The following is a 144,179-nucleotide window of genomic DNA, read 5'->3' as shown; positions in this document are numbered from 1 at the left end:
GCACAAAACTGTTGTACCAGTCTAAATGCTAGCACAACACACATTCAGCTTGCATTTAAACACTTCAAAAATGAATATGCTAACCTGATCCCACCAGTGGAGTTACATAAGTTGACACTTTTTTTTATGCTGGTTACTTGGTCGTCCATGCAAGCAGTTGAGACTGGGCAAGCACATTGGAGCTTTCATTGCCCATTGGACTAGCTAATATATTTCTGATTTGTCCACCCCTGGTGTATTTAGCATTTCATTAACTGCCCTTAAGATTCTCTTATTTAGGTTTTGAGTTAATCGGTTCTCCGTTCTTTTGTCAGTTTTGGGGAAATGTTCACATTCTTGTTCTTGGTAATTGCTTACTGTACATGCTACATGTGCAAGAGGTAGAGATTGGGTTTAAAAACTCTGGATGATCCTTTTTTTTAAGGTGTTTTCAAGAATGTGATGACGTGTGAGTACTTGCTCTCCTATTTTTGGATGTACGTATGTCATTGTGTGAATGGATGTGTGTGTGTGTGTGTGTGTGTGTGTGTGTGTGTGTGTGTGTGTGTGTGTAGGGGAAACAGAGCTCAGATAAAGTGAGCGTGCAGGCCCTACAGAAGTCTCAGCAGGCTAAAGCTCGTCTGGAGGAGGCACTACTAGGAGGCTTGGGAGCGAGAGGAGAGATGATGAAGAGGGTGGGAGGTGAGTGTTCCTCTTCCACTGCCTCTAAGGGCAGACAGAGAAATCGCTTTTGCACTCTACTTCCAGGCAGCGCAATGAATAATGTAGAGGCTCACTGGTGCAGAATGAGCTATAAAGATGATTGCTTAGCAAGACTTTCACATATGGAAGTCATGTATTGTCTACCAGAAGTCAGCCCTATTTCCTTTTGATGGAGTGATGATTTCCTTTTATTGAGTTGTCATCTCTTTTTCTCTCTTTCTGAAGCTAATGATCGGACTCAGGGCCAGAGAGACATCCTGCGCTGGAGGAAAGACCTCACACAGTGGCGCCAGACCAACGACAGACAGGACAAGTGTGTGCCGATCATTTCTCCATCTTTCTGATGCAATTTATCAGTCCGTATATCTTCTAGACCAGGTGTATTGAATTAAGATTTGTGAAAGTCTAGCTACGTAAAATTCCTTGTTTTCAAAGGTCTGGATAAGCAACTAACATGACTGAATGGTGACTAATGCCATTAGTATTAAGTTCATGGCTGTAAATAAGACAGTGACAGTATTTTTCCCCCTGCAGTGTCGCTTCACATTACCACTTTTGACTAACGCTGTGGAATCTGAACAAATGACACACATGTTTTGAAGCAACAAATAAACACATACCTCTCTGTCCAATCATATTTAAACATTTCGTTGTCAGCATTTTTTCATGTTGTCACTTCATAAATCACTCTAGAGAGGGTAAATTACATTTTTTTTATGTACGAAAGACTGGAAAAACTTTCCTTTAGATAAATAATTTATATAAATTCAAATAATCGGCCACCACAAGCTGCAACTATTTCCAAATGGTGTGTAATGTTTCTTGGTCCTGTGTGTTTTCACAGATCTAAAGCTGAGTTGGACCAGGAGGCCATAATCAGTGGGAATCTGGCCACTGAAGCCAACCTCATAGTCTTGGACCTGCTGGAGGTCATTGTGCAGGTAACAGAGGAAAGTGCAGTCCATCTTCATCACACATTGCAGTGTAATTTGTGCTTGCTTTCTTAGTGTTCATTTGAGGTAATGTAAATTCTGACATAGTCATGTCATGAGAAATAAAAGAAATCTGTTTTTGCACAAGGTGGATTAGTGATTAGCAGGTTTACCTCGCACCCCCGGGGGTTGGGGGTTTGAATTCCACCTCCACCGTGTGTGCGCAGAGCTTGCATGTTCTCCTCGTGCTTCAGGGGTTTCCTCTGGGTACTTCGGATTCTTCTCCTATTCCAAAGACATGCGTTGTAGGTTTATTGGCATTTCCAAATTGTCTGTAGAGTGTTAATGTGTGTGTGATTGTGTCCTGCGATGGGTTGGCAACCACGTCCTGTGTGTCCCCCACCTTGTTCCTCGAGTTCCCTGGCATAGGCTCCAGGCTCCCAGCAACCCTGTGTAGAATAATGAAGATGGTATGAAGATGGATGGATGGATGTTTTTGCACAGATTGAAGCTGTCACTTCAGACACGAACAAGCTAACTCGGAGACGAGGATTGAATTACTGTAAATAAATACTGTAGAAATAGAAAACCGCTGTAACGGTAGTGAAATAAATGTGTGTGCCCTGTTCCCCCCCCCAGACTGTACCATTAGCAGACTATAAGGATAGTGCGGTTGGTGGAGTTCTGAGGGTTCTGCTGCACTCACTAACATGCAACCAGAGCACCGTGTATCTATCACACTGCTTCAGCACCATCCGAGCTCTCATTGTGAAGGTACTGACCTACTGCAGTTATTTTGCAAAATGCTTTAATTTAGTAATCTAATTTATTTATTGATTTGAGCAATTCAAAAATGTGCCTAACTAATCTCTATCCAATCTAGCTGTAGCATAGATGGTTGAGAAAATGCCGAGAATACATTTCTGGAAATTCTAGGTAAAAAGGGTGTCTACTTTGAAGATGCTAAAATGCTGAATTATTTTTATTTATTAACATAATTCCCATAGTTCCATTTGTGTTACTCCAGAGTTTTAATTACTTTATTATTATTCTAAAATGTGGGGGGAAAAAAAATAAAAATAAAGAATGAGTGTGTCTAAACTTTTGACCGGTAGTGTATATGGGCTTACCACAGATAATAATTTAGCTGTAATAAAAAAACAACAGAAAATGTATTTACTTGAAATTCAATTATAATATTATTTAAAGGCAGTTGCTGAAAGCTGTCCATCAGAGTTTAATATAACGCTATACAAAGCTAATTTAAATCTATAAACATCAGCTTCTAACAATAGTCTAACAGACATTAAAGAATGTCTTACCAAAGGGTTATTTTTTTTATTTTTTTTTTTTAAATCTAGTTTTATTCAACTTTCCAACACTGGAGAAATACAATAAAAAGTAGTTCTGGTTACTTAGAAAGGTTTTGTAGTGTCCGTGCATGTTTAGGCCAGCGCAATAACATTCGTAACACATAATCAAGTTCTTCATTGTGAAAAAGCAGTCCCATATCTTTCCCACCTTTTATTGATGGAATTCAACAATGGATCATCATTATTGTGAGTGGTGATCACATGCTGCAGTGGTGGCTCGATGGAGTATTTCTTTAATGAATTTTTTAGTTAGTATTAACAACGGTGTTGTACTGATGATTGTGTTATAATCTGGTCTGATGGGTTGTAGTTTGGGGACATGTTATTCGAGGAGGAGGCCGAGCAGTGTGCAGATCTGTGCCAGAAAGTGCTTCAGTACTGCAGCAGCTGTGTGGACAGCAACAGGAACCAGGCCTGTGCTACACTCTACCTCATCATGAGATACAGCTTTAGTTCTGCCAGTGTAAGTCTCTCTCTCTCTCTCACTCTCTCTTCTCTCTCTCACACACACACACACACACACACGATACACTGTCTCACCATGAAAACAACTATAGATGAGCAGCTAGAGTAAGACCCTCCACTTACACACCTGTTTCATTATGAGAGATATGACTAGAGTGCTTGCACGCACACACATACACACTTGCTCTGCACTTAACCTCATCATGATCTACGGCTTCAGTTCTACCAGTGTAAGACCCCCTCACACATACATGCATAGACACACACACACACACACACACACACACACTTGTGATGCACTTTATCTCTAAACAAAATACATCTATAGATCATTAGCTAGTATAAGAACCGCACACACACACACCAGCTCTGTATTCTTTATCTGTGTCTCTTTCACACAACACGCACACACACGCATACATAATTGTCGTACTATCTCAGTGAGGACTTTTTTTTTTTCATTGACAAAATTATTAATACAGCTCATTATTACGATACACCTAAATCTAAACCTTACCAAACATCTGTAACCTTTTACAAGAGCAAACCTTTTGGCCCCTTTAGTCCCCCACCCCACCCCAAAACAGTTTTGTTTAAAACTGAGCATATAAAGCCAGTTTTCCTTATGGGGACCAGCTAAATGTCACCACAAAGTCAAAACTGTTAGCAAGATATAAAAACAAACCCACATACACACATACATATACAGTAAACCTGTGATACACATCTCAAAAATGAAATATAGCTGTAAATCATTGGCTAGTATAAGACACCCCTGCCGCCCCGAGTGCACCAGGGACACACACACACACACACACACTACACTTGAGTGCATCATGAGATGCAGCTTTACAGCTATAACATTCACACAGAAAGACACACACACACAGAGCTCCAGTCAAGAATTTCCCAAACAGAGCCATGGCCAGCCAGTACAGTAAAACTAGCCATCACTGTTTTCCATATTCTATTAGGTGCATCTGTCTTTCCAAATGCCACAATCAGACAACAAAATCCAGTCCACTTGTTGTACTGGTTAAAAATTTGCCCTAACACACACACTGAGAAGATAAACGAACAATGACTTCATGAGTCAGTATGTTGCTGCTTTTTGAAAGTCGCTGTTGCTGTGATACTGAATTAAATCTAGGTGCATTGGCTCCTAATAGAGGTTTCAGAGAAGCTGTCACCCAAACATGCTTGACATTTGTGTTCGATTTATTTTGCTCAGTACCATCATACCTCACGTATTCCACTAATGGTGGTGTGTTTTGTTTGAGGTCTGTGTGTCTGCTCTTTTCCTGTGTGCACTGGTTGTATGGACTATTTCCTCTGTTCATGTCATTTACCTCCCCTCACCAAACACACACACACACACACACTCAGCCCTCCCCGAACAGATGGCTATGTTGTTTGCTTTCCCATTCATCTTTAATGGAGAAACGATGAATGTTTCCCCGTCTCTGTTTGCCTGAGTGTTTGGTTTGCCCTGACAGTTACCTCCATTGTCATTATTATAACCTTTGAATGAGTCATGTCGATTCCAAGCCACAATGACTCACTTGTTTTTCTCTCTTCAACCCCAGTTTTATGTTCGCCTGGCTCGCTTCTCTCATAGTAGACGGCACGCCGGTTCCATAAAACCATGGGTTTTAAGGCAAACCGGAACTTAATCAGCTGTCGAATATCGACACCATGACAATCCTCATGGCAAAAACTGGCCACAGAACAGACGAGTGTCTTGAGATGTCTCGCACATGTGGTCAAACCAGCAGAACGGTGCCACTGAAATGATCCATTGGCAATTATGTCCAAGTTAATGGGATCATTTTGTGGTTTCCTGATGCTGAGCAAGATGGATGGTGCATTTGCTGCCCTTGGCTAGGTCCACCTCAGAATCAATGAGCTGAGACTATGATGCCAATGTCCAATAGAACTGGCACTGTGCCATGCTTCGTTCTCAGTTTCTCACCTGCAGCGGGTAAAAATTAGCTTAAATAACCTCTGAGGCTACCCCAGATTAAGACCCTTGGGCAGACTGATGCTGATATAAAGAGTATTATCCAAATATGATTAATCAGGCTTCGTGATGAGTTGGCCTGAGGGGAGTTATTGAGCATTCAGTAACAGAGGATTATGTAGCGCTGTAATAAAAGTAGTTACTTAAGGAATAATACATGACAGAATTAGCTATTATAGGAAAATAATGAAGGGATGGTGTTATCTGATTACCATCCTAAATTTTCCTGTAACTGCATGCTTTGTCATTTCAATTTGCCAATGATGATCATTTTCTTATAATTAAAAACTGACTTGATCAGTTTATTTACATTTAATGTTGTGAAAAGTTAGGTTTTCAACACCCTTGATTTTTCTCTCTTATGAAGTTAATAATGCAGTTTATCATGTTACTGAGACACCAGAAAGTCCTTCTATTCTGAACACTTACTTACTGACTGTTACAAAGTACTAATGCTGGAGACTCCTTCTATAAAGAAAGCTTCACCATATCAAAGATTAAACATTTTTCTACTTTTAATTGTCAGGATTATCTTGCGTGGTGTGAATAAGCTGTTGCTATAGAAATGATAATGTGTTCGAACAAGTGCGTTAGTATATAAACCTGTGATATGAATTACAGTCTGCACTACTTTCAGAGCAGCTGCTGTAGTATAGAATCAACACCTTCCGACCAATCAGAATCAAGTATTCAACGGCGCTTTAGTATAAACTGTTCTACAGCATTCCTCTACGAAACATTCCACTTTGCTATTCTGGATGTTCTGCAAACTGTTTTACACCACATGCTGTATTCTCTGCCATACAGTCACACATCATTTACTGGTTGTGATGCATGTTCCTTGCTCCCTGAACAGAATTTCTCTAGAGTGAAGATGCAGGTGACCATGTCGTTGGCGTCTCTAGTAGGAAAGTCCTCGGATGTGCACGAGGAGTACCTGCGTCGCTCTTTTCGCACCATTCTAGCCTACGCAGAGGAAGACACAGAGATGCAATCCACGCAGCTTCCTTCACAGGTAAAATGCTACAGCTAAGCCAGTAAAACAGTTTGCGGTATGTAGTACCACAGATATGCCAGAGTATCAACCTGCGGTTCTTGCCTGGTTTCCCACTAAAGCTAAGCAGAGTTGAGCTTGGCCAGTACCTGGTTGTGCGACCTCCTGGGGAACACTAAGGTTGCTGCTGGAAGTGATATTAGTGAGGCCAGCAGGGGGCACTCACCCTGTGGTCTGTGGGGGGCCTAATGCCCCAGTATAGTGACAGGGACACTATAATGTACAAACAGCACTGTCTTTCGGATGAGACGTTAAAACGAGGTCCTGACTCTATGTAGTCATTAAAAATCCTAGGACACTTCTCATAAAGAGTAGGGATATAACCCCGGTGTGCTGCCGAAATTCCCCCATTGACTCTTATCTATCATGTCCCCCTAATAATCTCCATCTCTGAATTGGCTACATCACTCTCTCCTCTCCACCAGAGCTGGTGTGTGGTGGGCGTTCTGGCACAGTATGGCTGCCGTCTCATCATCCAGATGGATGCTACACACTAGTGGTGGTGGAGGAGATCCCCCCCCCCCCAACACAATGTAAAGCGCTTTGAGTGTCTAGAAAAGCATTATATAAATGTAACTGTAACTAGTATGTCATGCTTTTTGTAAGTCTCAAATCAAATAAAACCCTCACAGTCTAGACTGCTGAGTCAATCAATAGTGCAGCAGGAATGCTGCCAGTGAAATTATGGTCTGGTCTTCTTGATAAAATGATAGGAATAACTCTGAGTCTTCTCTTAATATGGACTTCTTGGCTACTAAATGGAATGTGTTGAGTCATGCAGCAAGAATCATGGGCAGTTTTGAATCACATTAAAGCTGATGTTTAAACAAGTGAATTTTCCAGCAAATAAAAATCTCCACGCCATCGTTTTCTCAGGTGGATGAACTTCTGAGGAATCTAAACAGCATCCTTTCAGATACAGTCAAAATGAAGGAGTTTCAAGAAGATCCTGAAATGCTAATGGACCTTATGTATAGGTAACATGTATATACACACAAAAACATGAAAAATGTAAACTCATTCAGTCACTCCATCACTCACTCACTTCATCAATCACTTACTCCATCGCTCACTCACTCCATCAGTCACTCACTCAGCCACTCAGACATTTGCTCACTCACTCACTTAGTCAGTCAGTGAGTCAGTTGGTTACTCAGTCAATCAATCAGTCTGTCACTAATTCATTAAGTCAGACAAACACCAACTCACTCAGGCATTCGCTCACTCATTGTCTCTCATTCAGTTTGTCACTCACTCAGTCATTTGCACACCTACTCACTCACTCACTTTCACTCAGTCACTCAGTCATTTACTCAGACGCTCTCACATTCATCCACTTGTTCGTCACTCATTCACTTACTCAGTTAGTCAGTCATTCACTCACTCATTCACATAGTCACTCAGTCACTCGCGCCATCACTCGTGCCATCACTCGCGCCATCACTCATTCACTCACTTGCTCCATCACTCACTCACTCACTCCATCACTCACTCACTAACTCACTCACTCCATCAATCGTTCCATCACTCACTCACTCATCACTCACTCACTCACTCCATCACTCACTCACTCACTCCATCACTCACTCATCACTCACTCATCACTCACTCACTCCATCACTCATTCCATCACTCACTCACTCACTCAATCACTCATTCCATCACTCACTCACTCCATCACTCACTCCATCACTCACTCACTAACTCACTCACTCCATCAATCGTTCCATCACTCATCACTCACTCACTCACTCCATCACTCACTCACTCACTCCATCACTCACTCCATCACTCACTCATCACTCACTCATTACTCATTCCATCACTCACTCCATCACTCACTCACTCCATCACTCACTCACTCCATCACTCACTCATTACTCATTCCATCACTCACTCACTCATCACTCACTCACTCCATCACTCATTCCATCACTCACTCACTCATCACTCACTCACTCCATCACTCATTCCATCACTCACTCACCACTCACTCATTCCATCACTCACTCACTCACTCCATCACTCATTCCATCACTCACTCACTCACTCCATCACTCACTCACTCACTCCATCACTCACTCACTCCATCACTCACTCACTCCATCACTCACTCACTCATCACTCACTCACTCATCACTCACTCATTACTCATTCCATCACTCACTCACTCATCACTCACTCACTCCATCACTCACTCACTCCATCACTCACTCACTCCATCACTCACTCACTCCATCACTCACTCATCACTCACTCATCACTCACTCACTCCATCACTCACTCATCACTCACTCATTACTCATTCACTCCATCACTCACTCCATCACTCACTCCATCACTCACTCCATCACTCACTCCATCACTCACTCACTCCATCACTCACTCACTCACTCACTCATCACTCACTCATTACTCATTCCATCACTCACTCACTCATCACTCACTCACTCCATCACTCATTCCATCACTCACTCACCACTCACTCATTCCATCACTCACTCACTCCATCACTCATTCCATCACTCACTCACTCACTCCATCACTCACTCCATCACTCACTCACTCCATCACTCACTCACTCATCACTCACTCATTACTCATTCCATCACTCACTCACTCATCACTCACTCACTCCATCACTCACTCACTCCATCACTCATTCCATCACTCACTCACCACTCACTCATTCCATCACTCACTCACTCACTCCATCACTCATTCCATCACTCACTCACTCACTCACTCACTCCATCACTCACTCCATCACTCACTCCATCACTCACTCACTCCATCACTCACTCACTCATCACTCACTCACTCATTACTCATTCCATCACTCACTCACTCATCACTCACTCAATCACTCATTCCATCACTCACTCACTCCATCAGTTGAGTGTGTCTTGCCATTCTGTGCCTCTTGCCCTCTTGTACTGTGGTTTCTTACTCTGCTTCCCATTTGCTTGTGGTTTCTGCTGTTTGTCTACTGTTTTTGAACTTACCATGGAAACTACGTGGTTGTGTCTTAGCCTTGAGGTTTGGCCCAGCATGTGCACAGACTGCATGCAAATGCTCAAAGCACACACATGTCCTTGATTTTCAGGCTGTCAGAATTGGGATTTTGCAGCCTGATTGCTCTATGAACCTCTGGGACTCAAACTCTATGTTTACATCTGTGGCAGGATTGCGAAGGGCTACCAGACGTCACCTGATCTGCGCCTGACCTGGCTTCAGAACATGGCTGAGAAGCATAACGGCAAGAAGTGCTTCACCGAGTCTGCAATGTGTCTGGTGCATGCCGCAGCCCTGGTGGCTGAGTACCTCAGCATGCTGGAGGACCACAAGTACCTGCCTGTGGGCAGCGTCACCTTCCAAGTAAGTGATAAGTCTAGCTGGAATGCAGAACTTCATCTTTCCCAGATGTAACAGCTAAAAGATACCTCATCCCACAGAATAAATTATTACATAACTGGAACACAGAGGCAAGTACACACAGTGACTCATTCAGTGACTCAAACTACCAGTCAGAAATTGCTGAAAAAAAAAGACCATACCTGTCTGTTTCCCTGTAGCTGGTGAACACAGTAATATAGTGAACCTTAGACAGGTTTAACTGTCTCTTAAAGGAAAACTCCACCCTGAAACGCATTTTATATTCACAGTTGTCTGTCACATTGTGGCATCATTTCCTATTGATTGTTCAGTGTCATATTAATGAGAAATTAAATATAGAAGTAGTGTCGAAAGTAAACGCTGGGCTCAAAGCTGTATGAAACAGCTGCGCTGAGTTACGGCAGAGACTCGGCTTGACTAGTAATAGCTCTACAAGATGATGAAGGAGAAGGTGTTGACGGTGGTTTTAGCATAAATGTCAAATCTTCAAATTTGTTTGAGCAGAGTGTACACATGAAGACATGAGAGAACTGGACATACTAAAGCACTGCTGTAGCAGTCTTTTGTATGTAGAAATGAATTCCCACTGGCACCAAGATCAGGAGGTGAAAGATGTTTAAACTAAAAAAACAAGGTCAACTTAGAATTTCATTACAAGAAGAACATTGAACACCATTGAAGATCACATGTTAATCATAAAGACTGTTTATTGTAATGCAAGTCATTCAGGGTGGATTTTTCCTGCAAACTGTGAAGCTACATTACATTAGCAATATTTATCCGGACAAGTAAAAACAGTTTATGGATTTATTGTTATCCCACAACTGGATTAGTCATGAATAATGAGGCACAATACTGGGCAAGGTTTGAATAAATTGAGGCGGTCAATGCAACTGACGTGTTCAGATATAACTCATGATTTAGAAACACAGAAGTAGAAGACGTTTTCAGCCATTCACATACAATAGAAAACTCCAAACTACTGAGATAATCAGTGCCATTTCATCCTGACAGAACATCTCCCCTAACGTTCTGGAGGAGTCGGCGGTGTCAGATGATATCCTGTCCCCAGACGAGGACGGCGTTTGTTCTGGACGGTACTTCACCGAGAATGGTCTGGTGGGGCTTCTTGAGCAGGCTGCAGAACTCTTCAGCAATGTATGTTACATATCCTAAATCTAGCTGGTGGTTTTACTTCGCTTATTGACTAAACCAGATTTTAGGTTATCCTGGTCATTATCATGGTCATTTAATTGTCTAGCTTGTGAAGGAGAGTACAGTTGTAGTATAATATATAATACAGGGTGTCCCAAAAGTCTCCATACATAGGGGACTGTATGCCAGCACCACGTCGGTTGTGCCTTCATCAGAGGAAGTTCGGTGGATGTCCACCTCTTGGTTGGTCCGCAACACTTCCAGTTGTTTTGAATTTGTTATATATATATATATATATATATATATATATATATATATATATATAATATATAAAATGAAAAATTGTGGAACTTTTGGGACACCCTGCCCTTGCATTTCATGATGGCATAAGTCCAGTTGAACTGACATACTACCTCTTCATTGTTATTGTTTTGTAAAACTTTGTTTTTGTTTTGTCAACAAAAAAATTGTTGATTCAGTTCTTCATGCATGACGGAGTGTCTCTTCTGCCATTGTCATTGAACAGGGTGGATTATATGAGGCAGTGAATGAGGTGTATAAGATCATCATCCCCATACTGGAGGCCCATAGAGATTTCCGGAAACTGGCCACCACTCACGACAACCTAAAAAGAGCTTTCGAGAACGTCGTTCAGAAGGTAAACCAGAGTGCAGATGGTGCTACTTCTGATATTGCAAGAGATTTATCAGAACATTCATTTGAATCAGGATTATTATAGTAAACAAACACTAAAACTAAAAAAAAAGAATAAAGAAATTCAATTTACACTAAAATTGACTTCAAATATGACTAAATATGACAAAGATATAATAAATGTAGTGTCTGAAAGCAAAATCAAACAGACAACAAATCAGACAGGAAATAACGTCCATTTCACTTTTTGCACTGTGTGAATGTCATACATTTAATTCAGTAGTCCAGTATACAGGTTTAAGTTATTTCTTTGTTAACATTTTTGAAGGATACACTTCTTTTATTTTATGGCCTGCTATAAAACATGTCATAGACAATCAGGAAACGGCTATTTTGTAGTTAAACTGATGTTTTTTTGCATATTCATATTTCTCAATACTGAAGCATTGAGTTAGTTAAGCAATATTCATGTACCTAAATATGTTCCATTTTTTGCTTTTCTAATTTAATGAGAAAAAGGAGTTATTTTTTAATTATAGATCTTTACCATATGATGCCTTAAGGTAAAGGATCAATGTGTAGCTTTTGCAGTCCTCTCTAAGGATCAGAAAATAAAACCTACCCTCATAACTTAGTCTGTAAGACTGAAACTAATGAAGATATGTTTGTTTGTGTTTTGTTTCAGGGTCATAAGAGGATGTTCGGTACATATTTCCGTGTGGCATTTTTTGGCTCAAAGTTTGGAGATCTTGATGAGCGGGAGTTCATATATAAAGAGCCAGGAATCACACATCTTCCTGAGATCTCCCACAGACTAGAAGTAAGAAATGTCTGAGCTTGTTTCTACTAAAAAAGTTTATGATGATACGTCAGTAATGAGTGAATTGTACAATTTGATGTAAACCTTTGTGAGAGCTTAGTGAGATTTAGTGTTTAAGTAAGTAAAATATCTCAAATTCTCATGGCTGTATGTAACCATATTTGTCCTTTGTGCAGAATTTCTACAGACAGTGTTTGGGAGACGTTCTGGAAATGATCAAGGATTCCACACCTGTAGACAGAAACAAACTGAATCCCAACAAGGTATTAAGACCTGATGTAATGCTAATTCAAAGTTCATTAAAAGAGAATTAAGCGCTAGAGTTTTCATCGAATGCAAGGCTTCCCATACTTTATAAACAAAGAAAGAACTTACAATATTGACTTCTAACTGTATTTTGCTTTAGGATCCTATTTTCTAACTACTACAAGCCCTGGCAGAAACAATGGAATCACCACACTTGGAGGATGTTCGCCCGGGTTTTTTTACTTTGTAGCAAATAAAGATATGACCCAAAAAAATTTTCATTTAATAGCTGATCATTCTGGCTTTGTGAAAAATAATACCTCGAACAAGTTAAATGAAAGTGTTTTAATTAATGGTTTATATATATTTTTTTCCAGCACAAGTTGAGGAAAAAATTATGGACTCACCTTGTTATTTGCATTGCTACAACAAATACAAAATACCAGCACAAGACTAAAAATGCAAATTAGTCTACAGTTAAAAGAGAATGCTTATAGACCCAAACCTTGGACTTTTTCAAAGGAATCTTGGCCCCTACAAGAGAGTTGTCAGTTGAAACAATGGAAAGAATTATAAAACTCCTTCAAGAAGGAAATCCAAGTTCTGCAATAAAAACAATCATTTAAAAAAAAAAAAAAAAAAAGAAAGAAAGAAACCCAATAGGGAGTGTGCCAAAAGATTTTGGTTGTTCTGAGTCAGAGGTGTCTTAAAAAATTTTAGCGCAAGTATAAACAATATGGGAAGGTTGTGAAAGGAAAATATATGGGTAGACAAAGGAAGACTAAACGTCGGGATAGAAAACTCAAAGCGATATGCCTTGAAAATAGAAAATGCACAACAAAACAAATGGGTGGAAACAAGAGTCAGCGTTCGTGACAGAACTGTTAGAAATCGGCCGAATGAAATGGGATTTATTTATTGTACCAATTATGGGTTGTTGTTTTTTTTTGTTGTTTATTCCATTTTTTTTTCTCAACATTGAGTGATTCCATAATTTTTTCCTCTACTTGATCTGAGGAAAAAAAAACAACATTAATTAAAACAGTGGAATTTAACTTGTTTGAGGTATGTTTCACGAAGTCAGAATGTTCAGCTATTAAACAAAAGACTGCTTTGTGTGAAAATCTGTGATTTGTTTATTTGCTACGAAGTAAATAAAGCTTGGTGAGCATCTTCTAAGTGTGGCGATTCCATCATTCTTGCCAGGGGTTGTACTAAACTTTCCTAGCGTTTCATTTTCATTTCATATGATGCTCGTTTGAAACGTTTCTTTTTTTTCGGAACCAGGCATATATTCAGATCACATTTGTGGAGCCGTACTTTGATGACTATGAGATGAAAGATCGCATGACCAACTTTGAGAAGAACTTCAACCTGCGCCGGTTCATGTACACCACCCCGTTCACAAAGAGCGGTCGGCCTCGAGGAGAACTGAACGAGCAGTACAAGAGGAAGACCATCCTCACCACACAGCATGCTTTTCCTTATGTGAAGACACGAATCAATGTCATTCAGAAGGAAGAGGTAACGAAGTCCACTCAAATAATCTCAGTTTCTACCTACACTAGCACTTAAAGGAAAAATCCACCCAGAACAATTAGCGTATTAACCTTAATATGATCTTCAGTTACATAGATGATGTTGAATTTGTAATGAAATCCCTTTCGTTTACATTTCTTTGATCAATGTGTTGGTCTGTTTTCGGTTTCTAACATTACCCACAATGCCATTGAACTACCTGCTGATGGTAGTGCCACTGGGAATTGATCTCTACTGAAAGAGGCTGATGCAGCAGCGCTTTAGTCTTTTAGTCACTTCCACATATGATTCAGAGTTTTCATGTTAATACTCCAATCTCATTGTGCTTGTCCTCTCGTAGATCACTAACTAGCCTCGCATAGATCATAACTCGGCACAAATGTGTCATATAGCTGCATTGCATTCTGGAGCTTTGAGTTCAGTGTTTGCTGTCTCCACTTCTTCAAAATTCCGTTAATGACATTGAAAATCTGGTGAAGGAGAGGAGGAGCTTTCGCTAACAGTGAAACCTTTCTGTTATTGCAACAACGCCATTGTTACTGCGCTAGGAGCTTGGTGGCTTAGTGGTTAGCACGTTTGCCTCGCACCTCCGGGGTTGGAGGTTCTATTCTTGCCTGCGCCCTGTGTGCCCAGAGTTTGCATGTTCTTCCTCTGCTTCGGGTGTTTCCTCTTCCAAGTCCAAAGTCACGCTTTGTAGGCTGATTGGAATTTCCGAATTGTCCGTAGCGTGTGAATGTGTGTGCGCTGCGATGGGTTGGCACCACATCCAGTGTGTCCCCCGCCTTGTGCCCCGAGTCTTCTGGGATACTCTCCAGGTTCCCCGCAACCCTGTGTAGTATAAGCGGTAAAGAAAATGGATGGATGTTACTGCGCTAGAAATGTCCCCCTGTAATGTCAGCGTAGCACACAACCACTAATACCTCACGGAATTAACACAAATACAGCTCCAACCAACAAATTAGCACCGGAATCCCCAAACACAGCAGAAATATTTCAATATAAATGTATTTCATGTGTTTCAGTGTATTTCAATGTGTTACAAGTGTACGTGTAAACATTCTTAACATTTTTCTTTCTGCAGTTTGACCTAACTCCAATTGAGGTGGCTATCGAAGACATGCAGAACAAAACTCGCGAGCTGGCTATCGCCACACACAAAGAGAAACCTGACCCCAAGATGCTGCAGATGGTTCTGCAGGGCTCTGTGACCGCCACAGTTAACCAGGTCTGACCATCTCACCTGCATCTAAACTCACTGACGTACCGTATTCCTCACCTCATTCAGCTGTTTATATACAGTAGTTATATTGTGTGGTAGAAATGTTTCCTTCTTCTCAGAAAACGTCTCTATTTTCGTCTCAGGAAATCAGACTGATATAAGCCATGAGAGTCAGTCTGAATAGTTTAAAAGTGATCTTGCCTTCCTGAGGCTGCCCAGAGCCACAGAATAACAGTTTACGGCACCAATCATGATACGTTTACTGTTGAGATGTCTCCAGAATCCTGAGGAGATGGCTGCGGTTATATGATAAACGCCAGTTGGAGGGACAACACAGGAAACGTATGGCAATCGCTCCAGTCCTGGGCTGCGCAGCCGCATCTCTCAGACAAAGGCCTATTCATGCTTTTCCCTTATGTGTTGACTTTACCTCGTGGCCTCCAATGTGCGAAGCATTCATTTTCTCTGTCAGTGCTGAGTTCAGGAGAGAAACCTCTTTTTTTTTTTTCTTCTTCTTCTTCTTCTTCCTTTTTTTCCCCTCCCCTCCCTCCCTTTTTGTTTCTTCAGGGACCATTAGAGGTAGCCCAGGTCTTTTTGAATGAAATCCCAGCAGACCCCAAACTCTACCGTCATCACAACAAACTGCGACTGTGTTTCAAAGAGTTCATCCTACGGTGAGTGTGGCATTTAAGATCTCTTAAGAAAGAGCAGCTTTTTTTTTTTTCCTTTCAGAGGGAATGACTTTTTCAGCAACTTAGACCTTTCCCTAGTAAAAAAGCGATATAGAAATGTTGCTTCCACTGAGCACTAAGCATCTAAATAACAGAGTGCCATTGTTTTGTTTTTCCTCATGGACATTTCTTAAAATGGCTGAAAGTGCTACCAGAGACCCTTTTTTATTTATTTTATTCCCATTTACTTTCCATTTGCAAAGAAAGGGGCAGGCCAAAGTTTACTGGCATTCAGCTGCATCTGATTTTTAAAAAATCTTTAACATGCCTAAATAGAAACTGTAAATAAATGGATGTCGGAATGCAGGATTTAAAAAAAAAAAAATTTTTTTAATGGACATATGGAACTTCTGAGGCAATGTTTTGCTTTGGCTTCTGAAAGTGGCTTTTATTCTGGACATATGTCAAAACTCATGCCTTAATTGCTGCCAAAATTCTGACAAATATTTACTGTAATTTCTAAATGTTTCTTTTCTTCTATAATCCATATAAGCTGGCATGACATCTTATAAAGCACATTATCCAGTGAATGTTATGACTTGCTTCAACGCTGGCTAGAGCAGGGTGTGTGTGTGTGTGTGTGTGTGTGTGTAACACATTGCTGAGTGATAGTAGAGATTAGGGAACAGCTCCTTTCTGTAGTGTTCGCAGTACACTAGCTGTATTCATGGGGATTTAAAAGGATCTTCGATAAGCAATCAACCACACTGGTTTAAAATGTAACATTTCACCCCAGGTTTTAACCACAACATCAAAGCTAGCATTTTTCACATTCGATTACTGCAGACAGCTGATCTTTTGTGAGGCTGGACAAGATTACTTTGTGCTCAGGTGGTCTGTATGCTATTACGTTTGAATTGTGTGTTTTTCTCTCTCTTTTTTTTTCCCACTTTCAAATTTCCTGTGCTTCAAATACAGATACTTGTATAAAAGAGGAGTAAATGTGCAGCCATTAATTTAGCATATTTTCCAAATATGAATGCAGTGTGTGTAAATTTCTCTTAGTTGCTCCAGTGTTTTAAGTGGCTTTCGCGTCAGTCGTTTTTCCTCTTCTAGATACAGCGACGAAAAAGACCACAGGACCACAATAAAAACATTCAGTCACTCCCCTTTTCCCAGAGGAGGTTTTACAGCCTTCAATTCTTTTTAACCCTGATTACGGAGATAACCACAGGAGTGGACAAATCCATAAATCCATCAGCTAGCTCAGCAGATGAGTAGAAGCATCAGTGTGCCGCCAAGTCCTGTGTTTCTGTTACCCAAAAACCTAGGCTAAAATGTGGTAGCTAGTAAAAGCTAGTAAAATATAATAACATATGGTGAGCTAGTCAGATAGTTAAATGCATAAATACAGGATAAAGGAAACAAACTAAAGATTCAGTGTATGATTATGTAGCACGTTGTGTTCGTGGCCTGGGGGGAAAAAAATACAGCAAATCGTTGGCCAACATTTCAGCTAATAGGTGTGGTGTTCTAGGGGGGCATGGTGGATTAGTGGTTGGCACGCTTGTCTTCGGGGTTGGGGGTTCGAATCCCACGTCTACGCCCTGTGTGCGCAGAGTGTGCATGTTCTCCCCATGCTTTGGGGGTTTCCTCCAGTTACTCCGGTTTCCGAAGACATGTGTTGTAGGCTGACTGGCATTTCCAAATTAGTGTGCATGCGGTGTTAGTGTGTGCCCTTGGTTGGTGTCCCTCTCCTTGTGCCCCGAGTACCCTGGGATAGGCTCCAGGCTCCCCCACAACCCTGTGTAGGATAAGCGGTATAGATGGATGTGGTGTTCTATCCTGGCATCAGTGAGATGACCACGTGTTGTCCTAGCAGGAGACAGCTTTACACTGCACTTTATTTTGCTTGTTTTCAGCACACTTGTTTCCCCACACCCGATTCTGAAAAGATTGCCCGTCATGAGTGCATGTTAATTAATAGTAGTATTACGATTGCTAGTATTACTATGGGGTGGGATTTGGAAGCATGTGCTATAGTTACAAAATTGAGGTGCATCACACTGCTGTGAAGCTGTGTATAATATAATGCATAATATACATAACAAATGAAAACCTTTGTTTTGTGAAAGTTAGTGAGGGGTAGGATTTTTCTTTTTCGTTAAACCTACTTGTCCGCTGGGAAAATGAATAAGCCAGACACAAAATCTGCTAGTGATTAGTCCACCCCTACACCATGTCCTCACTGTAAATGTATATGTTGTGCAGGTGTGGGGAGGCAGTCGAGAAGAACAAGCACCTGATCACACCAGACCAGCGAGAGTATCAGCAGGAATTGAAGAAGAACTACAATAAGCTGAGGGAGAACCTGAGGCCTATGCTGGAGAGGAAGATCCCTGAGCTCTACAAGCCCATCATCAAACCCCGTTTCGAGAACAGGTATGGCATCTGCTCTCTTATGTGCAATCGAGCAAAACATGAAACTTGTTGTGACCGTAGTCAAAAACAAACACAAACAGCTTACTTTTAAAAAATTTTTTTTTTAAGTCTTTTATTTTTTAACTTTAACCAGAGGTGCCAACATATACGCTTTAACCATAGCCTTTAAAGCCCCCATGAAGTGCCTTAAAATGCATAGCATTCTTCAATGTATTGACGGAATTTCCACTGAAACAGGAAATCAGGGCAGGACATATTGAGTGGCTTCGCCCCCTTTTTAAATAGCCAATAGCGTTTAGCTTACCTCACAGCCAGGAAACTTGCAATTGTTGGGGGTGGGACACTACAGATTCTAGAGAGCATCGGATTGGTCAGAAAATCTGATGAGAAGCCGAAGTGCAGAGTGATGTTATCGAAACTGCTGATCCGAATTGGTGGTAGAGAGAGAGAAACTACATTTTGAATGCACACAGAGGGCGGCTGTGGCTCAGTTGGTGGAGCGGGTTGTCCACTAATCGTAGGGTTGCCGGTTCAAATCCTGGCCCACATGACTCCACATGCCAAAGTGTCCTTGGGTAAGACACTGAACCCCAAGTTGCTCCCAATGGCAAGTTAGCACCTTGCATTGCAGCTCTGCTACCACTGGTGTGAGAGTGTGGGTGTGTGTGTGTGGGTGTGTGTGTGGGTGGGTGGGTGAATGAGACACAGTGTAAAGCGCTTTGGATAAAAGCGCTATATAAGTGCGCCATTTACCATATCTTCTAAATGTGAATTTTGTCATTGTTGTGGAGCACACTAGCTTTTAGATAACCTTAAAGCTAACATATTCATACTAAAAGTGACAAAATGTCAATTTTGTTTTCATGGGGACTTTAAGATTTTTGGCCCCTTGCTATGGTGCTACAGGAGACACCTGAAAAAGTGGACGCTTCTGCTTTCTCAGCTAAAGCAGCAGTCAGATCACATGCAAATAAAATTCACCTGGCAGAAAAAAATAATTTACTGAAGAGGACAGGACACAGGATGTGAAAGATATGAATGTGTTCTAGTTGCGATTAATTTCACTTCATGTTTACTTTATAGAGGTTAAAATTGTACTGTGAATTCGCAAAAACCATGTTTGAGGTCGGTTGAGTGTCTGTGTATGAGAACCATGAACTGATAGAAAAAGAGAGTGGGCCATTTTTATATTTTCTGGAAGGAAAAAAAAAACCCAAACATTTCAGGAATGTTATTATAACACAGTGGTCATGTGCTACTTTTCATTTGTCCCACCATCTCTATTACAAAATGCTCACTCCTATCTGCATGAAGTAAAAACGTCTCGCGTCAGCAACTTTTTTTTGTTTGGGTTCTGTGGGAATCCCAGTCCTGATCCACACATAAATTGTACTTTCACTTTTAACCTGCTGTAGCTTAATGAATTTACTCGCACACGGGTCACACAGATGTAGCAGTATAATTCTGATCTTAATGCGACTTAATTTCATTGTCACTTAAGTTACAGCTTGTAATCTTTTGAGTGAGTCCTAGCTGCCCTTTCAAACTTGTCATCTTCAAACCGCTTTTCTGTGTTGTTTGGACCAGGGACTCCATCAAACGGCACAGCTTCCGGCGGATTCCGGAGGACAGTTCATGATGTCATGAGAATGGAGGAGAGGAGAGGGAGTGGAAGAGCAGCTCCACTGGTGACTTGATGCCTTGAGCAGGGTTTCATTCACAGTATTAAATATTAGTTTATGTTCAAATTGTCAAAGGGATAATGCATGTCAACATATTTCAGTACATTGTTTTATTGCCTCCTACATTTGTCTTGATGTGCTGTTGTCCTGCTAAAAACTATTAGGCATCATTTTAGCTGGTAGGCTTTGGTAGTTTCTTTAAAAATAAATAAATAAAAACCTCATCAGATGAATAACAACCAATTTGGAGTCAAGTTTAAATATTAAACTTGATAGGCTGAGAAAACACCATACCACCTATTGTTGATAAGTTCAGCAAGTTATATAACTGTATCATACTTTTCAATAATCTGTCTTTACTTTAAAACATTCCAGCATAAGTTCTGTTATGACACGTACAGCATTGTAGATAAAATACTTTACCATTTTACTGATGCCTAATGGGAAGTTTGTGTTACAGAAATTGGATTTGAATCATGATGAGATCAAACATACAGTCATGGGCGGGGGGGAATGTACTCAATTCTGTGTCTTCAATTAATCAATTGTGTGGTCCTCACTAACCTTCTATAAACAACCAAAGAACCTCAGGTAACGACAACAACAAAAAAAAAACACAACAGATTTCAACATGTAGTATTTTTTTCCCCAAAAAGGAAACCAACATTCAGAAGCCAGGTGGGAAAAAATAAGTACGCCCTATAATTCAGTAACATGTAGAACCACTTTTAGCAACAATATCTTGATAGACGTTGGTGAAGACCACACAATTGTTATTTAGGTGCTGATCAATAAAAACATAGAATTGAAGGAGGGTGTACTTTCTTTTTCCCAATGACTGTATAGAAAAATAACTTTGGGTGAAATATCACTCAAACAGTGCAAATAAACACGTATACAAAAATCCACATGATATACAGGAATCTCTTGGCTAGTGCAGTAAAATGAGTGATTACAAAAAAAATAAAAAGATATTGACAGTGCAAACAAACTGTCCACATTTAAGCAAAATGAAGGGAGGCTAACCAGAGGCAGATTACATAACCCCAGGAAAGAAAGGCCTGTGACTTGAATAAAACCCTCCTGCGGTAAGACGTGAGTATCATCCGAGCTGCGTGTGTTCTGCTGCGCACTCAACACCCAGTGGAACGGACGGGAGGAATTTCTCATGATGGTTGAGCGCTGAGCCAGTGCAGTGAAATGCCTAGAATTTTGTGTACATGATACTGCACAGAAACAGAACTTTTAGCAGGGTTGGAAATCTCAGATGCAAGCTCTCTTTATTTATCTGGATTTTAATGAAAGAACTGCTCATGAAAATCATGTCTATACGAGATTTACAAACTGCCCCTGGTTACATTCAACATGGATTCTTTATGCTTTTGCTGAAACAATATAATATATATTTTTAGCAGAGATATATGAAATAGATGTAAATATGTTTTACTTTATTTATAGGAAGGTATAGTTTTGATTCTCACTGGTACGATCAGCATTTGCTGTAGTGTGCCAATTCACATGTTCTCATTACCTAACCTTTTTGGAATCTGTCAATATCATAACTGAATTAAGTTAACTTTTTTTTTTTTATATAAAGATAAAGCACAGTAGGTTTGTGCATGGAAATATTGTCTTTTTTCTCCCCTACATGTATATTTTCTGTATTTTTATTAACTGGAAGTTTAATTTGTTCAGGAACACTTTAGTTGGATTTTATTTCTATTTTTCCTGGGCCAGTTCTGAAAATTTTGCCAATTAGTCATAGATAACACTGCAGATTGCAGTTTACCCTTTATTTTGAAAACCATAATCATCCTTTCTGTTACACCTGTTGCTGCTCTTAACACTGTGAGAACTGTTTGGTCTATAGTGTGTTTCTCCAGCACAATGTGGATGTAAATTTATTTTGTATTATAATATTCCAAAGCACTCAATAAAAACTTTAACTGTTGAAGCTGTGTCATCTGTTCCAGCTGAAGATATGTAAGGATGGGATGGCAAATTAAAATATAAAAAAAAACATAAAATGTCTTAGCAAGATCCCTGCTGAAAAAACCTCCCCAAAACTCGACACAAACAGGCCTGATTACTGCAAACCCTGTTCAATCAAATCAACACTTAAGTAGAACTTTTCCAACAGCGTGAAGTAGGTTCTAAGGTCTTACCCAGTAACACACTATGTCAAAGTTGAAAGAAATTCCAGAAATGATGAGGAAGAAGGTGATTGAAATACTTCAGTCTGGGAAGGGTTACAAAGCTATTTTAAAGGCTCTGGTACTCCAAAGAACCACAGTGAGAGCCATTATCTCCAAGCGGAAAAACTCGGCACAGTAGTGAACCTTCCCAGAAGTGGCCGACCTTCCAAAATTCCTCCAAGAGCACAGCAACTACTCATCCAGGAAGTCACAAAAAAGCCAAGGACATCATCAAAGGACCTACAGGCCTCTCTTGTATCAATAAAGATCACTGTTCATGACTCCACTATCAGAAAGACACTGGGCAAAAATGGCATCCATGGAAGAGTGGCAAGGTGAAAACCACTGCTAACCCAGAAGATCATTAAATCACAACCCATCATTACCAAAACAGTTATCTTTATGGTATAGGACTTATAGTTACAGTCATGTGGAAAAAATAAGTACATCCCATAGAAATTGATGATGTACTTGAACAAAACCACAAGGAAAATTTGCTTTTTCAATCATTTATTCAACAGAAATATCAATAGAAACTAAAACTGAATCCCCGACATTTTTTCAAATTTAGAAATCCCAGCCGGACGTTTTTTTAAGGTCTGAAAAAGAGGTCATGTCCGGGGAAAAACAGGAAGTATGGTCACCCTAATTATGTTATTAATCAAATTAAACAGAACACAGCAGTCTTTGGTTATATCGGACATTATATTGTCTAAGGTGAAAGTAAAAGTATCAGCAGCCACATCTTTTTTTCTATCAACCTGGCCTGTAAAGTTCTCCAGGAGGCACTTGAAGAATTGCATGAAAAATATGTTATGTATCTTCCACAGCGCAATTACAGAAATGACAAGGCAAATGACAAGATTAAATTTTGGATTTAGGAATTTATTACAATGGTATATGTCATTTTGAAGCGTGTGTCTTTTTTTCGGGGGGGGGGGGGGGGGGGTAAGAGGACATTTTAAATACGCCTTTCAGACAAGTCTCTACTTCCTTGCGCAGTACATGACGTATTTTAACATGCGACACCATGTGCGCCGCTTCCTTCTGTTGGTAGTCAGGTGTTGTTACTTTCCCTCTCCACCCGTATTCCTACAAATCCCGCCTCCTGCGCTAGGATTGGTTGAATAGTTCGTACTCAAAGGGATTCATCCAATTAGTCACACAGCATATGGCGTGAACGTCAAATCCTAGCGCAGGAGGCGGGATGTTATTGTCCGGTCTGCCGTTGGGGAAAAGAACACCGGTCACTGAGTGTCTCAGGTTTGTAGAAGCAGTAACTTGGTGCACTATACAACAAACTCTTTCAGACGTTTACTTTGTTGCTGTCTACACTGTTTGTCATTTCCGCCTGAGATATTGAGTTAACAACATGATATAAACGAGTGCAGGCTTTTAAAAAAGACTAAACGCAGGCTAATGATACACACGAGTTCTCAGGCTGACCCAAAACTCACAGTTAAAGTGCTTTGACTTTTTATGAAGTAGAGCTGACACCGTTATGGTATTGAAAATGTCTCTGTATTGCTGACCTCTGCAACAATTCTGTCTCTGTTGATTAAAAAATAGATAAGTTAATGTTCATATTATTCCAATGAATCCCACGGGCAGCTGCAGGGTGCATTCAAGGGACCGAGTTGTCAAAGAGTGTTATGTAGCGTGCTGTGATCCAGTGTTGCCAACAGCGTTGCTAAATCTTTGCCAGCGATTGCGATTTTAAATGTATAACTCAACGACACGTAATGCTTTTTTGACCATTTATACTTATATTTAATGTTGTGGAAGCATCACGAGACATTCCTGGTGGAAAAAAACCCCAATCACAGAAATTCGAATGGGTTCCACTACAAATACCATTACAAACCATCAGCTAACTATTAAAACCATTACTATTATTGGTTCTTAATGGTATCCACTAGACATAACATGTTACCAATAGAAGGCAACACATTACCAATAGAGAACACCATAAGGGACCATTACATTTTCCATTAAAACTAATATATAATTCCCATTTTAACAATTGAAACCATTTCAGATTCTGTAAGGGTTTGTGTTTTTTTTCTTCCAGCAGGGATATTAGTTCATGTTATCACTTGCATTATAGTAGCTATAAACAGCCATCCTCTCATCAGCCCCTCTCTTTTCCCCTTCTGTTCAAATTAATATGAACACGGCTTGTTTTGTAACCAAGAAACCAGCAAGTGTAAAATCCTCTGTCCTGAATACTATCCCAAGGTGGAAGTTTCTTACTGACTCTTATTAAGGACTGACACCCAAATGTCCTTCCATAAACGTCAAATAAATGCTTACTTACAGAAATCGATACCATATCAGTGATCATGTGTAGTTCTTTGTTAAATAACAATGCATTTTTAAAATGTTTATTATTAGCCTTAGATTCCCTATAATGTCCACTGTACAAGTCCCTGTGAATGCTAGTTATATGAAATTATGTATATTATGATGTATTAGAACGAGTGCATTAATATAAACCTGCGATTTGAATCACAGCTGTCAGAGCTGTGCTGTTATAGAGCATTAAGCAATACCTTCAGACCAATCAGAATCAAGAAATCAACAACGCTGTTGAATAATAGATTACACTGACTTTTCTTATAGAACCGAGAAGTCTTTAGTCACAAACTATTTTCACAACAGAGTCAAACAAAGAATTTGGTTATTTACAAGATATGCAGACAAAAACATAAAGGAAATGGTTATGGATGGAATAGTAGAAAATGCAGAAGTGTGAGGGTGTGACAAACAATGGTGATCAGTGATTGGTCATTGGGAACATAGGCTTGCGCAAGCACTGCTCAGTCAGGCTTTATACACCGAAAGTGAGTTGACCAGACCTGCTCTCTGAGCTCATATATCCAGCAGCGGTGATGTGAGCTAGAAAGCTTTATTGAGTGCAGGGCAGTCTCTAAACATCTACTCAGAAAGTAGCTAGACTTGTCTCTAGCCCCCCCCCCCCCCCCCAAAAAAATTATTTCTGTAGGAATAATTCCGATAAAACATCCAGTGCTCTCATTTTGCATCTGCATTTTGTAACTTCATACATGAAGCATGAGCAATCATGTACTACACTGTATAGCCAAGAGTATCTGAACTCCTGACTGTGCCCATTCCAAACCCATGAGCATTAACACAGAGTTCATCCCCCCTTAGCTGTTATAACAACCTCCACTCTTCTGGGAAGGCTTTCCACAAGATTTTAGATCGTGGCTGTGGGAATTTGCTCATTCAGCTCATTCAGTGATGTCAAGCACTGATGCCAGGCGAGGAGGCCTGATGCAAAGTCGGCATTCCAGTTCATCCCAAAGGTGTTCAGTGGGGTTGAAGTGCAGGCCACTCGAGTTCTTCCACTCCAACCTTGACAAACCATCTGCATGCACCTTGCATTGTGCACAGGGGTATTGTCATGATGAAACACCTTTGGAACCTTAGGACTTCTTAAGGCTACAGCATTCAAAGTCATTGTAGACAAATGTGTGCATCAAACTTTGTGGCAACAGTTTGTGGAAGCCCAGCATATGGATGTGAATGTCAGATGTCCAAATGATTTGGCCATATAGTGTATTTATGACTCTTAATTCTTCATTTTCAGATTGATTACTCAAGGCATGGAGATATTAATATAAATAATGAGAATGAGTATTGAGTATTGAGGCGTTATCCTGACCAAAAAAAATGATATGTATGTTGAAAGATGGAGTCTAATGAGCAGCATGATCTGGAGCCCAATAAGGACGACCTGCCTTTGAGAGCTAACACGAATCACATCCTGGTCAGACACTATGTGCTGGACCTCAGCGTTGACTTTCAGACAGAGGTAATTGGAGGCAGTATTGTCCTGTTCCTAGAGCCTTGTAGAGGACCCAGTAAGACTGAGGAGTTAGACTTGGTATCATCATCACGCAACAATGATCTAAACTCTCCATATGTTCATGATGGTGAAAAAGCCAGAGACTTTAGAAGTGCTGCACATGCACCTGAAATGATGGTATCACAGGGAAGCCAAAATGATGCAAGTAACACGTCATGGGATGATGTGAGTAAAGACTTCACCTTGATTTTAGACTGTTGTGACCTGTTGGTGTCCAAGGTGGAAGAAGTGGATATATGTACAGTTTCTGAACTCAGGAAGCTTGACCAGGTGGCTCTGGACTCCACTCAGGATTCATCATTTAGTTTAGTGCAGAGTCTCATCTCTATTCCTTCAGCCAGATGGAGACAGCAGCAGGATCTGTATCTCCAGTGCAGCCGTGCCCGTGCTGTCAGTCCAACTGAGCCGTTATTGTTTCACATGGACCAGTGGAGTCTTCAAATCAGGAAGAAGGGGGTTCAATCATCTCATGCGTTCCCTCGCACGCTCAGGATCTGGTACAAGACAAACCCCGTAGGAGGCTCTGTGAGGTGGACCAAGGACCAGGATGGCGGGTAAGCATACACATTTTAATAATGCCAAAAAATGCACATTGGCACATGTGGCTGAATTTAGTGTACCAAAATGATTTTTGTTTTATCAGTACTTCTGAATCATCTTTAGTTCTGATTACTAAGTGTTGTAATATTTTTACTGTTTACTCCACCATGTTTTTTCAGACCAGTAGCAGCTGCATGATATGGCTTAAAAACCAAAATCCACACTCTGATTATTTAATGGGCCTCTTGAATTTTTTTTCCTGAGTGTTTTTGAAACAGGAGGGACACGGTGGCTTAGTAGTTAGCACGCTTGCCTCGCCCCTCAGGGGTTGGGGGGTCGATTCCCGCCTCCACCCTGTGTGTGTGGAGTTTGCATGTTCTCCCCATGCTTCAGGGGTTTCTTCCGTGCACTCCTGTTTCCTCCCCCAGTCCAAAGACATGCATTGTAGGCTGGTATATTTAAAATGTCTGTAGTGTGTGAATGTGTGTGTAGTTGTGCTCTGTGATGGGTTGGCACTCTGTCCATGGTGTCCCCTGCCTTGTGCCCTGAGTCCCAAGGGATAGGCTCCAGGCTCCCCGTGACCCTGTGTAGGATAAGCGATGGATGGATATCTTTTGAAACATGTTGTTTTTACGCTAATAATCATTCATTCCACTTTACTAATTGCGTTATTCTAGTCAGGGCCAGAGTGGATCCAAAGACTTTTCTTGGTAACTTTGAGCAAAAGATAGAAATAAACCCTGGATGAGACACTAGTTGATCTCAGTGCACCGTGCACACACATTCACACTCATTCACTCCTAGAGCAATTTAACATAGCCAGCCCACCAACAGTTATGTTTTTGGGACGGGAATGAAAACTGGAGAACTTGGAGGAAACCCACATGGGCATGGAGATATCATGTAAAACTCGTCATAAATAGTAGCTCAGGATTGACTCGGGGAGATCTCAGGGTTTTTGCAACAACACCAACTACTTTTAATATTCTTAAAGCACATGCACTATGTTTAATTAATATTCATTAGTTAGCTAATACTCTTTTGTAACTGGTTACTCTTTAAGACCAGAGCGTAGATATTCTGATTTGTTACACGACTAAAGGCGTATGACTTGACCTGTGCTATGTGGGTTGGGATGCAGCCTGGGTCTGTGCAGGTTGTGTTGTATGTTAATGGGTCAATCACAGGGAGTTATTTAAAAGAAGCTCTTGCATGACAGATAAAATCTACAATTCTCAACTGTTTAAAAAGTTTTTGTCAGTGAACTACAGAAACCATGTTAGGCTCACGTTTAACATTTTCTCCAAAACGACTTAAGAGCATATAGTCTGTTGTGATAAATGTTGTGCATTGTGCATAACTACAATCAGAAAAATGTGATGCCAGTATGGTGATTTTTTTTTTTTTTACCTTGTTGCCATGGTAACAGCTCAAATAGTGAGTAAGATAAGAATAAATACAAGCTTTAATGTTGTTATATTCCTTTCTTATATGTTTAGGTGCTGTGTTTACACAATGGGCTCGCCAATCAATAACAGGGCTCTCTTTCCCTGCCAAGAACCACCTGTTGCAATGTCTACATGGCGAGCCCTTGTAAAAGCTCCATGTGAATATATGGTTCTGATGAGTGGTGAGAATCAGGCTGCTCCTGTAACTGATGAGACAGGTCTGATTTAAAGCACTGATTTGTGTTGTGAGCTTAAATTACTACTCAAAATCATGTCTCCTGGATGACAGCTATTTCTTCTCTATTTATCAGGTTTCTTACAATGGGATTATTATGTTACTATGCCAATGCCTACTTCGACTTTTACTATAGCAGTTGGTAAGTGGCAGGAAGCCAAATCATTGCCTCACAACCATGAAGAGGGGAAAAGTGAGGAGCCTTGTGCAAAATCAGACCGGTGAGTTATTTCTCTCACTTTGGCATGTAATGGTAAGTTGTTTGTGTTGTACTGAAACCTTTGACGCTTGTTTATTACAGCAGAAATTTTGAATATCCAGGAAGTTGGCCTGAGAACCAAAGCTGTAAAAACCTAAGCAAACATTACAAGGAGGAAGATGAGAAGAAGTTTTGTGCCCATGTAGATTACCCGTGTCGTTTCATGCACAAAGCTTCTATTGCCCAAGTGGTCATACCCCACCGGGTTCTTACCCCGTCCTGCCACCTGCAGAAGGCTGAGTCCACACTCCTACCTCTTTTGCCATTCTGTTTGGCTGCTGCTCACTCTGTACTAGGCATCCACCCATTCTCACGCCTGGATGTGCTCATTGTTCCTCCAGGGTTCTCCAGTCTGGGCATGGCCAGGTAGGCCTATTTGGTGTCTAGCAACACATTTTGTGTCTTTTATTATACATTCTACATAGTGTGTAAAAACAACGTAATTGCCAGGATCATGTGTTTCCTGTGAAACCAAATAACATTAAAAAGATAATCATCACAAACATCATTCCCAGTCAGCAGTAATCCATGTTGTCTTTTGTGCATACTTTCCATGTTTACTCTGCATTGTGTTTCTGGTATTTTCCACTGTAAGCTGGGACGCCGATCTGAAAGGAACGTTAATGCACCTAACATTGTCTCAGTTCCTTTGGCAGTCAGCGAAGAACTATGTAACTTGTTGTACCAGACACTATTTTAGGTGGTTTACAAACACACTAACCGTTTTTGTTTAGTCTTTGTAGGGGAGGTTTTTGACAGAACAACTGGCTGAAAATCCACTCTGCTTCACTATTCATTAAATATTCTTTGGCTCTCTACAGACAGCAAATACATTTGCATTTGAGATAGTCTGAAACTTAAAAAAAAAAAAAAAAAAAAAAGTTAATTAACTGAAACATTATTTTCCATTTTCTTTAGATTTTCCATGTAGAGATTGCTATACAGCAGCAAATGAGCAGATATTCTTTTAATGTATTCTTGTTTATAGTGTATTATGGAACATGCTTTATCAAGCTTTGCATATTTTAATAAACTAAACAAAAAGTAAGCTAAGTAAAGGCTCTAATTTAACAAAGCGACATGTCTTATAATTTGCAATGACTCATATCCTGAAAAATAAGCAAGAAGGGAGGCTGTTTAGCTGCACGTTGACTAAACATACACTTGGGTGGTCGTAGGTGTGTTCTTGTGCTTCCCACCATCTCTCTGGCCAGGACTATATGTTCCACAGGAAATTAAGTCATTACACACTGCCTTCGGCAGGTTCCAGTCATTTACCAGAGAGAAATTGTCGCATTCTGATTAGTAGTAGGTATATAAGCTACAGGGTGGTCATTCTGCCACTGGTTTTCTTTTCCAAATTTTCCTTGCTTTGTTTGCCTTGACCCAAGATTAAGCATGAAACTCCAGTTCTTTGAGGTGACGTCTGGAGCTAATTTATCTTCTATTAGTCACCTCACAGTTTATTATAACCTGGATTTACTAACGGACACTGGATGACAGTAGTAATGTTGTTAGTGAGAGAAACCTCCTCTGGGAATGGTACAGTTCTCCAGGTCTTATTTTGAAAAGCCAGGTCGAAGCAAATCTGAGGAAGTAGAGTGGTCAACAAATTTGGGCTGGGGGCGGGAGAGGGGTGCTTTGAGATGCCATTCCCCCAGGATGTGGGAGAGGATGTGTGGATTATTTCCAGCAACAAAAGCCATTAGCTCCTGGAACTACTTCAGAGAAAGGAGCTATTTAATCTAAAAACTGGGAAGTATGTGGGCCTGAGTCCTTGGGGCCAAGCCAGATGCTGTTTTTATATCATGCTAGTTCATTTATAGACAGGGTTTGGGACACAGCAAACAGGGGGGCATCGTTCTGTACTGAGATAAGAAGAAGGGGAGGGCAGGAAACTAAAGATTAAAAAGCAAGGGGAGATTTTATTTATCCCCCCCCCCCCCCCCCGAGTACCCACATAACCTCTCTGTTCTCTCAGCATCATGATAAAATGAGCCCACAGAGAACTTGCTTTATCACAAAACCTCTTCCTGTAGCAGAATTATCCATGTGTTGATCATAGGAAAGACGTCTGGGATGTATGTGCCGATCACTCTGGTGTGTATTGTTGAAAAGTCACGTAGAGCAGTTCTAGACTGCAGCCTGAGTGATGTAATGGCACACTTGGAGGAATGTTTATCTCCTGATCTTCAGCATGTCATGACGCAGGCGTTGATTAAGACACAGGAAAGGCCTGTCCTTTTTCCTGGTCTTTTGAATCCACTCAAATTGTGTCCCTTACCATTTTTTATGCCGTAGCAAGACATAGTTGGAATACTTTTAGTGTCAGATGTGCAAATATGGGCATTGGTTGCTCCTCAGTTCTGGACAAACGAATGGTTTGCCTGTTTGGGTCAAGGGAGTGAGGTGCTATGCAAATGTGACTGTAAAAGTAAAAAGAGAATAGTTCCTTCCTTTTTATTTAACATAGTCATTATCAGTTAGTGATATGCTGTGGGAAAAGGTATCACTACCAATTAAAGGAATGCTTTAGAAGAATGCTGTGCATTTTAGGAGTTGCTTCAAGATGCCTAATAGTCAGACATGATTAGTAAGATGCTTCATTTACCCTGTGACTTTTATTAAAGTAATCTCTTGAAATAAATTGTAATGTAGGAGATGTAATGGAACAGTTTTTACTCTTACTCAAGTACATTTATAAAGACGAAACATACAATTTAATATATTGCATTTTGTTATTCTACTCACTACCTTTTTTCTGTAGATGAATTTTATATTCTGACAAGCTTACAGTGAACTAGATTGTGTAACATTGCACCATGTAGTGTGCATATGTAGTGAATAAGAAGACACTTGAGATTTTGCTGCTGGTAATTGAATAAAAACTGTGTTTTATAATTAGATAATTGTTTTTTATTTTAAATTTTGTGGTTAATATGACACATATGTATATTGTCTTGTTTATTTTGTCTGTGGCAGACTGAAATTATAGGCTAGTTAAAATTTTAGCATGCTACTTAGGTAGCAGTTTCCCTAGACACTTACTGAAGTAATTTTTTTGTAATTATTTGGGTCATTTATTTAAAAATAATGGCACATTTACTTCATCGACCTCTGCTCTAATGTTATATCAGGCTTCCTCATTCACAGGCTTAACAAACACGTCTATAAAACATTAACCCACATAAATAGCACATTATGGGCTATTTACCAAGCAATTACTTTTTTCTGTAATAGCAGCTGACCTTATATGGCCTGGTAGTTCTTTCTGAACTTAAAGGTATTCATCAGCGGTGTTTTCTGACCATTTTGAGCTTTTTGCTGTATGTGTCAGAGGAGGTGAAGTATTCTGAGAATTAACAATATCATAAAACCATACTTTAGGATCAGACTCTCATAAAACCGCCACCCATCAAGTGTTTTATGTTCTTCACCTGGTGTATGGCCTCATGAAAAGCTACCAGAAGGTCTTTACAGTTGTCTTTTGAAGCTGAAAAAAAAATTTATTCATGTTCTATAGGCTGGGTGTGGCCACACCTGTCTATAGAAAGATTGAAAGGAAGAAGATTAATCCAGAAGCAGAAAATTTATGTGTAGGTCCAAGCGCTGGCTGTATTTCAGTCTCACATGTTCAACAAAATAAGGTGGTCATCCCTGGACTGTTACCTTAACTGTAAGTGAGTAGCTTTAAAGGAGAATCTTAATTCACAACTGCTCACAGGGAGTGTACTCTTAGGTGGATATATGCATGTCTAATGCCCTTTGAAGAAGCCCTGTCAACCGTGGTAAAAGTGTATGCATAAGGTTTTGACAACCTTATGCATAAGTCATAAATGCCTATATCCATTTGTGGTTGTGCAGCAGGTACTGTCGCATTGCCAAAGTGCCTAATTCAACCCTGAGATCAGTTCTGTGTGGAGTGTAGCATATTCTCCCCATGTCTGGGTTCATCTCTTCATCCCGCTGGGTGAATTTGCTACACTAAATTGTCCCTAGGTCTTAACATGTGTGTGAATGAGTGTGTGTGATGGTGCTCTGTGATGGATTGGTGTCCCATCAACGTGCAGTATGGGACTTGCTCCAGATTTACCGTGACCCTGACCAGGTTAAAGTACTTACTCAAAGCAAATGATTGAATCTTTATCCATTAGAATGGAATGCTGAACTGTTCTGTGGGCTTGCACCAGCATGTCAATGTTAAAATGTTATCAGCTAACTAATAACTAGCATGCCCTCTATGAACTGCAGCTTTTATTATACTGTAGCTGCAGGTTATAACTGGAAAATATGTCATAAAAAGGATATATTTTTTAAGTGGCACATTGACGATATATTGCTCTAGAATCACTCACTCACTTTCAGGGCCGCTGTGGATCCAGAGTCTACCCTGGGAATACTGAGGCAGGAATACACCCTGGATGGTTACACTAGAATACATTTTAATCAGTATTTTCAGCTAAGTAAGTCAAAAATGGGTAGTTGGGTTGGGTGTATGTGTGATTTTACTTCAGCGCTACTTCATAGTTTCCACGTTTCCTTGGATTGCTACTAGCAAACTGAAGCAAGCCAAGCATGAGAAATAAATTATTCAATATAAATATGGAGAATAGTTATGTGTTGGTTCTGTTAAAATTTTAGGGGCATAAATTACCTGTCCACTGTGCTATTAGATTATTAGATACCAATTATTTTAACAATAATTGTAATATTTATAAGTAATAATTATAATAATTGTAATTAATTATTAGATACTAATTATTATACATTTCTATCAAGTGTTTTAGATTATTGATTTGAATGGTCATGACACCCCAATTTAAAAAACAATGAAATACAGAATGCAAAGACAGATAGTTTGCCCTAGTGTCTTTGTACACAGGGACTAATTTGAAGCTGTATAACTGCTTAAAACCGGACCCCTTTGTGCAGGCTTAATTATCATGTATCTGCTAATGGTGGGCAAATTATCATCAGGCCCTTGTCAAAATGGTAAATGTTTATAAAAACAAGTTATGTCTGATTGGATATGCTGATTAGATGTCACTTAATTTAGACAACTAGACAGTGAAGTGCAGGGCCACTTTATTTCTTCCACAGCACACCTTTCTGCCTCAGAAATAATAAAGGAATTATATATTCAGACAAGTGGAGAATTAATGGAAAATCTGCTTTGCTGTGGTGACAGTTTGCTGGCATGGGTTTGGTCCACTTGTCCCCTTAAAGGAAAAAATCACAGTAAATGAGGAAAGTGTGTCTAACTGACCACATTTAACCTTTGTTGAAACATTTCAGTCTTGATGGGTGTGGTCCTTGCAGATGATCCTGCCCCCATGTACAGGGTACAAGGACTCACTAAATGGATTCACACTCGCCAGATATAAGCCCAATTGAACACTTTTATAGGATTTTGGAACAATGTGTTAGAGAGCGCACTTTACTTTAAAACTGTCATCAAAACACCAGTTGAGGGAATAACTTTGAAGAATGGTGTTCATTCCTCCAGTTTAGTTCCAGAGACATGTAGAATCTATTCGAGGCACACTCTATAAAATATATCTCTCTCTATATTTTTGAAAGTCCACACGTTACCAGTGGCAGCTGGAACTGGATAACTTTTTGTGTCCGCTATCTTAGATGATATCTTTGTAGGCCTCCTTTTTTCTGCTGATTATCCCCACAGACCCTTTTAAATCTTATAATTCCATGTAATACCTTGTTCGTGACCTGTCTGCATGTCTTTGAAGAAACCTGGCATTATTTCTAGGACGTGTTCAGCCCTAGGCTTTGGGCCGTATGTTTGCTCACTTGAGCTGATCAAGCACTCTTAAAATGACCATATGGGGGAAGGCGAGTCAAGTCTCAGGGGTGCGGAGTATAATGTGGGCGATGGACGTGAAGCTTTTGGAATGTGCTGGACCAGCCAGGCCTAAAGGGAGGCTGAGATAACACCATTTAAATAGTGTTCTCATTCTTTCTTTCTCTCTCTCTCTCTCTCTCTGTGTGTCTCTTTCTCTCTCTTTCTCTCTCTTTCTCTGAGGTTCCTTTCTTTCTCTCCTCCACTCCTCTATGATTGCTGAGTAACCTAAGAAGTGTGCGACAGAAACTGAGTCTTTTAGAGCAAAGGGACTTTGGCACGAAAGACAGCTGTTAATCAAATTGTCAGGGATGAGGTGTTTTTCTCTGAAAGTCTTTAGAGAGGGATTTTTTTTTTTTTTAACTCCAACCACCCCCTCTTCGCATTCCAACCACCATGTGTACACACAAACCCCAGCAAATGAAAGAATGCTGAGCACGCCTGCACCTGGAATAAAGAAGGTTCATTTCAAAGGACTGTTTAATAGCCGCAAAGGCAAGACATTCAGCTTATTGTTTTACTTTCCCTCTCTGTCATACTTTCTCTTTTCCACTCTCACTTTTTATCCGAGCTCATTTTTGAGCCTACCCATGTTCCAATGCCTCAATTTAATGAAGATAGCATGGTTCAATGTAGAATGCACACTGTTATTATAAGTACATTCCTGCCTAGTTATCAGGGGCCCTGCTTACTCTCTCTAAGTGTCCCATAGGTTACTGTCTCTTGAAGAGTCTAGCCTGAGAACTGAGGCCATATATAGCCTCTTCTATACTGATACCACTACCGTAACTGTGACACTATCCACAGACCTTTTGCTCTGTAAGTTTGAAATAAGCCTGAAGTCCTATTTTACAAATGGGAAAGGATAAAAGGAAAAAGGAATGGCCAGCGCACCATGCAGCAGAGCTGGAGTCTCAATCATACTGAGTGGTACAGAGGGTTTACCTTGTCTGAAGGACTGATTTAAGGCAGTGGAAATCATTCAATTTCTAAGCTGTCACATATTGGAGCCATTGGGTAAGAAGCCATTGGACATTGTCGCTAAATGAGGATCCATGCCCCAACTGCAAAATGGATGAGGCCATTCAAAGCTTGGGCTCATATTCACATTGTGTTTACACTCCTTCATTCCATGACACTCAGAGAAGGCCTGCCGTTCCACTTAATCTGATTTCACCAGGCCAAGAGAACTGCCCTTCCTCCCTAGACCTCCGCCGAGACACATAACTGAGGTTCAAGCACAGAGATTCCTTAAATCCTTGCTGCAGACAGATAGCGGATATTATTGCTAGGGATTTTGACTGACCATTTCTCTTGCGGTTTCAGGATCAAAGCCTGAGACGCACAATCTGTCACCAGGAAAAGTGTGCAGATTGTTTGCAAACAGAGAAAAGACTGGGTAGCCAGACAGCGGTGAGTTTAATTGCATTATAGACTTTGTATTGGCAGCATTTCACTAGCAGATCATTAGTCTTTCACAGGAATCCTGGCTTTGCAGAGCTCAAACTGTGTGCAACTTTAGATGATGACCATCAATATTTCATACTGGATCTCTGTCTTGAGCACCAAACTGGACTATAAGTTGTTCTTCATGTACTACTGGGGTCTGAATCAAGCTGAGTTTATTTTGGCTGAGGGGCTGATTTAAGGTAGTGGGAATGATAGTAGATTATGTAAACTCCAGACTGTGCTGTACTATCTGTGAGTATAAAGCCATTGCATAGCATTTACAAATGAACATCCACCATCCCACCCATCCAATTATGATTACTGATATGAAATCAGATTTTTTTAAAATCAAATGTAATGTATGGTTTAACAAAACTGTTGCACGTAATTCTTGTTAAGTAGAGCTGTGGAGGTCTAACCCCATCACTAAACACTTTATTTTTGGAACCTGACAGAGGAAGGCATTTCCTCACTTTTTTATCGAAACGAGAGTTCAGTGAGATTGCTCTATTTGACAAAGCCATGAGTACAGTCCTCCAGCATTCCTGAGTGATGGTCTCACTCTTGCACCATAGTTAACCTTGAAATATTTGAGACAGCTCATGAAAAGTATAAAAATAAGGTGTGAGAGAGGTCTCTCAATGTAAACACATTTTTTCCATGCACCTGCTTTTGAAAAAGACACTGCTTAGTGAATACCTGAGCAGCTAATGCGCAGTCAAGTCAAGTAGTGAAATAGACGCTGTCTTCACCAGACACCCTGATGCATACCTGCACATGGGAAGTCAGCCTGAGGGTAGGATCAGGGGGGATCCTTTCAGACGTCTCCTCAGACTTGTTACAAATGCAAGGGGTAAAATAGTCTTGTGGTGTCATTTCTATAGTCACATATATGTTCTGTTTATAGTTAGCTCTGTTACTTTTGATATCCTTTTGTTTTGATACAGACTAAATCATTGTGTGGATAGCAAGTTGGCTAATGTTGTGTGTTGGGTGTGTTTATATGGCGGAACATGAATTTTGCTTCACTCAGAAATACTGTATAAAGTTATTATTGCATTTAGTGATGTGATGGTCTTGCTGTTGGGCTTTAAAATACTGTATGGTTTGGAAGGGGCATATTTAGAGTTTGACAACTCCATACATTTTGTTTTCCTTTTAAAATACTAATTACCTCTTTTGAGTGGCCAATGACTTTTAAAAGATTACTCTTTGACAGATGTATAGGCCAGTGACTTGTTGATTTGCTTGCCTTTCATGATGGACACAACTGTGGAACAGCATACTCATTTCCCCACAGCACCACAGAGTTATTACTACAAAAACGGAAACTGCGGCAGTGCTATTACAGGCCCATTGAGGAAGTAATCACAATGCCCCATGTTCGGTCTATGAACATTTACATTGAAGGATAAGCAGTGGACAGGACAATTAGAAAGGGCTGCTTAACAGGTTGCCCAGCTGTCATGATCTTGTTTTACATCCAGTACATTTCTACAGACAAAAGCGTAAGTGCCAACAGTGTGTATTTGATGTACAGAATCCTTTTTATCGTAAGATATATTGCAAAGATTGGGGGAGGGAAAGGGAGTTTGTATCTCAGAAATGCATGTGCACCACTGTAACTTTGTTTCCACACAGAAAGCCTAAGGAAAAAGAAGAAAAATGTGTCTCTCATGTCCAATGCCTGAATTTTTCATGCTAGTTTCAGGTCTTTTGTGTGGTTATTGAGATGTAGTTGGGCTGAAACCTGGCAAACACACCTGCTGTATTGAACACAAGTTGAACAAATGTACATTTAAAACCACTCCAAACAAGCTGCTAGGCAGTACGGTGTATGTATGTATGTCGACGCTCAACTGTTAATTACAGGGTTGTTCTACAAATTCCCTAGATAGTACCCGATACCATACATGTGATAACCTCTCGAGTTTATTTTATTTGATGCTTTATTATTATTAACATCATCCTGTCCCACCAAAGTCTATGGTCACGGGCCACTGTTGATAGCTGCAATACAGACACGTTGTTATTATACAGGGTGTCCCAAAAGTCTCCATACATAGGGGACTATGTATGCCAGCACCACGTCCGTCGTGCCTTCGTCAGTGGATGTTCGTGGATGTTCGTGGATGTCCACTTCTCAGTTGGTCCGCAGCGCTTCCGGTCTTTTTGAATTGGTTAATAAGTTTGGCAACAAAACTTGTGGTGTGTGATGTGTTTGCCATGTTTCCTGTTAAAGTCCATCACAACAGCTTCCTGATCCAGCCATGAGAATGAATTCAATACATTCTTCTTTCGTCAAAGGCATTCTTAAAGGCAATCTGAAAAAAAGATATAATATAAACTAAGTATGAAAATTTTTGGAAGACATTTTGCTAAAAAGTGCTAATTTCCCCAATGTATGCAGAATTTTGGGACATCCTGTATATTTGGACCAGGTTTTAAAAAGTCTCTAGTTACAGACGATACAAAATGTTATATCTTCTCTTTACGAAGAATTACCTAATTTTATAAGAAAAGGATGTTTAACTTGCATTGCTGTCTGCCAACCAAATGTTTACTGGCCACTGTTTCACATAAATACTCTAATATCTTAATGATGTAATTCTGTAAACTTTTTAGTCTTTTATTTATTAAGCACAGTGTCATTGTGTTCAAATATTTTAGTTTTCCCATTGGAAAATCAGTAAGGAAGTGCATATACTGTACATGGAAGTGCAGTACCAATCAAATTGCAGCCTTCAAATTGTGGCCTAAAGTGTTTGGCCAGCTAAATGTGCAAAAAGTCAGAGAACTTTTAAATGAAACTTTATGGTGGTAGTTTTGTTGAGTAATAACAATAATAATAAACTTTATTTTATAGAGTGCCTTTAAAAGCAGCTTTTCAAAGCGCTGTACACAAAATAAGCAGTACATCGCACAATAAATAAAAAATTAAAGTAAATATCAACAAGCAAATGCTAGTTTAAAAAAGTATGTCTTGAGTTGAGCTATAAAAATGTCATAGGTCTGAGTTTCCTTAAGTTCAAGAGGAAGAGCGTTCCAAAGGGTAGGAGCCTAGATAGAAAAAGCCCTGTCACCCATGGATCTTAAACAGGTTTTTGGAACAGTAAACAAATTAGACTGTGAAGAGCGCAGTCTGCAATTTGGGGTGTAAGGGATTAACAATGCAGATAAATACAGTTGTAATCAAAATTATTCAACCCACACTGCAAATCAGGTTTACTGTCAAAATGTACAGACTTTCAGCTGTTTCAATGAACAAATCAAACAAAAGCAATTGAAATAGTTCAACACAACGAATGCTTCAAGTTCTTTCACGAAATTTAACTGAAAATGTACTTATAATGATTTCTCCAGTTTCAAAATTATTCAACCCCTTCATGGCAAGCATCTTTCATTGACATGTTAGACTATTTTAACTTTGGTTAACAGTTTCCTACATTATCCACAATACCTTTTGAATACCTGCTGAAAATCTCCAATGGGAAGCGCTTCATCTCTACCTGAAAAGACCAATGCAGCAGTGCTTTAGTCTGTCCAGCTCTCTCACCTCCCCATATGTACACTCTTCTCGAACACATAAATTCACAAAGCTTGAACTTTCATCCTAATACCTCCATCCACACCATCGTTCTTGTTGTCTCGAAAATTTATTGCTGCATTGCATTCTGGTACTTTCATTTCAGCATTTGCTGTCTTCACTACTTTTATGTTGGATTTTTCATTAATGACATTAAACCTCCTTGGAAAAAGATGAGTGAGAAAGAAGACCTTGTTCTTATTTTAGGAGCTAACAGTGAAACCTAATCATTATTCCATGACATATGCAATGCGAAATTAAAATGAAAAGAAAACTGAACCAAAGAACACCCCCCCCCCCCACTCACTCTCCTCTCTCTCTCTCTCTCTCTCTCTCTCTCTCTCTCTCTCTCTCTCTCTATATATATATATATATATATATATATATACACACACACACACACACACACATACATATATATATATATATATATATATATATATATATATATATATATAAAATTGTATTTATTTATTGTTTTTGGGTGTGTATATGGGTGTAAGCATACATACACACAGTATATATCGTAGAAATAATAAAGTAATATAAACGTAAACTAGTAACGTAAAATAAAGCAGACAAAGAATGTGACCGTTCAGCACAGGTAAGAGTAAATGTTAATGAAAATGGGAAATATATTACAATAAACAGTAATATATACAACTCCCAAGTTCATACATATTATACTGTCCTGATCTATGCATTAAATAAAAGAGAGTGGCATGATCAAACTCATTTGTATACTCATGTATTATTCAAGAGTCAACTCATTCTGTTCTAGAAAGTGTAGGAAGGTGTCTCTGATCTTATAGAATATATGTTAATTTTTTATTTTTTTTTTAAATGTAGTTTTCCTTTAAAGTGTTGATCCACTGATAAGAAGGCAGGTGTGTGAAGAAAGTGTGTTAGAGTGCATGCATGTTTCTTTGTCTTACTGCAGGTGTGCCCTTGAGCATGTGCTGGTGTGAGTTTGTTCGTGATCTGTGCACCTTGTTGATGTCTGAAGAAATGCACGGCAACTTGTATTTGCCCGAAGCGCTTTTTTTGTTGTTGCTATTGTTGTTGTTCTATGACGAGTAAGCCCCTCTTCCAGACATCATGTGTACTTGACAATTTTTTTCCATAGTTGTGCACATGTGTAGTGATGATTAAAGATTTATAAAGCTTAAAGCTCAGACAAATTGTCAATGATTGCCGTCTTTCATGTCTGTCGATATATGGTTTTCTTTTAAATAAATCCCTTTATGCCTCTTAAGTGCATGTAACACAATTCGGCATCAGCAGAATGTATTCTGTCGTCTGCTCTTCTCTATTACTGGATGCGGTCAGTAAGAGAATGACTGTCTTTGGATGTAGAGTATTCGTTGGCTCTGACAACAAAAGGCAGCTTATTCAACTGTTGGGAAATATGTTTAATGCACAAAGGGCACAAATACACCTCTGGACTTAATTTTAGATGAGACATGATTTGTTCTTTCCAGATTTCCACCCCTTCGTGACAGCCCCATGTTTGCGTACCAGCTTTCTATTGGTTTGAGGAAAGTATGAGGTCGATTCTGTCAGGTTTGAAATAGGAGCCATTGGGCTTTACATTCTGTCGTTCTTCTATTAAATATAGTCATGCTATTCTGTTTTTGGATGAATGAAGCTTACTCCTTTTTACCCGTCAAACTAAATGTATTCTATGAACTTGTGTGTGTGTGTGCACGCATAAAAGAAGCATTTTTAGACCTGTGTTTCATCCACATAATCAGCAGATTGCAATTTTTATGCAAAAGCGAAGTAGCAACAAAGACAAAAGCTGACTTTTATTCACTGACTGTTCTTTCTCCATAAGTTCTTTTTATACTCCGTGAGCGCAGCTGAAGCTTTTCCCCCGTTGTCCACCAGAATTTGTTTTTTAGTATGGTTGTCATTATGTATAAAGAGATATTTAACAAATAGTCCAGTCAGTCTAAGAGTATTTGCAAACCTGACATTGACTGTATGCAGTTCACAGTGCAAGAGACAAACACCATGCACAGAATAAACATCACTGTCTTTACTGTTTAGCTTCATAAAGCCTACTTTTTTTTTTTTTTTTTTTTTTAAATAAAACTTTTAATATGAGCAAGGTTCTGTACTCAGGACATACAGAGCAGTTTTTAAATTCACAAACCATTTATTTTGTTGTTGTTCAAACAAACATACCCTTTAGTGATCGGTGCATAAATCTGAATGTCTAAAAAGGATTGTGTCATGCCTGCTGTTCAGACGACAGGAAATGTTCCTTACGTATAATTAAAACAGGTTGGCTGCAGCTCATGACTAAAGAAAAAAAATGAGTCTTGCTTTTGATTAGAGGTGCTACAGTAAATGGTATGCCTGATCCTTTTCAGAGAGTTTATAAATCAGTGAAGGTTTTCACTTTCAGATACGAGTACCTGCTATTAGAATATTTATTCTGATTGTGCTTGTTCTGATTCGGCTGCTGTTTCTGTGTGCTGTCATCACAGTAGCTGCACGTCTCAAACCAAGTGAGCTGTTCTTGTATTTTGGATTTTAGTCTACTTTTTTTTTGTTGCAATTCCTTCAACCCTTTATGTCCCCCTCTAGGACATCAGGGGAAGTGGACTGAAATACTTGCTAAACTGTGTTTATGAGAGCTGTTTAAGGTTCCTGAACAGTACTAGCTTGCATACTTCAAAGAGTAAACAGCATGAATGGGAGATACGAGTACCATGTTCTGCTGCGAGTCAGGCTCAGGGTTTTGTGCAGATTTCCTCCAGTTTGCTGAGGCCATTGTGTCCAGTTGAGGGGAAAGAAATCCCTTGGGACCAAAGCTATATGAATATATTCTGCAATTGAAAAGAGGGAGTGTGGAAAGCTCTTGGGTGGTTTTACCAGTCCAAATAATAAAGCCCTGGCGATTTGAATAGAAGCTCTGTGTATCCACTGACCGTGTGTTACATTTGAAAACCATTATGTGGGCAAGCCAAGACCGGAGGACACAAAAGAAATGGGTGTTGGCGCTCTTGCTTGCCAGAGTGACGTTTGGAGCAGCGTTTTGATAAATCACAGCTGTAAGGTGAACACACTAGAAGCCCTGCTAAAAAGGTCACCCAAAGTAATATGCAGAGAAAAAGCAAACAGTAGTGTGTTCATTTTTTTATTATTATTATTATTTTTTTTTATGACCAGATAACTCCTATAACTCCTGAATCTTATCTGCAGGTTGCAGAAGTATTCGTGCTAGTTATTTGTTTTGGTGCTTAACAAATGAACTTGTTAAGCTGTGCTGTTTTTGACATCATTTTATTTGCTTGTCCTTTACCGAGTCTTATTTGAGGTTAAGCTACTGACCAGCCTCAGAAGTGTTGCAGTATGTACGTCCTTTAATTTAGCTATATTAGCACACGGAGAAGGAGGAAGAAAGAAGGGTGCGGTCCAGAAGGCTTCTCCAAAATCCACAGGCATCTTTTGAACTCTGTGTTTCTCCTCCTTAATGATAGGCTGATCGGGAGAGGAAAAATCGAGCGCTTTGATGTGGATTTGGGGTGGCCGCGGTGTGTAAACGTGCCAAAACTGGATCTGTGTTGATGTTGGGCCTGGATCAACAAATCAGTTCCCATATCAAAGAGAGTTTTCAGTTTGGTTCTGTGTATCAGCTTTAAATATGCAATAGTCAATTTCTTTTATTTCGTAGTAGTACAAATAAGATGAAAAATATGTACAGCATGAATAAAAAATTGTTTATGTTATGGCATCAGCACAAACACATTTAATATATAACGTTAAAACCACCTGCGTAATATTCTGTAGGTCCCTCTTCTTCCACCAAAACAGCTTTGACCTGTCAAGGTATGCACTCCACAAGACCTCTGAAGGTGTGCTGTGGTATCTGGCATCAAGAGGTTAGCAGCAGATCCTTTAAGTCCTGTAAGTTGCGAGGTGAGGCCTCCATGGTTCGGATTTGTTTGAGGTTTGGGGAATGTAAAGGCCAAGTCAACACCTTGAACTCTTTGTCATGTTCCTCAAACCATTCCTGTACAAATTTTGCAGTGTGTCCTGCTGAAAGAAGCCACTGCCTTTAGGGAATACCATTTCCATGCAGGGGTGTACTTGGTCTGCAACAATGTTTAGGTAGGTGGTACGTGTCAAAGTAACATCAACATGAGTGCCAGGACTCAAGGTTTCCCAGCAGAACATTGCCCAGAGCATCACATTGACTCCATGGTCCAATTCTGATGCTCACGTGCCCACTGTAGGTACTTTCGGCAGTGGACAGGGGTCAGCATGGGCACTCTGACCGGCCTGCGGCTACACTGCCCCATACGTAGCAAGCTGCAATGCACTGTGTGGTCTTACACCTTTTTATCATAGCCAGCATTAAGGTTTTCAGCAATTTGTGCTGTGGGATCAGACCAGACAGGTTAGCCTTTGGCCATCCAACCCACCCCCACAATTTTTTGAAGATACTCTGACCCAGTCGTCTAGCCATAACAATTTGGCTAGCCATGACTTGTCAAAGTCTCTCAGATCCTTACTGTTGCCCATTTTTCCTGCTTCCAACACATCAACTTTAAGAACTGACTGTTCACTTGATGCCTAATATATCCCATCCCTTGACAGGTGCCACTGTAATGAGATAATCATTGTTATTCACGTCACCTTTCAGTGGTTTTAATGTTATGGCTGATCGGTGTATAACTATGTGGCTGAGAAAACCCATTTGGAAAACTGTGCTCCAGGCCAGAAGGCTTGTCTGTGTTTACATGGGCCTCCTGTCAGTCTTTTTATAGACCCTCCCAACTGACCCTTCACTCCACCCCAGTCTCAGTCTGTTCAAAAAGGAAAACAGAGCAGATTCTGGTAAGAGCCCAGCACAGGCTGACTTTTACTGTGAGCAAAAAAACCATGTCATGGTTCCAGGAAACTTAATGACAAGAAACAAAAATGAAAAGAGTGGTAAGTATGGTAATGCTTCAGAAGTATTCAAACTTTTTCCCCGTGAGCCCCACTTCTCGTATTTTAAGAACTTTTAAAGAACTTTTGTATTCCTTTGTTAAAATGCAAAGCTCCTATGCAAAATGTTATTGCCCCTGAAATTCCATCATGACCCAATAGGGAGGTGCATCCCGCTGTTTGAATACCTCTGCTTTAGATGAATCACCTTCCTAGAAATGTTTGAAATTCTAGCTCCTGTGCAACCAACAGTGCTAACTAGCTATCTGGTTGTGACGGTCAGCTGAAAAGCTCATGGGAGCTCATTACAAAGAAAAATAAACATTCTCCACCATTCTCACAGCAGCTAATCAGTATGAACCGAATTTCACGTTATAACTTGGCTGTCAAGCAGATGAATAGCCAAATGGACAAAAACACAGGTCAGGCTAAAATGCTAATACCATAACCCATTTAATTGAATTTTACTATCCATTGTAGACTGTGGGATCATGCTTCATGTAAATTGGCGACGAAAAGGAGGCTGGTTCAGGGAGTAAATAATCAATCTGGTGTTGTTGTACTTCACCTACTTAACCACTAGAATGCTAATCTTGATTTATGCACCTTTAAATGTTTTACATCGAGACATCTATAACAAGAATGTGAAGGCATTTTATTACACCAGTGAGTTTTTGTCATCTAAAAAAAAAGATTTGTCAGTATGACATCATACCCGACTATTGGTAGTGCCCCAAAACATAAAAGCTTTTGACCACAAATCACTGTTGAAGATAATCCAGTTTATTCACCTGTCTGTGTCTGTGTGTTTTCCAGCCCGCATATCATCTTCCTGTCCCAGAGTGTGCTAGAGGGTAACAAAATCCTGTGTGGGACAAGGTTGTGCCATGAGATTGCTCACTCCTGGTTTGGTTTAGCCATCGGAGCGCGGGATTGGACAGAGGAGTGGATCAGTGAGGGGTTTGCTACATACCTAGAAGACGTGTTCTGGGCCAAAATCCATCAGGTATCTGAACCACTGAAAAATCAACAGCATGTTCAACATAGCTCAGCTTTTCTTGGCTATCACCTTCTCAGGTAGCTTCATAATTTCAGTTTTGTTCTGATATGTACAGTATATGCTACAGCAGATGAGCATTTGGAAACAGCAGGATTTGCAAGTCAGATGAGATTAATTGCAGTCGCTCTCTGTTTTTGGGGTTCATAAACTGTTCCTTACTCAGTCTATGGAACTTTCTGAAAAATCCCACTTTTTGACCAAAAGAATTACTATTAAAATGGACACAGTTGTTTGCCTAAAATAAATATAACTTCTGTATTTATAGTATACATGTCTTCTAGTGCACACTGTATATAGCAGTGGGACTTGCGATCAAATATGCAGAACATATTTGTATTGTATATAGCAGTGGGACTTGCCTTATGCTCTTTTCACAGCTTGTGCTTCTACAGTATTATCGGTTGCATGAGTGAGTTTAAAGCAATGCTGCCTGTGTGACAAAAATCTCATTATTACTTTTCTCTCTCCCCCGCCCCCCTCTCTCTCTCTCTCTCTCTCTCTCTCTCTCTCACATACATAACCACAGTCACAAATGGGCACCACTGAGAATGAGCAGCAGAAGCAGCTGAAGGCTCTGCTGCGTTGGAGAAGACTGAAGGATGAGTTAGAGAACTCAGAAGAGGAGCTGCAGGTCCTTAGGTCTGACAAGTCACCTTTCTCTCACCCTCACTATCTGCCTTGTATTCCACCTGAAGCCTCATTACTGATGATCTCCGCTTATACACATGCAGACGTAAACACAGGCACATTTTTATGTAATGGTACTGTAGATGTCAAGGGTTCATTTTTACTGCAGCCATTGTTATTTTTTTTTAAAGCTATAATACTCATTATACACATTATTAGAGGGCGTTATGGATATTGTGTGTTTTTAGGAGTCTTTTAGCACCAGTGTTAAAGGTGGCCCTGTTAATTTTTAAATTGTCTGTACATCTGCACAAGTTGTGTCAGCCTTCTTTCTGCTCTTTCAGCAATTAGCTGTTTTTCACCATCAGTGGTGGATCGTCCATAGGGGCAGGTAGGACAGAGCAAATATATCAGCCATTTAACAAATTAAATAAATGAATAAATTAAATTAATTAATTAACAGTTTAAATTCAGCTGAAATACTAATTACCTCATTTGAGTGACCAACTATTATAACCCTTTCATGCATAGTGGTCACTACAGTGGACAGCTACTCAAAAGCCATTTTCTGGCTATTGCAAGGATTTCAATAGAATAACTGCATAACAGCCACTAGAGTGGACACTAATTCGTCGTTCGAATAACTATATTATATAATAACTGTATAATATCTATAACTTTTTGAAAAATGTTTATAAAAGTAAAATGAAGGAACATTTCTTTTATGCATAAAAAAGCGTAAAAACAGAAAAAAATGTCCTTGATCAGGATTTCATAATTCATGCATGAAAGATTTCAAACGTGTTGCTATATGACAGCTGTAAGATTGTATTCCATTTATTTGCTTGCCTTGCTACAGTAGATTCAATCATAGAATGTCATGCATACAGTAGATACAATCATAGAATGTCATGCTCACTGGGAACAGCAATAAGCCCTACTTGAGGCCCACTGGGGAACGAACCACACTGCCCCATTCTTGTTTTATAGACATAATGGTTAATGGCAGGTTTTTGTACCAGAGTGTTATAGTTTTTAAATACCCTTGTGGCCTCTAAGGTCTTTTTCTATAGGAAATAATCAGAATGAAATCTAGTGTAAGTGCAGCCAGTGTATCTGATCTACAACACCATTTGCAAATTTTGGGAGAGGGAAAGGGGAATTTTGAAGTGGATAATGTCAGTGCATCAGAATCGCGGTGCACCACAGTGACCTTGTTTCCCACACACCGGCTGAGAAAAAGAATGTGAGAAATGTGTGTCAAATTGTTTTTTAAATGTGTGGCAATTTTTTTAAAATCTACTTTTGTGTGTTTGTTGAGATGGGTTAGTAGTTGGGCTGTAAAATTAGCTGAAACCTGGCAGCTATTGTTAATGATATTAGCTCTTCTGTCTGTGCCTCACACACTGAGGTGACAGGAAACACACCTACTGTATTGAACACAGTTGAACAAAGGTATGTCTAACACTGTATGTACAGTGGATATAAAAAAAATCTACACACATGAAACTCGTGTTCAAACGTAATTATCATACACCTGTCATCAATGAAGTGATTCTGATTAACCCCAACTAAAGATCAGCTGCTTCAGTAGGATTTATTGGACCACTTCTTAGTTTGATTTGACTGCTGAAGCCATGGTCCATAAAGACCTTACAAAGCATGTACTCGATCTCATTGTGAAAAGGTATCAATCCGGAAAAAGGTTCTGAAGATTCCCACATCTTTAGGATCACCGTGATGGCCATCATCAACAAGTGGAGAAAATGGGGCACCACAGTGATGTTACCAAGTACAAGACCAACTCCAAACTTGATGAATGGGCAGTAAGAAAACATATTAGGGAGGCTGGCACAAAACCTGCAGGTAACTTTTAGACAGCTGAAGATGAAGGAAAAAATTCATTTTTCAGTACGATAACGATCCAAAGCATAAATCCAAGTTTTAAAAACGCAAAGGCTTCAGAAGAAGAAGATCAACATTTTTGGAACAACCCAGTCAGAGCCCAGATCTAAATCCTGTCGAAAACCTGTCGAATGATTTGATTATAGCTGTGCACAGGAGAGCTCATCACAATTTGACATATTTTTGCAAGGAAGAGTGGAATAAAATGGCCAAATCATGATGTGCTTGGAGTTGTCAGACTCTTGTCCAAAAATACTGAGTGCAAAAGGTGCTTTATCAACATATAAGCTAAGGGGTTGTATAGGTTTTTCTGACATGGTTTATCGTCGTTTCATTTTTTACATCACAAAAACTTGCACTTTTAACAGGGGTGTGTATGGTTTTTATGTCCACTGTATGTTGTCTACTCTGAACTGCCTGTTACAGGGTTACAAAAAAATTCACTAGATAGTAGCCTATAGCTTAGTGTGACAACTTCTGAATTTAATTTTGCTTGAGGCCATGTTGTTATTATGTCATCCTGCACCACTAAAATCAGTGATCACAAACTGCTGCTCATTGTGACATTTCTGTCAAAATCTGCAGTACTTTTTTGTCCAGTAATTTTAAAAAACAATTCAAGGTTGAATATGAAATGACCTCCTATACCATACTATACTTAATATGAAATGACCCCCATACCATACTATACTTAATATGAAATGACCCCCTATACCATACTATAATTAATATGAAATGACCCCTTATACCATACTATACTTAATATGAAATGACCCCCTATACCAAACTATACTTAATATGAAATACCTCCCTATACCATACTATATTTAATATGAAATGACCCCCTATACCATACTATACTTAATATGAAATACCTCCCTATGCCATACTATATTTAATATGAAATGACCCCCTATACCAAACTATACTTAATATGAAATGACTCCCTATACCATACTATACTTAGTATGAAATACCTCCCTATGCCATACTAAACTTAATATGAAAGATCTCCTTATACCATACTATACTGAATATGAAATACCTCCCTATGCCATACTATACTTAATATTCCTGAGATAGGCTCTGGATCCAGCACCTCCTTGACCAGGATAAAGCACTGAAGATGAAAGAACAACCTGCTAATGTCAGTTTTTGAATGCTTTATATGAAGCATATCTACACTGGGCTACAATGAGCTTATCTACATTATCTACAATGAGCTTACAATGGGCCTTCATAACACATTTATATAAAATTGCATAAATATTTTATTAAACAGTCCTGGGGGCCTTATGTAAGGCTTTTTTTTTTTTTTTTTTTTGCATGAAAGAGTTTTGGACTTGAATGAGCTTATTGAACTGACATGCTGGTGGTATGAAAACTATTATGGAGAAGCATTTCATTATACCATCACTTATATACAAAGTCAATATGCCTGCCAATATGAATTATTTTACTGTTCTCAAGTTAAATAGTTCACATTTGCATTTATATTTATAACACTGTTAAACTTTAGTTAAAACAATGTAATAAGGATAATATATGGATAATGAATACAGGGTTGCTCTCTCAAAGAAAGCAATACTGTAGATGAACTGTGTGTGTGTTCGTTTGTTTGTTCCTTGGTTCATTTAGGAGCACACCTCCACATGAATTCCGCTGCTCCAGCAGGGAACATGTCTGAATTGGCCCCTCGCTCAGCCGAATGTAATCTCTTGGATTAAATGTTCAGACTTTGACTTTTTTCAGTTTCCCTTCAGTGTTGATGGAAAAAGGGCCCATGTAGGAAGTTAGGCTCACTAGCATACTGTTGCTAACATACTGTGAATAAGATGAATTCACCTCATTCCAGTCTGAATATCTCGTCTGCTTATATGCGAATGATTGAGTGAATTTTTTTTTTTTGAAAAACTGTTCCAGCATGCTCCCAATGTAGATGTACACCATAGATATAAGAAACTTAGATGCTAGCTACTTTCACGTGCCAGCTCTCCCGCCACATTAGCAGGGGCGAGAATTGTTTATAAGCCAATGCATGTCAGTGGAGATATGCAGCTTTGCCCTTATAAAATAATCAGCTGTAACTGAAGCGTTTTATAGCTATCGACCTTTTAAACTAACACTTATTAAAAAGCAACTATAATAATAAAATCATACTAATAATAAACGCTTCTTAATTTTTAGTTGATTTAGATAAAACCAGCAGAACTTATGCCTTCTGCTATATTAAATGATAAATGATGTCTTCATTTCAATTGGTAATAGTGGTGGGCGATATGAAGATTTTAGATCGTGAATGATTCAAATGTCTGCATGATCTGTTTTTTTTTACAGAGAGACCATGCTCAGACATGGCACCCCAAGTTGTTTTTAGGAACCATTTTGCAACATAGTGGCACACCACAGAGAAGTTGGTGCCTAAAGAATTGAAACTTGGTTATATTGAACTGCTGGTTTTATATATTGGGCATGACGCAAAAAATGAGTTCGAAAAAGGCACTCCTTATGAGAAAACAAGTAAGCACAGGAAAAACATCACTGATGCCCTGACATGGTACGACATGGTACGGTGGAAGATGAGCTGGATTGTGATCTAGTCTGAAAAAATATATAATCATATCAAGTTTTTGCAAGATCACCCAATTGTTAATGGGTGTACACAAACCTGGTTGTGTTACAGTCATCCATCAGGATAAAAGCAAGGTTTTTTCGGGAAGTAATATGGCACAAACCTGCATATGTTAGCTCCGGGCCACTTCACTCATCCATGTGATGGGAGACTTGCAGATAATGAGCCTTGTTTAAGTAGTCTGATGACGCATTTGTAGATGAGACCTATATATATATATATATATATATATATATATATATATATATATATATATATATATATATATATATAGTATTTTAGTATATATAGAGTACTCAATAAATGAATAAAAGTACTCAAATAAAAATACAACACAATATTATACAATGTGCATTGTGTTCATGCTGTTTTGTAAATAAAGCTTTTCAGCCCACATGGAGACCACTAGAGAAACCTTTTTTCTCATAAAGAAAAGTTTTTGATTGTGAGAGATTGAAAGTGATTTCCATCGATTTTCACAGTCTGATGACTAGAAGCAAGACTCAATTCATCCATTCATGCGGAAGTGCAGACTGCAGTTAGCAGACCATGTATTGTGTATTTGATGAATGCCCATTACTCCTCTCTCTCTCTCTCTCTCTCTCTGTGTCTCTCTGTGTCTCTCTCTCTCTCTCTCTCTCTCTCTCTCTCTCTCTCTCTCTCTCTCTCTCTGTCTCTCCAGCTTGTTTCTAGTTTTATGGTTCAAATGGCATGACTTGTCTTTTACCTCCCTAGACCATGATTTATTTATTTATTTATATGAGCCAAATTGTTGTAGGACCTGACCTGCTAATAATCCCTGAATCCATATGTGTGCATGGAAATATAATATAATTGTGGGCGGCTATGGCTCAGGTGGTAGAGCGGGTTGTCCACTAATCGTAAGGTTATCCTAGCCTACATGACTCCACATGCCGACGTGACCTTGGGCAATACACTGAACCCAAAGTTGCTCCCAATGGCAAGCTAGCACTTTGCATGGCAGCTCTGATACCATTGGTGTGTGTGTGTGTGAATGGTTGAATGAGACACAGTGTGAAGCGCTTTGTAGAGCTGCTACGGTTAAAAAAGCACTATATGAGTGCAGACCATTTACCAGATATTAAGCATGTCTAAAAATAGTCCCATAAGTGCATGCAGAAAAAACATTTGACATTTTTTATTGCCCTTAAACTATGAGTAATATTGTCAAGCTGGTAATATTGTTAATTGGTAGTCATTTATAGTATTCTATATTTACTCTTAAAAAAATAATAATAAAATGTGTGTGCTTGACGTGCAGATGTAAAACAAGCCTTAATGAGCCCATTCAGGGAACATCCACACGTTAAAGCTATTTAGTACACTTGAGAATGGTTGAAATATGAAACCAAGGGAACCAAAGGAAAAGATACGATGTCAGCAAAAATCAAACTCTGGTACAGAGTCAAACTAGGTGTGAAAACAGCCGTGGCCTATTTCTGACTTGTACGACCAGTTTGCTTCCTTAGTCAACACACAGCTTTCTGTTGTAAAGGTTTTTTTAAATAATTTTTAATGGCTGACTGATTTGCAGTCTCTGGTGAAAAGCCCACTGTTCACACTATTGTTGTTTTGTTTCTGCAGCACTAGTGTTGTGGTGTTTCCTTTTCTCCCCAGACACTTCATGGCTGTTGAGTTGAATGTTAGTGGATGCCAGTCTTATGTGCTTATTCTCCCTCTCCTTCACTGTCTGTTACGATCTCTTTCTCCTCTATACTAAGAGGTAAGGAAAAATGGAAGGTGCTTTTTAAAAACAACATCCCTTACCAGAGTTATCAAGAGAGACAAGAGAGTGAGTGTGAATAAGTATAATTTTGGTGAATAAAGCATAAGGACATCAATCAGAATGAGACAAAAAGGAAAAAAAAAAAAAAAAAAGATGACCAGTGCTGGTTCTGAATCTTTAAAAACAGGTCTCACAGACATGCACTAGTGTTTTAACATGCCACATTTCCCTCACCTGAGTGGATCTGTACCTGCAAAGATCGAAGGCATTCTTGGCTGCTATGGAACTGTGAACTCCCACATACCAGGCGTGGCTCCAAGTCTCAGAGTGTCCTTTAAAGAGACAAGCCAGCTAAAAACAAGTCATGACTCCTGTTCATATAACTCTAGTAAGTATTATTGATTAGCTCAAAAACTTTAGATTTAAGAGTGGTGTGTCATTTTTATCACTCCGTATTATGTTTTCAGGTTGTTCCGTGCATCCGTCCAAGGTTCTCATTAGCGTGATATCTCTAGAAAGAGCGTTTGAATGTTTGTAGGATTTATAGGGAATTATGATTGTAACCAGCAGATGAACTGATTCCATTTTGAAATGAATCCAAACAGGATCAGATCACAGCAAGTTCAAATGTCTGAAATAGTTTTTGTTCAATAGTTTCTTCCTGGTTTGTCATACAGAGATGTAGAGATGTTACACATTTGAGTTCAGGAATTCATGGCCAATTTTCTGGCTGTCTAATATTTTTGCCATATTTCCAGGTGCCTGTCTGAGATTCTCGTGTGATATCTTAAGTAGTTTTATATGGAAATATCTTTGTAACAAGATGAAGAACTGATCAGATTTGGGAATTGTTCCAAACAGGATCAAGGTCACAGCAAGGTCATAATATTTCGGAAATAGTTCCATACATTTTCTGTATTGCAGGGTCACGGGGAGAGTGGAGCCTATCTCAGGGAACTCGGGGCACAAGGTGGGGGACACCCTGGACAGGGTACCAACCCATCGCAGGGCACAGTCGCTCACACATTCACACACTACAGCTGATTTTGAAATGCCAGTCAGCCTACAACACCTGTCTTTGGACTGGGGGAGGAAAGAAGAGTACCTGGAGGAAATCCCTGAAGCACGGGGAGAATATGCAAATTCTCAATCAAACCCCTAATTCAATTCAATTCAATTTTATTTGTATAGCGCTTGGCCATGATGGTGGCAAGGAAAAACTCCCTAAGATGATATGAGGAAGAAATCTTGAGAGGAACCAGACTCAGAAGGGAACCCATCCTCATCTGAGTAACAACGGATAGTGTGAAAGTAAAAGAAAGTTCATTATGGTTTATATATGCAGTCTGTTTTGTTGAACTGATCCACTGTTCACTAAAGGAGAGCTGAGAGCAAAATTGTATGTGGTAGTTGCAGTCCCAAGGCCATAGCAGCAACCGTAGTCCCAGCAATCACAGCGAGAATGTCCATGTGGAATTGAGGTCCAAAACCATTTCCGTGGTACTTCAAGCAGCACCATCCTCAGCAATCTCCAGGCTGTAGCCTCAAGTTGAGCTCCATCCAGAGTTAAGGCATCAGTATGGATCAGCGAGGTCTGGAGAGCAGAAAGGGTCTAGATCACGGACATCTCCATAAAATCATGTGTGGCTCGACAGAAGGGGAGAGGGAAGTAAAGAGAGGGAGAGATTATTAGGTAAAAACCCTGGCGGTGCGAGGCAAACGTGCTAACCGCTAAGCCACCGTGCCCTCTGTCTGAAATAGTTTTTTCTTCAATAACTTTGTTCATGTGTGAAATATATTTTAAGGGTATTCCTTTCATACAAATTAGTAACTATAAGGACTAGACATGTCTGTGATAGTGGCATCCCCATTGATGCTGCTGATGTCAAGTTGTACTTGTTATAGAGCAGAAGCATTTTTGACCAAGATATTTTACTTAATTAGATAGATAGCTACCAAAATTACTGCCAGCCAGCTTAATCAATGCTTACAGCTAGCATGTTGTGAAGTTGTTTAGCAAGCTAGCCAACATTGTTCAACTGTTTTTTGTTTTTTGTCTCTTTGGTTGGCTTTAGAATCCTATTTTTTGTTTTTTGTTCTTCTTCTTTGCTAAATGCTGAGTTATGAAAAATCGCTGTCATAGTATTTATTAACTGTGACAATCACATTTATGATCATGGTGCTTGTGAGAAGATTACAATATTGATTAGATTAATTCCCCAAAATGCATTTCTTTCATCAAGTCTTGAATGTAACTTAAATATTTATTGACTTGCCACTTCTAACCATCAGATTAATCCACACACTAGAGGGACATTACAAAATGTTCTTTACTGATTTGCTTGCAATAACATTTCTATTGAATCTCTAAATACCACAAATTTTTTTAATAATGTAGGGTTCCCCAGAGGGTGTTGATAGCCATAGCGTTGAGGTTTCCTTGTTTAAACAAATACCCCAGTGCATTGGCTGGACAATGGCAAAAAAAACAAAAGTATTCTGGTCTTTTCATTGCTGCCTTCACCCTCATCCATAAAGGGGGGAAAAAAAGAGATGATTTGTAAGAAAGTAGCATGACCCAGGCAAGCGGCGCCTGCGTATTGATCCAGCAGGGCCGGCATTGCAGGAGCCTCTTTATAGGCGAGCTCGGTTAATCTCCTGATGTCGATCGATGCTTTTAAACTGGGGTAATGATCACACATGCAGCCATAGCCACTGCTCCAACCATTGTTTATTTGCCAATGTCTGCTCAGGAAGGAAACACTCTATCAGTCATTAGCTCTGAGGGCACAGTCAGGCAGCAAAAAAAAGAGTTACAGATCTCAGTGAGGCTGCATTGCTGACTTTTGTGTGGTTCATATACAGTATTATACGTGATAATGTTTTATGGCTGCTGCCCTTGCTTTCATATGAACTAAACAGGATGCATGTTATACAAAAGAACATTGTGCAAAGTTTCAACCCCAGTGTCCTTCACCAATTCCAATCTGACTTGTATTTAAACAAAAAACTTATAAAGACAAGGTATTTGATGTTTTACCTAATCGACTGCATAGGTTTTTGACATGAACCCTTTATTTTGAAATTGATGCATGCAACACGTTCCAATTTAGGACTAATAGCGATGTGACAAGTTGAAATAAGAAGGTGATGGGAAACAGATGAGGAAATTGTCTAATCATAGTATATAAGGAGCCTCAAAAAAGGCCTAGTCCTTCAAGAGCAAGGATGGGTCGAGGTTCGCCTATCTGCTAACAGATGCGTCAGCGAATAATCCAACACTTTGAGAACAACATTCCCCAAAGACAAATCGGTAGGATTTTGGGCATTTCACCTTCTACATTGCATAATATAATTAAAAGATTCAAGGAATACGGTCAAATCTCCGTGCGTAAAGGGCAAGGCCGAAAACCACTTCTGAATGTACATGATCTCTGATACCTCAGACGTCACTGTCTTAAAAACAGTCATGAGTCTGTAATGGATATCCTGACATGGGCTCGGGAATACTTTGGTAAACCTTCGTCATATAACACCATTCGCCGCTGCATCCACAGACACAAGTTAAAGCTTTACTATGCAAAGTACTGTGGAAGCCATACATCAACACTGTCCAGAATTGCCACCGACTTCTCTGGGCTCTGTCTCTGAGATGGACAGTATTACAGTGGAATCATGTTTCAAATAGTTTTTGGACAAAACAGCCGTCGTGTTCTCTGGGCCAAAGAGTAAAAGCACCATCCAAGCTGTTATTAGCGTCAGGTCCAAAAGCCAGCGTCTGTCATGGTATGGAGGTGTGTCAGTGCCCATGGCATGGGTAACTTGCATATCTGTGAGTGCACCATTAATGCAGAAAGATATGTACACATTTTGGAGCAACATATGTTGCCATCTAGAGCAGGACAATGCCAAACCATATTCCCCCCGGATTACAATCGCATGGTTGCGTTAGCAGAGAGTGCAGTGCATTATGTATGGCACATTATGAAGTGTGACGCATTATGAAGCACAAAATAAGGCAACAAAGGCCAGTACAGTTGCGCAGCTTTAGATATGCGTAATGGAGAATGGGGGAAAATTCCACTTGCTAAACTTAACCAACTGGTGTCTTCAGCGCCCAAATTGTTATTAAAAGAAAAGGTGATGTTACAGAGTTGACTGACCCAACTTTTTTGGAGTGTGTTGCAGTCATCAGATTTGAAATGGGTGTATGTTTTCAAAAATAAATTAAAGTAAAACATCAAATGATGTGTTTTCAATATAGTACAGGAATTGGGGTTGTATGTATATACTTAGAACTGATAGCAGGTGTTCAACTTTGCTTATTTGGAATTGTCATTAAGCTTTGTTTCTATGGTGATCCTGTGTACCTGGATCTGCCTTCGGTAAGCTGTAAGAGCAGAGCTCGACCTGCTATCATTCTGCAAATGCATGCATATCAGGGGCATTTACTGGGCTGTTAAGTGTGTTTTAATGTCTACTGCTGTCAGGGTAACCCCACTCAGACCTTGGGCAATGCAACAGTTTTTCTCTAACAGCCGTCACTCTTCTAAATGTGCTGTACCTACGTGCTTTGCAGGCCCAATAAGGACACTACAGGAGAGGTCAGTGAGTCTGGAGCCTCCATCGTGAAGCATGCCCTTAACCCAGGAAAAGCATTCATGCAAGTGCACTACCTCAAAGTAAGTCTACAAAAAGCTGACTGTGAGGAGCTGAACCAAAGGCTTTTGGAGTGTGCAGAATGTCTGAGGCTGTGCAACATCTCAGACCTAATCTGTGATAGATTTAGTCTGTCTGGATCTAGTTGTTGGTCATAGTATATTTAAAGTCATTTGGACATTATTTTGTTGTACAAATCAAACATATTATATATTGATCGTGTCTCTCAAAGGGTTACTTTCTCCTGATGTTTCTGGCTGATAAAGTGGGTGAGGATGAGTTCTTGAGCTTCTTCAGACTTTTCGTGAGAAGATTTCATGGGCAGCTTATTCTGTCTCAGGTACTGAAATTTTATGTCCACACACAGAATCCTACAACCACAGCAAACCCATGTAAAAAAAAAAAATGCATGTCTGCACTCCTTCCTGTTTTATAACATACCAAATATATTGCTACAGCCATGCTGTAATGCTTAGTAAAGGCTTCCCGAAATGCAATTGGCTCACATTGGCTTATTAGATTTGATTAGAGACTGAATTTCACAGGATGTTGAGGACAGTGGGAAAGCAGCAAGTGTGGATTTTAGCTCAAGCATCTTGTAAGTTGTATTTGGTGATGCTGTATGATTGTTTCATGTAGGACTTCCTCCAGATGTTTCTGGATACATTTCCAGCTTTGAAAAGGTAAGCATGAGCTGTACTCTCATTCACACTGCTGCATAGTTTAATGTCTCCCCTCCATCAGTGAGCAAGGTCTTTAACACAGCTGTCAAATGTCAAGATTGAGTCATTTGACAGTATGTGAGTGTCACAGAATAAGAATGACAATTTTTTTTTTTTTGGCGCCTAAATGTTATGTATTACTCTTATCTGTACCATTCAGCACATAACTTTGCCTAAACCCCCCAAACTACTCCTTATAATGCATTAAATAGGTTTATATTGAAATATCTGTTATGTACAAAGTGATTCTGGTGCTAATATATTGGTTGATGCTGTGAGAACTATGCGCTGACAAAGGGGAATATTGCTAGTGCTAACGCTTCTTTTATCACTCACCGTTTTCCAGTGACATTCAATATCGTATTAATGACAATTTCAGCATAAAATGAATGGAGACCACAAACATTCAACTCAAAGTCCTAGAATGCAATGCAGCTATACAATATTGGTTGCACTGTACACAATTGAATTGCAGCAGAGACTTGGCTCAGCAAGTTAACAATCTACTAGATGACAAGAACGATAGTGTTGATGGTGGTATTAACATGAAAGTCGAAGATTTGGAGACTGATCTGTTTGATCAGAGTGTACAGATGAGGGGGCGAGAGAGCTGGACAGACTACAGGACTAAAGCGGTGCTGCAGTGCTAGAAAAACAAAAAACAAAAACAAAAACACCCCCTTAACTGAGTTCCTATGTGGAAAGTTGGGAGTTCAGCATGTGACATCAAATCAAAATGGCTGCTCACAGCATCAACAGTAAACAAAATAGCACTTCTTTACTTTTAAACGTGTTATACTTTATATACTAGCATTTACTTTAGATACAGTATATTAGCTTGTTATATCTAACATAAGAGTATATAGTTTGCTGTTTTCATCAGCCATCACAGTTACCTGCTTAGATTGATGCAAACAAAAGACAAACTTGGATGACTCCATGTTTTTTCCAACCTTGTAGCTTGAACACACAGAGGACGGAAATGATGTAAATAATTCCACTTCCGACTTAAGTCGTAAGCAGCTTAATGTCCACTAGCACCACTATCAGCGGGTAGTCAAACTGGATTGTGGATAATGTAGGAAACCAAAGTGAAAATAAAGTTAAAACAAAAAATAGAAAAATAGCTTAGAACTACAGAATAAATCTTGGGCACCTTTGAAGATCCCATGTTAATTATAAAGCTTAACAGGCTGGTTGTTCATGTTGTTGTATTTTTTCGTTTAACCGCTGTTTTCCTAATGACGTCTCCATTCATTTTCCATTTACTCGTCTACGCTGGGCTTTCTGATTATGCAGTGACTTTCATGCGCCATAGCTGTGTGTTTTGTGGCTGGTGCAGCATCCAGGGAACATCAAATCAGAGTCCAAACAGCTGTTGCACTTTGTTTTCAGCTGTCAGTTCAGGTGGTTCAGTCCAAGAACCCTCCTCCTCTACATGGTAAACTGGCCAGTTCAGTCCTCCGCTGACCAATTCAAAACAAAGGGTGATTTTGTTATTCGGCAAAAAAATTACAGCATGCAACAGTTTTCATATGTTTTCCTCTTTGTCTCTCTTTATTTATCTGCCTTTTTCCCTTCGCCCCCTGCATTCTCTCTAGCTTTAGCCTCTATCTCTATTAGACTCCTCTCTATTCAGTCTGTACTGGATTTTGCAGAGGTTTTTTTTTAAATTGTTGAAGCCAAAATGCTTGATTTTGCGGCGGCTTTTTTTGTGGGGAGTTTTGAAATCTTTTTTCTTTTAAATGTAAAAATTTTAATTGCATGAAATGGTTCAGCACTGTCTTTCGGAGTGATGTTTGATGGTAATCGAGACCTTTTAGCTGTACTCATGTTTGACGCACGTGATTCTATGAGAGCTTTTGGCCGAACGCGCGTTGTGAGGACATTACATGACATGTCTTAGCCCAAATCTGGGGAATATCTGCGGTAATTTTGAAAAATCACAAGATCCTCTGAATGTTGCGGGATTTGCTGGATTTTGCGTTAATTTCTGTGATCGCAAATTCGTGAAACCGAGGAGGGACTGTCTATTTGTCCTTTCTTTTTACTTTGTTGAGTTTCACCCCATGCTCATATGATTTTGTCATGTATTTGTCCTCAGCACGGATTTGGAGCTGAAGAATAATAAAAGGGAATGGTTAACAGTCATAAGTGCATCTGCTGCTCAGAAGCTTAAATGTTCTTGATGAATTGGTATGATGGTACAGTGATAGTGTGTCTACTGTTGATGAAATGAAGAGGATCATGGAGCAGGGTGAATTCTAATGTTATCCTTTTGGGATATTAAAGAAATCCCAAGTAAAGTTTTTTGCATGTCAGAAAGAGCCTAGGGTTGGGCTTAGCTCGGTTCTCTAGTAACAGCTCCATTTTAACATTCAGACATTAAAGATTTTTCAGCATGAGCGAGATTTTCTTTTTGCTAATAGCAAAAGAGCCAAGATGGGCTCATCAAAATGTACTGAAGCAGAGTAATATCCATACCAACTCTGTGAGTCTGCTGCAGGAATGTGTACCGTTTTGTCAAATACAGTCGTGCGAAAAAATAAGTTGAAATGTTTTGTGTATTTATTTATTTAAAAAAGGGGGTTAGGGTTATTTATTTATTTAAAAAAGGGGGTTAGGGTTATTTATTTATTTATTTTACGTATTTGGACAAGCAAACATTTGATCCTCTTTGAAACCGTGCCTGTTAATAAAGTTGAAACACTCTATCAACACATGAAGTTGACATTTTGTAGTAATTTTCACAATTTAAATGAACAAAAAAACAGATCAGTCACATGGAAAAAGTAAGTACACCCCTACATTTATCACACCTTCGAATCCATACAATTAGATTGGGTGCCAGTGATTAGAACCCAATTAAGGCGTGCAAGTGGAACCGGTCTTATTTTTAACCCTTTCACATCTAGTGTCTGGTGTTCCCTTTGCTACTGAGCTGTGTGGTTTCATCATGCCAAGATGTTTGTTGCTGACCAAAGACAGCTTTTCAGGAGAATCACCTCATGCCAACTGTGAAGCACGGTGGTGGAAATGTTATGGTTTCGGGTTTTTTCGCTGCCTAAGGGACTGGACAGGTTGCATTCGTTGATTCAACTATGAATTATGCATCATATCAAAGAGTGCTTGAAGAAAATGTGAGGCCATCTGTACAAAAGTTTAAGTTGAACTGAAAGTGGAACTTTCAACAGGATAATGATCCTATGCACACTAGCAATCCACCAAGGAATGACTCAAATAGAAGAAATGGAGGGTTATGAAATGGCCTAGTCAAAGCCCAGATTTGAATTCCATTGAAATGTTGTGGGGGAATTTGAAATGGGCTGTACAGGCAAGAAAACCCTCAAACATCTTGCAACTGAAAGAATATTGTATGGAAGAGTGGTCAAAATTTCCAGCAATCCTGGTGGAAATTTGTTCAAAATGCCTACAAGAAGTTATTTCTGCTAAAGGGGGCAATACTAGCTTCTGGGGCCAAGGGTGTACTTACTTTTTCCACAGAAGAATATCACATCTATTGAACTTTCTGTTGAATAAATGATTGAAAAAGCTAATTTTCCAGTACAGTATATGACGCTGAGAACGTGCACTCAACTTCTTTGGTCGACCATGGCGGGGCCTGTTCTGAGTGGAACCTGTCCTGTTAAACCGCTGTATGGTCTTGGCCACCGTTCTGCAGCTCAGTGTCAGGGTCTTGGCATTCTTCTTATAGCCTAGGCCATCTTTATGTAGAGCAACAGTTTTTTTTTCAGATCCTCAGAGAGTTCTTTGCCATGAGGTGCCATGTTGAACTTCCAGTGACCAGTATGAGGGAGTGTGCGAGCGATGACACCAAATTTAACACACCTGCTCCCCATTCACACCTGAGACCTTGTAACACTAACAAGTTACATGACACCAGGGAGGGAAAATGGCTAATTGGGCACACAATTTTTACATTTTCACTTAGGGATGTACTCACTTTTGTTGCCAGCAGTTTAGACATTAATGGCTATGTGTTGAGTTATTTTGAGGGGACAGCAAATTTACACTGTTACACAAGCTGTACACTCACTACTTTACATTGTAGCAAAGTGTCATTTCTTCAGTGTTGCCACATGAAAAGATATAATCAAATATTTACAAAAATGTGAGGGGTGTACTCACGTTTGTGAGATACTGTATATCAGCTTTATTAATAGGCACTGTTTCAAAGATGATCAAATATTTGCTTGTCCAAATATGTCAAAAAAGCCAACAATTTCCATGGGTGTAATTATTTTTTTCACATGACTGTATATATTCTCTGTGTGTCTAGTGTGTGTGTGTGTGTGTGTGTGTGTGTGTGTGTGTGTTCTTTCTGACTTTCAGTTGGGGAAGAGAACATTTCCATCTTTTCCATCTTGACTAAATGTGTGTTGATTGCTGTGTTGTAGACAAGATCAGCTCTCATATCTCCCTGGCACAATCCATTAGTTGATTATATGTGCAGGTGTGCTTCTGCAAGATTTCCATTTCAGAAAGAGGTCTGGTTTGAATTACAAAGGAAAAGAAGGTTTTCACGTCTATATATCCATTGTCAAGAACAGCATGTGTACTATATATAGTATGATTACATGTGGCATTTGTCATTTGTATTGAAAGAATTTTGTGCTGAATCACATCAAGTTTTATTTTTATTCACATCTACTGCTTATCTGTTTATCATTTTTCAGTCAAGGCCTCACTCTTGAATCTGTTTACTCAGACTGGCTGGATACACCAGGAATTCCGAAGGTAAGAAACTAAAGGGCAAACGTCACAATGTATTTTGAGCTGTTTGCTTAATTAGGAAAGCTTAAATGCGCTCTGATAGCGTACACAAGCATGGAGACTGCGTGTTTGAGTCCGGTGTCTGGTTCACACTTCAGTGCATTCAGATCATTTTTTTTTAAACCTTGCATTCAGATGTGAGGTGTTATTCAAGGCTGGAATGGTATGTCATCAGTAATTTTAGCTCTATTTAGCTTTCCTAGCCTGTTTAAACAGCAGTACCATTAGTGCATAATACAGCTGATTATGAATTCATGCAGGGCAAATGTAATCCATTCATGTGATTCATCGTCTCTGCTCCGAGTCACTCAGGTTATTATTGGATTTGACGATTGTTAAATACTTTGGGAGGAAATTTGTCTTGATCCCAGGCTGAGATAATGTTTCTGCTGCAGAATTAATCTTGATGCATAGCCCACAGCAGGGTGTGCCCCATCTTTCCTGATGAATTCTACAGCAAAGGAGAATCTCCATTACTGTAAGTGCTGTGGAATCTGTGACTGAAGTTGACACACAGTTGAGTGCTTCGAATCAAGCCAAACATTCCTGAGGTGAAGATCTAATTGGATTCAACTCAGCAAAATCCGGTCAAGTTAAAAAATTACACTCTGTTGCTGAGACAGAACTTAAGCGTAATGTATCACTGAAATGTATGTCTTGGGCTGTAAATACACTCATAAACATTTATGGAATGCCATTTGAGACCGATATTGAATGTATAAACGTGTCACTGTTAATTAATTAATTAATTAATAGTATAATTCTGGAAAAGATTATTTTGCGCTGAGGACATTGGAGTAGATTGCACCTTAATCTGACCGAGAGCTCATCTCAAGAACTGAATCATTTCATGGGTAAAATTATGAATTAACTTAAAGTGAGCTTTCAGCATTGCAGACAAATGCTTGGTCCTTCTAATCGTTAGCATATTTTCTTTACTGGAGTGTGCATCGAATTCAGCAACGCAAAATAGAAAATCATCAGCATGATCAGAAAATTTCATGTTTTTCCTTGTTCCCTGTTTCTTGAGTATATGCTTTGGTAGGCATTTGCTAGTTTACAAGTATCAGACTAGTTATTTATAACTATATAACTATAGCTCCCCCATTTTAGCTGTTACTGTGGGCTTGATAACATGTACTTGAACATGCCTCAAAACAAATAATGGCAGGAAATAGTTGGCTTCACAGTAAACACTCATTCTCTCACACACACACAAGTCACAAGAGACGCACACCCATAGAATGACTAATGAGATAGAAACAGAGCGCTTTTTTCCATTTGACTATTTTTATAGACGTTGGGTATTTGTGAGTATGTTGGGATTTTGCGGTGGGCCAGTCTTATTCTCATGGCCTTATTAAACTGCTAACACAGTGGGCTATGGAATAGATTCCTACAGTGCCCTCCACGAATATTGGCACCCTTGGTAGATATGACCAAAGAAGGCTGAAGACGCTCAAGTTTTTGGATGAGAGTAGAGGAATTTTTCTTGAAACCCTTCCAAAACAACTTGAAGAGAGTCCACCAGAGTGGACCTTGAAATTCGAAGGACCTGGAGAGATTCTGTATGGAGGAATGGTCTCAGATCCCATGCCATGTATTCTCCAACCTCATAAGGCATTATAGGAGAAGACTCAGAGCTGTTATCGTGGCAAAGGGAGGTAGCACAAAGTATTGACTAAAAGGGTGCCAATAATTGTTGCACACCTCCATTTAACAAAGATATTTTTTCTTGGATAAAGCTGTGCTTTGTTTGCAGTTGTTTGATATACATGAGAGCAGAGTATTTTTGTGAATTTTTTTAATCAAAAGGTTAAACAATGAAGACGATTTTTCAAAGCCTTCTTTTTTGTATTGTAGTTTTGGAGACTTTCTGACCCCAAGATGCAACTAACTTCTGCAATTCTCCAGCTGTGATCCTTGGAGATTCTTTGGCCACTCGAACCATCCTCTTCACAGTGCGTTGAGACAATATAGACACACGTCCAGTTCCAGGTTGATTCATAACATTTCCAGTTGACTGGAACTTCTTAATTATTGCTCTGATGATGGAAATGGCCATTTTCAATGCTTGTGCTATTTTCTTATAGCCACTTCCCATTTTGTGAAGCTCAACAACCTTTTGCTGCACATCACAGCTATATTCCTTGTCCTATATTCCTATGTGTTACTTTATTTATACCCTTGTGAAACAGGAAGTCATGGCTGAACAATTTCCTGTTCCTAGTCACCCAGGTGTACTAAAAAATGTGAAATATCAATGGGAATATACTTCAAACATATTTTTCTCATATGACTTCATAGGGGTGCCAATAATTATTGCACACACATTTAACAAGGATGTATACTTTTGTGAATTATTTTAACAAAAGATTAAACAACAAGACAATTTTTCATAGCTGCCTTTGCTCATATTTCCAAGGGTGCCGATATCAGTGGAGGGCACTGTGTATTCAAATTCAAATATTTGTAATTACAAGAGAAAAAAATGAGAGTTCAAATGTCTCCTCGTATCAGCAGGTGTGTGAGCTGGTGTCAGAGGCATCAGGATGCAAGAAGCTGTGTTGAGGAATAAAGTGACATTCAGCCAAATGTCAGCCGTGCCTCCTCAGTCCGGTGTGAAACCATAAATGTCTCTCTCACCTTTCGGTTCTGAGAGTGTGTATGTGTCTTAGTGCCTGTCCTCCTACTTGTGTGTTGAGGAATTCTTTGTGACTGTGTGTGCATGTTTTTAAGTGAACAAAAGAAGGGGAAGGAGATGGATTGAGAGAGAACAGACACGGTCCAGGCTGTGATAATGCTAATGGTAGAGTTTTACAGGCATGCTGTCTGATTGAACCCTGAAGGCGGGATTATGTCCAGACTGGGAGCTGCCATTAGAGCAATAAGGTAGCCCATGCAAGCCATCTCTTGTTAACAGGAGCAGTTTACTGCTTAAGAGCACTGGGCTGCACACTGTCTTTCTCCAAATATGCTCCCACTTCACACACACATCCACACACACTGACTCACCTTTTTGCCAAGAGTCACAACTACAGTAAGGATGCATCGAAAGCATTTCTTTTCAGACCAAGTACACGAACATGTTTTTGGTACGAATCCCAAAATGAGTAACGTACATAGTCAGTCCGTATAGCAATTCGGGAAGTTTTTTTGTGATCGTTGTAGCCAGAAACGTTAGATTTTGATGTGGCTTTTTTTTTCTTTAAAATTTGTGTGGTTCACTTTTGGGTCCTTTTAGGGGGGGGGTCTGAGATCACTTGGCTTGTTTACATATACACGCTGAACCGCTCCAAGAGCGTTTGGAGGGCTCAAATGGACTAGGTGTTGAACGAACAAGTTCAATCTCAAACGTGAAGCAAATATCTCAAGCATTGCGTTTGCATTACGTTAAAGCTGTGGTTGTGTTAACACCTACACATGAACACAGGAAGAGTTATCACTTCACTGCAGGTCCTAAATTTAAAGACAGGGAATTTTGCCATGAGGATTGGACTGATATTTACTCTATGAAAGGCTTTCCAATAAGCAGCTTACGATTCATTGGTCGGTAACAGAATCGGATTTTCCTAGCCTCAACCACTAAATGCCTCTACTTTATTATTCAGTCATTTGCCCTAAAGTTATTCTGTAACTACTATGAATTAATCAGTTACAACAATGAAGGAAATGGGAGTCGGAAATGTATGTAGTTACAAGAAAAGGGGAAGTAAAGACTGGAGCCATTGACGGGTCCTAGGAGCCAGGGGTTAAAACAGTGATCTGTACACCTGGTCTTTACACCTGGTTACGGACTGCAGCTCAGCTCATGTGTCAGAGACCAGATTAGTCACGTAAGAAAGGAACTTTCCATTATTTACTTTGGTAATCGCTATAGTAGCACGAGTCATAGTAATGCATGGTGAATTGAATTGAGAGAGACAGACTTCCTGTTGTTGGTAATTTCCAGATGTTTTGTATTACCCAGGAGCAGTGTTGTAGTCAGGTCACTTACCATCTAGTCAGCAGATCTTAAGTCCAGGTGGAGTCTATGCCATCTCACCCTCACTTAAAAGCCAAGCCTGAAATCTTTTCATCGCCATTAAAGTTGAGAAGCAAGTTCTGAATGGGGTTATTTTATACTGAAGGAAAATAATTGACCTGCCTATGTACACCGTAATGCAAACTTCAGTAAAGATTTCCCGTTCCAAATCTCATAAGCTCAGGTCCAAGTTGGTACAGGCTCAGGTCATGACAAAAGTAGTTTTGCAAGCCAGACTGATTGCTTTAGCTCGAGAGTCTGGTACATTTCCTCACTAAGCATTTTTTACACCAATTTTCACAGGAAGGAGGAGACTGGTGTTTTAATCAGACAGCAAAAGGAATATTCAGCCAACTTGTCCTGTCGTTCTGTTTACTCAGTATTAATTGTTTCAGACACAATAAATTTGTGATGCAGTCCACTGAGTATATCTCGCTGCAGAAAGCACATGGTGTTCAAAAGTTCCCACGTTTTCGGATTGGAAACCAGTGCACGAATTGCTCCTACGCTGGAGTGTGGATAACCAATATGATTACAACCTTCAAGATTCTAAAGCTTGTGGCCAGAAAATTATATTTGGTGTTTTGTGAGCTGAGACGATACAGGTAGAGAATTCAGTTATATGGTGTATGCTTAAGCAACTGTGTTCTTACATTTTTGGACTCATGTACTACATCACTGCCTGGGAAGACCAAGTCTGTGGGATCTGCAAGCACCTGAGCCTTTGTCCATACTATTCTTCTTTATACACACACACACACACACACACACACATTTTCAATGATACATCCAGAATCTGTGTCAGTGAATATAAGAATACATAAAGAAATGCAGTTTTATAGTGAAAAAGTTTTCATAAATGTGTGCGTGTGTTAGAGAGTGGTATTAGGTTTCTCAATTGTACTTGAGTATGCGCGTGTGTGTGTGAGAGAGAGAGAGGTGGAGAGTAAGAGAGTGTTATAGCTCCTCCCCAGGCTGTACAGGAGAAAGCAGTGTTTGATTACAATGAGGTTCTGCTCCCAGACGTGAACTGCTACTGCTGTCTGGCTTTCACTGGAAACCAGCTACCGCACATCTGTCTCTCTCCGTCACTCTTTCTCACTTTTTCTTTCTCACACACTTTTTTGCTTCTCCCCTATTCTAACCTCCCTCTCTTCATTATCTCTCTTCCCTGCCTGTCTTTCCCTTCTACCTTTCCTCCTGTCATTTTCTGCTCTTGTCCTCCCCCTGTTCTCTGCTGTCTCTCCTCTGCTGGGTTTTTCTCACTCACCCACTAAGAGTGTGTGTGTGTGTGTGTGTGTGTGTGTGTGTGTGTGTGTGTGTGTGTGTGAGAGAGAGAGAGAGAGAGAGAGAGTGCGTGCGTGCGCGTGAGAGAGAAGAGCAGTGTACTGGCAGAGCAGACTGTAATAAGGTTAAGTGCAGCTTGCGTGAGAGCTTGAAGGAAGGAGAGAGAGAATGAAAGAGAGAGAGAGGGAGAGAGGGAGACCGGACGACTGGAGGAGTGGATCAGAAAGGAATTGACGGAGTGACAAGTTAATGAGGGAATTTTTCCTTGTCTCTCCTTCTCTGCCCCTCTTTCTTTCCACTCAACATTCCCCTCCTCTCTCCCTCTCCTCCAGTGGCTTGGAGAAGCCAGCTCGACGTGGTCGCACTCTCCGCCAGTCACACAAGTCACACAGGAGGTAAGTCCGTTCTCATAACTCGTGCTCTTAGCAATACTGTGGAACAGCTGTTTACCAGTTTACAAACTGCTCCGAAGATGTCACATTTCATGCAGCACTCGGGGTAATTGAGTTATTTATCTGTGTAATCTGGGAAGCATTTTGGTTCATTGTGCTTTTCTTGAGCCGCTTTTGTCATATACGTGTGAACGTTTTGTGGTTAGTCGTGGCTGGAGCATCACTCAGCGGCGGAGAGACGAAATCACAGACTACATTTCTATTTTGGAATGGAGACTAAAAACAGATGCTTTTTTAAAGCTGTGTGTGTGTGTGTGTGTTCTGCAGGTGACATTTCCTGACATTTGAGCCACTTCATCTAGTGCTCAGTGTTTGGAATGGTATAAATTTATCTGTGTGTGCCTGTTTATTTGTTTGTCTGTGACTGGGACTGTTTATTTAATGCACTAGCAGAGGTAGGGTTTAGCAATATGATAATATAATATCTGTAATTGTGATATGATCTCAGCAGTAAGCCTCTCTGAAAGTCTCGCATATCAGTACCGACTCCAGTGTTACACCTTGACTTAGCAAATGTTCCCTCCTCTTCTGTGATGATTGATACTGGTATGTAAAATCTAGCATTATTGAAACTGTAGTTTTTTTGTATTTTTTTTTTTGGTATTTGTTGTATATTAAGTGTATTGTGAAATGATATGATATATTTTTGTCATATTGCCGACCCTTAATCCAAGGTTGCATGAACTTGTGTGTGCGTGCGTGTATTTGTGTGTGTGTGTGTGTGTGTGTGTGTGTGTGTGTGTGTGTGTGTGTGTGTGTGTGTAAGAGACAGAGAGTGCTTGGCTCCACTGGTATTGCAAAGACGCCTTGTAGGCTGCATATTTGATTGAGCGTGTGTGTGTGTGTGAGAGAAAGACAGAGAGAGAGGGAGAGAAAGACGCCTAATGTTTTTGGCTCATAATAAACAGTGTACACATTGTCGTACATTATGCTTCCCTCTCGAGCGTATTGTGTGTTGAGTACTCTTTTTTCCGTTCTGTCTCTCACTCTGTTTCTCTGCAGGTTGTAAAATGGAAGCACCACAGTGGCGGCACTCGAAAGGGCACCAAGCGGAAGAGAGCAAGGCCCAAGGTGAACTTCAAAGAGGTAAGACCCCGCCAAGCTGGCATTAAATAGCTACTGTGTCACCCCCACATCCTCCTCAGCCTCCTCACTTTGTTGTACCTTTTTATTTATTTATTTTATTTTAAAACCTAATTGTCTCTTACATCTTCCAGAAGATTCTTTTCTCCGCTTGGCTTTGCATTTGTTCAGGTCTGCACGTACAATTATTTTGTTTAGTGTTGTGGTGTGACATTATCAGATCTGACGTTGTGGATGGTGTTAAGAGCTAAAGGAAGGGCCCAGCACAGGGATACGGGGGTGGGCATTGTTCTTTGCCCATATTTCTTGGCAGTGAAGTGCCAGGAAGAGACAGACGAAGACAATCAGGGTTTGAAAACTTGTCCTCAAATGGCTTGGCTGGTTATTCTGTATGACATCATGGGACAGCTGTGACTCAGCTCATTTTGTGTTTTCCTGAGGAAGTGGTGTTTAAAATGGCCCTCACAAGCACTGCCTGTTGCGCCGTGTGTGTGTGTGTGTGTGTGTGTGCACGTGCATAAGGCTAGCTGCTGCTGTTTAGTTCTACCTTCAAATCTTTTATTTATTACACATAGTAATGCACAGAGATAAACTCGTAGTAAAGGAAGAGTAATCAAAAACGTATTGGAAAATGGTCGGAATTGACGTAAGCATTTGTGTTCCCGTTACAGTTAATGGTTTTACGTCATATATTACATCTCGGTAGCAAAAATGTGTGTGTGTGTTTCTGATTGGGTCGTGTTTGAGTTTCAGCAATGAGGTCATTTCTGTTCTGAGTGTCTGGTCTTGTCACATCGGTGGTAGGGTTTTGTGTGTTTGAGGGCGTGTGTGGCCGAAGAATGTGCTAGAACACAATGCCTCTTTTACAAACGTGTGTGAGCAGTAAAACACTTGAAAGGAGCATTAACAGGAGATTTGTTGACCGTGTTGTGTCAAAAACGTTACACTTAACGTTCAGGAATTTCTAGAAATCTGCCCAGGTGTATTTGTCACATGGTTTGGATTCAATTGAAGTTCTGGTCAGGTATATTTTCCATCCTGTAATTTTAATAAAGAACGTTCCATCCCTGATTGCAGGGGGAGAGAAGTGTCATTTTTGAATTCATGTATAGATTTGCTCTTTGAAAAGTGTCTGAAACGTACAAGACAAACAACAACAGCGGCTTCGCACCTACCTGGCAGGTTGACGTGTTTGCTTCAAGTAACTTCAGAGAATTGTGGGATGGGGTTAGAGGGTGAAGGGGGGCGGAGGGGGGGGGTCCATGAAAGGAAAGAAAGGCCAATTACAGTCTAGTTGGCTCCGTACAATGGGCCGGGTGGAGAGAGAGCGAGAACGAAAGAGCGATTGTTTGAAGTGCTGCCATAAAAGCCAGCCTGAAAGGAAACACTAGTGACCCCTCACACACACACACGCACACGCACACACACACGCACACACACTACTCCCCCCTTCATCCCAGTGCTTGCTAGCAGAGGATACCGGGAGCCCCCGGGTCCTCCAGGTGTATTTTATATTACTTATTCACAGACTTCAAAAGCGGGTGCCCCATCCCCTGCCTGTTCATAAATCAGGTTCGGGGTGCTGCTCCTAAATAGAGGAGAGCGCAAGGCCCCAGCGTGCAGCCGTTCCCCGCAGTAATTACATCATTGCTAATTGGCGCTGTCGAGGCCCAGACACCCCCAGCCAACCCCAGACTGAGATCAGGGTCATTTTCATGTGAAATGAAAGTTTTGCGCCAGAAAAGAGTCAAGTTTTATTGCCTCCAGTACTTTTAGTGTGTGGGTGCGCATGAGCGGATATGTGTGTTGAGGGAGGTTTGCTGTGGAGTATTAGTTACGCTTATGTGCTAATGAGATTCATTTTCTCCTAAATTAGGGAAGTGTTTCTCTGCACTGGCTAATTTTTAGGGAGAGAGAGAGAGTAGAAAGAGAAAGCGAGAATGACTCCAGTATCATCTCAGCTTTCAGACATTTTCATGTCTCCGATCCCATCATTGCATGAGATGAAATAAAAAACGAACGAGAACGTTATCAGCATTAAGTCATCCGTTTTCTCTTTGATAGCATGTGCTCTTTCTGTTCCATTAGCTAATGGTTGACTGGAAATCCAACTAAAAGAGGAAGCTCCTCACCAGTTTGTGGTCTACATCTTGTGAAATCACTTTCGGTTCACGTAGCACAGCGGCTGAGAATGAAAAGGTTCATTTTTACGTGCAAGTTATCCTCCAGTTCTTAACCCTCTTTGACTCAAAGGATCTGTCTGTGGGTCCAGACATATATTCATCACTACGTACCTTTCCTTTTAGTTTCACTGGAGTTATTGAATAATAAACCGAGAGGTTGTAGGAGGTAATATGCAGCAGGGATTCTCAGTTCCAGTCTTAACACACCTCATAGAGGGCTTGATCATTACCTCACAAGGTGTGTACATATACTTTACCCAGTTAAAATATATATTTTTTAGTATTTACTAAGGACTAAAGAATAGAACATACTTTTTAGTGAGTTAATACATTAAAGGCTTGTTAAATATGAGTATAAAGCATTATGAGGGAAAAAATAAGGTTAATAAAAGCACTTGGTATAAACAGTAGAGTCAGATTGTGTTCAGTTCAGTCTCCAGACATTAACAGAACAGTGTGTATGTTTCATTATAATGTGTGTTTGATTAACACTTAAAATTTTAAGATTAATTAACGAGCACGTCGTTGCTTGTTATTTCGGTTTTGTCCATTCAATCAAGGTAATTTTTTTTTTACCTGCAGTGTATATACTATGGATGTAACATGATGAACGCAAATGTATTATTCAGATTAAACAGTGGATTCTAAATCAATACAAATAGAGATACACATACATAGTACTGTAGGTGCAGTATTCCTTTTTTGTTTCGTTTGTTTTTAGAACGCTTGCTAGTAAGGTTCACAGGACATCTGGTTGAGACTAGAGATGTGCATCGGGTCTGGAATCCCACAGGACTTAAAAAAAAAAAAAAAAAAAGAACTCTTCCCAGAAAATTATGCAGGCATTATAATGAAATGCTACCTAAAGGACATCATTTTGACTCCCAGCAGCACTGCGTCCCAGCATCGTAGTAGATTGACTCTGATTGTGTGTCTAACAGACTTTTCTGTTCTTTCTGGAATACAACAAACTCGAAACTAAAGTAAATACGGTAAAACATTATTAGTTGGCTATTGCTGTCAGTTTCTTGATTTGGGAAAGTTGTTGTTGTTTTAAAAGATTCCCTAGCTTACTTTAGCTAACATTAGATAGAAAGCTTTTGATTCCTGAGATTGATTATGTAGAAGTTCAGGAGTTCTGCAACTATGGGTTACACACCTAGTATATACATTTGGCCATTAAAGCAAAATGTGTTCATTTAGCTGGTTTAAACAGTTTTATAAATTTATATTTTGTATATTAATATCATTTTGTAAAGACTGACAAACAAGGAAAACTAAAAACTAATTGTAGTTAGTGAAATTTAATTTCTGAAAACATACAGTATTGAAATTTTCCCTATGATTTCAACTCTATAACACAGTTAAACTGTATTATTCCTTTGGTGTTGCCACCCAACATCTAAATCCCAGTTTATTATAAAACGTGTCCATTACACTTCATTTGTTCTGCAAACATAATACATCTGTGTAATTATAGTACATGAATAATATATATTTGTATTTCTCAGTGTGAACACAAAAGTCAGCTTAGTATTGTTACTCAAAATTGTCTGGAATAGTCAAGAGTATGGAATCTGACACACAGGGCTGATGGAGGCTTGCGAACAGACCTGCTGAATTTCGGAAGCTCCCATTTCATGGCGCTTTAGTCATTGGTTGCAGATTGCAGTTGTTCTGCCTGAGATGTCGTTTGCGAGGCATGGTATTTGACGCTATGTTTGTATACTGTATGTTGTGTATATTTTGGTTGTTTGTCTCGTGCTGCCCTTTTGCTGCAGGAATGTATATCCAGTAAATCTGTTTTCCTCTCCTCATCTCTGCCTCATATCTGTTTTCCCCCTTGTCTGAGAGCGGAAATCTGATTTATAAAGAGGAGAGGAAATGGACGTACGGGCCCCTCGTGCTCCCCTCCAAAGCATCACGGAGATACAAGTGCACCGAATTGGATACTGTAGTTATATTCTCTGTGTGTGTGTGTGTTTAAAAGGAGAGTTGACTGGTCTAGAATCTCACTCCCTCTGTTACTAGACTGGAGCATGAATGTATAGGATCTGTGTATATGTGTATGTGTGTGTGTGTGTATGTGTGTAAGTGTGTGTGTGTGTGTGTGTGTGTGTATATATATATATATATATATATATATATATATATATATATATATATATATATATATATGTATATGTGTGTGTGTGTGTGTGTGTGTGTGTGTGTGTGTATATATATACATGTGTATATGTGTGTGTGTGTGTGAGAGAGTACAACATACCAGTAGTGTGTTTTTGATTTGCATATTATTCTTCCATTACTTGAACTTTCTGGACTTGGGCAGAGGGCGTGGGGGGGGTTGGATAGAGCATGCATATGATATATCCACAGTTCTGAAATGAGAGAGGTACTCGTGCACTGACACACACACACACACACACAAGTGTGAAAAACTGGACACTTTGCCAATGACTGTGACTTCCTTGCATGAGGTACGTTGAGTGTTTTCAGTGTATGTGGGAGTTTGTGTGACTTTATGTAAGAATGGTCCATCATGTGGATCATGTGAAGGGCAGGAGCTGCTGAAAGGAAAACTGCTGGAGAGATTATGCCATGAAGACATGTGCTTTTTATTATGCACACACACATTACATGCATGTTACACTCCACATTCCTCACATAAAAGAGATTTTAGGCAACACGCAATCATTTAATCAGCCAAAGTCATGTTATGTTCAAATACGTTTTATTTATTTATTTATTTTCTTTTTTTTTTCAATTTGATCTTCAAATCTAAATTAATCTTATAATACTAAAAGGATTTAAACTGAAAGATTCATTCTGGCAGCCTGAATGGAAACGTGTCATTCAGGATGGATGTTAATATCATCACGTTTTAAAAGTGTTCATAATGGAATAAATGAATCGTAATGCAGGCTATAGAAACTGAAAATCAACATGCACATAGTGTATTTTTGCACCCTGAATCGGAATCTAATAGGTACCTAGAGATTCCCAGCCCGTGTGTGCGTGTTTGTTTAGCCATGGTGGATATGATCCCTGTGGTCATAAGTCGGAGGAAATACATGAAATATATTACTTTAGATGGATTCACTCACTAGAGAACCACAAGCACATCATAGTTTACTACATTTAAGAATGATCCGATATGACTAATATGTTACAAAAAAAAAGCAAAGCAAGATTGCATGCTTTCTACTGATTCTTTCTCTTTGATTCTTTCTCTGTCTAGCCATATTTATGTCGAAAATCATAAATATTATTTTCATTATTTATCACTTCACAAATACATTATTTAAAACTGAGATTTTGAGCTGTTCATGTTCATATGAAAGAGTAATATCTGAACATCCTGTTCACACAGTATTTGTTTATTTATATATGAAGAGTAATATATGGTTCTAATGGTGTTAAATGTAATGATCTCATAATGACTGATATTGGCTGAATAAATACAGTCCTCTATTCTCATAACAGATGTTGAGTAAAATTGGACATCTCTGTGGACCTCTCTGTCCACTTTAAAAAGTACATACTTATTTGTCAATACTTCCCATAAATCCACTTGCAGTCATGTGTATGCCTGTGAGGTGTAAGTGTATAGACAGTATGTTGTATTGTAGTGTAAGTTACAGGTTAAAGAGGCACTTGAAGGATATAGCCAAGCTGATACTGAGAGACAGAAACCCAAACTAGTCTGGTATCTTCTCTGTGTGGTGTATGGTGTCCAATTCCAATCACTATTCTTTAATGGCTCACATCAGCAATCTGACCACTCTGGCTCGCTCTTTCAACGCCTGAGCTTTTTTCAGAATGTTCTCAGAGGACTCCGGCTGGAGATTTAGGCAGCTTTTAATGCGAGTGCTTTCCTGAAAGAGATAAAAGAAAGAAGAAAAAAATAAATGAATCAAGATCTGTGTCATTTAATCCCATCTGTGTTTGTCTTGCTTGCGCAAATGGATAAGGCATCAGCCAGGAAATATACAGTCACATACAGCATTAACTGATTATGCATGACGCTCCCCAGCCCTTCCCCCTTCACCCCACCACCGTTCAACACCGAAACTCCAGCTGGTTTTGAGTAAAGTAGCAATTTGTGAGTAAGTGCTCCCTCATAAATGTGCAGTAGCCCATAGTGGTCAATCAAATTGCTGTTTTTCCCTGATGTCTAGCCCCTGTGAAGGGCCTTGTCTGGTGGGGAAATGAAATCAATGCTCCCACATAAAAAAAAACCCCAAAAAAACCCCTACGCTCTGTGAACTCAGCCATCATTTTTTTCTCTGCTAAGCACAACTTGAAAACATCTGTCAGATGGAGAGAGTGAGGGCTGTGTTTTTCGGTAATGAGCGAAAGAGACGGCGACTCCCACAGACGACTCTGATGCTATTAAACTTGCTCTGTGCTCTCCTCCTCCTCCTCCACCACCACACCTCCCTCTCCATCTTGGAGGGTCTGTGGGGATAAACTTGTAAAGCCAACAGCATTGATGGCCATCACTTTAATGTAAGCGCCTGGTACCACCGGGGCTGAAAGAGCTATGGATTATTGAGGGAAACACATGAATCTAATAAATGCGACTTTTCAGAAGGGTTTTCTTTCCCCATTGTTGCGGGGATCAATCAATTTGGAACTGTTTGAGCTGAGGTACTTCCCTGTCAAGGGGGAAAATTGTTATTGTTGTAGAAATGCTATTCCACTCTGGGTGTGATTTAAGTAGGAGCAACTGTAGCTCTTTCTCAGTAAACTTGAAAAGGTGCTAAATCTGACTGTTTTGTTCAGAGACACAGCACAGTCCTCCGTTATTACTTACCATGATAACTCTTTTTAATTAAGGAATCAGGGACCTACATACAGAGCCAACGCACAGAGCATTCGGTAAATGTGAATGTAGAGTTCACGCTTTGATAATTACATTTATTAGTGGTGTGGTTGGACCTTGAAATCAAGGCCCATATTACAGTTAACACAAAAAACTTCTTTTGTAGCTTTTTTTCACAGTTGAAGTATAAACATATGGTCAGATTGTGGATCGCTCCTGCTGAAGTGCCAAGGAGGGTGGTGGTGATCGCTCAAAAGCCTGACAACTTGGCTAATGACATAAAAACCAAAGTTTAACAGCCCCCTGCTGCATTTGTACCCTTGTTAATGAACTGTTCCAACAGGAGAAAGAAATATGTTTTAAAAAATCTATGTAAATTAAGATATGCCTGTTTAAAAGAAAGTGTAAATGCAGACTGTTTTCAGTGAACAGTGAAAGTTTTCTTTGAAGCCCCCGACACAGCGCTGATAGAAACTCGGAGCTTCTCTGGGATCCTATTGCAGTTGCAAGTACAGTGCGTCTTAATGGGAAGAAAGATTAACACTCCTTGAACAACAGGCTTTTAATATGTCATTTTGAGTCTCGCCCGGAAGCCGTGCGTCTCTGGGGGTGAATGGGACGGGTGGGTATTGCATAGAAAAAAATATCTCGTTGTTTATTGGACAGTGTGCTCATTGCTTGCACAGCTTGATGCACAGAATGATGCACAAATGAATCTGCATCTGATTCCTGAAACTGTTACACATCATTAAGACAAGCTGTGGTTTGAGAACAGTTAATGAATCAACTTCAGCTGCGTGGACGCAAGTTCCCACCTGCTGGTCCCTGTGATATACCTACATAACACCCCAGTTTACTCTCAGATCAATCGAATTTACAGTTACACAGCTTCTTCATATTGGAATTAGGAGAGCTCTCAAAGCGATGGAACCATGTAACCAACTGCAATGAATCCCTAACATCTCACATCACTGACATCTCAAACTTAAATATATTGGCACAAGTCTGAATCGCTCGGAGGTGCAGTAGTGGTTAGTTGAGTAGCTTAATTGAAAACAGTTTTATACACTAGTATTTGATCTGTGTAATTTGTAAGTATTGTAAATGCATTGTATTTCTAAAGTTCTGTTTGATTATTTGCATTCATGTCTGAAATTTGTTGTTTTATAGGTCTAGCTAGCTAGTTGCCACGACCTTCAGCTCGTAGCTTAGCTGGTTTTTGGCAACGAGATAGAAGAAACTGCTAATGTTGATTTTAGAAAACCTTTTTGATGCTCATACTTATCAAGAGAGAATGAAATGTATATATTTAAAAACATATAAATCTAAACATAAATATAAGCTGTGCTTCCCCTATAACCAGCATTCGCCACTGGAACTCAGATATCCGATGCAGCTTTTATACTCCAACTTGTCATATTTTTATTATGGTGGAAACTGTGCGGTTATTAAATTTGGAAATATTGGACCCATCGCAACAGCCTTTATCAACTTATAAAACAAGCCTTCCGATAACACCTCATTGATTGAACTGTTTAAAATAGCAGGGTAGAAATCCACAGCACAAAGATTGTACTGGATAAAAATGGCATTATGAATTTTAGGCCTTTTGGCAGTGGACCAGGAAAAAACAGCCTTTTATCAGATTGGTTGGGCAGCACTCTACTTGGGTCTAAAATGCACAGGGGTCCGAAAGAGAGTACATTGCTGGTCCACGCAGAAATTGCAGGACGGCTCATTCACTGGATTCTGGGATGGATGGATGGATGGATGGATGACTGTAATCAGCAGTGTCTGCACACAAAAAGAGCATAGAGGAAAAAAACACAATAAATGTGTGTGCACATACACAAATTGAGATGGTTATTCCACTTTCAGTGTATTCCAATTATAAATTTCATGTTAAGGTTCCCTGTACCCTAAAGTGTTCTTCTAATGTGCTTGTCTCAGTGGATAAACCATTTACGATTCAGCTTAGAACCCTATAACATAGTGGGTTCCATTTCATAAAAAGGTCCTTTATTAAGCTACTGTTAAGCATCCTATAAACTTGTAAAGAACCCATTTTTTTCTAACAGTGAATGTGAATATCAAATAAATCACGTACGATTTGAGGTCAGCACAGCAATAGTTAATTCTTTTGTAATGTATTAAAGAGCTCCTGACCACACATAACCCAGCACCAGCTCTCATTCATCAGAGTTGCGTAGAAACGAGTGCAGATTTGAGCCACAGAATGACGCACAAATGCATCTGTGTCTGATTCACGCAGCGGTCATACATCATTGAAACAAGCTACGATTCGAGCCCAGTTATTGATTCAACTTCAGCTGCGTGGACACGAGCTCCCACCTGCTGGTCCCTTATGTACATGTCGTATACCTACCTAACACCCCAGTTTAGGATTCAGCTATCACAATTTTGTGGGGAAAAAAACAAGGAAACAAAGAGTGAAGCTCAGTTAGAGGTGCTTTTGTCTGAGGCTGCTGCAAATGAAGGCAGTTGTGGAACATAAACCCCATTACCTATAGTTTAGTGTGCATTTCTGATTATCATTATTTATTAATTTCATTGTTCATACTCCACTTACTATCCTCGTTAAATATATTAATCATACTGTAAATCAAGCATTTTTTTCAGGTTGTTAACACTTTCATGCATTGTGACCACACATTTGATCGTACAGATATGCCAAAGATGAAATGGATCGAAAAGAAAACTGATGGTGGAATTTGCATACGCTTACTTTACCCTCAGATTTGACTGAACTGTGAAGGATAAAGGTCAGTAAGTACCTGCTGAACAGGCTGTGAGTTCAGAATGGCACGATGAAAGAGATCAGAGATACTGTAGATGCCCCAAAGTGTGTTGTTCTACCACTATCTCTCTTTCCTTCCTCCTACTTGTCCCTTCTTCTTTCTGTAACCTTACACTGGCACTAGCACAAGCACATGAAAAAGAAAGGAGTTGAAGTTCATCATGAGGGCTCTGGGTGAAACTAGAATTCATTCTTGTATGAACTTGAATGCTGCTCATTTAGTATGAGCTTATTGAAGCACACTAAGGAGAAAATCAGTTCATTTAGTTTATTGTTTATCTTTTAGTTTGAGCATTTAGTCATCTCGCCGGTGAACAAGTTAAAGAAGTGCCCCTGTCGGCTAACAGGGCAGAGTCGGTCAAAGTGAAGTGGAATTTACAGTTTGTTTGTTAGAGGGTTCTCAGTGGGACGCTCTGCCGTGCGGCTCAGTGACTGCGTGCGGATGAGTCTTTGTGCACTGCCTGTACAGCTCCTCTAATCTCCTTAGAGAATAACCGCTTGTTCTCTCGTATAATAAGAAAACAATTTGACGATGTATGATTTAATGTTCATCCCAGCTTCCGAGACTGGAGGAACCTCCAGAGAGTCGCATAGGTATTACAGGTATTAAAGCCTGGCCATAACCGGAAACTCTCTTCACCATCTGCCTGTTACATGTTTTCCATGTTAATTCATGAACTCATTATGTGTTCTTGGATGTCAGCCTGTTCCATGTGTACATTAAGTGTGTGTGTGTGTCAGAGTGAGTGAAGGTCTTGTTTTACTGTGCCTGTGTTTGTTTAAGTTTCACACTTTTACCTTTGTTCTCGGTGTTGTTTTGGCTTGGAGGTTCAGCCAAGTGTGGCGGCAGGAGGGAGGGAATATGAGAGAGAGAGAGAGAGAGAGAGAGATCTGGGCTGAGTCCATCCCGCATACCTCTGTCAGACCTGGACCTAATGCGGGTTCAGGGGCAGGGTTAAAGAAACGGCAGTCCATCTGCAACGCGTCTTCAAAGCACTGCAACTCATTTTCACAATACGTCATGCTAGGGTGTAATGAGGTGACAGCCAGGCAGACCAGAGTAGGCCTTTAGCAGAGACTGATACTATCTCTGAGGCCTGTTTGAGGGGGGAGGGGGGGGGTATGTTTATTTAGATTGTGCCCCTATCTTGCCAATGTACCCTGACTTGAGCTTGAGGACATTCAAGCAACATTTTTTTTTTTCATGCGCTGGTTTATGAAAAACATGTCAAAGATAAGGACGGTGAATTACAAATGACCGTCTATATATTCTTGGGCAATATTGAAGTCTCAGTGGTGGTAGACACGTATTTTTCTCTGGCAAAGTAAGTAGGGAATATTGATTTATATCACTTTTGTCAAAAATCCACGTTATTCCTACTCGGTTCTAAATTAGGTGATTTTGGGTTTTTTTTAAATCACACTTCATGTTATTCAGATTACTGCTGATGTCTGCGACAAGATTAATCGGCTTGATTAAATGCAGTTTAATATGAACGACAACCTGAACCTGTGTGAGCGTGACCACGGGCCCAGTGTGTTAGTGTGTAAAAGCAGGAGAGCATCTTGAGAACTTGAAAAGCCATCTGTAAATAACTCTTTTGATGACATCCAGAGCTGCGGATCTGAAATTCCTTTGGCACTGACCCTGATATGTGTACCGGTTCCGTTTGGCTCTGCTCTGTTTCAGATTATTCGCCTCTGCTTATGCGTAGTCGCTTAGTAAGTAAACATGTCACCGTCTTTTTGATGCTCTTTTAAGCAGGTATTATCAAAGCTACTTTCAACAGGTGTCCCTTGCAGAATATATCTCTGTTCCTTTGATATCCTCTGTACGTCCGTCCCCTACGTGTTCACCAGTCCATCATAATTTAAGAGACACACTCGCACGTCTGTGCTGGTTTTTTTGGGGGGTTTTTTTTGTGTGTTCTGAGCACCTGCAACCCAACTGTCCTGCTTTGAACGTCCTTCACTTTAAGCTAGTCTTGCTGCAGCAACACTTCTCTCAAAGCTCATCTCCGTGCTGTTTGTGTTTGTCAGCCGCTTTGGTGATATTAGACACAAAATGCCCCTTTTGTGCCATGAAAACTGGCCTTTATGTGCTGTTGTCATTGTGCATTAAGAGCTACATTTCTCTCCCTCTCTCTCTCTCTCTCTCTCTCTCTCTCTCTCTCTCTCTCTTGCTTACTTTGCTGCTCTCCTCAAGAGGATAAAAGATGTCTTTGAGAGCCACGCACTCAGGCTGTGGTCCATGGCGAGGTATTGATTGACAGAAATTAATTAAACTTCCCTAGCGTGACGTGTGTGGTGTGATACAGTTAAACACCGCCATTCTGTTATCTGCATGTCACCAGTATGATTCAGGATAAACACAAATGATTAATATGATTACGTTAATGATATCTTGGTGCTTGTTTCCATTGCCGGCTATCGCAGCAACCTAAAATCAGCTGTGTCACATTATTCAAGGTCATTATAATGTTACTAGTTAGAACAGCTGGAGGTAGACTTAACGGATCTGTCGTGTGTATTATCTGGTGCTTATATATCTGTGCTGTTTGTTTTCTCAGCTGCAGGACGTTTCACAGAGAGGCTTCTTGATTGCTCTGCTTTTAGCTCTACAGGCTGAGGCTTTTAGACAGGATACAGGATCTGGAAGGCTCTGGAAGCTTAATCTGTGGTTTGGGCAAATCATAGATTCCATTTATGAAAATTGGAGGTCTGTTTCTGGTTTGAAGCCGTGTCTGTTAATGCAGTTAATGTACTGTAATTGGTCATTGGGACAGAAAAAAGTATGTTGTGGCATACAGTTCAGATGTGCTCACATTTGAGCATATATTGTGTCTGTTCATCTTCATTAGAGACAGTGTTTGATATTGCAAAGAGGCTATATGAGGGAGTAGCTTGTTTAGATGTAGACTAGCATTCTGCTTGATTATGGGGTTATGAAGACAGGCCATGCAATTAACTTGTGGAAAGCCAGGTCTGATTAATCAGACATACCTTTAATGACTATTTAGGTTTTACACTCACTGTGCTCTAAAAGTGATAAAAGGGCACATTCAGTTTCAAACAACAAGTATCCTGCATAAGCCAGTCTGGGCTGAAACCTGACCTATGCTTCCTTCTGAAACAAACTTCCCGAAAATGGCTTTGGAGAGGTTGAACCATGGTAATTTGGAAATGTTATTTTCTGAAAGGAAACTGGATGCCCACTGGATGCATTCCATTTTAAAGAAACTGATTAAAGCTCAAAAACCTTTTTTTTAAAAAAAAAAAAAAAAAAAAAAAAAAGCCCAATAATAGCCAGTAATTTCAAATTCGTTGGTCCGAGTCCATTTAATCTTTCTCATATGAAGCCACCATTGTACCAGTGTGCCACCATTGTACTTAAACAGACAACAAAATGTTCACTTTAACCTATTAATCTTTGCTTTTTACTCTCCACCCCACCCGTTGTTGTTTACTGGACAGCTAAGATCATTCTACTTTTCTGAAATAGCACGTACACTTTCCGAAGTTCATTTCAGCCTGTTGTTAGAATCGCTTCTAATGAAGCATCAACGTTCACGACAGAGTGATTGAATGCTCACATAATTCTGGCTCATGCTATATCATGTTGTGTGTATATAGATGTCAGTAGAAGCCTTCGGCTCACTCATGGCATCAAAAAGCATTTGGCTGTTTTACTTGTGTTTTTTGAACCCCTAATGACCACCTCCATTAGCCTTCATTTCTCTCCACTGGAGCACCTTGTCTTTTTCCTTCTCTGCACACATGGGCAAATGTTTTTAAATCAGATCGGAGCTGTTTCACTAAGTGACATCCCATCGACGTGCTGTCTGGTGCGGCCGACCTGATTATGGACCGGTATGGATCCAGCCCTCCCTCTTACCTTTAGAACAGACCTGCGGGCTGCAAACAGCAGTGGCACGACAAGGCAGACGGGGCACTTTCACGGTCAATGGGGTAAAGGATCAACATGTCTTAGCTTAACTGTACAGGAACAGTCTGTGACTCTTTCCATCAATTTCTCAGAATTTTACTGAGGTGTTTTTACCTTGAACATAAAGCAGCAAGAACAGATCCAATCTGTTTACAGGCTCTAGTAAAACCCAAGCTAGGCTTTTTATCAAGACTGTTAGGGCTCTTTAGAACACATCAGTAGAACACATCAGGCAGTGATGATGATGTAAAGGGCAATCCCACCCACATTTGATATATAATTTATCAGTAAAGTCCCACATGCCCATGTGACACACAGAGAAGCTGGTGTATTGGTAAGACTTGACTGAAATCGAAAGGAACGCTCCACCTGCACCGATGAATTCATTCCTGTTTGATGTCATGCAGTAGCCATATCGGGTTGCTGTCCCATAATACTTTCTGTGGGAGATGGATTGACTCATTCTTAGGTCTGGCCTCGAGGGCAACGGTGGGAAAAAAAATCCAACAAAGACAAAAAAAGAAAGAGGAAGAGTGAGAAATTAGTGTAACCCAAGCCGGGGCTTTATGTGCAGGGCTGCACATGTTTTACGAGACTGGTCAGACCAAATAAAACTCATTGGTGCGGGAAAATCGCCACAGAAATCACGCTATCCTGTTTAATAATGTCACTATGACTTTGTCTCTTTCGCAAGGGGAAATGGGAGACAAGAGACATGGGTTCTACAACCCTGACCCTCTGCAGAGAGAAAGATAGCTCAAAAGAAACGAAGGATGAGCTTTTCAAAAAGGGTAAGGGCTTCGTTTCCAAGGATGCGGACAGAATCTGTTCATGTACAAAAGGAAAGCCTTCAAAAGCCGTCTGCGAACTGTTCACATTGGAGCGCCAGACGAGTTCCTAACATTGGCACTGGCATTTAGTGTCGGTTTTACGATCAGAGCTTGGCGCCGTTTTCTATTTTCATCAATGCATTTGTGTTCTTCAAGTTCAGAACAGCTTTACGCTACTTACATGTAACACAACTCACTGTGTGAGGACAAGTCACGGTCATCTCGCGTGATCACTAATTCTTTCCAAATGATATAAAAGTTTCAGTTCTTTGACGTTGCTTCTAATGTTCTTCTTGTTTCTGTTGTAACTTGTACAATGAGAAATTGAAATGAGAAATGAGAAAATGAGAAATGATCAGATGTGTTTTCCATGTGCACCAAATGCACACAATTTCAGTTTGATGATTTGATGTTGCGACAGAAATGAACAAAGACAGGATGTGTGAGTCCCAGAAAGAGTCCGAGTCGACGCGCTATTGAACAGCTGACTTTACTCACACTTCTACAGTACACTAATCCCATATTGGGGATGTGAACCGAGCCAAAAGTCACACATCAAGTGGTCTAAATGTGGCTTAATTTAGACAGTGGAAGCTGGTAAAACCAAGATACTGCTACAGCTTTTCAGCTTGTCCATACGGAATATGTCCGCTGTCATTAGGTTTAATGTAATGTTTAATGTAACATTATGAATGTTAGTTTTCTCCAGGTGTATAATTTTGAACATTATCTAACAATTGCCAGACTGACCTGGTCCAGACAGCACCCAGTATTGTATCCAAACCTGCCTATAGCTTAAATATCAACTGTCCAAACTTCCACAAACATCTGGAGACTGAATATAACTCGTCATTCCTTTTACCTTGTAGTGACAATGACGGCCATCATCAGATCACTGGTGAACACAATCTAATCAAAGGACTCAAACAAAGGACTGTCATACCATTTGATAACTGGACATTAATAATCCGAACTAAATGGTCTGGACCAATCATAAGAAGAGTCTCTGAGTGTTAGTCTCCTAGTGGTGGCCTGCTACATACTGTAGTGTGTGTGCCAAATGGAGTGTCCCACTATGGCCAATCCCAAACCTCTCGAAGCCAAATTTACTTTTTACAATTATGCTTAAACTCTTTAGGAGTTTCTTCATCTATCGGTGCATTCCTGAATTATTATTATTTTTTTTTTTTGTTTCAATAAACTAAACTTTACACCGCTTTCGTATAACCGATGCGTTCTTGCTGCTGGGTGCTGAAAAACAAAACTAGAGCTTTGAACTCTGAGAACATTTGTCCAAATCCCACAAATAATTTGAAAGAAATGATGTCCAAATCCAATATAGTTACATCTTGTTGCTTTCAAACAGCCATTTTGAACTTTAATGATTAGTCAGTCATGACCTGAATAGTAATATATAGTGACATGATGACATGTAGAAGAAACACACACGTGCATTATACTACACTAAGTGAGTAGACAAAAGGTGGAAGAATGAGTACTGGCGTCTTTGTTATTTTTCCTGTTTTTGCAGAGCATGTCATTGATTTCCTGAGTTATTGCACGCACAACTGTCAGTCATTTCGACCAAACCTACGCCGGCATGTCAGAAAACTATTGTTCCAGATATATACTACATGGGAAGAATTCCCCAAGTTTGCCATTTTCAATCAGCCGTTCAAACACGCTTCAGTTGATAAAGGATGACAGAAACTCCTCCATGCATTTACGATTTTAAAATGGGCTGCATGAGAGAAACCCCCCCCTTCTCCTCATCCATGTGGCTCTGATGTATTTTCGTTAGATAAAAGGTCTCTACTCTCATTGAACAGAAGATGCAATGGAAATGTGTGAATTATAGTTTGCGGTCTTTATCTTAGCGCTAGACTTTGTGACGGAATCTTTGAAGGCATTTGCGAAGAACATCTAGGCAGTCTTTATTGTTGTAATGTTCTAACTGAATCCCAATGATGATATGCTTGTGGCATGTGGGTAAGTGGCAGGGTGTGGCTCAATGTGTTTGAGATTGTGTCATTCTCTTTTACTTTCCACAAGCAGAAACATAAGCTCGGCACAGTGAGTCACCCTGCCTTTTTTTACTTGCCACATTGCCTGCGAGGATCAGCCGCCCCCACCTTCCAGACAGGAGTAATCAGACACAAGATGAATTGACAACAGCTTCTCTTGCTCCGTTCTGTATCACCGTTTGGCTTGAGAGAGACATCATCAAAGTTGGTTGGAGAAATTAATCAGCACTTAGCTTGATCATCACAAGCATTTTAACAAAGAACATGGTGTGTCTGCCAGGGGAGTCAGCCAGAATAAACGAGTTGAAAAGTCCATCATTTTTCATTAAGCGTTTTTATTTGCATGCTGCTCACTTTTCCGTTGCTTTAATGAGCGTGGCATGAGCACGGCCTTTCATGTGGGGAGGAATGAAAAAAGTCCGCGGAAAAGCAAACATAGGCTTGGTTTTGACCATCTACACGTGCAGAGTGGTTGGTTTCAGTGGATTTCAGTACCGCATGCTGTGCGCTTATACATTTTGACCATGCTAGCTTGGTAAGGGTGTGTTTTTATGTGGTTTTGCTGATCAAGTCATGTATTTTTACAGCAAGTATATGCATGTGGACATAGTTTGAGTGTGTACAGTTAAGGAGTATTTATCCATAATCTTCTCAAAGTTCTTGCTCAATATAATCTTTTTTCCTTGGCTTATTGCTTTGAGTGTGTATGCATGTTTGTGCTGGCCCGTTGAAGTGCACACTTTGGGTTCCTGCTCGTAGGACTCCTCTTTGTCATGTGACTTCATAGTCAGACCTTTTGTTCTTCAATAGTCAGCCTCATCCTCATCCTCATGTCACACACAGTGAAGCACTAAAATCCCACATGCTATTAACACCCACCAGCCGACTTTTCTCCTTAAAACTAAACCCAAGACTGCAAAAACCCTTTGAAAGATCACCACTGAGTAGAAAAGCTCCTCCCCGGATCTCGGTACTGCAGACTGGTGATGATGAAAACCCGTGGCTTTTATACTCGCTGATGAATTGCGCGAGTGCATTTTCTCCAGGATCTCCAATAATCTCTGCTGTCATTTCTCATCTCCCTGAACTGAAATTGAGATTTATCAAAATCGGGCAACAGTCCGGCTTGTTTGATCCTCAAGGTGGGAAGGGTTCAGTTGCCTTTCCCTGAGGCCAATTGAGTGTGGAGGAGGCACTCTCTCTATACTCCCTTCTTTTTATGACTTTAAATTCGTCTCATCTTTCAAAGGCGGCAGATCCGATGGGCATGGGTGGCCCTGGGAATGCTGCTTAACGTTGGCAATAAGACGTGGAGACTAAGAAGACGTACTCGAATTAAGTCTTCACAGGGATGAAAGGACCCTGTGACTATTCCTCAAAAGAAGGCTACATTAATAAGTCTCTCATGGTCAGGTTACTGTAATTTTGGTTTTATGTGACTTGCACTGACACATTGAGAGGCTTTTGTCCATGTGGCACGTTTGTGAGTCCTCAAATGGCCTTAGTAACGGTAAAATACTTCCCTCTTTCAGTAATGCAGACAAATATAGCACATTTTTGACTTAGGCGGGGTGCAACCCAACATTTCCTAACCATTTTAGGGAAGGATTTTCTGCAGAATTGTGTTCAGGAGAGGATGAGCTGGATGAGGTGTGTTTCTGATTGTAGAGATGAAAATTTTTTGTTTGGATAATGCATTTTGCTGAAGTGACATTGTCCGGTGCAGAAGAATTTGGATTGAAGTCAGTAGAAGGTCCCAGAAGTTCTAGTTTAAAGTCATTAAGGTTCAGAATTAGTAATCGGAAGATTGTAAGTTTAACCCTGTATTGTTCAGCTGTACATTTGAATTGTGTCTCGTCTGAAGTCAAATTCACTTTGGATACAAATATCTGCCAGATTTATAAAGGTAAACGTGTCTGTGGTTGTGTTTTGTGAGAGAGCTGGACTTGGCCGTGGAGAGAAAGGGAAGTGGCATGAAGAGGGAGGAGGCTGTGCATCAGTGCTGTACAGATCCTGATGTGATAATGGGGTAATAATAGCAGGCCTGCCACCACCCATCTCCCACCACATCAGTCTCTCTCTCTCAGTCTGCATGTTCCTATTTATCCCTGCCTTGTTCTCTGTACATTCTGTTTCCTCCATCTCCTTCCACATCAGTCAGCTGGCTTCATTCTCCCTTCCCCCTCTAACACCCCCCTCCACCCCGTGTGGTCCTATTTCTCGTGCTGGTAAGATTTTACCCAGGTTCAATGAGACTCACTTCTCTTGGGTTTTTTTTTTTTTAAACCAATTTTTCTTTAGTATCTCTGCAAGATAATGCCACATGAGACAATTTCAATCTCTCATAGACGTAGATGTTTTCACCAATATTATAAGACCTGCTCTCTCTAATTTAAAGTCAGTGCAATGCATGACGCATTTCTTAGCTGCGCTTAGATTCCGCATCTCCTGTCTCTAATTCATAAGCCATTATGCCAGCTTTGCATTTCAAGAAGAGGCCAGAAATAAGATTTTTCCTGTTTCACAGATTGGCTCTTTTTACATAAACCTGTTATTTTCCCCCCTCAACTTGCTTTCATTTCACTGCGGCTATGGAACAGCCATCCAACTTCCTGTCTCTTTCTCACACACACCGCTTTCTAATTCTCTTCAAAGTGGAAAGGAACATCTCCTGGGTAACTTTTTTGCTAATGCCACGAGGCTCAGTCGGATTAGGCTTTAATGCCATTTAGGGCTTATGATGGCTGAGTCATTTTTTTTGGTGTTGTTTTCATTAAAGTCTATGATTTCAGCAGTATGGAGCTCATAAGACCTGGAGGAAATTGTGTGAAATCTTTGTATTTTTGAAGTAATTTTAGCTGTGTAAAGGATTTTTTTTTTTTGTATATTTGAGTAGTTACATTACAGTTTGTGGTAAAACCGATTTGATTAAAATGCAATACTTAGGTGGAGATTGTAGCAAGGTAATAACAGGTGATGAAATTTTGGTAAATAATTTTTTTGCTTTTTTTGTGCTGTTTCAGTTGAATCCGTGGCAGTTGGTCCTGCTGTTGGAATACCTGCTAGAAGAGACAGAGCTTAGTGTGTACTGTCTCAGCCTGCTGCAAGCGACATACAAACTGCGGAACCAGGATGCTGAGGTAACACACACACACACACACACACACACACACACACACACAAAAACAAACAAACAAACACACACACCCACACACACACACGGAGAAACACCACATCTGACACCAGCTTTCCTTTATACTTCCTATTACATCAGCGCTCCCCTGTTGTGCAGACTGGCACTGCATAGAGATTCACATTGGGTATAATCAACAAAAAGGAAAGAATATATAAATATATAACTCAAGAATTCCTTCACTTACATTTGTCATCTCCGGCTTGCTAGATCTAGATCTACATCATGAATTCCATAACGCTGTTTTGTGACAACGTCTGTCGTGCAAAGGGATATATAGCACAAGTAAAACTGAATGGAACTGAACCCCTCTTGTTTAACTGACTGTATGAATTGTATGTTGTATGAATCAGGCACTGTGGCTTTGCACCTAACACATCTGATATTAGAGCATGATATGGCACCCAGAAGCTTTTAGCCTTTAATGTTCATGATGTAGTTAATGTTCATGATGATTATAGTTATTATGGTATCTTTTGACAGATTTGGTGACTAAACAGCAGGGAACATGACAGTATGAACTCAAACTCAGACACTAAAACCCCACGCGTGTCACACTGAGCTAGTTGACTATCAGTTACCTGCATAGCCAGGGGGGCTGTGATTTTTATATATATATATATATATATATATATATATATATATATATATATATATATATATATATATATATATATATATATATATATAGAATAGAATTTATTTAATCATGGGATATCACAATTCACCATTATCAACGATTTTGTATTTATAAATATACATTTATATTTATAACTTGAACCTAATGTGACTAAAATAAAGTAAAAAAAAAAAACATTCTTGAGCTCTAGTGCTCAGATAAATAGGCAGTACACATTTGAACAATAAACCTAAAACTTACTAAATACTAATAGCTGGATTATGTTCATTATGTAAATCTGTACTGAGGGGGTGTGTCAAATTGATTTTACAGTTAAGGGGGTCTTTGGCTCCAAAATGTTTAAGACCTACTCAGCTAGCTATTTGGGATGGCAGAAGATCTTGGGTGTGTTTATAAATTGCACATTCATGTTCCTAAATTCTGATCTTTTTAAGCAAGGATAAAGGTGTGGAGGTGGAGTGCATTTTTAGTCATTTCATGGGCATTATATGCAATAAATCATTTATTATTCGCCAAAATATTTTAATGGTCAAAAAATGACAAGACATTCATTTTTGGTCTTCTCTCAGGCATGGTGCTTGTGCCGAGCAATTGACTGCTACATATGCTACATCATCCCACAAACTGCAAGCTGAGCAAGCGAAGGCGTCGCCTTAATCACATTCATTTGATTTAATCCCATTACTCCTCTGCCTCACGTGCAGCGTAACCCAGCATAATGAGGCCTTCCGAGTTTGAGCAGCTTCACAACATACAGCCTCAGCTCACAGTCTGAAAGCTTTCCTGCCTTCAACTCAAGTGAAAGCAAAAAAAAGAAAAAGTCCATCTTTGGCCGTCTGAAATATTGCCACCTGCTTTTGCTACGCAGCTCGTGGTAGTGCTGCGTATAAGCTCACAGTGCCACCTTTATGTTCTCAAATAACAAGGAAAAAAAAAACCAAACAAACAATGCCTTATCTTTTTAGATCACTATTTAGTGAAGTTATTCGTGTACTGAGATTGATACTCTCACTAGCCATAAATACTTTTCAGACCCCAACCTCGTGTAATTCATTTGAAAGATAGACATCACTATATAAACATAAAATCATTCCATTTTTGTTTAAACAACAGCAGCAAAACCAGCAGCTGACTTCAGCGCAAGAGCATATTTCACAGATACGTCTTGGAAAAACAACATTTCCATTTCAGGCAATACGAATCTCCACCAGTGATCTGCGCTTTGGACTGTTCTCTAGCACGATCGCACCAGAATGATTGTCTTTGTGGTTAATTAGCTCAGTGTCGTACTGAAAATATGAGACGCTTTTACCGAAATCCATTTATTTTAAGAAAATAAATAATCCTTATATATATATATATATATATATATATATATATATATATATATATATATATATATATATAATCTATCTTTTTTTTTTTTTAAATGGTCTGCACTTATATAGCGCTTTTATTTTAACCTTAGTGGTTCCAAAGTGCTTTACACTGTGTCTCATTCACCCATTCACACACCAATGGTAGTAGAGATTCCATGCAAAGGAGCAACTTGGGGTTCAGTGTCTTGCCCAAGGACACTTCGGCATGTGGAGACGTGGGCCGGGAATCGAACCGCCAACCCTACAATTAGTGGACAACCCGCTCTACCACCTGAACCACAGCCGCATTATTGTGGGTTTGTTTTTTTTTAACAAAACTACAGTAATTCTGGAAGTGACTGTAGAAGGCACCCTAATCTTTCTAGTATTTAATCTGCCATTCGGTTACACTTCCCTGCAGCCAGTTAGGCCACTCTGTGATTCTGCTCCATTCAGAGCAGGCCAGCTTCTTCATGGGAGAGAAATCTGGCAGATCAGCAGTAAGCCACCAGCCCGGTTTTTTTTTGTAATGGAGCACTTTTAGAAGGCTAACAGATGGAAAGTGATAGGACGTGGTAAGCACAGTGAGTCCCAGACTTCCATGGCTCGTTTCAGCCTGGAGCCCATGGGCAGATTTTCAGCCGAACCTTCCAGGAAAAACAAAAGGCTCTCTAAAAATAAATTGGGTTATTACTACCACTCCCCCTCTCACTGTCTCCTCTCATCCTTCCTTCTCCCATTCTGCCTTTTTCCCTCCCTCCCTCCTTCCTTCCCTCCCACCCTGCTTCTTCTGCGTGATAGCTGTTCTCTTTCCAGCAGACATAATTTTCCAGCCTGCCATTTATTGCCACGCTGAGGTAATGTAAGCTTTTAGCATGGACTTTATTAGCTTCAAGGGCAGGGTGGTGCTCAGCGCTCAAATCATACTTTTTTTTTTCATATTGACACTAATATCGAGCCATTCCTGCAAACTTTCCAACACCCAGCATTTTAGGAACATGTAGTCAGTACTGAGCATCCCATCATGCGGCGAGGGAAATTATGAGACAAAAAAAATGTATGCACAGAAAAATGAGATTCATTTCCTTGATGTTGTATAGTTTGTGAATGTGATCTGTTCAATAACCCAAAACGTCTCAACATGAAGCAGATGCAGTTGTACTATGCTGCAGGGCAGTATGTTGTGTTTTGAATTGGCTGTAAATCTTGTGTAGATTACCCAGGCAGCCAGGCATAGCTTTCAATGTGATGCTTTGTGATAAGGTGAGCTGAAGGTTAAAGGGTTATGGCACAACTTAAAGCTGGGTCGCTGTGTGGTTTTGAGTTTGGGCAGTCTTCCCTCAGGCAAGTTTTCATTCTCCTGACAAATGAAATCCTTGTTGTTTTATTGAGCCCAATTTCTTTTACACATGATGGAGTCTTTGGACTGTGCTTGAGATTCCCACAGATGTTTACACACCTCTCAGAACCTTTACTCCCAGGAATGCAGTGCGTGGCATGTGAGTATGGGGTGAGGTGTGGGGCTTTAGCCTGATGGCGTGTTGTTTCATGCGGACTGTTCTCTTTGCGTGCGTGCTTGTGCTTGAGTACCATCTGTTGGTCAGGGACACAGACCGCATTGTCCCACAGCTGCTTTCAAAGACCAGTCTCAAAGTTCACTCGGTCAGCCCGGCCAGGAAAAGAGCATTTGATATGAGCCACGCCAAAGAGCCTCAGAAATCCACTGGATACACTGTGCGCGCGCGTACGTGCACACGCACATGACAGAAAACCAGTCTGTGACCTTTCCTATCAGCTAATCTCTTAATTGCAAGAGATTTTTTTCAATTGTTGCTCCATTTATCACGTCCCGTGCTTGCTTTTTCCAAACCAGTGTTTTGAGCAAATTACTGATTTAAAAAAATCAGCTTATTGATTAGGGATTTTTAAAATGTGCACAACTACAAGAAGATGAAAAAAGTATTTCTTTCATTCGCACAGGTAGAGAAACAAAGCAAAGTGCTTCTGTAGATGGCGGACTGTTTCAATGGGAGCTGAACTTTGTTGGGGTACTGAGTGACCACAGGTTCATTAGCTACATGTGTCCATCCATCCATCTTCTGTCCTGCTTATCCTACACAGAGTCACGGGGTGCCTGGAGCCTATCCCAAGGGACTCGAGGCACGAGGCGGAGGACACACTGGACAGGGTGCCAACCCATCACAGGGCGCACACACACAACAACAGACAATTTAGAGATGCCAATCAGCCTACAACGCATGTCTTTTTACTGAGGGAAGAAACCAGAGTTTGCTAAGTGCGTCAAATAACTAAAAAAACATAACCTGTCTTTTTTTTTTAATAAATGTTTTGCTTTTATCAAATGGTATGGAAAGGTCCCAGGAGCATTTTTGCATGTTTCCAAGAAAGTCGAAAACACATTTTGCAGAATGTAGTATTTTATTGATCATGATCATGTCAGACCAACACCTGCTTGTTGTATTGTAACCGCCGCTCACGCTGCATCACAGGGCAGCATGACACACTCTCAGGAAAGCGCTATTTGCCTTCTTCCGCATATACGAAATCAAATACCCTCGAGCCTAGTGTATAGTGTCGCCGTGAACGAAAGGCCACAGCAGTGTCCGTATTCAAACTTGTTAACTTCTGACGATAAGATGAACGCTTTTCTGTTGAGCCACTTGTGAGTCTTTTGTTAAACATCGTTTAGATAACATTGCTTGGTTTATTCTGTTACAAATGCGCACACATATTTCTACTAAAATGAAATGAAATGATGATCTTAAACTAAAGCCTGGCACAGTTTTAAAGAACAGTTTTAGCAAACTGGGACTTTAAAAAAAGGTAAGAAAAATTCCTAATGCAAGTGGCATGGGACGTTGTACCTGTACCTAGGTGATAGTAAGTGTGGTGTGTGCATGTGTCTCCTCTGTCACCCCTGACAGTTGCAGCACATCTCAGAGTTACATTGCTGGGGAGAGCCCCCAGGCACAACAGCTGCCTGGCCCCCCCCCCCTCCCCCCTCCTCTTTCTCTCTCAGAGGAAACTAAGTAATTACACAGGCATTCCACAATTTTTCACTCCAAATGGTCGTGTACACGATGCTAATGCATCGTCTTCTCTGTCCTAGACACGGCTTAGCAAAGCACGGTCCTCTCTGTCTATGTTTATGCTGAAGTGATTGGACAGACCTGGTGAGAGGAAGTAATCAGAGTGAAAGCACAGAATTTCTCTCTCACTCTTTCTCTCTCTCCACCTTTTTTCTTCTGAGTGTTGTACTTGTCAGTATCATCGAGTCAGGATAGTAGGAGTTAACCATTCTTTTTCTCACTTTCCTGTTTTATTTTTTTTCCTTTTACTCCCAGTGTCTAGACACACACACACACACACACACACAGAGGCATGCAGTTTGTGTGTTACTCCCTGTGTGCCTGGTGGATGTGTCCTGATAATTACAGCTGGGTGTTTTCTCTAGGAAATGACTCTGCCTGCTCTCAGTCTTTGTATGCAGTCCAGCTTTAAAAGTGCTTTTACTGCTGCTCTCCTACACACTCAGTGATGTGAGAGATATATATATATATATATATATATATATATATATATATATATATATATATATATATATGCATATATGCACACAAACACTACGGACAAAGGTTTAGACACACTCATTCTTTATTTTTATTTCTTTCCCCCACATTTTAAAATAATAATAAAGTCATTTAAACTCTGGAGTAACACAAATGGAACTATGGTAATTATGTTGTGATAAATAATTCTAAATAAATCAAAATAATTATTTAATCTTTTAGCATCTTCAAAGTAGATGCCCTTTTTACCTAGAATTTCCAGAAATGTATTCTTGAAATTTCTTCAACCGAGTTCTTGAGGAATTCCCCCGAGATGCTTTTTAAACTGTATTAAAGGAGTTCCCACCTACGCTGGACACTTAATGGCTGCTTTTCGGAATATTTCGTTTCAAGTCATCCATTTAAAAATATATATTTTTTTGTAAATAAAATGTTAGTTTTCTAAAGAAATGAATATCTTGGCACACTGATATTTTTGTCTACAACACTGATTTCAAACATTTAATCATACACCTTCAGACCAAAAGCTTTTTAAGATGATGAGAAACATTTCAGTCGAGTGTCTCCAAACTTTTGACCGGTAGTGTATATACGTGTGTGTATAAGAGTGGAAGATGTGCAGTGATTCCATTTCCTAACATCTTCCAGAGTTACTTCACACCTTCAGCATAAAGCTAAACACTCTGTCACCCTCGCCGCTCATTAATCATTAAACTCCACTTGACAACTTCATGCTCTTTCACACACTTCCTTCCTTCCGATTTATTTACCCACATTTCAAACACACACACACACACACACACACACACACACGATAATGGTAAATGGTCTGCACTTATAGCACGCTTTCTTAACCCTAGCGGTTCCAAACTGCTTGAATATGAATATGCACACAATTAGTAGAAATATCTGTGCGTTTGTTCTTTATCCGTACCAGGAACGAAAAGATATACACACCATAAATGTGCAAAAACTCACCGAATCGAACAGGCAGTGCAAGAGATGATGTTGCTGTCATTTAATTCAAATTTGCTTCCAGAATACATAACTTTGCCAATGTGATCTATCAATTCAGACAGTTAAAGCCAGCCAAAAATGTATAGAGGGAAAAAGGACTGTTGTGAACATGGATAGAGAGAGAGGGATTATAGAAGGATGAGGGAGCTGGCTGACCTCCAGCAGGTTAATGTATGTGTGTATGATTGTGGAGGTAAATCAGCAGTAGACCGGAAGTAGAAGTTATCAGCACGATGCCACTCCACAGTAGAGCAGCCCAGGAGAGAGCAGGTGGGATGGTAAATCCAAACACACACACACACACACACACACACACACACACACACACACACACGTCATAAACAGGTCATAGACAGTACACACACAGCTTAGACACTACAGCCTTGCATCTTAACACTTCTCTGAACACACTTTAAGAGGTTATATTATACCATTGCCAAAGAAGTTTAAGAGATAAGAGAACATCGGATGCTGTTTCATTTCATTGGGAAATTTATGAAACGGAATACTGCAGCGTTTTTCCACCTAATCTTTGTCCAGCATATCTGCAGTGTATATGAAGTTACCACAGGTAATAATTTTGTTGACCTGTACTGAGCAAAGAACAGAAGACCTGCTTTCTTGAAACTCGCTTATAATAATGGAAGTCTAACTAGCAGTTTCAGAACTCAGTCAGGAAACATTTAAAAGACAAGCCTGAATAACTGAAAGCAAAACTACATTTACATTACGGCAACATTAATGAGAGAAGGTTTTACCAAAGCGGTTATCCAGTTTCGTCCAGCTTTCCAACACTGGCGCAAGATGGTAATAAGTCATCCTGGTTACTAATCATGCACTTTCCTGAAGGATTTATTGCAGCAGACAAACACAGTCTACATTGCTAATATTAACCAGAAATTCCTGCATCCCAAAAAATGATATCTTAGCAAGTGAAAATATCTTGAATATAGGTAAATGTATAGAATTTCTTATTGTGCGATTCATATAAAATCAAATATCTTCATATCTAATCTAATGTCTTTAGATGCTTTTACTCATTTCAATCTTTAGATTTGCTTATTCTACTAACACAATTTTGCTTCTTTCTAAAAACAAATGCTTAAAATGAGAAACATCATCTGGCAATAAAACAAAACTGTGCATGTGGTTTATTGTAATCTTAATAGGAAATGTAAGATTATTTCTAGATTTGACTATATTCAAGATATTTTCACTTGCTAAGATGTCAGTTTATTTGCAATGTAAACATAGAGTTTAATTGATTTCTTATGTATTTCACAGAAGTGTTTGTTAATTCCCCTTAGACTTGTGGTTTGTTTACAGCACTGATGCATCCGTTAGGAGATTAGGGTAAACGAAACATTGGGGTGTTTCATAAATTGTTCCAGGTATATAACCTACTCATAAGTTGTTGTTTTTTCAAAAATGTATTTGTGTCTGTTCTGTCAGGTGTGTATATATGCCAACATTTAAAGTATTCTGTTTGAATTAATTAAGGATATTGAACTGAAAGGTATGCATGTCCTGATGTACTATGCATGAAGAAAGGTGTTCAGTCATATCAAACGATGTGATGCTGAGATCCTGGGAAATTTTAGGTTAGAATTCAATTGTGTCTTGTTTGTCTAGCTGAGTGGATAAGTGGACAATTAAACAAATAAAATGGACATACTGTATGTAAATGCATCTTTGGTTGAGTTATACTGTTGAATGCTTTTAAGGCTCAGTAGTGGGGGAAAAGGAAATCAGGAATAACGTAAGACAGATTTGTCAATTTCTGGTCATGCTTTTATCTCTTGTTAGAGCTCTTGCTCTTGCTGAGCAGAGGGGTGAGTCTAGAAGTAGGGAAAAAGCAGCTTCAGTGTGGAATGTGAGAGGTAGTGGGTCAGGTGGTGTATGGGGGAGGATTTTGTGAGGTCAGAGAGCTGACCAGGCTTCTAGGGACAGGGAAATGAGAGAGAATGAGAATAGGAATGAGAATGAGGAAAGGGACAGAGCCAGTCTGTGATCTCTCCAAGCAGCACAGCTAACAGAGCTCTCTTTCATACACCAAAAGGGACACACACACACACACACACACACACACACAAAAGAAAGAGTGCCCATTTAAACTGATCAGGACACACAAACCATGTGATTTTGAATATGCGTGTAAGGTGTTTTGCTGTTGTTGCTGACTGTACGTTTGTGCATCTGTAGGTGAAACATCGCTGGTGTGAGCTGGTGGTCAAGCATAAATATACAGCTGCATATAGAGATGTTGAACACTTTCTCATTCATGATCAGGTACGTCATGACTCATACACTCAGCTTTTGAAGCCTTATAATGACTAGTGAACTAGAATACAGACATCATTGATGTACATGCATACATTATGTACATGTGTGTGGTGTGCTGTAGGCTATGGGTGTATATCTGTATGGCGAACTGATGCTGCAGGAAGACGGCCAACAACAGGCTTTAGCGCGACACTGCCTGTCAGCCATCAAAGATGATATGGACCAATCAGCACGCAAGATTGTGGAGGAAATGATCCTCTAATTCAGGAAAGGAGCAGGTACGGTTCTTTTTCAACCTTTCAACTCCAGCTTGTGCCCATTACCCCTTTCCTTCTAATGTTTCGTTTCCTGACCTTTAACCAGTAGCAACTGCTGTGATGTACACTTAACAATTACATTGGTTTGAGAACATACACAATTGAATGAGATCATATCTGTTAAAAAGGGACAATCTAAAATTTGGTCATTTTATCTCCCCTGACTTTATCGGCAAGGTTTTATGGCAGGACATGCATGTTTTTGTCCCAAGTCTGGACCAAAGTTTAATTTCCTCTAAAAGGGCACTTCCTGCAAAGCACAATTCTTTTGAACGTTTCTGAAAACAAATCATTAATGAAAGAAAAGCACTGTGCACTGAATTGTGTGCTTTCATACCTTAAAATGGGCCATTGTTTGTACATGATGGCCTTTTTGTAAGAGTTCGCTCAGTACGTTGACCACCGTGAACGCCTATTCTCCAAGAGCTTCAGCCTGCCTTCCGCCCTCTTCCAGGAATCCTGTCAAGTTCTGTTTGTACGAAGAAGAATTTCAGAACACATTCCTCAAACAGATCTGGGGAACAAGAAGAAAAAAAAAAGGATCTGCAAGTGTTTTCCTTCCTTCGTGACAGGGCTTTAAGAGATAGTAACAGTTCTCACTACTTGCCCGTCCACCTTTTCATCGTGTTTTTTTGCGCTCTGAAGCATCATGGGTGAAATTCCCACGCTTCTCATTACCATCCTGTATTTTTTGCTTCATTCTGAGCTGTGAAGGAGAGACATATGGTGTGAACTGTGGGCAGAAAAGGAGTATAATGGCTTTGAAGCCGCCTATCTTACCGTGTCTTCACGCATCGATATGATCCTGTTTAAACGAGCAGCATGTCACATTGGGCCTCGCTTGAAGGAGCTGCTAAATACTTGTCAGCCTCTGGGAATGGAGGACTTATGGGCCCTGCTAGGCTGGTAGATAAATCCATTAGCCATCTCCCGCCAACCTTTTTGGTGTGGTCGCCTCGCTTTTATCCACCGACGAGACAGCTTTATGTGTTTGGAAACAGGCAAGGGAGGAGTGGCTTTTTTACAGGCTGTGAGGATTTCTGCTGGCTGCAGCACAGATAAATCATGCTGGTTGCAGCAGCTATCCGACATCCCAGGCCTGCGACATAGCGCTTGCTTTTGGACCCGTTTGTCTTTGTCGGACGACGTCTGGTCGTTGTCATTAATTTGCTCGCCAGGCGCCTTCAGGTTACTCGGCCTCTGCGCCTTGGGAGATGGAGGCTGATGGCAGTGGATGACACCTGTTGTTCTGAGGTGTGTGGTGGAATAAATCATGTAGCACTACCACACCTAGTTTATGAGCACAGAAATGGGGTCGTTTCTTGTGCTTTTCATACAAGAAACCACATGAGAAACGGAACCTTAACTTCTTAAAGTAACACCTGTTCAAATAGATTCTCTTAAATTGTTGATCTGTTCGTTTTTAGCGCAGTATTTTTATCCATGCTGTTAACATCCACACTATCTGTAGCTTACTATCAGTGTACAGGTTTTTTACAAAGTCAAAGATGAGTGTGAGAGGTATGTATGAGCTGGCTGCACTGGAATCCGTCTCAATGTGGATAATGAGGGCCATAACCTCAGCTCAGCCGAGCGTGGCCAATTGCAGGAGTGTGTGAGCATCCGCAGCGCTTTCCTTTCATGTCGGGGGCTGTGTGGGTTCCTGGCGTGCTGATTTGTGACTTAAGATAAAAATCACATTGCCAGGGATTACCACACAACCACCGCCTGGTCAGCTGCCATAGCAACCACAGGCAACATTGCAGTTTGAAGAAATACAAATAAAAGAAGGTGTGATTGACACAGGAGGATGGAAGGTGGAGAAAGAAAGTAAAGTAAGGGGACATTTCCCTCCCCACCCCCCCAGCATGGGTGTTACCGACCATGCACACAGAAAAGACTCTCTCAGGCCAGGTGCAGAGCTTAGCTGATTGGTGAACAGTGATTGAGCTCTTTGTTCACAGTGGCTAAGTTCTGCACTTGATGTGAGCATTACTAAGAAAAAGGAGAAAAAGTTTATAATTAATCATGTAACCTGTCGGGGACCCTGTTTTCACCTGAGAGAGTGGACGTGAATGAGGGCAAGAACATTAAGAGGCCCCAGGAAAGAAGGTCTGGAAGATCAACACAATAGCACTGCTTTGACATTGTTTTTTTGTTTCAAAAGCTTCCAATATACCTGGCAGTATCTAAAACCTTCCTCTATCTTTATATAGAATTTGAAAATCCCTACACATTTCAGAGAAGGTGAGCTGATTTGAAGCATAGGTTATACCAAACTGTTACTCTGTGGATCTGGTTGGAATGTGAGATGACAAGCAGCTGAGAGTTAAATTATATTTGTTTTACTACCGATGGCCAAAAACCAACAGACCAAGCTAATTACACCCATAGTGAGAAGGCAGAGTAGAGGAGTCTTCCTTCTCATCATCCTCCTACAACACATTCTGCCATGTAATGCTTAGATTTACTACCACTGCTACACAAAAACATGATAGTGATATGATTCATGATAGTTCAATTTCAATTCAATTTTATTTGTATAGCGCTTTTTACAATAGACATTGTCTCAAAGCAGCTTTACAGAAATATCAACATGGTATACAGATATTAAAGGTGCGAATTTATCCCAACTGAGCAAGCCACTGAGTGGCGATGGTGGCAAGGAAAAACTCCCTAAGATGTTTTAAGAGGAAGAAACCTTGAGAGGAACCCGACTCAGAAGGGAACCCATCCTCATCTGGGTAACAACAGATAGTGTGAAAAAGTTCATTATGGATTTATATGAAGTCTGTATGGCCTTAGGAGCAGCCGTAGTCCCAGCAGTCTGGAATTAGAGAAGAGCAGTCTGGAATTAGAGAAGAAACGATCATAGTTCACATCACTACCTCAAAAAGGGTGGAATTCTGAGAAGTGCTGTAGACAGGTGGCTTATGAAGTCAGAAACATTTAGCGTCAAAGAGCTAGAAACATCTACGATGCTGGGCTTAAAAAAAATACAGATCTACTTTTAGCCTGATTGCTTAAAATAGAGAAGACAGCAGTGGAGACAGGAAACACGTCGAGTGAGTGGACAGCTAACGGCCCTTTTTGCCAGCACACTGTCGCCTAAGCCATGACAGATACAGGAGATAAATATGAAATCCGGGAGAAGCTGAGCCATAAATGTCTATATTTAGAAACTGGTTAAAGATGCATTACCATCAGAAGGCTAGCACAAATGGAATTAGTGGCACAGGCTGTATTTAAAATATCATTAAGTTCTATTCCAGGGGAAATGAAGTACTAAGTATCTTCTGTGGAAGTGAATTAGTCCCGTCTGACGGTTTGTGTATGGATCTCCTACAAGCTGTGTTGAGAGAGAGCCAAGAGCCAAATGGACCTGGCCTCCCGTGCCTACTGAGCTGATTACAGTACTGCAGAAACACTGGCTCAGTTCAGCAGGAACAGGAGTCTGGTCTACAGACCCCTGACCCAACAACGTCCTCCTGCAATGTTGAAGTACTGAGGACACGTGGTGGCTCCAGCTGGGATGCTCATGGCATTTATGCCATTAATGTACATTTTTTGCTAACAGCAATCCAGTATCATTATCCAGAGCCATGGGGCTTGTATGGGCCAAATGGATAAAAGAATTATGTGAGAAAGTTTCACTTACAGAACAAGGCTTTAGTCTTTCCCCCAGCCCCCCACCCCCACCATGTCAGTAAACTTTTTTTAAAAAAGATCCATATTTAAAATCCATATCCACTTGTTTGTCTCTTTGAACAGGACTGATGCAGACTCTCCTCTTCAAGCCCTGGCCGCCGAGTGTGAAATCAGCTCAGGGAAATCGACAGCGGCACACAGGCACCTGACACCACAGCTAATCACCACCTTTCTTTTCAAGGAGAAAATATATTAAATATATTAAATATATTTAAATAAATACACACACAGGACAATGGAATTTTTTTTAGGCATCCAAGTGATCATTGTAGAACTCTTACATTAATATTAACAATGAAATATATATATATATATATATATATATATATATATATATATATATATATATATATATATATATAATATATATTTTAAAGTCAACACTGTATGTTGTTCTGCTGCACTGGAAGATTTCAGTAGACTACAGCGACCACAGAACCAAATACATGGTAATGGTTTGTATTACAGGATTACTCGTTTATTCATGCAAAACATGTTACCTCAGCATTGATATTCTAGTTATGACTATTTGGAAACACTGAAAGGTCGGTTTCTGGTATTTAATCCTGCTTGGTCACTGGATGCTTCTACTATATAGCTTTTTTTGCTACATTATTTAAGCACCATGTCAACTAGGCAATTAAATTATTAATATTACAGTAGTGCTTATGTCGCTTGTGACTTCCAGTTATGTGATTTCACTGTTAATTCTATTGTTTTTTTTTGTTTGTTTGTTTGATTGTTTAAGAAAAAATGTTTACATTGTTTTATGGATTTTGGAAATAAAATGAAAGCTGTTCTCCAACACTTTTTATATGATCAGAACCTGTCCTTAGTATACTGGCCTTGTGGAACAGCAGTGTAGTTCTTATTTAGGTTTAGCTTTGGTTTTTAGTGCAGTAGAACACTATAGTATCAGGCTGGAGTTAGTATACTTAGTGGTAGTTTTGAGAAAGACCAGAACAGAGCAAAAGAATAGAGGAAGAGGCTATGCTGAGAGACTGAGGCCAGCTGGGAAACGTATGTCTCACGTATGTCCGTAGTGCATAATGCCATATTATTTTTCAGGAAAATTACTGTTGTGGGTCACTGAGTGTACCATCTTCAGCTGGTTGCCTATCATTTTTTTTGATACAATACTAACCAATATCAAAGCTCTGGGTATTAGCTGGTATCAGATACTGACATGCTTTTAGTAACCTAGCCTGCACTCAGCTAGCTTCTGTTTTTAAGTCATGCAAAAAAAAACAACAACATATAATAATAATAATAATAATAATAATAATAATAACAACAACAACAACAACAACAACAACAACATCAGTGATATTATTTAAGACAAGGTGTGTCCTGAGTTCATGTGCAAGATCAGCGTTGTCAGTCAACATATGTTCATAAAATAATACATGTTATTTGATTGGATTAGAAAACAAATTCAATCAGAACATTTCCTGCAACAGACATGGAGAAGGATGTGATTCAGATCCTGTAAGCTCCCTCATCGCAGAGAAACTCGATGGTAGGTTTGTCTAAATGTCTCCTGACTTCAACAGCAAAAACAAAGCACATTTAGCTACACAACAGAAGCATGGCTTCCAAATATAATTGACAAAAAATGCATATTTAAAATTGTACATTTCCCTGAATTGAGGACTTTAAAAACAAAAAAAAAACAACAAAAAACCAACAATGATTTCCTTATGTATACGTGTATCTGTTCCTTTTAATTGGCCTGATGCGTCATCACATATTGTCCCTGGCTTTCAAAATAAAGCCAGCAGCTGTGCTCAGCGTATAAATGTCATTTTCAACAGCCCAGGCTTTCAGTGTGGAACCAGACCATGCCAGGAATCCTTGTCCTAATAAACAGCTTACCACATGCCAGCGTTTGGGCAAGTCCATGTGTTCATGTGCAGCCTGAGGCACTATGCTGTGTGGAGTCTGTCCTCAAGCATCCTGAGCCTGGCATTCACTGCACCATCTCCTTTTAATCTCTGACGCATAGAGAAGAGCATACACATGGCACTGCGCCTCACACCAGCATCAGTCAGCACCTACACACACAAAAATAAGCTAGGTTACTTTACCATATGTACAAGGGTGAATCAAATGAAAACCTTTTGTGTGTGTGTGTGTGTGTGTGTGTGTGTATATATATGTATCTATCTATATTATATATAAACACACATGCACACACACATACATATAATATATATATATATATATATATATATATATATATATATATATATATATATATATATACATATATACATATATACACACACACACACACACACACACACACACACACATACATACACAAACACATTTTTATATATGTTAAAATGAATCGAGTTTTCCTCACCCTCTGAACATCATCAGATTTTTTACTTTGTTCATTTTTACTCTCAGACAAGAAAAAAAATATCAATATCTTGTCTTTTAATGTCAGAGTAAAAACGTAAGAAACTCCCACTTTCATACTAAAATGTAAAAATAGACTTTGATTTTGTCAATCAAGATCACATTATTTCCTGCCGGAATATCCTGGGTCACTCTGAAATGCATCATGTAACAGAGGTAAACATTTGTTTCAATTTAATACTAACAGACCAGGCTTTTTTTTCCAGGTAGGCCCGTCTTTCCATTCACCTCAGTTTATGCATGATTATCTGTAAGACTCTGCTATTACGAATGTAAAAATAAAAAGAAGAATGTGAAACCCAGAACAAAGCCTGTCATCGTCATGTCTCGTAATCAGTGGCATTAGGAGAGAGCAGCAGCTGCAGTGGGAAAGCAGAAAGCTGGAGGCTGTAAACTTGTTTTTGTTCAGAGTCAAGGGGTAGACTAAAACGTTCTCCATTTTACAAGGGGCTGTAAACATCTGGAAGCACACTTGGACCTGCTTCTCTCTCTGCATAGCAAAGAAACCGCTATACAGTAAATATATGCACTAGAGACAAGGCCACCTAGTTCTGCACAAGTTCACTTTGATGATGGGGTCAGTAAGTGTAGATGTATCTCAGTGAACCAAGTGTACTGTATGTTTCTTACCGTCTCTATAACATCTGTCACCCTGCTGGGTGATGCTGGAGAAAATACAGCAAAGTTAAGCAGAAGACTGAGAACAAGGTTTGCTGACATTGTGCAGAGCAGTTCGTTCACAGCAGACACAGTGGGGGCTAGGAAGAGGCTCCTCAAATCACTCCATGCCTGCCTTGCCACCATCTACAGGAAGAGTAGAATAAAGTAGTAATCAGTAATTTTATACTCTAGTTAACTCTATTTAAGCCAAATTTATGCAAATTCAAGTCATGTTTTTTTTTTCATTCCTCTATATAGCTTGAATACATTGGAACAAAATGTCGTTTCTCCAGGACATAATAATATGCAAGACAAGTGCAAATACATAACAGTATGAGATGAGCACAGGACAATTAATACACAAAACAGGACAATGAATACACAGAACATGGGACGTAAAGTGTAAACTAGTGGTAGTGTATCAGCAACACATTTAGTGCTCCATAAAGTGTCTGCTGCAGCTTTATAAAGTGCAGCTGTGCAGGGATATTTAGTCATACTAGGTTAGGTGTTCTTCTAGCCCAGGTAACCATTGGGGGGTGGGGGCGGTAGCAGGGTGTCGTATAATCTGACTGCCTCAAGGAAGAAACTGTTGCAGAGTCTGCTGGGAGTGGCACGGATGCTGGAGAGTGAAGAGTCCATGGGATGGGTGAAAGTAATAACATATCAATAAGAGTTGAGAATGCTCTATAACGTGTTAGCAGGTTTTTATATAAATTTGATACTTTTTATATATTTTAAAGAATTTCATCGGCTCTGATCTGGTAAAATAGGCAACCCTGCTATAGAAACCTTTCACCATTTTTCAAGGGATGTCCCTAATTTTGAGTATTAACTATGTATATCAATATAGCATAAAGTAAATGATTTAACTATTTCAGATCATCACCACACTGTTGTGTAATACCTCAGCTGTTTACAGCTTAAGCATGCTGCATCTAATTTCAGTTCTACTTGTTTAGCTAGATGTCTTACATTGTCCTGAGTGCTCTGGTGCCCTCTGTTGGTGGGGTGGTGGTAGAATGTCAAGAGGAAGAACAGAGGCTCTGATTGCTCAACTCCTACTGAGACCAGCAGCTTAGCAGCTACATCTATCCAATGACCACACTGGACAAGCAAGAACCAGACCTCGAACACAGCCCTGTGCCCCCTGCAACACAGTCAGGATAGAAAATAAAGCTGGACAATGGACTGCATGAAAGATGGAGCGATATGAGAGAACCCAGACATTACACAGCTGTTCAGCGTGTCCGGTTTGGACATCATTCCTCCAACCTTGTGGTCTTCTTCAGCCAAAATACAAGCAGCTGACACTCTCACCAAGGAGTTAATACCACTTTCCCACCATGAAACAAATAATAATAATAATTTTTAAAAAAACTAAACAAAAAAGAAAAACACCAAGATAGGAGCACTGCACTGACAGAGCACTGATTATATTATGTGCATTGAAGTAGAGTGGGGCGTTTTTCCTATTGGAGTTGCAAAGAACAGACCGTTCTGTGCATTTTTTAAAATAATAATTAGAATTTTGAGCAGGTCAGGGGAGTGTTTTCTGCCTGCGTCACCACAAGGAAAACATCTATCCATCTATGCATAAATTAGCTGAAGGACTAAACACTAGCATTATTATGGCCATTTCCTCTTATGAGTGGGCCTGAAAGGTCTCGATCTTGATGAGATTCAAGGTCACAAACTAGAGCTGTACTTTAACTTTCTGAGGAGGTAACAGGCTTTCTGGACCAATGAACCACTCACCTCGACTATTATAATAACATTCTATTTGTATTGGCTTGTACTAAACACACCAATACATTTATGCACTTCATCCAATCAGCCAATCACATGGCAACAACGCAATGCATAAAATCATGCACATTCAATATGCACGTTTACATCAAACGTCAGAATGGGAAGAAGAATGTGAAGTCATGGACTTTGACTGTGGCATGGTTGTTGTTGTCAGACAGCCTAGTCTGCATATTTCAGAATCTCCTGATCTCCTGGGATTGAAAGTCTGTACAGTTTACACAGAATGGTGTATAAAACAAAACACATTTTGTGAGCAGCAGTTCTGTAGGTAGAAATTTGTTGATCGAAGTGGTCGGAGGAGAATGGCCAGACTGGTTATAGCTGACAGATTTTGAGCTTCAGCAATGCAAATAACCACTCTTTATAACCATGCTGAGCAGAAAAGCATCTCAGAACACACCACACAACACACAACACAACACAACACAACACATCAAGCATTGAGGCTTGTGAGCAACAACAGCTGAATACCACATTTGGGTCTCTCTCCTGGAATCTGAGGCTACAGTGGGCACAGGTTCACTGAAATTGGGCAATTGAAGACTGGAATAAGACCAGGAAGCGTTTCAGGTGAGTTCAGCAGTTTCTCAACAACCATGCCATAATCAAAGTCACAGAGATCAGATTTTCTCCCCATTCTGCTGGATCTGAACTTTAACTGAAGCTCTTGATCTGTATCTGCATAACTTTATGCAGTGCACTGCTGAGACATGATTGACTTTTTAGATAATTGCATTAAATAAGCAGGGGTCCAGGTGTTCCTATTAACATGGCTGGTGAGTATACATAAATCAACAATAGCACACATCCAAACCAAACTTAAGAAAAGTGATTTCATATTACAGAAATATGTGCAATGAAGCAGAGTTTGAGCTCTCACCTTCCGCTGTCCTCCTCCTGGATTCTCTCTTGAAGGAATTTCTCTAGTAACTTCCCAATCCAGCTCAGGTGCTCTAGCCACGCATGCTTTGGCACATCTACGGACAAAGAGCATGGTGGAGTTTATGGAACAGAGTAGGGTTAACAACAGAGATGGGACGATACCATTCTTTCTTTTCTGATACTGAAAACATCAGTAGAGAATCATCCCATACCAATACACATCAGGTAGTTCTTTTAAAAACTATTACGTTTTTTGACAGTTAGATTCTTACATTTAAATATAATAAAGCGAAAAGTATGAATATAATAAAATCAATCCTAACAAAAAAAAGTCAACTCTCTTTCTTTGTAAACATGTCCAGTTCCAAAAAATTTAATTCTTTTTCAAATCCAATTCTAAATCTTTCCAATCAAATTCCAAGTTCAATTCAAAATCCTAAGCCATTCGTTACAGAATCCGATATTGTTTTCTCCCTCACCATTTTCTGATATAAAATGCGTTTCCTCCCTCACCATTACTGGGTATCAAATAGGTATAATTTCTAGTTAATATAGTTGATTAGTACTGTCCAAATTGCACCATAATCCTTGTTATGGTCATGAGATGTTATCAATAAATAATATATAATTAGGTTCATTAAAGCTGAAGCAAAACAGTAGCTCCACAAAAACCTACAAACTGTGATACTACCAAGTCTGTGCATTAATTAACTTACAACAGAAGAATAAAGGAACACATTAGTACAAAACTATATTGTGATGTCCAATCAGATACTACAACAACAAAATTTATTTTCGGTCCTCATAAACAATTTTCCATGATAAATTGAACAATTATACATATTGAACAAAAAAGATGTATGCTAAAACCTCCGCTTATTATGCCTACACTTTTTTCATCATAAATCTAGTAAGCGTCACTTTAATTACTAGATTTGATCCATACAAAATAAAACACAAAAACAGTTACTCAAGTCATTTCCAAAAACTTTGACATAAATAAAAGATACACATTTCATACATTATTACGATAGCTTCAATGACACACACAAATTATTATTCATTTTTAAGTTTTCTATTTATTTACCACCTTATTTTAATATATTTCTTTATTTGCAAAGTGAACTATACATTCTTAATTCCTTGCCGCAATTATTCCATAAGTTAACCCCTTTGACCGATATACATATTTTTAAAAATATATATTTGTCCTTGCCCTTGTTCCCTTATGTTGGTTTTGTGTCCCCATACCTCCACACAGTAATAATTTATGGAACTATGATAGTACAGTATATATAATGAGTCCTGATTCAAAATATATTTAGTTTTGTATAATACTGCAATGGTTTTAGATATTTTTGTTTTCACATTATTTCTATGTTTGATTTGCCGATTACTAAATATTATAAACTTTCTTTGACTTAAATTCAGTGATAACCTATTAACATTAAACCGTTTCTTTAAGACTCTCAATTCACTTTCCATTGCATTCAGAAGCTGTTCCAAATTTTTCCCAGAACAATATACTGTAAATTTTTTATCATCAGCAAATAAAACAATTTTTAATACTTTAGACACTTTAGAAATATCATTTATATACAGTACAAACAATTCAGGGCCTAGCACTGAGCCTTGTGGAACACCACAAGTAACTTTCAATAAATCAGATTTAACATTATTTATTTGTACATGTTGATCAAGATAACTTCTTAACCATGAATAAGCTATCCCTCTTATACCACATCTCTCCAGTTTAATCATTAATAAACCGTGATCAATAGTATCAAAAGCTTTTTTCAAATCTATGAAAAAGTGTATTCTTTATTGTCCAATTCTGTAGAAATCTACCAGTTCTATCACTGCCATTGAGGTGGGCCTATTTGTTCACTCAAATTATGTTTTTCTATGAAATTATCAAGCCTGTGTGCAAATAGTTTCTCTAAAATTTTTCACAACTGGGAAATCAGAAAAATTGGCCTATAAGTGGAGACAGACATATTATCTCCACTTTTATGAATAGGAATGACTTCAGCTGTTTTCATATTGCTTGGAAATATACCTATTTGAAAGGACTGATTACAGATATGATGCCTTTTATTCTGAGTAACAATGGAGTTTATCAGTAATGTAAAAATTTTGATGATTGCAGTGATCTTTCAGAAAAGTTTATTTTGACAATTCATCACAAAATCGATCTAACCTAGCCTAGCCCCAAGACTATATGATTACTCATGTTCACTCTCTTTAGCTTTCTTGTGGACACACCCCAAAGCCAAATGGCTTATTGGTCTGTGGCATCTTAGATAAATAAGAAATACAACATTACATAATAAAAGTATTCTAACCCCAGTAGTTCATGCCATTTCTCAAAGTTGACTCAAATACACTAGAGGCCAGACTTATCACTCACTGTAGGCTTAAACAACTGAATTCACTATTTCTAATACCCTTTTCTCCGATCAATACACTCCGAAACAATCATTGTTCAGTGAAGCCAAGTGTCTGTGGTCCCTGTGCTGCTCGCCCATTAGGGGCAAGTACAAAAACTGTGGCTTTGTGAGGATATCGTCTGGAGACAAGGGGGCATTAGAGGACCTGCGATCTGTAACGGTGTTTGCAGCAGTATGACAGGAAGGTCTAGTGTACTTGGTGAGGTGTTAAAGAGTTCTATTCAGCAACTGGCATTGCCATGTCTGTAAACATTCAAAGCACCATAACCTGTAAGAAAGACTTTTCTAACTTGACAAAATTTGAGAAGTTTTTTTTTAAATTTTAATTTATTTTCTTTTTTAAAAGACTGATCTTAGTGCATGCACACCCACACACTTTGACAGATATTCTTTATTTTGTTTATAAAGAGAAGTAGTACATATATTGTTCCCCATTTTGATTGCATTGCTATAAAATCACAAGACAAAAACAGCTCACAAAAACAACAGCACAATGGGCCAATAGAAAAAGGAAAAGGCTACAATAGCACTGTTACATTTTGAGTGTAGTCTTATGTAAATTGAAATTATTATAAATTGAAAATATATATTTATACTGTACCTGATGGTGCCGTCAATAACGGTGTGAGCAGGTTGTGAGGTACATGAGGAAAAAAGGATCTTAGTGGTAGTCTTTCCTGAAATCAAATACACATAGGTTTCTCATAGGCCAATTAACTGGGATCTATTACAATATAATGAATATTATATACAGTCAGCTCCAGAATTATTGGGGGGATAAAAAACTTAATGGAAAAAAAAAATACCTTTCTGGTTAATTAGCTTAACTTCACAATGAAAATATACGAGAAATGTAACCTTTAACTGAAGTAAATTCATTCTAAGGAAGTAAAAAACCCAGATCAAAATATATGAATTAATATTAATTAAATGAAATTAAAAAATATTTTTTAATAAAACCACATCACAATTACTCGTAACCCTAGAAAGTCTTATGAACAAAATATAACTGGTGCATATTAGTGATAGCAGCCATAACATTAAAACCACCGACAGGTAACATGAATAAATGAGTATCTTTTTACAATGGCACCTGTCAAGAGGTGGGATATATTAGACAGGAAGTGAACAGTCAGTTGATGTGTTGGAAGCTGGAAAAATGGGCAAGCATAAGGATCCCAGTGAATTTGACAAATGCCAAATAGCGATGGCTTGACGACCGAGTCAGAGCATCTCCAAAACGGCAGGTCTTATGGGGTGTTCCCAGTATGCAGTGGTTAGTACCTACCAAAAGTGGTCCAAGGAAGGACAACTGGTGACAGGGTCATGGGTGCCCAAGGCTCACTGATGCACGTGGGGAGTGAAGACTAGCCTGTCTGCTCCGATCTCACAGTAAAGCTACTGTAGAAAAAATTGCTGAAAATATTAATGCCGGCTATGATAGAAAAGGGTCAGAACACACAGTGCTTCGCAGCTTGCTGCGTAGTGGTAGACCGGTCAGAATGCCCATGCAGACCCCTGTCCATGACGAAAGCACCTACAATGGGCATGTGAACATCAGAACTGGACCATGGAGCAAAGGAAGAAGATGGCCTGGTCTGATGAATCATGTTTTCTTTTACATATTACCTACATTGCGCACATGCTCGGAACATTGTTACAGACCAAGTACACCCCTTCATAGCAACAGTATTGCCATTCCCTAATGGCAGTGGCCACTGTCAGCAGGATAATGCACCCTGCCACACTTCAAAAATTGTTCAAGAATGGTTTGAGGAACATGATAAAGAATTCAAGTTGTTGACTTGACCTACAAATTCCCCATATCTCAATCCGATCGAGCATCTGTGGGATGTTCTGGACGAACAAGTCTGATCCATGGAGGCCTCACCTCACAACTTACAGGACTAAAACGATCTACTCTTAGCCTCTTGGTGCCAGATACCACATCACAACTTCACAGGTCTTATGGAGTCCATACTTCAAAGGTCAGAGTTGTTCTGGCAGCACAAGGGGGACCTACACAATATTAGGTAGGTGGTTTTAATGTTATGGCTGATTGGAGTAAATATGCAGTGACTCAAACGCCCAATTTCCTTAGTCACTCACCAAAATGGGAAAGATTAGAGAATGTGCAAATTAAATGAGACAAAATTGTGCTGACCTTCATAAATCAGGCAATAAAAAATATGTCTGAAAATGCCCATATCCACTTTTAGGGCAATTATTAATCGTTAAAACAGCCGGAATGAGGAGGATGGTCAGAGGAAGAAATTGGTGGTGGGAGGTTTGCAGAAGATTGCAACATTTTGGAGTCAAGTCTCCAAAATTAGAGCTCCCAACCAACAAACTATTTGGAAGAAATGGCAAAAGCAACCACATCTAACCAAAAACGTAAGCATCTGGAGCTAGGTTCTTTGGCCAAATGAGACAAAAATAGAGCTTTTGGCAACACACTTAAACTGGGTTTAGAGTAAAAACAACAATGGCTGTACAGAAAATAACCTAATCCCTACTGCTATTATTGTGGCGTATCTGATGTTGTGAGAATGTTTTTCATCCAAAGCCCTAAGAAACTTGTTAGAATTCATGACGACATGCTGGGAGATTTATGCCCAAATCCACACAAAAATGGTTCAGTGGCCACAGTATCAGGCTTTTGACATGACCATGCCAGTCTTCTAACCTAAACTGCATTAAAATAATGTGAGCAGAAGAGAAGAGTCCACAGGACAGGTTGCACAAAGTACTAAAGGCAGGGTTCCAACTACTGTAACACATGGTTTTGTTTAACTAAAAAAAAAAAAATCTTAATAATACATTTAATTCAATTAAAAGTTAAGTTTAGAACATTCAGTCCGATTAACCTTTTTACCCATCTTTACCAAGTCTAGAGTTGTTTGTGCTGTATGCATACTACAAATAACATTTAACATTCACATCCATGTTCCTTTCCCATTACTATATTATTCTTTTAATTTTGTCTGTATGGATTTGTATGATCAACTATGAGTACAGAATTCTCATGGTGCAATCCGCTTGGAGTGGAAACTCTTGTTTGCATTTTTGTGTTTCCCCTCATTAAAAACTTCAAAGAAATCCCCAGCGTTAAAAGACAATGATGAAAGTGGTTGATACCTGTGGCCTCTGGGCAGCACGAGTCTGAAGAAAACATCGAGTGAAAACTTGTAACAGACCTCTCATTGCGAAATTTTCTTCCATTGCTATTAGAGCATTTCTACAAATACACACAAAAAACACAAACATCATAAAACTGTTTACTTCCAGTAGTGTTCAAATTTCTGGGTTTCCTACTACGTCTTTTGACAAAGACACTTGTCAAAATATGTCATTTTTATTTAGTTGTTTAATAATAAAGAACGCTAACTTTAACCTTGGTTATGCTGAGGAGAACTGAGGAAAAATCTATTTTCCTTTGCAAAATTAATGCATGGTATTTTAATATATTTGAATTTTCTGCTTTTCATGTTTTGTAAGTGTTGTGACAAATGTGGTGTATGTTTCTAGGCCACAATGTTAATTAAAAGTAATTTTTAATGACCAACATTTGATACTGACTTTAGTCCTCAATGCATGGTTACTGCTTTAGATTAGCAATAATAAGAAATTACTTAATTACTGAAAGGTAAATTTTATCTTCTTTGTTAAATGTAAAATGAAATTACAAAATTCCAAACATTCTTCATAGTGAAATTTTGGAGCCTACAAGGGGATAAATCACGGGTAGTTATTAATCAGTTTACCAAATGGTCACACAGATGAAACCATTGCCCACCTGAAAACATCATTTACTATGAGAAAGATGTGGCAGTGCAGCGCTGATGCTTTAGGCTGAGGAAAAAAGGAAAACACAAAACAAAACAAGGCAGCGTATTATAATCAACATTTCCAATATGCATGTCAGTTCTAGCTGTAGCACTAGAGGGCAATGTGGCAACACCAGCAAGAATTACAAACTGTGGCATTAAATCCACCCTTCACACACAAACTGCTGTAGTTATACAGTTGTATGAAAAAATAAGTTTTTTTAATACAAGGCTTTTTTGACATATTTGGACAAGCAAACATTTGATCGTCTTTGAAACAGTGCCTATTAATAAAGTTGATACACTATCAAAAAGTGATAGCTCAGTGGTTAGGACATTGGACTTCTGATCTGAAGGTTGAGAGTTAAAATCCCAGCACTGCCAAGCTGTCACTGCTGGGCTCTTGAGCAAGGTCCTTAACCCTCAATTGTGCAATTCTATAAAAATTATATAATTGTAAGTCTCTCTGGATAAGGGAGTCAACAGTCTCTCTGGATAAGGGAGTGCCAAATTCCATTCATGTAAACGACACAAAACTGACATTTTGTGGTAATTTTCACAATTTAAATTAACATAAAACAGATCAGTCACATGGAAAAAGTAAGTACACCCCTACATTTATCACACCTTCAAATGCATAAAATGAGAATCAGGTGTTGAAGATTGGGTGCCAGTGATTAGAACATGCGTACAGAGCGCAGGTGGAACCTGCCTTATTTATACTCCTCTCATATCTAGTGTCTGGTGTTCCCTTTATTATTGAGGTGTGTGGTGTCATCATGCCAATATCTAAACCGTTCTATAAGGCCTTCAGAAAAAGGATGTGGATGCCTATGAGATTTAAAAAGATCTCCAAATGATTTGAAATTCATCATTCCACTGTAAGGATGATAAATCTACAAATGGCGCAGATTTCAAACGCCCAGGGACTGGCTGTCCCAGCAAATTCAGCCCAAGAGCAGACTATCTGATGCAAAAAAGAAGTCTCCAAGAACCCGAAAATTTAATCACACGATCTGCTAGTAAGCCTTGCAACTGGTGTCAAAGTGCTTGCTTCTACAATCAGAAAGAGATTGCACAAATTTGACCTGCATGGGAGGCATGCCAGGAAAAAGCCTTTGCAAGACGACAGTTTGCCAATGAGCATGCAGGCAAAGACCAGGCCTTTTGGAATAATGTGCTCTGGACAGATGAATCAAAGACAGAGTTGTTTGGCCACAGTAACAGCAATGTTTGGTGATGACCAAAGACAGCTTTTCAGGAGAAGCACCTCATACCAACTGTGAAGCACGATGGTGGAAATGTTATGGTTTGGGTTTGCTTTGTTGCCTCAGGACTGGACAGCTTGCATTCATTGATTCAACTATGAATTCTGCATCAAATCAAAGAGTGCTTAAAGATAATGTGAAGCCATCTGTCCGAAAGTTAAAGTTGAACCGAAATGGGCCTTTCAACAGGATAATGATCGTAAGCACACTAGAAAATCCACCAATGAATGGCTCAAAAAGAAGAAATGGAATGGCCTATTTAAAGCCCAGATTTTAATCCCATTGAAATGTTGTGGAGGGATTTGAAATAGGCAATACAATTCAGAGTCCAAGGGTGTACTTACTTTTTCCACAGAAGAATCTCACATATATTGATATTTCTGTTGAATAAATGACTGAAAAAGCAAATTCTCCTTGGGGTTTTGTTCAAGTATATCAACTTTATTAACAGGCACTTTGTTTCAAAGAGACTTGTCAAAATATGTCAAAAAAAGCCAACAATTTCCATAGGGGTGTACTTATTTTTTCACGTGACTTTAGGTGGCCTTAGAGTAATAGTATTTTCTTCTAAACACACAGTCATATACATTATAGCATTTGCGTTAAATTTAGTGGCTTTAAAGGAGAGAACAAGCACCCAAGCAGCTGTACATGCATGCCTGAAGTTGTGCATTTAATCATATTGTTATGGGAAAATGGGTATAATTATTATATTGCCATTTTTGCACCAGTCATATGGGCCAGGAATGCAGTAAAACACGAACTGTTTTACACACACTCAAAGTATATGTGTGACACAAAAGACCCATATGTGCCCTTAGTCTTTGATTTAGCAAGACCAATAATGGAAGAGTATGTATTTATGTAGGTGATAGAAAGAAGCTTCATCCTGTTTTGCTTTACATATGAATGTCTGCTAAACCCTAGCTTGAGGCACTCTCATCTCTACACACACAAACACACACAAACACATCCCCTTTCATCCCCCAAAAGCAACAAGAAGCATCTTAGATATTCCCGTAACCCTCGCTTTTCAACGCCTGCCAAGAGCTGCCAATTTGCTGTTCCAATAAAAAGAGATGTGTTTCAGCTACAAACACCAGACATTGCTCATTGATCCTCTCCTAGAGAGAGCAAAATGTAACAGCAGCAACTCCAAAACTCTGTTGAACTACATGGATATGTAATTGAGACTATATATACACAGTATCTCACAAAACTGAGTACACCCCTCACATTTTTGTAAATATTTCACTATATCTTTTCATGTGACAACACTGAAGAAATGATACTTTGCTACAATATAAAGTAGTGAGTGTACAGCTTGTATCACAGTGTAAATTTGCTGTCCCCTCAAAATAACTCAACACACAGCCATTAATGTCTAAACCACTGGCAACAAAAGTGAGTACACCCCTAAGTGAAAATGTCCATATTGGGCCCAATTAGCCATTTTCCCTCCCCGGTGTCATGTGACTTGTTAGTGTTACAAGGTCTCATGTATGAATGCTGAGCAGGTGTGTTAAATTTGGTGTCATCGCTCTCACACTCCCTCATACTGGTCACTGGACGTTCAACATGGCACCTCATGGCAAAGAACTCTCTGAGGATCTGAAAAAAAGAATTGTTGCTCTACATAAAGATGGCCTAGGCTATAAGAAGATTGCCAAGACCCTGACACTGAGCTGTAACACGGTGTCCAAGACCATACAGCGGTTTAACAGGACAGGTTCCACTCAGAACAGGCTTCGCCATGGTCGACCAAAGAAGTTGAGTGCACATGCTCAGCATCATATCCAGAGATTGTCCTTGGGAAATAGACGTATGAGTGCTGCCAGCATTGCTACAGAGGTTGAAGGGGTGGGGGGTCAGCCTGTCAGTGCTCAGACCATAAGCCGCATACTGCATCAAATCGGTCTGCATGGCTATCGTCCCAGAAGGAAGCCTCTTCTAAAGATGATGCACAAGAAAGCCCACAAACAGTTTGCTGAAGACAAGCAGACTAAGGACATGGATTACTGGAACCATGTCCTGTGGTCTGATGAGACCAAGATAAACTTATTTGGTTCAGATGGTGTCAAGCGTGTGTGGCGGCAACCAGGTGAGGAGTACTAAGACAAGTATGTCTCACCTACAGTCAAGCATGGTGGTGGGAGTGTCATGGTCTGGGGCTGCCGGCACCGGGGAGCTACAGTTCACTGAGGGAACCATGAATACCAACATGTACTGTGACATACCCTTCGGAGACTGGGCCGCAGGGCAGTATTCCAGCATGATAACGACCTCAAACACACCTCCAAGATGACCACTGCCTTGCTAAAGAAGCTGAGGATGAAGGTGATGGACTGGCCAAGCATGTCTCCAGACCTAAACCCTATTGAGCATCTGTGGGGCATCCTGAAACGGAAGGTGGAGGAGCACAAGGTCTCTAACATGCACCAGCTCCGTGATGTCGTCATGGAGGATTGGAAGAGGACTCCAGTGGCAACCTGTGAAGCTCTGGTGAACTCCATGCCCAAGAGGGTTAAGGCAGTGCTGGAAAATAATGGTGGCCACACAAAATATTGACACTTTGGGCCCAATTTGGACATATTCACTTAGGGGTGCACTCACTTTTGTTGCCAGCTTTTTAGACATTAATGGCTGTGTGTTGAGTTACTTCGAGGGGACAGCAAATTTACACTGTTATACAAGCTGTACACTCACCACTTTACATTGTAGCAAACTGTCATTTCTTCAGTGTTGTCACATTAAAAGATATAATAAATATTTACAAAAATGTGAGGGGTGTATTCACTTTTGTGAGATACTGTATATATATATATATATATATATATATATATATATATATATTATATATATATATATATATATATATATATATATAATATTACATTATATAATATTATATTATATTATATATGTATGCACAGTATACGTGCACCCAGAACCCCCAAGGAGCTGCTAACTGCCCTAGAACTTACCCTGCCGCTCTTAGAGTTCTGCCGGGATGGGCAGCGACCCCATAGCCCGCCCAGAAGGGGGCCGCCACATCAGCCCGACAGCCAGTGTGCTGCCGAAGGAAAAGAGGTCATCCAAAACCGCCCCGCCTATGGGACACACCAGGAGGAGGGTAGGCCGTTGAAACTGGATCGGGGACGCCGAAGGAGGGTCAAGACTTCGGGCCGGCCGGAGGGGGCCCACACAGTCCGGACACGCCGAAACTAACCCAGCGAAGGAAGGAGGCCCCAGCCTGGCCGGCCTACATGGCCTGGGGCAAGGAGAACGACCTGGCCGAAGGGAAGTCACACACACCCCATAACCCACTCTCGTCTGTATTTCAACAGGTGAGCCGGCAGGGGAACTTCGGCCGGGAGCAGAAAGGGGACGACCACCTGAAGCATTGCTGGGCCCAGGTGTGGCAGATTGAGGGGGTCGACCAAAACCCAGAACACAGGCAACCCACCTCCTACTTTTTAATCAGGGGAGGCCTGCTATATTACCGAACCCAGCACACAGGGGAAAACGTGGACCACCTGGTAGTCCCCAAGACCCGAACCCAAACACTGTTGCACCTGGCCCATACCCATCCACTCTGGGGCCACCTGGGGGCCCGAAACACCAGGACCGCTTCACCTGGCTGGAGATGGACGCGGAGGACCGGGACTTTTGTCAACGGTGCCCTCAGTGTCAGCGTACCGCCCCAGGAAGCCCCTGCTGGCGCCCCTGATCCCTCTACCCATAATCAGCGTCCCCTTCAAAAGGATCGGTATGGACCTCGTAGGGCTGCTCCATAAGTCCGCCCGGGTCCACGAGTACATACTCGTCATCGTGGACTACGCCACCCGGTACCCCGAGGCCCCGGTACCCCGTGCCACTACGTAAAGCCACCTCCCACAACATCACCAGAGAACTGGTACTCCTGTTCAGTCATGTGGGGATCCCAAAGGACATTCTGACCGACCAAGCTACGCCTTTTGTGTCCAAGCTAATGTCTGATCTGTGTCGGCTGTTACAGGTGAAACACCTCAAGACGTCTGTCTACCACCCGCAAACTGACGGACTGGTTGAGAGATTCAACCAGACGCTAAAACAGATGTTACACTGGGTGGTAGACGAGGAAGGAAGGAACTGGGACCTCCTCCTTCCCTACGTGCTCTTTGCTATCCGGGAGTGCCCCCAGGCGCCCATGGGCTTCACCCCCTTCAAGCTCCTCTTCAGACGGCGACCTCGAGGACTGCTGGACGTGGCCCGCGAAGCGTGTGAGGAACAACCGTCCCCATTCCACTCGGTCATTGACTACGTGCAGGAAATGCAAGAGAAGATTGACTGGGTAACCCCGATAGTTCAGGAGCACATGCGAGCTGCCCAGGAAGAACAGAAAAGGGTGTACAACCGTTCCACACAGCCTCAGGAGTTCCAACCAGGCGATCGGGTGCTCATACTAGTGCCCAGTAGCTCCTGCAAGTTCCTGGCCCGGTGGCAAGGCCCGTACACAGTCCTCGAGCGAAAACGCACTGTCAACTACCGCCTGCAGCAGCCCGGTAAGCGAGCAGAGGAAAAACTGTACCACGTGAATCTGCTGAAGAAGTAGGTAGAACCGGCGAGGGGAAAGTATAAAAGGGTGATATTCCACTCGCAGGAGGGAGAGAAGTATTTCCGAGCATGTGCACAAGTCTCAGGCGTGTGTTATGTCTGCTAATTGCTGTTGTGTGTTTTTTCTGGTTTCAGGCGACTCCAACGCAAGTGACGGCTCCACCCCCCTTGGCTGTAACCGCAGACGGCTGAGACCCTCACCGCCCGATCACACTTCCACCCACACACACACACGCACACCCGCACTCCCCTCACCGACAGTCTTAAATAAAGATCCCTCCACGCATAACACTAAAACGGCCTCCTGTGTGTCTGTGCTCCGCCCACCACTGGCTAAATTCCCTACAATATATATATATATATATATATATGCATGTCCCAGGAATATAAAGTACAATATATATATATAAACAGATCACACCCATAGAATGTTTTGCATGCAGAAGTTATACAAATGGGTACGTTGATCATTTTCTCAGCTCAAACTATGACATAAAAACTGCCCAAGTCCCTTAATTCCCAGGGGCTGATCATAGGTTATGTAGACAGTTGTGTTTGTGCAAACAGAACTTAGTATCATAAAGTCCTTGGATGTTCTATAACACAGGATGTTGTCTCATGTCTTAGATTTTTGAATTGTGTAAATGCAAGGCAATTGTACTCATGGAATTAAAAACTCATTGAAGCTCGATAAATGGCTTCACATTAATAAAACCCAACTAAACCTCATGCACATTGGGCTATTTCACCAGGCTAATAAACTTGTATACAGTAGAACTGCAAGTTTATAAAAATCTGACCGTCCACTTTCATTCACTTTCAGTAACTGTTATCCTCTTCAGGTTACTGTGGAACTTGAGATTATCACCCTACACCAGGCCATTGCAGGGCACTATCCACACAATCACACAATCACACCTAGGGGCAATTTATTTTAGCCAATTCACCTACCGGTATTTTTGGAGAGGTAGAAGGAAACTGGAGAACCTGGAGGAAACCCATGTGGACAACATGCACAAAAACACAAACTGGATCAAACCCAGGACACTGGTGCTGTGAGGCAGCAACACTACCTACTGCGCCATCACCCCGCCCGGTATAGACAATCTGCACAACATATTTACATACTCATAGCGAGAAAACACATAAATGAAGCTCTGGGCTCCAGTGAATGAACAATGTGCTGGCCAACATGAATAGAATGAATGGGTCATGCACAGTTTTAACTAAACCGTTTGACCTGCACAATAAACAAAGATTATGCCTTCATTTCTGGAAGGTTTAGTTTTTGTTGTTTGGTGCTGAACTTTGGTTGGAAAGTGAAACATAAAATGAATAAAAACCAGCCTTAAGGTGTTTAGAAAGTATGGTCTCACATAAGGCGTTCTTGTTATTATGTCTAATGTTTAGGGTGAAGTAGCAGTCTACAGCGCTGTGAAAAAAATATTTGCCCCCATACTGATTCATTCTGTTTTTGTGCATCTCTCAAACAGTTTTACATCTTCACACAAAATACGACATAAAACAAAGGCAACCTGAGTAAATACACAATACAGTTTTTTGTTTTTTTTGTGTTAAGTTCTTGGCCAATACCAGTCAGAACCAAAATTTGGACCCTGCCCTGGCTGATTTCCTCTCATCCGAGCTTGGGAAGAAGTCACACAAAACACGGAGTTCAGTGCAAAGCTTCTTAGTTTAATGCTCACAAAGCATAGCATATATACAATTGCAATCAATATTATTCAACCCCTATTGCAAATCAGGTTTATTGTCAAAATGTACAGGCTCAGCTTTTTGCAATGAACAAATCAAACCAAAGCAACTGAAGGAGTTCAACACAACAAATGCTTCAAGTGGTTTCCTAAACTCAACTAAAAAATGCAACTTATAATGACTTCTCCAGTTTAAAATTTATTCAACCTCCTGAATAGAATCCCTCACAACACCACAAATATGCAAAACAGGTGTTGTCTCAAGCACACCTGATGCAACTAATCAAGGGCTCCAGGTGTGCTTGAGCTGGAACACATGAAATACCTGGACGGGGCAGAAAAATTTAAGTGATCAACGGCTGCAACCAGATTTCTGAGAAGGCAGGTTGTGAAAAACCCTTGCGTGATTGAAACCTCAGTGCCTGTTGCCACCAAATCTTGCTGCAGGTCTTTTGCAGTGAGCACAGTAAGCCGCGTACTAAACGGAGAAGGTTTCCATACTAGAACTCCAAGATGTAAACCACTACTGACCCAAAAGCACAAGAAACGTTGGGTCAAAATCATCTAAATATGTTTTGGGATTCTGTTCTGTGGAGCGATGAAACAAAACTGGGATTTAGATCACAATAGATCAGCGGGATGTCTGGAGAAAGAAGAATGAAGAAACAACACTCTGTCCACAGTCAAGCATGGTGGTGGCTCGGTGATGCTCTGGGGCTGCTTTGCATCCTCTGACACTTGAAACCTGCAACATGTGGAAGGCAAGATGGATTCATTGAAGTATCAGGAAATCCTAGGAGAAAACTTCATGCAGTCTGTGAGGAAGCTAAAGCTTGGGCGTCATTAGACCTTCCAACAGGACAATGATCCCAAGTATGCCTCAGATTCCACCAAAGCTTGGTTGCAGAAGAAGTCCTGGAAGATTCAACAGGGCCATCACAGTCACCTGACTTGAACCCCATCGAAAATCTCCGGTGGGATTTGAAGAAGGCGTTTATAGCACGCAAACCCAAGAATATTACTGAACTGGAGGCCATTGCTCATGAGGAATGGGCCAAGATTTCTCAGGAACACTGTCAGAAGCTATGCATCTCATTTGCAGCCGGTCATAACAGCAAAAGGGTGCTCTACTAAATATTAAAAGATGCTTGCCACAAAAGAGTTGAATAATTTTGAGACTGGAGAAGTCATTATAAGTTGCATTTTCAGTTGAATTTGGGGAAACCACTTGAAGCATTCATTGTATTGAACGATTTCAATTACTTACATTTGATTTGTTCATTGCAAACAGCTGAAAGTCTGTACATTTTGACAAAAAAAAACTGATTTGCAATGGGGATTGAATAATTTTGATTGCAACTATACATACAGGAAATATTGATAAAGAATGATCAATGTCAATTCTAACAAGTCACAGATAAAATCAAAACATCTACTACGTAGACTCTACTGATACAGGAACTAAGACGTCTGTTCTAACAGATAATAGGAAGAAGCCGGGAGAGAAGGAGGAGGGCGGGGGCGATTAGGTGCTCGCAAAATAACACATTCCAAGAAGAGAAAAAATTATATCTGTATATCTGTGTACAGAAAGACATCATAATACAAACTAGAGATCTTCAAAATAGAGACACCGAGATCATGCCATGAAACTGGCATCCCTGGATTCGAGACGAGTTTAACCGTTTTTCCGCTACTCCTCCTACAAATTGTGTCCAATCATCACCAAATCTGGCAGACATTATCTTTAGAGTAAGCCTCGCAAAAGTGATCGAATGAATTGTGAATATTTCAAGCGGTTTGTCTGTAATGGGCCAACGAATCTGACAGTGAAGCTGCCAAACAGGAATTCAGGCTATCTTAGCAACGACCTTGTGCACATACACAAAACTTGGTAGGCACTTCAGGACCAAGACCAGAGAGGCTATGCAATAAATTTCAAGCCAGCCCCACCTACTGATCAGAAGTAACAATAAAATGCAAAAAAAAAAAAAGCTTACATCTAACTGCCATTTTTGTTACTCCTCCTCCTAATTTTATCAAATCTTCACCAAATTTGGCTCACTTTATCTTGAGACCTGTCTGAACAAAATTTATCAAAGGAATATTGATATTCAAAACCGTTCTGACAGTGTCTGAGCGCTTGACCCCCGAAAATGCTGCTTGCCTGCAGCTTTAATTATCATTATTATTATTATTATTATTATTATTATTATTATTATTATTATTATTATTATATTGTAGAGTGACTTGCAATTCTTGTTCATTAATGTTTAATGGGGTACAAGTATTATTGTTCTTATATAAATGTTTAATTTATATAATTTATTATTTATATAGTATTTAAACACACACTATTAAAGACTATTAGGCTATGGAGAATCATAGGAGTAAACATATGGCTTTGCTCCCCTACCCCCAAAAATTGAGATTTGGGCTGCTCAAAATTTTGAACAGCCCAAAAGCATGATATTATGTAAACCCAGCACAACCATGCACAAGTTTATTAAACAAAGTATTAGAGATTGAACACAAGACAACGACAACTTGAACACTTTGCTCTAACTTCTGCCGTTTCTTTCTTCTGTTATTTCATTATTCAAACTAAAATCTGAAGCTTTACCTGCTGCAAACTCCCACTAACCCATGTCCCCACCTTCCACATTGTATTTTTAATCAGTGCAATTAAAAAAAAAAAAAGATTATAAGCATTCACACCTTATAACTGGTAAAGCATATTTTTGACATAGTATCATATTAGTTTTTAACTATTGGTATTGAAGTCAAAATTCTGTGAAACCATATCAGTTTTAAGTGTTCCTTCCTAACAATCTCTTAAATTCTCAGAGAGTCAACTGTAGCACAGCCAAAAGATTTTTTTATTTTTGGCACTCAGCATGTAGGGTGATGATTATTGTTATTGGATCTAAACCCTGGGGCTGGGAAGAAAAGCGGATAAGAGCTGCAAAACTAATTTTTCATTTACCCAATTTTATTGCAGTTTAAACAATGCGTTCGTGAAAGACAAAAACAGCACAGAAGAGTTGAAAGCTGACAAATTAGCCAACATCTGTCAAATAAGTCCTGGAGCACAAATATACAACCAAGAGATTAAAGTGCACTCATTCAGACTTTTGTAATTTTCTTAAAATAAGAGGAGACATGTTTACTAGGGAAACAAATGAGTGCATGTTGTAACGCTGAGCTAATGGAGTCATATAGAAGGAGATATAAACAAACTCTTTTGCTCTAAATATCTATTTAAAGGTCTTGGAAGAGAAAAAGAATAATTTCTGTTGTAGAGTTATCCACCAACACATTCTCATGCTGCGTGAGGCCTAGTCACGACATCACATCCTTTAAGCTATAGGCTGTATAACATTTCATCAATGGATTATTCCCAATTCTCCCAGGAAGGAAAATTTATGACTACAATGCATTCCTCCACAGAGGAGCCAGTCAGTTAGCTACTCACCTTCAATATTTCAACTCGAAACTCATTAGTAGTTTGTGTAAATATTATGACATGACTGTTGCTATAAAAAATAACCATGTCAAACACAATGTGCTGACACAAACAACTGGTTCATTTTCCATAATCTAAAATCAACCAAGTCAATTTGGTCGGACAATGTTTGAAATAAGACACCTGCACTGTTCAAGAGTTAGATTATGTTATAAAGGTTTAAAGCACGGCTGGAAAGCAATGCCTTTTCAAATTCAATTCGGTGCAACAGGAGTTGCTCCTCCAGACACTGTTTTCAGTGATGGGGATCATGTTTACTCACCAGTAAAGAGTCATTGACAACTGTCTCCAGATTCTGCATCGCTTTTGGGTCAGAAAGAACACACTCAAGCAGGAGCAGAACTGCCTGCTCCAAGCTGGACAGACTGTAACACCACAGAGCCATCACGGCAACATCCTCCATCACCAAATTCTTACTGAGACACATTAAGACAGAGAGAAAGAGAATGTAGTTACTTATATAGGTAATCTGTACATAGTGTATATTATGTCATTTAAAAAAATGTTTTATACAGTATGTATAGAATATATACACTCTTAAATGTAATACACTGATTTAAAAAAAAAAAAAAAATGTGTACCTGAGCAAGGCTGTGTTAACTGCTGTTATGAACTCTTCACTGAGATGAGAACAGCGACACAAATTACAATGTTTTAGCAGTGCACCAATAAGAGGTCCTACCTCAGGACATGTGACCAAGGGGACACAAGCTACTAATAAAGAATGGATGCTGTCAAATCTGCACCTGCGATAAAGGCAACACGTGATAGAGAAGATGTGATTAAGAAACAGTATGAATGGTGTCCGATGTGTGTAAATATACTTGACAAAAAATACTGTAGAGGGGAAAAACGCAGGAGATTTCTGATCTGATCTATAAGTGCTACTGGCAGGAATTTGTTTTTAAGCCTGTTTTCTAACTGAAGATTTAATGTACAACAAAGTCAACAGAGGAAGAAAAAAAACACAGGGAAAAAAAGGCCACAAGTTGGATTCCTTATGAAACTGGCGTGGACTGAAGCATTTCAGTAAGCATATCCGTGCTGCAAGACATGCATAACGCACATGACTAATGATGTTTTGGATGTGAACTGGCCTTACCTCATGCTCAAATACTTAAGTGACTGAATGTGTTGAATGTGTGTGCTGAATACTACAAACCTTTCTAAAGAGGCTGCTGAAGTGATATGACTAATATTGACCTCCTCGGTCAGTAATGCCACCATCTACAACACACAAAGCCACATACTTTTATTAAACACACAATCAGCAAGCTGCAGCACTAAAGATTATTAATAGGATGTCCATTATTAAGTAACTATACTAGAACTGGAATTGATAAACCAATAGTGTGATCTCATTACCTTTTTAAGACTCCCTGAATAATACTGCTGAGGTGGGAAGCCAGCATGTTTCTCCAGAGCATGCACCATACTGCACTCATCTTCTGAAGTTAGATGGCACAGCAAATTCTGTTTAACACAGACATTTAACAGCAGTCACCTTCTGTACTCGAGTACTTCAACTTTTTTTTTTTTTTTTAATTGGCCTTATAGGTACTTCAATATTATAAAACATTATTGCACACTGAGAAACAGATATACAAAAATATTTGCAAGCTGATGCTAAAAACAAAGCAATGCATTTCCTGAAATCTACAAAAATGGGCAAAATTAAGATCTTCACTTTCAGAGAATCTGAGAACCATTCCTAGGAAAAAAATTTTGACCCTGAGCCTCCTGGATGGAAAAAAATGGCTGTCGTGTAGTTTCTTTAGATTTATATGTAAAATGGCTTCCACAAACCCAACTGGCTTAATTATAGCCAACCAACGTGCTAAAACACACACCAAGCTCCCTTAGCACACTTAGCAAAGCTTAGGGATGGGCACTGTTCCAGAGTAGAGTTTTTTTTTTTTTAATAATAATTAAAAGTGAGTAAGTGAGTAAGAGAGGACAGCAAGGGAACAAAAAGAGTGAGTAAAATAAGGAAAAAGGAAAAATGAAGGAAGCGACGAGAGAAACAGTGAGCAAAGAGAAGTAGAATGCTGAAACTAGAGATGGCTGTAATGGAGACATGAAACATGGTCATTACTGCTCAGCCTCAAACTCTACTGGCTCAGAGACTGAAAAACACTGCCTGTTCTCTGATGTGGAATTGCGAGTGAGCCAGGCTGGTGTGCTAGATGGAGAGATGGCAGTGGATTGGGCAATGGGGCCATTAATGACAGGACAGAATTTAGGCAGCAGAAAACCCCAGCACCACCCATTCAGCTTTCTTTCAGACTTTGCCACCCACATGAAGAGGAGAAATAATGCTTAACACTCCCAAACATGACAGAACTGGCTTTCCGTTTGATGAGGCTGGCTGTTTATTCACGCAAAGCAGTAAAGGAATTCAGGAATCAATTGACATTAGAAGTTGAATGAGGGGGGAAAGAACCTATTGGAATAACAGGAGGAAATGCTCATGAATGAGGATGATGGGAACAGCATTGTGATGTTATGTTCTAGTTCTTTTCCTTCTGGACTACCATGGCAGTTTTCTTTCAGAACTAGTGGAGTTTTCGTCTGCACTTGTTTACTAGCTGAGCACTAATTGCAAAGTCGTCACCTCATGACCGAGACCTCGCGTGTGTACCCTATAAAAGACCTCCACTACATCACACTCCACCTCTTACCTATTCTTGTCTTGCTGAGGAGAGTAAGTAGCAAATTCCAGTTGTTAAGGAGCAATCAAAAATCTGTCTGAAATCAAATCTGTATAAAGTTTGTATGAAATTGTTATAGTAAAATCTGCATAGTTGGGGAGTGTTTGCCAGTATGCACGTAGGGTGATAGTAAGTTAGCACTGATAGCAAGATTAGCACTGATGGCAAGATTTATTTGCATTTATAGGTATATACAATGACTGTATAGTTACATAGAATATAAATGATTTGACACACTGCTTTGAAGAACATATTGTGAGCCTGTAAGTGTATGTTGTATTTCTAACACCTTGGCACATTTGGTCTTGGCCCATAAATGGATATTCTTGAGCACAGAGAACTTACATGAAGCATGCCAAGCTAAAGGAGCCATAGCAACACGGTATGGGAAAACATTGGGTCTATTGACACAAATGAGAAGACAGGTTTTGCTTGCTCAAATGCCATTGTCAGAAGCTATGCCATGGTGCGCAAGTTCAGGAGGCACTTGATCGCCTCTCCTTGGTTGAAACACAAACTAAGCATACACTGAGTTTTAAAATACCACAACTGCGGATGGAAGGAGTTATGTAGAATACAGCACGTGCCACATTGGTACGTGGCAGTGGACTATAATTCATAGGCAGGTTCAAGTAAGGTCAAGGACTGAACAAATCACCAAAGCACAATTCATCAGAAGCACCAGAAAATTCCTGTGCTGAAAATACACGGTCAATGGTGGGCTGGTTTACTCCTCTGCAATTAAAGCATTGGTGGTTGAGAACATCATATCAGTGCACCGGACTACCCCACAGACATGCATGACTCAAGCCAACTGACCATATTGACCATGGAAGTGCAGTCATGCCGTTGTAACAGGCAGAAACGATTGTACATAAAACACGACTTGCATGCTATACAAGCCTTTTTGACACAAGACTGAGTAGCCTTAATTAAGGATATTACAGAACTGCAAGTGGCCACACATAGTAAACTTGCCTCAGAGAGATGCCTACCTACATGGTGGTTGCTATCAGACAGCAAATACACTGTCACATCATATGTGTCTGGAGATTGGCAAATTCAAGGGCACTACTGAAGGGCACTAGTTGATGTGTTTGTGAACAAACAGACAATTCACTGCCCAATGTAGTTCAGGGACAGGATCTGGGCTAGGATGCCTTCAACATGACTGGCCAAATCTAAGAACATGCTTTTCCACCACTGTCACTATTATGGAACATACTGTAGACAATCCTAAAGACTATGCAGTTGGTATTGTTTATAGCCCAATTTTGGCTAAACATGGTTTGGATCCACATGTTATTTAATGTTCTTGATGGGTCCTCTGTGCCCACTAGCCATCAGACTGGACCTGCTATCCCAGAAGACATACACACCCTGGAATGACACACCTCTGAGAGAGAACAACCAAGCATTACTGGCATTTTTACAAGTGTTCATGCACACTTTTGAGTGCACACTGTCTATGCAAGGGCTGTAGGCAAGCAAGTGGAGTAAGGGCATCTTTCAAAGATGTGGAATATCCCCAACCCCCACTCAAAGCAATGGTCCCACAATGGGACCTGGAAGTGGTGCTAGGCAGTTTATATACCTTGCCATTTGAACCAATAGAAGACATGGGTATAAAGTGTCTCATTTAAGACATAATTTTTGCTGCTCATCACTATGGCCAGGCAAGTCAGCGAATTGCACTCATTATTGATCAGCAAACAGTGCCACAGTTAAATTCGACACACACTATGCCCACAACCTGGATGGCTCCAAGTGATATTAGTGACAGCATTGCGAAATGTCAAGAGAGACTATCCTCCTCAAAAGTCAGCAATAATTATACTTGGAGAAATCATCATCATTCCCCACAGAAAATGGTATCAGTACTTTTTGTAAGTGCTGTCATGAGAGTGCACAGTCCAGAGAATTGATCAGATAGTGTTACAAACATTTGCCATTACTTTGATATATGGTCAACTCTAGTTATGGAAGGAAACCACTGTGGCGGTCGAGAACATAAAGAAGTAGAAAGTTTGGTTACATATGTAAGCATGGGTCTACAACTACATGAAGGCCATCTGGGTCATTCAGGATGAAGAGAATGGCAAGAGGATGAGCGTGATGTAGTGGGGGTCTATTATGAGCTCCAGACGCAACTCACAGCTATGAGATGGCAACTTTGCTTTTAATACTTGGCAAGGAAGGAAACAAACATACAGGAAAACTATATTAGATCCGGAAGGAAACCACCTCGGTGGTCCTCCACATAGTTGTAGAACCACAGATGTACCCGCGACTTACTTGAAGACAATGATAAAAAGAGGACAAAAATAGGCAAGACCAAGCACTGAGCTCAGTAAGAAAAGTAGAACCATCACTGTATTGTTCTTACTCACACCATTGAAAATTTCCAGACAAACAGCTAATCCCATGTCTTTACCGTTCTCTCCTTCACGCCCCAGGCCTTTTCCCACATACTGTATCTACCTACTGCTGTACAAGAGCTAGTTAGCTGAAAAAATACTGTAAGATGAATCACTGCAGCGCAGGGCTTCATGGAACATCCACACCTCCCTCAGTCTTCACTTCCCTTCGTATAGGTCAAAACACATCTGGCAAATTAAAAGTTTACTTTAAAAGCCCTCCATTAATTAGCACAATGTGTTATTAGATGACAACAAAAAGAATATGCACATGGTTCCATATTGCTTATGGTAAACCATCTGTGTGAAGCCTGTTTTTTTTTATTTTTTATTACGCCTTGCCCCCTCTGATCATATCTGTATAAATGGCATGTGTTAAAAATTTGGAACTTTTAGTGCTTTGGAAACAGCACCGTCAATGTGTTTGGTACATCATCACTACCTGTACAACATCAAAAGGGGAACTTTCATATTACACCCACAGACAAAGCATTTTTTCCAACTTTTTCAAACCAAACACAGCACTATCATTTTGTCTGTAAATACATTTATTCAACTGACACATTTCTGTTTTGTCTTTAACTGTACCAAAGATTACTATGAAAAAAAGCAATGAACAGATTAAAAAAAATCTAGTCATTCAATTTTTATACAAACAAGTAAAAGAGTCTTTCAGGGCCAGGAGATATGACATGTGAAGGAAATGAGAATGAACACTGGGTAAAGACTGCTTTATGGTAAACAGGTACCTGCGTGAAGTTGGCCCCCCACCCAACGCAAAACGTCGGCAAAATAGTCTCAATCATTTGTGCTACGTTTGTGCTGGTTTGTGCCGTAAAAATTTTCATTTGTGCTGCTTCGGTTCTGGAGATATTAAAAGAATATTTATAGGTTATTCTGGGGTCACTCAGCCCCCAAATAGGCTCGTTTGTTTATGCTCCGTTTGTGCCGATAAAAGTTTCGTTCTTGCGACTGTCTTTTTTTTTAACAATACAGTTTAAGTAACAAGGTAAAATCCAAATGACAAAACAAATCACATTAAATAGTCGCACTCACTCAATTGTTACCTATCCACTGTGCGTTTTCAACTTTTAAGGGACACAGCGGATCACAGGATGTGTGAATTGTAACACGAACTCCAGGGTAAGTGTTTTTACTTGTTACTGTATATGTTGTTATGAGAATACGATCAGTCGTAATATTAACATTGTCATAAATAAATACACGCACCATAATCTGTTTGCTGTAGCTCTGTGTTTATACATACATAGGCCATTGTGTGTGTGTGTGTGTATACACATATACATATATGTGTGTGTGTGTATGTGTAAATAAATGAAAAGTTCAATGATGAGAGACCAGTGAATGAAGTAAAGATAATTGTTTATTGAACAAATGTTGATATGATTTGTCTTGAAAAAGTCTTCAGCAATTCGACTCTAAAAGTGTGCTCACACCGAAGTCATTGTCTAATATTTTAAAAACGGAAGCAGCACAAACAAAACTTTTATAGGCACAAACCAGCACAAATGGAGCACAAACGATTGAGACGTTTGCGTTGGGTGGAGGGCCAACTTCACGCAGGTTAAATGGGTGTGTGTGTGTGTGTGTGTGCGTGTGTGTGCGTGCGTGTGTGTACCCGTATCCACTCGTTGGCCCGCTGCTCCACTAAATTCTGAGGCTCTGCAGTATATAGAAGCCACATGCACTGAAGCAGGAGCCTCCTGCCTGCTCCTGAAGGACAGAAAGTACACATAGGAAACAAAGAAAATTAGTTTGATTATTTAAATTTGTGGTTTGTGTTGAGGTCTTCAGAGTGACAAAGTAAAGAAATGCAGGAAGAACTGTATTGATTTTAAGGAGAAACTTGAGTAAAGAGAATCAAAAGGAAAGAGAGTTATAGAGAAAACAGAGAAAGATGCAGAAAGAGAGGCACAAACATAATGTGAGTGGAGAGAGAGAGAGAGAGAGAGAGAGAGAGAGAGAGACTTAAAAAGAGGGAGGAAAAAAGAATAAAAGGGAAAATAAATGCCCAGCAGGTCACTACAGGGTTCACTGGAAAATGAGTGTAAATACCTAATGCCTGCAGACCCATTTCTCCATCCCAATTGGGAAACACACCCTCAACGAGTATAAGAGTCATAAATTTACCATCCGCAGTAACATATGGGTTCCAACAAAGTCTTCCCAGGAACTGGCCCACAAAAGGAAAGTTCTTCATGGCCTCAGTGGTACAGTTCTGAAAAACAGTAACACATGCATGTGTGCACATGGGCAAGCAACCCAAGCAACAATAACAACTACAGTGATTGTGTACTATCAGAAATAATGGCAATTTTTCTTATGATGGAAAAATTTAGTAAAATACATATTCACAGCTGAATCTGACATTGGACTTGTAAGCAAATTAACATTGCTCTTTACACTCAGGTAGATGATCAATTCTCCAATGAATTCTGCATTCTCTTCATTTTTCATTTGGCTTCAACACACAATGTAGTACCCTAGAACTGCTATACCTGAACAAGACACATACCACAACCTAATATGAATCTAATTTGCCTTCAGGATTATTAAAGCCAAGAAAAGGCTTTTGATGCCCCTTTATAGAAACTATTCCCACGAAGCCAAATGGATAGTCACCGATCACTTATTTTTTATTTTTTTTAAAGACATTTACGTAATTAATGAACACCAGCATGCTAACACAGAAGAATCTTGGGGTTCACAGCTTTCTGCATTAATTCAAGATGTGTGCTGTTAATTTACTGTATATTGGAATCCATTCAAAGGAACAGACCCCTTTTGACATGCCCCATACATACAATACGCAGTGTGATCCAGAGTGATGTGTGTGCAAAATGAATGATAAAACTCTAAAAGAATGTTTAGCTTATAAAACAGTCATGGCCAGAACAGAGCTAAATGCATAGCATTAAAAGATGAATGAATCACAAAGACCACTAGGATTTGAAGACTGTTCTGACTGGAAAAAGTTTGCCGATGCCACATTAACTCTGACGCCCATTTCTATACACTCTATACACTAATATAGAGCCACCTCCCAATTACCCAGCAGGCTGTAAGTATTCATTGTCTCACCAACCGTGCATTCCGCATTATCATTATCCATTATCTAACTATGGTTTATGATGATGTGGCTGTTGTCACTGTTGCTGTTATTGTCATCACTACCAGAATCAAAAAAGATGCTTGAAAAATGTGGTAATACAAGTGCTTTCATGACAGAAACATTCATTATGAATAAAGTGCTGTGAAAAAGTATTTGATTTATTCTAAGTTTGTGTATATGTCATACTAGGTAGTTAAACTCAAGCCCAACTGGATTATGCAGCAAGACAATCAGTATGTTTACATGGACAACAATAATCCAATATTAACCCGATTAAGAAAATATCTTGTCTTAAGACAGTAGTCTAATAAATTAGATTATTGTTCTCCATGTAAAGTGGGTCACAGTCAGTGGGTACGTTTACATGGACAGGAATAATCTAATTATTGACCTTATTCTGAATAAGACAATATTGTGATTAAGGTGTTTACATGAGTTGCTTTTAGAATATTCCTTTCATGTTCCCGTTTTACATGTTATAGAACATAGATCAATTAACAGCACACATCATTACGTCACCGCGCCACAAAGTCTGATGTTCCCTCCAGAATTTCCCATATCAACATACAGTTCTCTTTGTTATGATACCGTATACAGTTTTGGGTGTTTCATTTTTAATTTTTACGAAACCTTCAAGTGCAGTTATTTATATGTTATGCTATAAGTGCAAATAGACAACTGCTTGAAGCCATGGGCTGCGTCCGAAACCACATACTTACCTACTGTATAGTAACTGAAATACATGTATTTCACCTACTATATAGCAGGTAAGTACGTGGTTTCGGATGCAGCCGCGCTCTCTTGTTTACCCTCAAATGGTTGAGCACTGCCATGTGTGTACGTGTCCTGTCGCAGAATGCGGTGAAAACTCCCACACGACGTTAATAGTAGGGCTGCAACTAACGATTATTTTTTCGATTAATCAGATGGGCCGGGGCAAGCTTTCAGTACCATTTTTTTTGTTTGTTTAAAATAAAATCCACAAACTGAGTGTTACAAATATAAACTTCAGACTAAAACTTTACACAACTGTTTGTCCAAAATGGAAAAGAACCCAACACACACACAAGAATATGCATTATTTTTTATGGATGCATAAAAAGGACCCAATTAAACTACAGTCCTACATTAATAATAAAAACTCACTTTCACTGCACCTTGTGGTTTCTGTTACTCATTGCCTTTAGGAATATTATTTTACTTGTGTTTACTTTTGACCATAATGTTTTAATTAGACATTACAGATCTTACTTGCGCTCGCACTATCAGCGCGTCTACACTGCGAGTGATCAGCAACGCGGCCTCGTTACTAACACATCACTTCCGTTATAATAAACAACAGAATTTACACTGCAAGTGCGCAAATTCAGCATATAATGACAATAAACTTAAATTCAACTAAACCTTTTAAGTAGCTGGCACCAGTTTCCCCCTTCCCCTTACACACAGTGGAGCATTTTGGATATAAACATAAGTTTGTGGTCGTGCATCAGTTTGATTTCCGCGGTGTTCAAAATGCTTCACTGCCTTAGAGGACTTGGAGGTTGCACAATTTCTTCCTCAGTCACGTGATGATTTCGCCTCCGTCTGATGGTGACTGAGGTCATGTTGGGAATAAAAGGTAATGCTGACAGAAAGTAAACTGAAGAAAGTTATTATCGGTGATTCTGGGTGTCTGCTATTGCTAGCGTGCGTATGACGTCATGTGCCGTCGTGGCTTATACTTCCGGGTTAGTAAAAAAATCCGCTCATGTTATATTTGAGATGATATTACCTTTCTAAAATCCACACACTAGATGGTAGTGCAGAGTGCATAGTGCAAGTGTACAGTACTTCATTTGGGACACAACTTTAGTAATTACTCTCCAAAGCATGTTTTCAGAACAGAAGTAACATAATGAGTAAATCTCTCCCGTGCCGCGCGCAGATTCGTTGACAACGATTTTCATAATCGATTATTATCGATTTTATCAATTAGTTGTTGCAGCTCTAGTTAATAATGTGATTAAGGTGTGTACATGTCTGTAATGCATGTCGATAATGCAACTAAAACAGGAATACTCCACACGTCTTAATTCAATTTGTGTTTACTTCGAGTCTGACTTTAGTCAGATTGAGGTAATAAAAAATTGCTGTTTACATGGTAGTTTCTTAATCAGAGTATCGTCTTAATGTCGGATTATTGTTGTCTATGTAAACGTACTGTCTGAGCCAAAGCATAGCAGGAAATCCTAGTCCTACATGTAAGTGAAAGACTGATTTACCTGTTTGGTGTTGTATCTCATTTGAAGATCTAAAACTATTAATGAGATATACACAAAAACAGAAGTAACCAGGCAAATACTTTTTCACAGCACTGTAAACTGCAGGAATACAGTAAAAGAACATCTTTCACCAAAGTCCTCAAAGAAAAGAAACATCAACGTGGCACCAAAGTGGTACAACATCTCACACAATAGTGTCAATATGGCATAACTTATTAAATCAATCATATTAATAAACCATATTACATTTGGTCCATTCTGTAAACAAACCCTGTGTTTGGACCAAGAATGATAGGAAGCGCAGGAGGAAGAGCAGGAGAAGATGGTGACTGAATCTGGGCATAGTGTCCATTGTAATGGGTGAAATTAGAGAGCATGACAACGTCAAACTGGTTTTCCTTTCTGACAAGGCAGGCACTGAGGCAACATGGCATACAGCAGTAAGAGCTCCTGAGGTGCTAAGACTGCTGCGCACTAAAGAAAGGCCTCCTTTCAAGGAGTACATGGATGGTGTGAGGCAGGACGTTTACAAACACTAGACCTTCACAGAGACATGCAGCCCAGCACAACCATCCATACCCAATCAGCACCCTCACCCCCCACCCCTGCCAAAAAAACAACAACATTTAATCCTGATTCAAATTTTGATCCAAACACTTGATACAGGGATACATTAGGTTAACGCAGGCAATCCCTTGGTGGCTATTAGCCCACTAAATCAACACCGTGACCATGCCAATGAACTGCCTGGTCCAGCACAGAGAAGCCACTGTTCAGGCCATGGTCTCTAGAGTATAGTCACAGTCTACCTGAAGTTCTCAGTACAAGGATTATATCACAGGCTTATTACTGAAACACTGAGTTAGGAGATTTCTGTTTTGCCATACAGACAGTTTCTCTTTGAAAATATAAAGTGGTTTTTTCCCCCTTTTTCTTCTTCTTTCTTCATCTTAACAGTCTTTCAAGTTCTGGGTCATCCAAGTCATTTGGAAGGTCTCCTAGTAGTAAGTCAAGGCAACTGGATTTGTGTTACAACCTTGAAAATACTTCACCACACATACTGGTGTGATCGGTTATACTGAATAGCAGAAAATTGTGCTGTAAAACTTTTCACAACTCAGTAGAACCAGTGAAGCACTACCTTCCTGGATTGAGACTTTGTCAAGGTGAAGGGACTTATGTACTTCTGTGAACCTCAGGGATACATCACCTCTCAATTGGGTCACGCTTGGTGAACAGATCTGAGGAACGTGATCAAGACAGACACCCCGTCCCCGCCAAAAAAAAAACAAAAACAAAAAACACACACCCACACACACCCACACACACACACACACCAAAAAACAACTGTACCCTGGTTTGGTGACCAGAACGTTGGCGGTGACCACCTACAAAACACACATAATCTTGGGGCTCACTATCTGCAACACGAAGGGCGAGGATCACGCATGTAACTAGAGCTGCTGGTGATAGAGAAGTCTGGACTGACATTCTCAGCCTGTTGCCACTGCAAACCCCACCATAAAAAAAAGCAGAAGATGAATGAATGAATGAACGCCCTCAGATTAAGATTATGTCTTCAATATGATTTCATGTAGCCAAAGCAACTTTTGAGATAGTATACAATCAGTTGGAAGCAGTTGGAAGTTGAGGGTATTGCCCAAGGGCCCAGCCATGGTTCTGAAGGTTCTAGCAATCTGAAGAATACTACAGAAAGTCCAAGCTTACTATTCAGTTATTCATCTTAAAACATATTAGTTAGTAAGTACTGTGAAACATTCATTAACTACAGTGGAACTAAAGGCAAGTAGTTATGAGGGTGATAAATGCAAATCTGGATCTGCAGACAAGTTCTGGAGTCAAGGGGTAACTGCTGTAGTACCACTACTCAGATCATAACACAAGTCTAGCCATAAAGTACACTACATACATTATATGGACAAAAGTATGTGGACACCTGACCATCACACCCATACATGTTGTTGAACATCACATTCCAAAGTTGGCTCCCCTTTGCTGTTGTAACAAACTCCACTCTTCTGGGAAGGCTTTCCACAATATTTTGGAACATGGCCATGCAATTTCTGTCCAGTCAGCCACAAGATCATTAGTGAGGTCAGACACGGACATCAGGGGAGGAGGCCTGACACCACTCGGTGCTCCAGTTCATCCTAAAGGTGTTTACTGGTGTTGAGGTCAGGGCTCTGTGGAGGCCACTCAAGTTCTTTCCCTGCAACCTTGCCAAACCATGTCTTCATGGACCTCGCTTTGTGCACAGAGGCATTTTGGGCCCCTTAGGGAAACCGCAATGCTACAGCATACAAAGACATTCTAGACCAAAAAAAAGGGTGCTTCAAATGCTGTGATAACAGTTTAGGGAAGACCCACATATGGGTGTGATGGTCAAGTGTCCACAAACATTTAGCCTTATAGTGTACGTTTTACAATGCTGTTATGCTTTTACTAAAACAGTGAGCATATGTAGATAATAGATAGCTATTTGATGCTCAGAGTGAACACTTGAAAGGGCAGATTTTTAATATGGATCATGGCTATCCTAAAGAATGTAAAACTTAGCTAAATATGAATTAAAGAATACATTACTTTATGTAAATAAATAAAATAAATCTGTGTATAGTATAGACAGTCAATGGTTTTAAATACCAAGTTTATTTAAGTCGCTGTCTAATACGGGAAATTCCAAATCAATTAGGCTTAAAAATGTTGAAATCCAAACTTGTACCTTTCTAGTAATTTCACATGGAATTACCAAGTTCGTCCCTTGAGTAAAGTGGCCTGACAATTGAAATTACCGTTGTCTGAAGTGTGTGTACAAGCTGCTGGAGGAAGGTCTCTAAAGACCGCATGTGTTTGCTTATATCCTGCTGTGCAGCGGGAGATGTAGCCTGGCCCCACTGCACCGCTTTATCCATCCAGAACCTCATCTGGAGCTCAGAAAGTGCAGCCATTCCTGTAAATCTGCAGAAACACAGACACACGTGTAAAGCCAGATTATAAACAGACTGAACCAAAATGAAGTTACACATCAAGCAAGCGATCAAGGCCACTATTGCAAAATGGGTATACACAAGATGAGAATAACATTCAGTGAAATGTGTCTATTAAGGTTATACAAGTCATAATGGATGTATTTTAGTGGTATTACACAAGAGCTCTATGAAGCATAGCCAGAGGGTCTGTGAATTTTCTTTTCTTTTTTTTTTTTTTAAAATAAATTGGCGGTAATCACAACCTACCATTATCAAAAATGTTATTAGATTTATTATAGTTTTTTTTTTTTTTTTTTAATTTATTAGCTGGTTTGGCTGGTGACTTCAATTGAATGGGTGGTAAAATGTTACCAAGGTTACGACACCAGTCCAATCACCTTGCCTTACCAAAGAAATAACTTTCCAATCGAGCAATCAATAACAGCAGTGTTATCTTACCTTTAACAGGTCTTTACACAACATATATTTTAGGCTCGTAGAGAGTCAAAAGTGACAGTGCCATAAGAAAATAAGTACCTGAAAATGTGTGACCCAGCTGGGATCTCTGAATTTGTCATCGCCTTGTATTTCATGTAATACACTGTGCCAGGGTATTAAAAGGTACTCTTAGACTCTCAACAGGCACCTTAGCTCAGTACACAAGTATTTCTGACAAATTAACAATGAATGGTGACACAGACTGCAACACCGCCAAGTCCTGCTGAGTAGCAAGGTTCTCACATCCATTTCAAGCTGAAGACAACGGATGGGGAGAAACAGACCTTCAAACTTGAGCACGCAGAAGCTAGCGTTCATGGATAATTGTTGTTTTTAGGCTTAATGGCAGGTCTGCAAAAGGACACAACAGTGGACTGTTTTTATAATCACCTCGTAACGCAGAGTTGTTTAATGTCTTTCCAATGACTCTGCTGGAAATCCCCCATGGGTTAGGTGATGTGTAATTACCCACTGAGCTTTTTATCATCAAACCAAAAGCATGAACAAACGCTTCTTGTTGACTTGACATCTCAATACAACCCACCTCATACCCCAAGCCTGAGGCTGTCAAGTTTTTCCAAAGCAGAACCTTTGATTTAACTGTACAAGATTTCATACAATTATTTGAAATACAGTCATTTGGCATCCTCTTCACTCATGGTAGTGATCTTCAAAATGGATGACCTGTAATCAGTCCAGGTCACAGAGCTAAACATAACCTAAATATTATTCCAATTATGCTGCTGGGGTCTCAGTAAATGTAATGAAGGTTGTCCAATTATTGTCCATCCATCCATCCATCCATCCATCTTCTACCGCTTACTCCTTTTCAGGGTCACGGGGAACCTGGAGCCTATCCCAGAGAGCATCGGTCACAAGGCAGGGTACACCCTGGACAGGGTGCCAGTCCATCGCAGGGCGGTTGTCCAATTATTGTGATGTATATAAAGAAAAAAAATAGGAAACTTCATGAAATATATTTGGTTCTGTCCTCAATTCCTCAATCCATATATTATCTACTCTGAATCAGGAATCTCTCTGATCAGCAATAAGAAGGCCTGTCACAAATATTACACAGTCAACTAATCGCATTGCAAGTATTTGAGCTGACTAATACTGGCGCTATCCGAGATGATCACATTAGGTTTTATTTTCAATGTATGTATTCAGCAAACATGAAATTCATTAGTTTTCACATTTGTCAAGATTAAAAACAAAATCATTACACCATCATATTTAATAAAGCAAATGCTCTGAATGATGACTATTTCTAACTAACCAAGTTATTATTTCTGCTTAGTCTTCTATTCATATTTTTCACAGTACAGAAGGCAAGAGAAAAAAAATTTGCTCAAATTATAAGTTTTCTACATTGTCATCTCGAGTTTTGGGTAACATTAGATCAAACTAATTAAAAACTGTTCATTATTTATCGGATGTTATTGATCTACAAACATTCCAAGAAGTACATGCTTTGTGTTTTGACTCTGGTCTTTCTGAATTGATCATCACAGCTATGCCCTACTCTCTTCAAAGTCTCCAGCCTACACGGTGAAAGTCAAGGCCATTTGGAGCCAACTTCAATTCCATTTTTCAAAGCAGAATCCAGTGTTTTATTGTTGCACTATCAGGGACATAATTTAATAATGAATAGATGGACTGCGCATCAAAAAATTCCCCATGCTTCCACCAGTTACAATGATTGTGTCTGGCAAACAAATACAAATGTTAGCTGAGGTAGCGATAAACACATGACACCTACAGCCACTGTTTTATTCTATTTACTTACATTTCAGTATTACTAAATATAATGTTTTTTTTTTACTTGGACTTGACCTACATACAAGCTCAACTATAGGCATGTACACACCTTAATCACATTATTAACGTCGTGTGGGAGTTTTCACCGCATTTTGCGACAGGACACGTACACAAAAATTCTCTTTCTATTCGGTGTCATCAAATTCCATTAAAACAACTCTCTCCCACTAGACTTTACTTCGTGCGCTCATCCAGTACCTCAGAGTTTGTCGCAGTGGCATGAACGAAATGTTGTCGAATGAAAGTACACAGGAGGCCTGTTGCTGGAGAATTTGTATCTGCAGTCGTCTATTTACACGTACAGCATGACAAATAATTAACTGCACTTTAAGCTTTTGTAAAATTAAAAATGAAATACCCAAAACTGTATACAGTACCATAATGAAGACGAACTGTATGTTGAAACGTGAACTTCCGGAAGGACAGTGTGGCGCGGTGACGTGTGCAGTTAATCGATCTGTGTTCTATAACATGTAAAACGGGAACATGAAAGGAATATTCTAAAAGCAACTCATGTAAACATCTTAATCACAATATTGTCTTATTCAGAATAAAGTGCTTTTACTGAAGATGAGCGATTTTCATCACTACTTTATCTGGATAACTTGTCTCTCAAAAAGTGAGGAAAATATCGAGCTGTTCTTAATTATTATTTATTAATTATTATTAAAGCTATTCTGCTTTAACAGTCTTTGAAGGGAGGCGTGCATCACACCCATCTGCAAGTTCAAATCCCAACTTAAAACGTATGTTTTCTGAATCTTATCTGTCCTAATCTGTTGCTATGCATCTTCCTCAGTGACTGTCCTGTCTGTACTGTTTTTCATATTTTACGTTTGATTGTTCATTGTTTTTCACATTTTGTGTTTACCTGTGATTGTTCATTGTTTATGCATCACTGTATTGCTATTGTAAATAGAAATTGGAATATAAATTACATTATATACATTAAGCATTATTATTATTATTATCGTCATCATTACTATCATTACCATTATCATCATAATCATGTAGTTATCATTTTGTATGTATGTACTGATGCAAATACTGCTGTCTGACCTACTAGCAAAACATTAAAACAACATCAGGGATCCACTTCAAAACTCTAATATATTGACATTTAAATGAATAATATTATAATTTCCCCTTTTTAAATGTGGCAGTTCTGATGTACGGGGTCTCTCGCTCGCTCTCTGTGTCTGTGTGTGTGTGTGTGTGTGTGTCTCTGTCTCTCAGTACATGCGAGTGTCCGGTCACACATCATATACCTTCAAGTATTGTGCTACGTCTTCACCATAGTTTCCATCCCATAATACACAACTAGGTACATACTCACTCTATCGAGCTAGCTCTCTGCATACCTGTATATTAATGCGTGCGGTTGTTTTGTACTAGAAGTGCTGTGGTCCAGTCTGTCAGCGTAAAACAACGTTAGCTAACATATCAATATGGTGACTAACTTTACTAGCTAGCGACGTTTTGAAACTGCTTTAGATGTCTGAAACGCAAGATTGTTTTTAACTAGCGAAATGGTTTACATCACTCACAACAGCGTCTGTTGTTCTTACTGAAACATACCTGAGAAACGGAGAGACGAAAAAAAACGTCTTTCTGAACTTCCCTCTCTCGCCGACAAACCGGAAGTTGTCGGCTATTATTGGTGTGTTGTTATTCCCACTCATATTCGGACAGTTCCCGCCTCCTTCCGCTGGCTTTGCTTGGCGCTGATTGGACAGTGTCTTAGAGCGGCACGCGGTATCTTTCGCGTACGGGTGGGTGAAAACAGTGCGCGCGTGAGTTTGGTGCTAATGATGTTACTGTATTTACTGTGAAAAGCACATTTCAGGTGCTATTGGGTAAGGCTTTATCTTCGTGTGATAACTCATTACCTATAAATGATCACGTTTTGAAATCTTTTGAGTGCCAACTATCTAGGATGTAGATATAATTACTAGGAAATGGATATTCATAATATTACAAGGTTAGTGTAATTCTTATTTTATTTATTGAAATTCATAAACGTCTCATTAGTAGCTTATTATTATTATTATTATTATTATTATTATTATTATTATTATTATTACAACTTATTCAATACGAATTAATTAAAGATTAAGCATTGAGACATTAAGACATCTAAATACATCTCTTGGGCCACATTCCTGGGTTCTGGATACGAAATACGCGGAAGAGTCTGCTTCTCCAAATAAAGTAAGGACAAAACGTTGGGGGTTTATTAAGAATTACACGGACTAGATCATTGTGTTAGTATAAAACATTTCGCTTGCTGTGTCAGGACTTGTACAGTTCTCCCACCTGCTGCGAGTGAATGAAAAAATTCCGATATGGAAACTGTTCCGGTCTGTTTGTGAAAGTCCACCAATCACAACGCAGCGCGCGGATCAGCAAGCCAATCACAACACAGCGCGCGGATCAACAAGCCAATCACAAAACAGCGCGCGGATCAACAAGCCAATCACGACAGGGCGCGCAGCTCAACGGTTTATGTATATTTTTCCTTGCTCCTGAATGAACATGACTGAGTGTCCTTGTTAACCTTATTGTTAGTCCGTTCGATTGTGGATCTTGACATGAATTAGTTCTCAACTGTCTCCGAAAGTAATATGATGTAATTATTTTACCTGCAGCAGGAAAGGTCTGTTTACAGTCAGTGCCTTTCTTC

The 144,179-nt window shown here is 39.8% G+C and overlaps 3 protein-coding genes across 7 annotated transcripts in view; 2 read left to right on the top strand and 1 right to left on the bottom strand.

The window, feature by feature from the left end:
- Nucleotides 1-22,324, top strand: part of dock8 (dedicator of cytokinesis 8) — a 64,339-nt gene extending 42,015 nt beyond the window's left edge. The window contains exons 32-48 of the mRNA XM_053625052.1: nucleotides 555-681; nucleotides 928-1,015; nucleotides 1,547-1,643; nucleotides 2,274-2,408; nucleotides 3,318-3,470; nucleotides 6,349-6,507; nucleotides 7,423-7,523; nucleotides 9,732-9,924; nucleotides 10,957-11,100; nucleotides 11,624-11,755; nucleotides 12,437-12,571; nucleotides 12,748-12,834; nucleotides 14,105-14,341; nucleotides 15,438-15,581; nucleotides 16,143-16,249; nucleotides 18,518-18,688; nucleotides 20,276-22,324. Coding sequence (XP_053481027.1) covers nucleotides 555-681; nucleotides 928-1,015; nucleotides 1,547-1,643; nucleotides 2,274-2,408; nucleotides 3,318-3,470; nucleotides 6,349-6,507; nucleotides 7,423-7,523; nucleotides 9,732-9,924; nucleotides 10,957-11,100; nucleotides 11,624-11,755; nucleotides 12,437-12,571; nucleotides 12,748-12,834; nucleotides 14,105-14,341; nucleotides 15,438-15,581; nucleotides 16,143-16,249; nucleotides 18,518-18,688; nucleotides 20,276-20,327 — 2,262 coding nt within the window. The 3' untranslated portion in view covers nucleotides 20,328-22,324. The remainder of the gene's footprint in view (nucleotides 1-554; nucleotides 682-927; nucleotides 1,016-1,546; nucleotides 1,644-2,273; nucleotides 2,409-3,317; nucleotides 3,471-6,348; nucleotides 6,508-7,422; nucleotides 7,524-9,731; nucleotides 9,925-10,956; nucleotides 11,101-11,623; nucleotides 11,756-12,436; nucleotides 12,572-12,747; nucleotides 12,835-14,104; nucleotides 14,342-15,437; nucleotides 15,582-16,142; nucleotides 16,250-18,517; nucleotides 18,689-20,275) is intronic.
- A 1,210-nt stretch (nucleotides 22,325-23,534) lies between these two features.
- Nucleotides 23,535-102,826, top strand: aopep (aminopeptidase O (putative)). 2 transcript variants are annotated; one of them, XM_053625047.1, is made up of 17 exons: nucleotides 23,535-23,828; nucleotides 26,179-27,011; nucleotides 28,497-28,663; nucleotides 28,757-28,901; nucleotides 28,985-29,305; nucleotides 45,592-45,781; nucleotides 46,362-46,474; nucleotides 57,326-57,428; nucleotides 57,638-57,745; nucleotides 58,045-58,088; nucleotides 62,825-62,885; nucleotides 68,565-68,627; nucleotides 69,687-69,770; nucleotides 89,420-89,536; nucleotides 98,397-98,483; nucleotides 98,599-98,755; nucleotides 102,566-102,826. In XM_053625047.1, the coding sequence occupies exons 2-16, from the start codon at nucleotides 26,281-26,283 to the stop codon at nucleotides 98,737-98,739; spliced, it is 2,475 nt and encodes an 824-aa protein (XP_053481022.1). In that variant the 5' UTR covers nucleotides 23,535-23,828; nucleotides 26,179-26,280; the 3' UTR covers nucleotides 98,740-98,755; nucleotides 102,566-102,826. The 2 variants fall into 2 exon arrangements, with proteins under 2 accessions (XP_053481022.1, XP_053481021.1); XM_053625046.1 differs by having other exon boundaries at nucleotides 23,536-23,828; nucleotides 28,982-29,305.
- Nucleotides 102,827-103,221: 395 nt separating this feature from the next.
- fancc (FA complementation group C) lies at nucleotides 103,222-143,132 on the bottom strand. 4 transcript variants are annotated; one of them, XM_053625050.1, is made up of 16 exons: nucleotides 143,075-143,132; nucleotides 141,874-141,960; nucleotides 139,001-139,166; nucleotides 132,942-133,029; nucleotides 132,430-132,524; nucleotides 127,028-127,135; nucleotides 126,825-126,889; nucleotides 126,244-126,408; nucleotides 125,925-126,078; nucleotides 114,530-114,585; nucleotides 113,872-113,971; nucleotides 111,335-111,410; nucleotides 108,282-108,378; nucleotides 106,565-106,739; nucleotides 105,560-105,733; nucleotides 103,222-104,556 (listed from the first exon to the last, which is right to left on the bottom strand). In XM_053625050.1, exons 3-16 carry the CDS (start codon nucleotides 139,154-139,156, stop codon nucleotides 104,428-104,430), a joined length of 1,638 nt encoding a protein of 545 aa, XP_053481025.1. In that variant the 5' UTR covers nucleotides 139,157-139,166; nucleotides 141,874-141,960; nucleotides 143,075-143,132; the 3' UTR covers nucleotides 103,222-104,427. The 4 variants fall into 4 exon arrangements, with proteins under 4 accessions (XP_053481025.1, XP_053481026.1, XP_053481023.1 ...); XM_053625051.1 differs by lacking the exon at nucleotides 141,874-141,960 and having other exon boundaries at nucleotides 143,075-143,123; XM_053625048.1 differs by lacking the exons at nucleotides 141,874-141,960; nucleotides 143,075-143,132 and adding an exon at nucleotides 140,499-141,864.
- Nucleotides 143,133-144,179: the final 1,047 nt, after the last annotated feature.

This window comes from Ictalurus furcatus, chromosome 5, assembly GCF_023375685.1.
Source record: "Ictalurus furcatus strain D&B chromosome 5, Billie_1.0, whole genome shotgun sequence".
Lineage (NCBI taxonomy): Eukaryota > Metazoa > Chordata > Actinopteri > Siluriformes > Ictaluridae > Ictalurus > Ictalurus furcatus.
This window is presented reverse-complemented; position numbering and strand designations above follow the sequence as displayed.

Bases quoted from the DNA above. Each gene is read 5' to 3' on its own strand.
- fancc (XM_053625048.1), bottom strand. From the start codon at position 140,587: ATGGACTGGCACCCTGTCCAGGGTGTACCCTGCCTTGTGACCGATGCT. The intron at 133,030-139,000 runs GTAATTTCAATT...ACTGTTTTTCAG, and splicing joins TACACACACTTCAGACAACG to AACTGTACCACTGAGGCCAT. The intron at 127,136-132,429 runs GTACACACACGC...TGTGTTAAACAG, and splicing joins GGGCCAACGAGTGGATACGG to AATTTGCTGTGCCATCTAAC.
- aopep (XM_053625046.1), top strand. From the start codon at position 26,281: ATGGAGTCTAATGAGCAGCATGATCTGGAGCCCAATAAGGACGACCTG. The intron at 27,012-28,496 runs GTAAGCATACAC...TTATATGTTTAG, and splicing joins ACCAAGGACCAGGATGGCGG to GTGCTGTGTTTACACAATGG. The intron at 46,475-57,325 runs GTCTGACAAGTC...CGTGCTTTGCAG, and splicing joins GAGGAGCTGCAGGTCCTTAG to GCCCAATAAGGACACTACAG.